The sequence below is a fragment of the Cinclus cinclus genome, chromosome 5 (genome assembly GCF_963662255.1).
Source record: "Cinclus cinclus chromosome 5, bCinCin1.1, whole genome shotgun sequence".
Classification (NCBI taxonomy): Eukaryota; Metazoa; Chordata; class Aves; order Passeriformes; family Cinclidae; genus Cinclus; species Cinclus cinclus.
This window is the reverse complement of record NC_085050.1, coordinates 2066230-2200355: the sequence shown is the minus strand read 5'-3', so window position 1 is coordinate 2200355 and position 134126 is coordinate 2066230. Positions and strand designations below refer to the sequence as shown.

Below are 134126 nucleotides of genomic sequence, written 5' to 3'. Positions count from 1 at the left end.
CCTGTTCTTGCCAGCGCGGTAATATTCCCCGTTTACCAGCTAAAAGGAAGCGAAAATTAGGATATAAAAGTGTCTTCCAGCGAGGGAACAGAAATAAATTGCCTTATTGTCAAGAGAAGGGCGTGGGGAATCTGACCTTGACCTTGACCCCGTCTGCTTTTCTCCCTTGTGCTTCTCATCTCGTCCTTTACCTTGCTCCATCTTTACACGGGGAACAATAGGAGCGGAGCTGTCGAGTTAAATGGCAATTTACAGCTGGAACAAAGGGGCCGGGGTTTTACACCATTGAATGAAAACAAACCACTGATCTCATTAGCGAGCGCTCCCAAGGCACGGCCCCGCCGCCTCCCGGCGCTGGGCGGCTCTCAAGGCGAAGGATGCAAAACCTCGGGGAGGAAATACGAGAAATGTCCTATTTTTCTTTTGCCAGAAGGGGTTTTTTGGGGTGTTTATTTTATTTTATTTTATTTTTTTTTAATAATCAGAATCATGGAAAGGAGAGAAGAGAAAGAGAAAGAGAAAGAGAAAGAGAAAGAGAAAGAGAAAGAGACCTTAAAAAAAAAAAAATCCAACCTCTTGCCATGGGCAGGGACACCTTCCACTAGCCCAGATTGCTCCAAGCCCTGTCCAGCCTGGCCTTGGGCACTTGCAGGGATGTGACAGCCACAGCTTCTCTGGAATTACCCATCCCAGGGCTTCACCACTCTTATAATAAAATATTTCTTCCATACTTCTCTTCTCTCTAGTTCCCTTTTTTGAAGATCTCACTGGTAGGAAGCTCAGGCAGAGGAGTGGGGTGGAAGGGTTTGGGTTTCACTCCTGACATCTCATTTCACTTATCCCACCATAAAATGGGAGGACACATCAGCCCTTTTTAAGATGTTGATGCAGATGAGTTAAAACTATCCAGCTGCAATTGCAATGTAAACCTTGCTGCAGTCAGGCATAAACAGCATCACCCTGTTCCTCCTGGAATTCAAAAGCAGTTAGAAAAATCTCATTGGACTTTAAAACAACCAAAAAAAAAAACAAACAGGAAAAATTATGTCCAAGAATGGACAAAAATATCGAGCAAAACCCCCCACGCCACGGGGGGATGCACCTTTTAAATACCAGGAGGTTTAGAGGTGGTGATCAGTCATTTCTTGACCATGTTTATGATCTGAAGAGGATTCAGCCAAAGCACAGGAAAGGGCAGATGAGAAGTCAGCAGGGTGAGAGTCGAGTGCTTGTTGCAAGTGCAAAACCTTCACTTGAGCTGGGTCTATTTTCTCCTTAAACGATCCTGGTGGGTCCTTTCCAGTTCAGGATATTCCATGATTAAATATATCACAACGTTATTAACTTAAATGACACTCAGAAATATTTACACACCTGAGAAATCTCTGCTCATACAGGAAATTCTCTGCCCTGGGAAGGTTTTTTTACCTCCCACTCTCTGATTTTTTTAAAAAAGTCCTTTCTCTGTAGGAGCAGAGGTTTCTCTGTTTGTCTGTTCAGAGGCTGGCAAGCTCCTGGTTTCTAAAAGCATCTATGTCATAAATTTATTATCAAATAACACGAAATATTTGAGTCTGGATGTGTGTTGTGTCATGAGCTGAGGTTTCCATCTCTCATGCCTTTGTTGTCAGAGTTTTGCTGCTCCAGCTCCTTGTTCCACTGGCACCAGGAGTCAGCAAAACCACAAAAAAGGTGCAAAGGCAAAGAAAAAAAATATGTCCTGGCTGTTGCTTTGCCTCCTGTGGCTATTGCTGAGCTGGGGAAGTAGCAAAGAGCACCCTGGTCCTGCCTTAAATTGCAGCAGGTTCTTCCTCTGGGTCTGCAGAGCTTTGCTGGCTCCCACTGTCCCTTTCTTCTGCATCCAGGCAAAACCTGGAATTTGCTTTCACCTGCAGCAGGAGATGCAGCCAGAGGCAGAAAGGAACGCTGAGACCAGAGGAAAAGAGGATTTCTGTCCTGGAAGGGCCATCCAGGGATGGCTCATGCCAACAGGAATTCCCAGATTCTAGGTATTACTCCAGGATCTCTGAGGGTGACCATGACATTTGTGACAGGAATCCCCAGCTGCTTGAAAACCACAGAAGAAATGACATTTCTGACTGAGAGGAATGATGGATTTGTCTTTACAAACAAGCTGTGGGTCTGCTGGTAGATAAAACCAGCACTGAGAGATAAAAGAAACAATGGGAAGGATTACACTGATTGATGAATGAAAAAAAAAAAATTGCCTTTACAAACAAACTGTAGGTTTGGTGATAAATGAAATTGGATATTGAAAGATGAAAGAAGCAATGGGGGGAAACCATGAATTCCATAATAATTAAAAATTAAAAGGGAGGGTTAGACATGAGAGGGGAATCTTAGGTATCAGGCGTTCTGGGAAGTCTGTGCCTCCCAAGTACCTCAGCCAGTGGGGAAACAGAGAGGGAAATGGGGCTGGGAAATTGGGATAAAAAGGAAGGCTGAGTCCTCCAAAAACTTGAGACACCTGAGGGGAATGCCTCATGGCCTCTCCCCATCTTTGAACAAAGCAAAACTACTCCTCTGTCTCCCTTTTGCACATAAACCTCTGATATTTGTGGCTTAACTTTCCTGACAAAGGGATAAAAACCAACACTGATGATCCAAAAGAATCAACCTGAGGGGTTGTTTTACCTGCAGGAGGCCCTTGCTCAGGTCCCTTCTCTGGAACATGCACAGAAAATTAGAAGGATGCCCCATCCAAGGCTGGGTTGGATGGGGCTTGGAGCAATCTAGGAAGGGAGGTTTGGACTCACAGAGAAAGGATTCACAGAGCTGCTTCCTCCTGAATTTCTGTCCGTGTTTCTGTTTGGTTTTTGTCATCTGTCCATGCATTTCCCCCCTCCTCTGCTGCCAGGATCTGCACACCAATTACACCCAGACTGCTGCAGGCTGTGATCACCATGGCCAACACCACTGCAGGCCTCCTGCAGGAAAACAGAAGCCATGAAAATTAATAACAACCTGCCAGGCACTCAAGACTCAGTGAATCAGCGCTGAATGTCAGACCTAAAGGCTGGCCTTGTGGGGCTTGGAAGCTGAAGAAACGAGTTTCACATAATTGTGTGTTCATGCTTGGATTTTAATTGCAACCACATGGAGCCACAGTTCGTTATTTTATGAGTGTTGCTCTTAAAGGCATGAATTTGGGATAACCATAAAAGCCCATGGAGGCAGAGAGTAAATCCATCCATCATCCATCCATCCATCCATCCATCCATCCATCCATCCATCATCCATCCATCCATCCATCATCCATCCATCATCATCCATCCATCATCATCCATCCATCATCCATCCATCCATCCATCATCCATCCATCCATCATCCATCCATCATCCAACCACCATCCATCCATCATCCATGCATCCATCCATCCATCCATCCATCCATCATCATCCATCCATCCATCATCCATCATCCATCCATCATCCATCCATCCATCCATCCATCCATCCATCCATCCATCCATCATCCATTCATCATCCATCCATCATCCATCCATCATCCATCCATCTCTCTATCCATCCATCCATCCATCCATCCATCATCCATCCATCCATCCATCCATCCATCATCATCCATCCATCCATCATCCATCATCCATCCATCATCCATCATCCATCCATCCATCATCCATCATCCATCCATCCATCATCCATCCATCATCCATCCATCCATCCATCATCCATCCATCCATCATCCATCCATCATCCATCCATCCATCATCCATCATCCATCCATCCATCCATCCATCATCCATCATCCATCCATCCATCCATCCATCCATCCATCCATCCATCCATCATCCATCCATCATCCATCATCCATCATCCATCCATCATCCATCCATCATCCATCCATCCATCCATCCATCCATCCATCCATCCATCATCCATCCATCCATCATCCATCCATCATCCATCATCCATCATCCATCCATCCATCCATCCATCATCCATCCATCCATCATCCATCCATCCATCCATCCATCCATCCATCCATCCATCCATCTCTCTATCCATCCATCATCCATCCATCATCCATCCATCCATCCATCCATCATCCATCCATCATCCATCATCCATCCATCCATCCATCCATCCATCCATCCATCCATCCATCCATCTCTCTATCCATCCATCATCCATCCATCATCCATCCATCCATCCATCATCCATCCATCATCCATCCATCCATCCATCCATCCATCCATCCATCCATCCATCATCCATTCATCCATCCATCCATCATCCATCCATCATCCATCCATCTCTCTATCCATCCATCCATCATCCATCCATCCATCCATCCATCATCCATCCATCCATCCATCCATCCATCATCCATCCATCATCCATCATCCATCATCCATCCATCCATCCATCCATCATCCATCCATCATCCATCCATCCATCATCCATCATCCATCCATCCATCATCCATCCATCCATCATCCATCCATCATCCATCCATCCATCCATCCATCCATCCATCCATCCATCCATCCATCTCTCTATCCATCCATCATCCATCCATCATCCATCATACATCCATCCATCATCCATCCATCCATCCATCATCCATCCATCCATCCATCCATCCATCCATCCATCCATCCATCATCCATCCATCCATCCATCATCCATCCATCATCCATCATCCATCCATCATCCATCCATCCATCCATCCATCATCCATCCATCATCTGTCCATCCATCATCCATCCATCCATCCATCCATCCATCCATCCATCCATCCATCCATCCATCCATCATCCATGATCTGGCTCAGGGGAGTTTCTGATTGTATCAATCCACAGGGTTACCATTAAGCCAGGCTCCATGGGATCAGGAAGGTGCTGCCTGCTTAATATCTTTATTTTCCTGTTTGTTTTCTTGTTCACTTCCTGCTTCCTCTAACAGGACGAGCTGAAGTTCCCAGTGATTAACGCTGGGCAGGTAAAATCCGTGGTGTAATTTCATTATCTTCTCCAGGTACGTGGAGCATGAACTTACTGGGATCAGAGCTGTTCTGGGTTAGCCAGGCACAAAAGTGAGGGAAAATCAACCCATAAAGATGAATTGGCTGTGGCTGAACGCATAAGTGACACAAACAGCTTCTTAATTAGCTACAGGGATAATGAAATCACTTGGGCAGGGAAGCATGAACACATCAGAAAATCAGGGAATTATTTGGGATGGAAGAGATCTCACATCCCACCCAGTTCCACCCCTGCCATGGTCAGGGACATCTTCCACTGTCCCAGGTAGATCCAAGCCCCAATGTCCAACCTGGCCTTGGACACTGCCAGGGATCCAGGGACAGCCACAGCAAATCTGGGCACCCTGTGCCAGGGCCTGCCCACCCTCCCAGGAAGGAATTTCTTCTTCTTTAAACCCGGCTTTAAATTGAAAGTTTAAACTCAGCCCTCAGCTTCAGGCAGAAGCAGTGCAGCCCCATTTCCGAATTTCATTTCATTCCTTAAAATTTCATTTTGCTTCATTTAGTTCCAAAAAAATTAATTTTATTCCATAAAATTTCATTTCACTTAATTTAGCTCCAAGAAATTTCATTTTATTCCACAAAATTCTGTTTCACTTCCCTTCATTCCATGCAGTTTCATTCCATTTCATGAATGGAATTTCATAGAATGACACTTAAAATTTTATTTTATTTAATTTTATTCCACTCCACAAAATTTCATTTTGTTTCATGGAATTGCTTTTCATTTCATTTAATTCCATGAAACGAAATGAAATTTCCTGCCATGAAATGAAATTTTGAAATTCCATCTCATTTCGTCCCACAAAATTTCCTTGCATTTCATTCCATTCCATGAAATGAAATGAAATGCCCTTTCCATGGAGTGAAATTTCATTTTATTTCATTGCATGGCACAAAATTTCATGTCATATCATTCCATGAAATTTCATTTTCATTCGTTTAATTCCATTCCATGAAATTTCCTGTGACCTCCAACACTGTTCTTTCAACAACACCCGCATGATTTTCAAGGACGAGGAAAGGTGGAGGAATTCTCCAAAAGCTCACATCACCTAAAGCTAAACCAGAGGTGACCAAATCCAGGAGTGACCAACCCCTCCAGCACGACCACTTTCCAGCAGAAATGCAGATTTCTCTTTAAAAATAAGGATTATTTGTGTGGGGTTTTTTTTCAATATTCAATGTTTAAACCAAATTGTTGGTGAACAAGCAATAATTTGTGGTTCCTTGTCCCCAGCTCTTCATGGAGTCAGGCTTCAAGGATGTCCCATCTATAGCATAGAGTTTAAAATCTTTATTTTAAAATTGTCTTCCGAATATCTCCAAGCACCCAGGAACTATAAATAGTTCTTAATAAGACAGGGGAATAGCTGGAAAATGAGGAATTTTGGAAAATTGCAAAATAACATTCCAATCCCTGGCCAGAGTCAACACTGGTGAACTCCAGGTGTATTTTTAGTGATTTTCTTTTTAACACAGCATTTTAAAGAATCAGCTGTCAATGCAAATCATTTCCTTTTTCCATAATTCATAAAGTGGCTAATTTAAAAATAAAAAAAAAATATTATGAATTGGAGTAATTGCAGCCCTTGTGCTCTCAGGAATCCTGTGATACAGAGACCCCCATTAAGTCTTTTTTTTGGTGGGAATTTGTAAAATAAACACTTTTCTTCAGTGGGTCTTGTAGGATCTGAAAATCAGATTTGGTTCTGCACAATTTCAGCTGTTCTGACTGGATGGATGGGATTAGAAGCAAAAGTTTGGCTTTCCAGAGGTGACCGAGTTCAGAGTTCAGCTGGAGATCCAAGACAGAAAACACCTTCCAAACCATTTTTTTCACAGAACGCTTTCAGATAATTACAGATAAATAATATTTAAATCTACTTTTGCGAGTTTGCCGTGGGAACTTAATAAGGATGGAGCCCAATTTTTTTTTTTTTCCCCCTGAACTATAAAAATAAGTTTTGCCATTTTTTTGAGCGTTTCAAGAACTCGCATGTGGGATGTGACACGTGGCAAGGAACTCAAAATATCACAGACGCACCTCAGAGCAGCAGGGAAAGGAAACAAAGGGGAAAAATTACCCCCAAAATCTTTTGGATTTATAAAGGTTATAAAAACTGAGAACTGCTGGCTGGGAGGGCTCTGCCTGACCCAGGAGTGACGCCGGCTGGAAAACCTGGAAATTGCAGAAATTTCCTTGCTCAGAAAACCACGGAGGGAGAGGGAACTTCAGGCTCCGATTCCCAATTATTATTTCTGGTTGTTTTTTTTTCTAATATTATATTAAATATTTGGAATAAAACAAAGATTATTTCCATTTTCAAGGCTAAACTATCACAGGGCTGTTGTATCCTGTCTCATTTCTGCCATCCACTTAACCTTTCCTTGTATTTCTCCCCAAATCAAATAAATAAATAAATAAAAATCCCAGGATTTTTGTCAGGCAGCAGAAACCACGAGCTGCTTGAAGCTCAGGAAAAAAAAAAAAATTATAAAAATTTCTGTAAGCACGCTCCAGGCAGCACTCCCTTTGCAAATTCCAGCTGTAAAAGAACAAATACTCACCCTGAAATTCTGGAAAGGAGGGAAGGGAATGATGCTTTTCCTTCAATCGAGACAGTCGAAGGATATAAAAAATTAATCTGTGTGCACCTGAGCAATTTCCTAATTACAGAACCAGGAAATAAAGTCACAATTTATTCTGACTTCCAGAGCACCCAGGTTTCGTAGCCTCCTATGGAGTGTTTTTAGATGTTTTGCTTATGAATATATTAAACATTAATATCAGCATATTTCTATACTTTAATCTCTGTCTGCAATATCACCCCTGACCAATTCACTGATGCCTTTCCCTCCAAGATATTCTCTCCCCTTTATACATTTTAAAAACAAAATGTTCACTCTGTCCCCTATAGTTTACCCCACATCCCCCTTGGCCAAAAAATGTTCATTCTATCCGTTACAGGTTTTATCCCTCCAATTTTCCCTACCTGTCCCCTAATAATAACCTCAATTTTACCACCCAAAATATAACTTATTAATCTCCCCAACTTTACATCAAAGTTTCAATTTTCTCCAGCGCAGGTAGCTCATATTTTATCCCCCAAATGTTCATATTTTTTTTTTGTCCCCAAAATGTTCATTTTTTTATCCCCAAAATGTTCATTTTTATCCCCTAAAATTCGCGAGAACTGGGGAAAACGCCGAACTTGCAGTACCGAGCATCGCCACAGGGCGGCAGCACTGAGCCAGGGAAAAGCCACTGCGCATGCGCCGCTGGCTTTGTTCCATCCTGCTTTTAATTAAAGGTGAAACGATAAATTGATTTTATTTTTTTTTTAGGGGATTTGGGTGGCTCTATGGATTATTTTGGTTCGTGTTTTGCTCGTTTCGGAGGGGTTTTGCGTGGGTTTGGTTTTTTGTTTTTTTTTTTTTTTTGTTGCGGTACCACTGAGTCATGGGGAGGCTGCAGTTCTTTATTTTCGCCACGTGGTGGCAGCACCGACTCACGTCCCGGATTTGATCTTTTCAAGCTTTTTTATTATTTTAATTTATAAATACAGAAGTTATATTTGCCCTTTCAAACCCTACGGGTCTATAGACGGAGCTTTCTTATATGCTCAAATTCTATATATAATGCAGCAGACACGGCGTTTTGTTTTGAAATTAATTTTTTTTATCTAGATTAATTTTGTCAATATGTATAAAGGGGAGGAACGCGAACAGTTTTAGTATTTACACGCACACGCACACGCACTCCCTGTGAGTTTTCAGGCATTTTTTTGGGCTGTTAACTCCCTTTTTGTTTGTGAATTTGGGAATGCCCCGCCTTGATTCCCGACTTGTCCTTTCCCTCTTGTCACAATGGAGCTGGAAATCAAGAGTGAAAATGTAAAGAGTGAACAGGAAAAACAACCCCAAATCAAAATAAGTCACTAAAAAGATGTGGCTTTATGCACATACAAGCAGTAAAAATACTCCCTATGTTTATGTACCTCCAGTAAAAATATTCCCTTTAGAGAAATCCTGGATTTCCTTTTGCATCACTGAACTGGCACAGCTGCAAACTGATGCCATTAAATATTTTATCTCCAAAAATACAGAGTTACCCTTCAAGGAGGGATTATTTGGGCTGTCACACAGTTAGGAGGGACCTCTGGCCAGCCGGTGATGTCCACTGGTTCTATGTCAGGTAATTATCTTCATTAATTAGCATTCTCTCCCTATTAGTTAATGATTTCTCGCTCTCATCTGGCCCATTTTCTTTAACCCTTTAATCATCTTTTTTTTTCTCAGACGGGGACTTTCCAAATTTCCAGCCCTTAAACCCTTCTGAATCTTCTGGCTCCTCCGGAGTCCTTGAAATGCCATAAATTTACAGTCCCAGATGTCCGAAATTCCAACTCCTTTTGGCTTTAATTGAGACTTCCCGGGGTTAATTTGGATGAAATTAATGTTTGGGTGATCGGGGTGGGGGGGATGAAAGCAAAAACGACTTTGGGCAGTGCTGGAGGAGATGGAGGGGTCACAAAGCGCAGTTTTGGGGAAGGAGAGCGATCCCCGTTTTCCCGAGCATCCCAAACTCGGGATTGCGGGAAGAGCTCGCTGCGCATGCGCGGCGGCCCCGGGATCCTCCCGGGATTCACCGGGATCTACCGGGATCGGCCCGGGATCCTCCCGGGATTCACCGGGATCTACCGGGATCGGCCCGGGATCCTCCCGGGATTCACCGGGATCTACCGGGATCGGCCCGGGATCTACCGGGATTCCCCGGGATCCGCTCGGGATTCACCGGGATTCAGCGGGATCCACCCGGAATTAACCGGGGATTCACTGGAGTCCACCCGGGATTCACCGGGATCTACCGGGATCGGCCCGGGATCCTCCCGGGATTCACCGGGATCTACCGGGATCGGCCCGGGATCCTCCCGGGATTCACCGGGATCTACCGGGATCGGCCCGGGATCCTCCCGGGATTCCCCGGGATCCGCTCGGGATTCACCGGGATTCAGCGGGATCCACCGGGATTCGGGACAGGACCGGGAAAAGGCCCTGCCCAGGTGGGTCCGAGTCCGGATCGCGGCATTCCCAAGGGAACAGCCCCGGAGTGAGCCGGGACCGGGACCGGGACCGGGACCGGGACCGGGATCGGGATCGGGATCGGGATCGGAATCCGGATCGGGATCGGGATCGGGATCGGGATCGGGATCGGGATCGGGATCGGGATCAGGACCGGGATCGGGCCACCCCTCAGGCATACACGGCTGTCCCAATCCCAGTACAGCCCAGTACAGGTGTCCCAATCCCAGTACAGCCCAGTACAGGTGTCCCAATCCCGGTACAGACCAGTGCAGGTGTCCTAATCCCAGTACAGCCCAGTACAGGTGTCCCAATCCCAGTACAGCCCAGTACAGGTGTCCCAATCCCGGTATAGACCAGTGCAGGTGTCCCAATCCCGGTACAGACCAGTGCAGGTGTCCTAATCCCAGTACAGCCCAGTACAGGTGTCCCAATCCCGGTACAGACCAGTGCAGGTGTCCCAATCCCGGTACAGACCAGTGCAGGTGTCCTAATCCCAGTACAGCCCAGTACAGGTGTCCCAATCCCGGTACAGACCAGTGCAGGTGTCCTAATCCCAGTACAGGTGTCCCAATCCCAGTACAGACCAGTGAAGGTGTCCTAATCCCAGTACAGGTGTCCCAATCCCAGTACAGACCAGTGAAGGTGTCCTAACCCCAGTACAGGTGTCCCAATCCCAGTACAGACCAGTGAAGGTGTCCTAATCCCAGTACAGGTGTCCCTATCCCAGTACAGCCCAGTACAGGTGTCCTGATCCAGCTTTCCCAATCCCAGTACAACCCAGTACATCTGTCCCTGTCCAGCTTTCCCAATCCCAGTACAACCCAGTACAGCTGTCCCTGTCGAGCTCTCTCAATCCCAGTAGAGCTTTCCCAGTCCCAGTACACCCCAGCAGAGCTCTCCCAGTCCCTGCAGGGACCCCAAAAGCCAGAGCCACCTTGGCACATCCTGGTGTTCCAGGTGGAATTCCCTGTGGGACAATGCTGCTTTCCCTTGCTCCCAGGATCCAGCCACCAGTGGGGGAGTGTTGCTGCCTTAATCTTAAAAAAAAAAACCACAAAAAAACAAAAAACCCACCGAAACAGTACAGGAAATATGAATATGGAAATATCACAGGAAGATTGAGACTTTAGACTCTGGGGTGACACCCAGAGTAGGAGAGTTCAGGTTGTAGGAGCCATGGAAACGCAGAACAATTCCAGGCTGCTCCAGCACGTGGAGAAAATCCAGGATTTTCTGTGCAGCCTCAGTGGTGATTCCCCGCCTGCAGCACGTTCTGCCCATGAATTATGCAGGTTTTTATCAGGTTAGTGTGTGTGTGTTGACACGGTGTCATCCCAGATTCTTAATCAAGATGCCAGGGAAGATGGAGCACCTGCCCCCCGTGAGGCTTCATTAGCCGTGCCCATAATCTGATCACAGAGTTATTACAGTTCTTATCAAGTTTAATTCTGGGAGTTCCAGCCTGTCACTCAAGCACGAGGTCCCCCCTGATAACACAGATCTCGTGGTTGGGGTTTGAGTTTGCTGTTCCTCCACAGGAGCACCTGGGAATTCTGCAGGATTTTGTCCTTGCTCTGCTGCTCTGTCCACACACTGGTATAGGTTTTATTGTTTTTATTCATTTTTAGTGATTCAGGATTTTAAAATATTTTTTTTTTCCAAAACTCCCATAATGCTATATTTCCTATTCTTTTGAGGAAAAAAAAAAACAACAAAAATCTATAAAGGTTATAATGAAGGATTTTAACACTAATATAAAGTGACAATTCTTACTAAGGTTTGATAATTTTATGTCAATAAAAGCATAAGCCTAAAGCCATTTATTTTTGATTGTTGATAGCACTGATGAAAAGAGTAACACACAATATCTTCTATTATATAGGGTCTGGAATAATTTTGGTTTTAGTAGCTTGATTTTTTTGTGAACTCTTCTGCTTTTTTGACTTTATTCTTCCATTCACCCTGACCTTTTTAAATACATACCTTCCTTTCTAGGCTAGGTGGAAAAAAGTATTCACACCAGAGGCCATCCACACTGCACAGCCAGTTTATTCTCAAATAAACCCACTCATTTATGTGGCTTGATTTGTTTTCCACATGAGAATATTCCTTTTTCTCAGGGTTTTGAAGCTTACTCTGAAAATGGCACCTTTTTAAACCAGTTCTCCTTAAGCCTCTTTAACCACTGGCTTTGGTGCTCTGCCTTTTTAGACCCGGATATTATTTAATAATGTTTTTGTTGTTTGTTTGTTTGTTTGTTTGTTTGTTTGTTTGTTTGTTTGTTTTACAACAAACTAAGCACATAGGGATGATGTGCAACTGCAGAGTGTCCTCAGCAGTCACAAATCACTCACCATAAAGAAGTTTCCTTCCTGCCCCTTTCTAGTTCTGCAGAATTTGTGTCTCCTTGCCTTGAGCAAAACGCACATCACCAGCCCTGACACCTGGAGAGTTCTGTTTTATTGAGCAATAACTTAATGTCAAATCAGCTGCCAGAACTCACAGTTTGCACAATTCTCTGAGAATTGTGGAGGGATCCCTCGGGATGGACTCTGTCAGTCCACCCAATGCCTAAATGAAGATGTCATTTCACTACAGCAACCATTTCCACAATTCCTCTGTTCTCCATCTTCACGAGAGGTATAAAACAGGTCAAATATTGTCAAATATTGTCCAGACAGATGCATCTAAATGGCATTAATATTAATTAAGGTGCCACAATTAGGAAGAAATGAAATTCAGTTGGTAAGGAGTTGATGAGGGATCTATTTTAACAAAACCAATTTAAAATAAGCACAGTCCTGTAGAGTGCCAAGAACGACAGAACTCATTCAAAATTGGGAAAACTGGGTTGGCTTCAGCATTAAAGCTCATTTTCCTCTCTGAAACCAATGCTGAGGCCCAGCTCTTGTGGATTTCTGACAGGATGAGTTTTGTTCCCTTGTTTGAGAAAGCTCTGGGGGCTTGCAGAGTTCACTAGCATTGAAGCCTCATCACAAAAAATTCAGACAGACAAGTCCATTCCCAGATTCAGTGATGTAATTGAGTAAACTCTGCTGTAAATTGAAAAGCTCCAGGAGAAACACTGATTAAAGTGCTGTCTGACAGTTTTTCATACGGCAATCAAATTGTACCAGAGGACTAATGAAAGCAAGATACCTACAGGATCTATATTTGTGTTTATAACATTTTCATCAGCTCTGAAAAGTTAACCCCAGTTTTGAAATTCAGGCTGTGATCACTCTCGTTTTGCTTGTACTGACAGGCATCCTAAGGAATCCTAGAAATTCAGATTTTTTTTTTTTTCTGATGATTCTTCAGCCAGACAGAAACTCATTTCTTCCCAAGCCTTACAGAAATTCTTACTCCAAAGTGCTGGAGGCTGTAGAAAATGCAGTATCTTGTCTCCTTGGAGACCATAAAAGAGCTGTTTGTGTGAGCTGAACACACCACTCAAATGACAGGCCTGGGTTCTGACCAGATCCCAAGGGTGTAAATCCAAGGTTTCTTCAAACTTTTACTAATTCTGCTGGGAAGAAAACTTTAGGAAGAAGAAGAAGAAGAAAAAAAAAAAAGAAATATCCTAGCTCATATCAAGAAGGTATCTCTAGTTATACCAGCTTTTTTTTTTTTTTAAGCATTTCCTGTATTTGTAGAAACAGCACTGAACGATTTGCATGGATTTAGTGGAGTGAGGATTTCAGAAAGGCTCTTTGCTCACAAAGTAAAAAAGAAATTTTTTAGCAGGAAAATGCTCTTGTGTTTAAGGTTGCAGGGAGATGGGGGAGGGGAACAAATATCATACTCAAGGTCTGTGGAGGAGCTCATCTCAGGTGTTTGTTACTCCGAAGGACAAAAGTTGGTTCTTCACACCCACAAAGAAAAAAATTCATGGATATTCAGGATTTTCATGCTGGCCTCTCCTGGCTTTTCCAGCTCCTTGTTTCATTTTGCTGGGGATGAAGGAACAGGGACTGTTCTCCCCAGGGTTTGGGTGTAATCTCCTGGCCAGTGCAGAATTAGGAGGTGGAGTTCCCAGTTTTGTTTCCAGCAGCTGATGGATGCACCAGAGCCAGACTGGGGGATCACCTCAAACAGCTCCATGCTGCCAACATTTGAAACTGCTCCAGCTGCACCTGTGAGTTTTTAATTGGTGAAAACATTCTGTTTCCTGACCACATGCATTTTGTGTGGGTTTATTAGAGAACGGACAGCAATTGGTTGGGAGAAAAAGGATGTAGGAGTCTAAATTATTACTGAGCTGTGCTTTCAAGTGAATGGCAAAGGGAGAGCCTCACTCATTGCTGTTTTTATTTATTTCTCCTATTCAGATGCCTCACCGTGCATGTAACAGCCACGTGCAGAAGCCATGAGTTCCAAAAAATTACCCTCGGAACCACGGAGGATTTTTCCTGCTGCTAAAGCCCCCAGCCAGCAGCCATCTCGCATCCTGGTGGTGGATGTCACCTCCCCTGCCTGGGCCAACACCTGCTCTGTGCTCTCTGAGGCTCTGGAAAATGTCCTGTGCCTGGCATGTGGCCTGGCAGGACCCTGCAGAGTGCCCCTGCTCAGCCTCTACGTGGTGCAGTCCCAGCAGGAGTGTCTGCTGCCCTTCACGGTATGCCCCAGGCTGTGCAGCTTTATTTATTTATTTTTTTAATTATTATTTTTTACGGTTATTATTTATATCTGAATTTATAACTAAAAATCTGTGTACAAATTGATATCTGAAAACCGGCCGTTCTCAGAACGATCGTTTCATGGAGAGGTGAATTTTATGAAAGGGTGAAGTTTAAAAGGAGGATTTTCATTTTTGATCTGTGAACCTGATAAATCAGGTTTTTGTGCTCTTCCTTCCTAAAATATCTGTTTTGGAGCATCTGTTCCACCTTTCATGTGCTGCTTTGTGCTCTGCTGCTTCTCGATCAGAATTACCACACCCAACTGGAGCTGCAATAATTTGGACACTGGACAAATATTACTGATGTGGGAGGGGTTCTAGATATTGAAGGGGTAAGGTGCAGAGTTAAAATACCTGTGCTGAAATTGAGAAACATCCTGAAATCACTGAATTATCTGGAAAAGTCCTCTAAGACTAAATCCAATTCTAATTCTAATTCAGCACTGCCAAATGCACCACTTAACCATGTACCGAAGTGCCACATCCACACAGATTTTAAATGTAGAGATCTAAGTCAGTAAAAACAAATATTGCTCTCATTTAAGGCTCTGCAGAGGAATAAATGTAGATGGAGAATGAGTAGCAGCTCTGCAGTAATAGTTTGGGAATATAAATATGCATCTTAAAGTTCCACGAGAATTTTTTAAGCCATCCTGTTAGAAACAATCACACTGAGCACTCCCATTTACACAGCAACAGTGTAAATAAACACTGGCAGGATTAACCCTGCCTCCTTATACAGCAATGGTGGAAGCATTCTGAAAAGTTTTGTCAAGTCTTCACATCTTGAGAAAAATAAAAAAACAGAGGTCAAGAGTAAATTAGCAGATGTGATCTGCAGGAAGACTCTGGGCAATGCTGGTGTTTATTTGGTAGGAAAGGTTATAGATAATGTGACAAGGATAATCTTATGACTGCTGCTCCTGATCAGCTGTCTTTTTTTATTTAAACAACAATTCCTCATTTTGATAGTCACAATTTTAAAGACAGAGGAGCCCTTAGATCACTGTTTTGTTTTCTTCATATCACAGGATATTATATTTCACCAAAGTACCCCTATCTCATTAAAACTTCCTTCCAGAAAGCCATCCAGCTTTGATCTGAAGACAAGATGGGTAATCAAGTGTTTCTCTTGATAATTTCATCCAGTGGTTAATAACTGTCATTGTGAAACCTGTACCTCATTCCTAATTTGCATTTATTTGCTTTATCTTCCAGGGATTTCTTAATATGTTGATTTTTGTGGCTAGGTTGAAGAACATGCTTGTATTTTATCCTTTCTTCCTCTAAATAGAAATAGGTGCCTTCTCTGTTCTGGCTGGTAAATCAAGAACAAATCATAAGTTTAACTGCAAAACATTTTTACAATAATTGTAATAATTTCCAAGCCATTCTTTGTATTCACTCTGCTGGTTTTTTTTTTTTTTGGGTGCTACATTCCAGTGGTAGACATCAGCTGCTGTACTGAAGCTGTTTTTCAGAGCTGTGTTAAAGGGTGCTTGCCAGACAAATCATGAAGTCAGGAAAGCCCCAGAGCTGCAAATAGAGATGGGGAAAGTACATGGGGAAGTGTCACACACTCTTGCTCTGGTTTTAATCTTTCCTCAGTGTTTGTTTATGCTCTCTGTTCCCACTGGTGTCCCCAGTAGGAGAGTCCATAAAGCTTCCCTGGAAAGGGCAGGGAGGGCAAAGAAAGAGAAGCCAGAACGAAAGTAGAAAACTGTGGGGGAGAGCAGATGGTGACAAGATAAGAAATCAGCATTTAAGCATCAAAAATTTTAATGTGGGACCGAATAAGGAGTGAGCAAAGCCTTTGCAGCTTCCCACTCAGTCCCACTGAAACCCCACCCTGCAAACTGTGGCTCAGGGGTGCTTCAGTGACTCAGAGCTCCACACACCCGAAGCAAACGAGTGAAATGTTCACCTGCTGCCTCTTCAGTGGGGAAGGTGACCTCTGGCAGCAGTGCCTTGTATGGGTTTAAATTAATTTGGTGGAGTTCACTCAGTATCCATCCCGTGGCCACAATGTTTAGCTGCTGGGTCCGGCTCAGCTCTGAATTCTTGGTGAGGCTCAGGTGAGCTGACATCTCTGTGACCACCAGTCTTCCTGCATATTATGGAGAGTTATTTCATGCTGTTTACCAGCCTTTCCTGCTCCTTGAACCCTGTTTTGCAGCGAGTGAAAGAAAACTTTGGCCGAATTCAAGCCTGCATTTCGGAGCTCCGCTCGCTGCCGGCCGAAGGTTGCTTCCCACAGGGAGGGAATGGAGTGGTGCAAGCTGTGCAGGATGGATTGCAGCAGTTCAAGCAGTACAGCAGGCACACTGCAGCAGGAGGCTCCACAAACAGCTCTGTTGAGGTAAGAAAATGCTGGGAAGGGAGTGGGAGCCATCCCACATCATCGTGCTTTATAAACGTGTATTTCGTGTGCAGTGAACTTTCAGAAAAGTTTAGGTTTCCAGCACTCTGGCTGTTTCAGAGATCCACTGTCCAGAAGTCCTGAAGGAAGAGATCAAGTCCTCAAATCCCTCTGGACAGATTCCTGTGGAATCTAGGAATCTTTTCTAGGGAAGGCTGTCCTGATCCAGGAGCTGATGGATTTTGGTGGAAGCTGGTGGTTGTGTTTTCAGCTCTGAATGTGTGATTTCAGATCTGAATGTGTGTTTTTGCATAAAGGGGAGGGAAGCTGCTAATAACACATGAGAACAGATGTTTGAATGCAGAAAGCAGAGCAAGGTTCACAGGAGGAAGTCTTTTTTTAAGCAGTATCAACTAAGATGAAAGGACAGGGAGTTATCGAGGGGAAAGGACTCACACAAAAATGGTGTTTTCCTCTGGACAGCAGAAAATACCAGCTCCAAACAATCTTGAATTTCAGACTTCCCAGGCTCAGGATTCAGCTGCCAGTCATAAAAAACAAATTGAGATTCCCACAAGTGTAATTTTGCCAAGTCTTTCTGCTTTGTTTAGGTCCTCAAACCCTTCCAGAGTCTCATAGAGTCACACTTTGATGAGGCTGCAATTGGGACTCACTCCCAATGTCTGTCCAGGAAACTTTTCTACTGATTTTCTGCTTTTCTTAGGGCTTTAAGGTATTTTTGCTGAGCATTTGAAAGGTGATTTGTGCTTTAACTCTAAAGCTGGGGGTTGGAACAAAGAGAGTATGCTTTGGAGACAAGACATTTTTCGGCACACAACAAAATCCAGGATGTTTTGAAGGAATAAGCGACATTAAAAATTAAGTTAATCCATGGATATAGAGAGTTTTTACTCCCCTAAGCAATCCTTGTTCCTCTAGATTATACAATTTTATTGTACTTCTCTTTGCAAGGGGATCTAAGACATGCTGCAGGGACAGGCTCTGATCACTGACAAGCCAGAGGGAGTTTTAACCCTTACAAAAAGCCAAAAAAAAAAAAGTTTTAAAAAAAAGGCCTCTTTCTGCTTCAGATACTTAAGTGATTGCAATTTCCCCCTCCATTCACAAGCATTTTTTTATGCAGAGTAAGGTGAATTTTTGTTTCTTTTTCTCAGTATCAGACCAAAACTGGGGGGTGAGAATCACACCTACTGCTGCTCTCTTTGAAAATATCTTCAGGATAGACTGTATATGTTAAAAAATATATAAAATTCCCATTCAGCTTTCAAGGGAGAAGGCCAAGGTTAGTCTGTTTGAACTATAATTAGTGTTCCAGTCCCTTCTTACACACACACTCAGTGATCACAAGTGCAAAGCACAGAGCACAAAACCTGTGGATGTTCCTCCAGTGAACCTCTCAATCCATTTCATATTGACTTAAACGTGAGCCAAAGCTAAATAAATTTTGCTTATAAATCTGCTTTTGAATAGATATTTCAGCAAGATTTCTACTCAACATCATCAGTGCTACTCAACATCTTTACCTCTCAAGACAGAATTGGGGTAGAAGCAGCTTTTTCATGCTCTGATTTGTGTTTCAGATCACAGTCTTGACCAGCCAGCCCAGCAGAGAAATGGTAAAACAGCTGGAAGAGAAGTTACAAGACATAGATCTGGTGAGCCTGAGAAGAATACAGGTCATTGAGGTTCTGAAGAGAGATTTCCTGCAGCCTGAGGACGTGGAGCAGTGTGTGCCTGCAGAGGAGCCCAGCAGTGGTGAGTGGAAGGTGTTTTTAGGGAAGTTATGGCTTTGGGCAGCACAACAGCCACTGGTTCTTGCTCTGATCCAACATCTGCCACTTCCCTTTGGGCCATTTAATGTCCCTTAGGTCAGTGGGAACTGCTGTGCCTGGAGGAAGTTTGTATTATGTAAAATTCAGGTGTGATACAGCTTCATGTGGGGGGTTAAAGAGAAAAAAAAAGGCATCCGGTTATGGGGGTAACACACTCTGAATGATAATTTATTAAAAGTTTATAAAGGTACTAAAATTTGTTACAAATATATGTAGTTTATAGTTTCTTGGTCCTGCCCTACGTCCCAGTTCCAATAACATATTTTAAAAATTTATTAGTAATTACACCCAGTTTATTAAAGGAGAAGCAGGGGATAAAGCTTTTCAGCCTTTCCAGCATTTTCCTTTCCTTCTTCTCCTTTAAATCTGTTTCCTGAAAAAACCCCATTCAAAAGTTTTCTCCTAAATTTAGCTTAAATCAAAACAAATGCATAATTAATAAATACATAATAAACACATGTTAAAATTACTGTAATCCCCTAAGTTTAAGAAAAAACCCTACTACTCCCCCCCAAAAAAACAAACCTCTGTTTTCTAAACTAAACTTTTATTTAAACTATTATAATCCTTAAAGTGTGCCTCATAAATTAATATAATCCTCAATAATAATTATTAAAAAAAACTGTTAGTCAAAAAAATTACATAACAATCAAATTTCCATTCTTCCAAATAACTAATCACTATAACATCAAAACCACAGGAAAACTGTTTCTTGTGAAAATATCTCCATAAGCTAAAAAAAAAAAAAATCTCCTCTTCCAAGTAAAGTAATAAAAAACTATTTAAAAAATAGTAAACTAACTAAATTGTTTTTCTGGTTTTTGTTTTTTCTGCTTTAGGGAAGGCAAAACTCCACCATATTAGTTTTAGAAGTGGATTTCTTGTGTAGCCCTTTCACCCAGTAAATTGAATGAAAACATAATTGTGGACATAAAGGCCAGTGAAATGTCAAGTGATGAAATTCTAATTTTCTGAGTAGATGAACTGCTTGCTCTCTAAGCAAAGCAACAGAGGCATATGTGAATAGGTCAGATAATTGGAAAAATTAGCCAAAGTGGTTTATGACACCCATTGGAGCTCCCTTCTGTTTTAGAAAAAAAAAAATCCATTTTATTATAAAAAGATTACAGTGAAGAGCATTGAATTTTCAAGAGCCTTCATACAGGAAGTGCAAAATTAGTGCTGCATTGAACTAGGAAATAAATATTGTGATGCAGCACTTAATCAAGAGTTTCATTTCACTGAGAATATTTCTTCCATTAGTTTATTTAGGGGTTATTTGAACCTACTTACATTTTCAATATCCAGAGCAGGATCAGGATATCCCCTCCATAGGCTCATTCCCAGGTTAGTGCAGCTGGAAAAGACTTCAGGAGTCTGAAAACCCCACGCTGGCAGATCTTAGAACAGCTTTGAACATGCTCAGATCTCAAAATCAGAGCAAACTGATTTAACTAAACCCCATGGAGAGCAGGACATTTGAGGTGGGAGTAATCTAGGGCAGAAACCAACAGGATGCTTGGCCTTTGGATGGACAGATCTCTAATTGATAACAACACTTATTATTATTATTATTATTATTATTATTATTATTATTATTATTATTATTATTATTTCTTCTCTTCCCCTGCCCCTGAAAGCAGCTGAGCCTTGCCAGACTTTTTGCTAACACAGGTTAATATTTGCATGTGTTGAAGATAACTGCTCCCAGCTATTTCTGTTTGACAAAAACAAAAAACAAGCCCTGCAGATAAAGCACTAATGCCTTTTTTTTATGACCACAGCCCATCTTCTGCAAGTCCCAGGGTTTCTTTCTCTATGTGGGCTCTGCTCTCTAGGAAGTTTGAGACCCATTGCACAGGAGATGTTGGCACCCCAACCTGTTTTTCCTAATGAATGCAGTGAATTTCTTTTAAAATTGTCATGTCTTGTGCCAGCTGCAGACGTGTAAGGGATTAAATATCTATTACAGAGGAAAAAAATTAAAAAAAAAAACAAACAAACAAAAAAAAACCAACAGGGAAATATTTACTGAAGGAAGAACTAAAGCATTTACCTGCCCCAAAACACAAATAATTCCCCTTGTCAGCTTGTGTTTTGCTGTTTGCAAAAGTCAATTACATGGATTTCCTGGTGCTTTGTCTTCTGAGCTGTTAATGCCCTTTTCAGTGCACATCCCTGAGAGAAACCCAAATCTAAAATCTGTAGGGAATGCATCCAAAACAGAAACATCCTGAATTCTGCAGGGAAATGGGAGCAAGATTCAGTGTCAGGGTAAGGGGCTCGCAGTGGGAACAGCTCAGTTCATGCAGAGCAGCTTCCCACTAAATAAAAAGAAATATATATTTTAAAAAAAAAAGTAAAGAACTTTAAAAAAAAAAGAAAAATTCAATGTCCTGGCAGCCAGGGAGGATGATAAGGAAAGGTTTTTAGTAGCAAGGGCAGCATTAAAGATCTCCTGAGTGGGAGTCGAGTCTGCTTTGGTGCAGAGGTACAACCAACTAATCTCTTCCTCAGGGCTGGGAGGTGGGGACAGCCAAAAAGTGTGTCCTGCAGAGCATTTGAAGAATTACAAACATTACAGTAGTCCTGGATTCTTTGCCAGGTAGAAATGAATTAATTTCTGGGGTTCTTTTTTTTTAATGCCTAAGTGTGATTTTTTGCCAAATGGCATTAGAAATGCTAACGCAAAAAGATTTCTCAGTGTAGATGGATGTAGCACAGTTTTTTAACCCCTCTGCTGGCCTGGTAAACACAAGGGGGGAAAAGGCTATTTCTGCTATTTATTCATCTTCTCAGAAAGCCTTTCCACATCCTGGCTGTCTGGTAAAGCTATTAGTGCTACTAGACCTTACCTTCTGTGTTTACAAGTGGTTATATTGCATGTCTTATGCAATTTGCAAATTTATTTTTTTCCCCTTTCATTTTATTTATCCCATTTTATTTTCATTTATCTGATGGACTTCAAGCTAGCTTCTCATCTGCACGCACCTCTGAGGTATTATTTGTGGGTGGTTTGGAGGGTTTTTTTTGGGTTTATCTTGTTTATACACTGCCTAACTCTGCTACCCAGCCTACATTTCTCCATGCTTAAAAATCGTTGCTACATCACACCACATTTGTCTGCACCTCCAACAAAGGTGTTTAATAATTGCTGGGTATGAGAAACCAGAGGAATCTTTTCGCTGGCTGAAAAGATTGGTGGTTTTTCACCTATTTTTTTTTTCCTTTCTCCTGCAGATATGGCAATCCTGGGAATGGACATCGAGGTGCAAACTGTAGAGGACAATGTCATCAGCCTGGAGATGCTGTTTAAAACGTGGCTCCATGACCATGGCACGGAGAGGGAACAGCTCCACCTCCTCCTTCCCTCGGGAGGTTTTGGCCATGCTGCTGCACCAAAGAACACCTTAAGTATTTCATTTTCTCTCCCCTCTGCCTCCCTTCAAGGAGCTCCTGAATCCCTCAGCCTTACATATTACCCAGGATTGTCCTATGGGCACCTTCCCTCTTATTTAGAGACCCAGGTGAGGTCTGGGGTTAACTTGGAAAATCTTTAGCTACTGCTTTGCTGGCATGGCTGCTGAGGCTGCAATTGTTTCCATTCTGCAGCAAAAATGTGCCTGGAGGGGGCATGTGAATTTACAGCCATGTGGTGAAGGTAAAAAAGGAGCCTTTTAGATCTGGAGAGTTGAATAGCCCTAAAAATTGTGTTCAAAACCAAGAGTCTGTGCCAGAGCTGCACTTAAATAAAGGCTGTCTTGCAGAGGGATTTGGGGACAGGTTGATGCCTTGTGTGAGGCTTTAGTATTTTCCTTCCCCCAACAGTTGCTAGAAAACATTGATTTTTAAGTGCTTTGAGCATGTCATGTGCTAAACATTGCCAGTCCCAGCGACCTAAACTGTTCTCCTCCTCCCAGTGTGCCTGAAGTGTGATTTGCAGGAGAGGCTGCTGGACCCAGCCTGGCTTTCAGGACCAGCTGATGGCACTGGGAGAGCAGCAGATCCCAGTTCTCCCTGGCACGTGGCAGCCTGGCCATCCACAGCTCTGCACAAACTCCGGGTGCTGAAGTGAGTGCTGCTCCTTCTCTTCCACTGGGTGACTGGGAGAGGGTGGAAGAAAAGCTTCACTTTTCATCCTGGGGCCTGCTGACATCACCAGGAGGCTCTGGGGTGCTGGTAAGCCAAATTGTGGTGTGAAAAAAAACCCCATTCCATCATTCTTCCTCTCATGGAACAGCACAGCCCACGTGCAGACCACAGTCACACCTGGTGTCACCACACCACTCAATGAGCGTGACACCACAGGTGTCACTCATGCAAAAGTTCTTTCACCTCAGTGAAATGTTTTGTTGCAATAATTCTGCCCTCTCATTACCTAATGAGGCCACAGCAATTAATTGGATGTCAGAGCCTAAGCAAAGCCTCACAGCACTGTGATTTCACCTAAGAATTTGCTTTCCTGGCAGCAGATCATGGCACAGGGCAGAGCACAGAGATGCTCTCAGTGTCTTTTCTGAGATTTTTTTTCTAGGAAAAAACAATGTAATTTCTAAGCTGTACAGTTGTTCTTACAATGCTGAGCACTAACATGAGTTGTATCCTGGCAGGGCTCTGAAGTCTGAAGGGGTCTGTGAGTCTGTACTCTATGGGCTGCCCTTCATCCTCAAGCCCACAAGCTGCTGGCAGCTGGACTGGGATGAACTGGAGACAAACCAGCACAGCTTCCATGCTTTGTGTCACAGTCTGCTGGTGAGTGTGTGAAAATTGCAGTGTGATGGGGAGGGATGGCCAGGGAAAGGAACAGTGAGGGCACACCTTGTAACATCTGGCTGGCTGCACCAGGAAACATTTTAAAAGCTGCAGCTTCATCTAATAGGCCAGAGTTGGGCTTGTAAATCCTTCCATCTGCTGGAAAGATGCTACAGCTCATCAGACCTTGGGGAAGACCCTCAAGCCTACCAGAAATGTTTGGAGGTGCGAAGTGCAAATTCCAGGGTTGGAGTTAGACTTGTGACTTTAATAATTAGCAAAAATAATTAACCAAGCCTTGGAGTGTGGAGAACTGGCTGTTACTGACCAGCCCTAAAGCAAAATCAGATGTTTTTCTTAACTGACTTGCTGAAAAACAAAACAAATGCCATACTGTCCCCAGCCCTGCTGCAGAAGTTTCCCTTCCCTGACGTGCGAGTGTGCCTGCCCTGAGCCCACGGTGGCAGTGCTGAAGGAAGTGGCTGTTGCCTGTTGTTCACACCTAGATTTTGCCCTTTAGAAAAGGAAGTGGATGCTCTTGGCCAGGCATGAGCCCCAGAACACTGGACCAAACTGGAACGTGGTGGTGCATCCCTATTACATCATCATCCCCTCTGATTCTGCCACTCTCCTGGTGAAAGCTGTGGCTATCAGAGAGCTCCTGCTGCCATCAGCCTTCCCAGCCCTCCTAGCTGAGCACCCTGAGAGAGTCAGGGGCCCCATCGAGGTGAGTCACTCATTATCAGCTCTCCTTATCACCTCAGCAGATAATGAGAGAAGGAAATGGCTGTGACAATGTCTAGTGACAGCTGGAGTGTGATAGAGCACTCCGGAACTCCTTCCCAGCAGACAGCTTTCTCCATGGACAGCAAACACCTGTCATTTGGGGCAATGTTGCATGTCTCTTGAGGGGGGAAGAGGCCTTGTGAAGCAGAGTTGAGGGTGACAGTGTCCAGAAAGGGTGCTCCAGCTTGTTGGCTGATTCTGGGCATGGGAAAGGGTAGGACTACATCCTGCAAGGGGATGTTGAAATCCATTAGGATCTATTTGGAGATGCCTCTTGTTCTGTACACAGCTAAAGGTGCTCCTTATGGGTTGCAGCACAGCCAAAAATTCCCATTACCTGTCACTGCAGGGTGGCTTGGAGTATCTACAGCACTGTCAAAGAAAAAAGAAACCCAAAAAACCACAAACACGCAAACCCCACAGCCTCTACCTGTCACATCCTGTAGCAAACTCAAGTTCTTTCTTCCAAGCAGAGCGCCCTGAACAGCTTGGAAGTGGAAGTTGCTTACAACCCCTTGCACCTGAAGAGCAACCTCTACAAATACCTGAAGAGTTCCTTGTACAAACCTCCACACCGGCAGCAGCCCCAGCCCCGAGAGCAGCGCCCGGAGCGGCACCAGCCCAGGCAGGTGAGTCCCTGTGTGTGAGCAGCCTGGATGGGGTCTGATGTCCCCTCTTGGTTAGATTCCAGCAGATTGTGCCCTCCTGGTCAGATTCCTGCAGGGGAACTGCTCCTTGTGCCCTGCAGGGGCTGGGTGTAGCACCAGCACAGCCAGCACCTCCTCCCATGAGGATTTGCATTTTGTCCCTGTCTTGCAGCCTCATAGCAGAGCCAAAGCTGCAGTGGCTCCCCTGCTGATGGCTTCTTCTCCCCTCCAAACGTTCAGACCAGCAGCAGCAGCCAGGAGAGGCTCCTGTGAAGGCTCCCTGCTCCCCAAGGAGTACGAGGAGTTCCTGCAGTGAGCACCAGGACCTGCCCCTGGGCAGCCACAGGTCCTGGCTCAGCAGCTGGCCGGATGTGGTCAGGCAAGACACCGAGCTTGGCCTTGGTCAGACAAGCACTTCCCATCGTTTGTTCCTCCTTGTTGTTGTTTCACCGTTGTGTTCGTCACCGAGCCAGTTCTGCAGGAAGTTTGCTGCTTGGGGACCCTCTGTCCAGAGATCCAGCTGTCCCCTGCAGCAGCAGCAGAAGTACCACGTATTTCCTGTTCTTGCCAGCACACGTCACCAACCTGCCTCAAATTTGGGTTTCTGATTTGGGCAAGCACAGGCCACAGATCGCTGTCGGTGGAGGCAGAAGAGCTGCAGGCAGGGCAGGGAAGAAATCAGACAGATAAGGCAGGGCAGTCGTGCTGAGCTGCCCTCATCCCCCAGCAGCAGGTTCAGTGGGGTGGTTGAATAGGAATGAAACTTGGATTTAATCTTAAAGCCTGGAGTTCTGCTCTCCCAGATGATTTGGTTGCTTCCAAGATTGGCCTTGCTGTCCAACGCCCTAGTTCATGAAGGGTGTTGTAGCAAATGCCAAGCCAAAGCGATTCCAGAGAATTCCTGCCCAGATGCCAGCCTGGTTTTCAGTGCAGGTTTAGGGCAGGTGCCCCTGGCATGGCAGGAGCCAAGGGCAGCTTGACCAAGCTGAGGTGGGGTGGTCTCACTGAGCCCCTGATTCCAAGCACCAGCACAGTTTGTGTTCTACTGACTTGGTTTTGAAAAGCTGTTTCAAAATAAAGTTTTCCTCCATGGCATTCACTCTCTGACTGTGGTTTCTGACATGTCCAGCACTGCTATCCCACCACTGACCTGTGCTTCCTGGGAAACAGCTTCAGAGGCAAGCACCCCAATCCCATCAGAGCCATCTCTTCTCCCTGGGATTCCAGCTCTGACAGGCACAAAGGCATGGGCTGGCTCTCCCCATGCCCTGGCATCTCATCAGGAAGCTGCTGGGACAAGACATCAAGGGCAGGTACCATGGAAGACAAAGCAGACACCCCCACAGGCACAGGGATCGTTGGCTGCAGGAAGGAGCCAAGGGCAGGAATGAACAAACAAATGGCCCAGCCTGGGGCCTGCAAACCAGTAAACAACATAAAAATGACAAAATCAGGTTTAGGAAGGGAGCAGCAGGGAGGCAACAAAGTTTTTGGAACCACCTTAGCCTCCCTCAGATTTCCCGAAACCCATTAAACTTTTCCCCTTCTCCTGCAGCAAAACCCCAGTGGAGTAGAGGACACAGCAGAAGGGAGCAGCTGCAAATTGGTCCTGGCCACAGCTGAGCTGGATTTTTACAGGACTGAGGCTGTAAACCTGCAACCTGGGCATCAGATAAATGGCCAGAGCTCATCACCTTGTCACCATCTCCCCAGCCTGGGGACCTGAACCTCCAGACTTCCCCAATAGTTTGGCCGAGCTGGGGCTGCAGTAAGACGTGTTTAGCCCTCTGCACAGGTACAGCACAGTGCTGCCTGTCACCTGCCTGTTCTCTTGGTATCAACAGGCTGCTAAACCTGCAGAAGTCACCAGCAGCCCCATCCAGACATGGGGGCAGCCAATGCTGGCATGCCTGGTGTGGCCTCACACAGAAATGACAACCTGTTTTTTTTCCTGCGAAAGCTTCTGCCCAAGGCTGGCCACACAGCAATCACCCAACACCCAAACCATACAGATTTTGCCATTAAAATCAACGGGATCTAGACTGGGCCCTTCCAGGCCTTCCAAAGCAGCTGGGAGCGTGGTGGTGGGGGGAACAGCAGTGGGATCAAGCTGGAGAAGGAGAGATCCTGTGACTCATCAACAGCCACTGAGCTGCACCAGAGCAGCAGTCCCTGCCCAGCCTTATGCCTGGAGGCCATCACATATCTGAGCCTGGCTCTCATTTCCCTTAATCCCCTGGCACCAGGGCATCCAGCCACAGCTCAACCTGGCAGGCAGGCAGGCACTTTTCTTTGAGGCTCCCTCTTAGCTCAGTAGCTCTGGCACAGACACAAACATGCACCTGCACCTCCCCATCCAGGCCACAGGCAAACGTGTCATTCTGAGACATACAAACTTTAATATTAAAATAACTTTGTATAAAAATACTTCTGGAGACTGATGGCAAGCAGCCTTCCACACACCACAGCCAGAGCCTTGCAGGCAGGAAGCCAGAGCAGCAGGTACAGGAAAATACCAGCCCTCCTGCAGATCAGAAGGCACAGTGGAGCCAGCTCCAGAGCTGGAGAAACACTCAGAGGCTTGCACCAGCCACAGCTCTCTTGCTCTTGCTGTTTCCCTTCAGGAAAACACAGCCCCTCAGCACTAGTGAGCAAAAGGGGCTGTGCCTGAGCTCAAACAGCCCCAAATCACCCTGGGGAGGAGGAGCCCAGCTGGCACTGGGATGCCCAGTCCCCTTATAGCTCCCCTAAGTCCTCATAGAGAGGTGACAAGCTGTACTCATCCACACACTGCTCCTTCTTCTGCAGCTGCTGGGGCTTCACCACCCGGCTGTACAGCACCTCCACGTTGTTGTTGTTGCTGCTGTTGAGGCCGGGTTTGGTGAGCACCTTCTCAGGGACAGCGCCGCCCCATCGCCGCCCAGGGTCCTCCACCCTCTCTGTCCCTTTGGGGATAAAGGCCGCCTGGGGCTTGGGGGCTGGCACTGGCTTGGGGCTCTTGGCCTTGGCCGGGAAGGCGGGTACCGAGTAATCGTCAGTGCTGGGGTTGTAGGGGTACTCGTAGCCACCCTTGCCATCGTGGCCCTGGGTGCGCCAGGCCTCGCTCGTGGGCCGCGCCTCGTCGTAGATGTAGGCGAAGGGGCGCAGCGAGCGGGGAGCGCGGCCCTCGGGCTCGTCGTAGATGTGCTCCTTGTGCCCAGGGGGAGCCTGGCCACGACCCTCAGCACGGCCCTGGCCCTCGGCCCGGCCCTGCCCCTCAGGCCGGACCTGCTCGTACGGGCCCGAGTACGGCGGCACCGGCAGCCGCGGCTGCTTCGGCTCCTCCACAGCCCCGCCGGGCGCCTTGGCCGCGCTCACGGCCTTGCTGTCCACAGGGTCCGAGTACAGCGGGTCCGGCCACGGCTGCAGAGCCTTCACTGAGTCCAGGGGCTCCGAGTACACGCTGGACAGGTCCTCGGCCGGCGGCACAGCACGGAGCACCTTGGGCAGAGGGGAGCGCGGCGGGGTGCTGGACACCGTGGGCTTGGCTGGTGGCACGGGCAGCTCTGGCAGAGTCCGGCCCTTCAGCAGAGACGCGGCGTCTCTCTCCTCCGCCGCTGCTGCTGCACCGGCCCTGGGTGCCAGCCCTGCTTTGGGTGCCGGAGTGTCATCCCCCTCAGCGGGCAGCTCCAGGTTCAGGTTGTCAGCCAGAGCCTGGCGGATCTGAACCATGCCGGGGCTGTCGGCTTCCAGCGAGTCACGGCTCTGCCGGTTCTCCTCCACCTGTGCCTTCTGCTCCTGGATGGAGGCTTCCACCAGGCGGAAGATCTCGTTGCCCTGCTTGGTCTCAAAGGTGAAGTTTCCAGGTCCTGAGTCACAGCGCCTGCCAGCCTCGAAGGAGAACATCACCTGAAGGGGAATCAGAAAGGTCGCATCCTGCTTAGCACCCGCTGACCCAGCATGTTGTGCAGGCTGTTCTTCTCACCAAAGGGTGTGTGACTGCTGCACTGATCCTGCACATCCTGCTCCGAAATCCTGCTCCTTCCACTCCCACAGCAAGAGCCACCCTGTGCCTAACAGCTGGGCAGGGAAAGGCCCACTGCTCAGCAGCCCAGAACAAGCTGTAGCACTGGAGCACACCTGAGGGGACATCACTGTGAGTGCCCCAGAGAGCTGCAGCTCCTGCTGGATTCCTGCTGCCTTACGTGAGCAGTTCCAGCAGTTTCAACCACTGGCACCAGATAGTCTAGGAAATAACACTGGGGATGGAGTAGGGTGAGGAGGTGACTGACAGCTCAGCAGGGTAAACTAATATGGAACTCTAGGTGAGAAGGGAGCAATCTGGAAGCAAGAGCTACAAGTGAAGAACACAGCTTTCCACAGGAGAAAACCCAGTAGCAGCAGCTCAGTTACCAAGAGTATGCAAAGCATTGACCTACCAGCATTAATCTGTTCATGGCAAAAGATCCTCTGAAGAGAAGTCTTGCACCAGGGCTGTGCTTCCTCTAGCCTGAACACCTGCTCTGGTGAGCAGGTTCCCACCAGCTGACACCCACACCCCTCCTGAGCCTCATTCCCTTAACCAGGGGATTTTCTGCCTCTCTTGCAGACAGAACAACATCTCTGTGGTTGCTACCAAGGTCTCTGGGGACAAACTTCTTTTTGTGGGTCAGTGCTGCCAAACAGAAGCACAGTCAGCCCCTCACTGCTCAGCTCCCCACACCCTGCAACTCTCCTCCTGCCCCCAGCACAGACGCTGTCGATGAGCTGGACATCCCAAGGGCAGCTCAGTTTCCACATGTGTTTTGGGAACACGCTGCAGAAAGCAACATGAGCAGAGTGCAACCAACATGGTCACCGCTATGAACAGCCCCAGGGCCACCACTAAACAGCCCCAGGGCCACCACTTCCTCCCTGTCCAGTGTGGCCCAGACCTCTTGCACTCAGGGTAGCAGCAAGGCAGACTGGGGACTTGCTGCAGGACTCTGGAGAGGGGCAGACCTTCAATGACAGCAAGAATAGGAGCAGTTTACCCCACAGAGTGAACAAATCCAGAGCAACTGGTGTCTCAAAGCCCCTCTGCTCTGGCCAGCATCAGGGAGGGACTGAACCCAGGGCAGAGACAGGACTGCCAGGAGCAAAGGTTCCTGGAGTTTGGGGAGAGCTTGTGTGCAGCACTGAAGGATGTCCCTGCTCATGGCACAAGCTGGGAAGTGCTGCAATGGAGGAAGAGAGCAGCAGAGACAATGGCCTTAGCAAAAGCGGGACAACCACAGAGGGGACGACTGTCCTGCCAGCCCACAGGTGGTAGCAGGTGACAGAACGGTGACACAGGCAGGAACTGAGGACAAGCAAGGTGCAGCAATCCTGCCATTTGGCAGGGCTGGCTGCAGGACATCAGCTCAGCCTTCCACAAGGGAACAGCTACAGGGGAGCACCTGCAGCAGCCCCATTCCCCACCTTGTCCCGGCCGTATCTCCGGAGCAGCCGGTAGGGCCAGACATAGAGGATCCTGTCTGTCCGTGGGTCCTTCAGGACGAGGCTGTCACGCTCAGCCTTGAGCACGTAGGTGCCACGCAGCTCACACCGCTCCGCAGCCTCAGTCCGCTGCACTGTCACCCAGAAGGCGTTCACTGTGGGGACAGGGCTGCTCAGGACAGGCCAGGGACACACCCAGCCCCACTGCAGGGACAGGGCTGCTCAGGGCAGGGGCACTGACAGACAATGCCCAGCACGGCTTCAGTGATGGGGCAGCAGCAGGACGAGGCTCCATGAAAGGTGGCCGCAAGTCAGGGCAGCAGCAGGTCCTACCTTCATCTCTAGAGTAGTAGATGGAGTTCACAGCCATCTCCAGGGCTGGTGACTCTCCGCTGCCCTCTCGGCCATACTGTGACACCACACCATCGCTGGGGCCATTTCCCTGGCAAAGGAGAGCAGATCAAATCCAGAGTCCTCTTCCCACATCAGCACCTGGGCACCCTTGCATGGCTTGGGCCCTGCTGCCCTCCCCAGCCCCACACAGCCTGGCTGTCCTGCACCCTGCCCACCCCAGAGCCACTGATAGACCCCCCTGAGCCCACATGAACACGGACGAACAGGGCCAGGCAGCACAGGGGGGACTTCCCTGAGCTCCTGGCAGCACCCTGTCCCCAACTGGGCTCTGCACTGACAGGCAGCACAACCCCCCTGGCCATACCAGCACAAGCATGAGGGGCTGATGGCCTGGTAACACCAGGGTCTATGTCCTGCCCTGCCCAGGACGAGGGGGAGCCTGCAGAGGGGAAGCGAGCACTTCTATTTTAGCACATGCAGAACTGAAAATGCAACACACGTACTGTCAGCGACCATGTCCCCGAAGCAGGGCCCCCAAAGGGCCTGGGGAGGGACACAAACCCTTGGTGTTTTCAGAGATCCTCCTGCAGAAAAGTCCCTGACAAATTACAGCACAAGTGAGGCTCAGTGTGTGGCCAGGAGCTGCAGTTGTTCCTTGGGGTTGCAGAAGAGGGTATATCTTGCAAGGCAAGAACCACAATTTCAGTTTAAAACCCACACACGAGTGTCTTAACAAGAAGCCCATAAAAGGGCCATTCAGCCCTTGTGTTTAGGTCCTAAAACCTCATGTCCTAAGAGCTGATAGCAGCAGCTCCTCCTCAGCTAAAGTATCCACTGCAGCAGGGCTCCAGCCTGGGATTGGAAAGTCAAGGGCCACCAAATCTGCCAGAGCCTCTAAGGCTCCATTTGACTGCACTTTTCCTCATCTTCTAAAGGAAAAAAAAAATCTGCTCTGAACTCCAAATGATCTCTGGTCTGAGCTCCCAAGCTGCTGGACCCTGCATACCCTCTGGGTAGAAACATGACATAAAATCACATTCTCCATGCAGATGATCAGCAATCCCAGCTGAGGATCTCCAGCTCTGTGCAAGAGAGGCCACGTGCAGCTCTCATGCCTCCTGCTCCAGGTCAGGCCTTTTTAAAACACATGCCAGCCCTGCAGTCTTTTGCTCATAACCTCCTGAACTGTCAGCTTGCTTCTGGACCTCAGGCACACAAATGATGGCTCCCATGTGAGGGATGGCAGGAGCCCTGGCCACCACTGTGCCCCACTCCAAAGGTGTGTTGTGTCCCCAGCTCAGCCCCGAAAGGCACTTTCAGGGCAAGGTCTGCAACCCTGACTGCACCAGGAGACACAGAGTCATTTCCACCAGTGCCTCCCAGCCCCATCAGCCTTGACTTGCTGCACAGACACACTTGGCCTGGCAGGCGACTGCAGGGAGACACATGAGGGACAAAGGTAAATCACACTCAGCAAACACCCATCAGGAGGAGATCCTGGGATCACCAGCTGTGCACCCATCCTCCTGCCAGGCAGCTCTGGAATCTGGAGTCAGCTGGAGACCAACCCAGGGCTCTGCGAACACCTTCCAGGAGGGAGAGGCAGCACTGTGGAGCTGGGCAGGCGTGGGCTGCTGCCCCACAGGGCGTGGAAAACCACACTGCCCGAACAGCCTTGAGCGGTCACACAGGCTGACCACCAGCTCCAGGGGCTGGACAGCTGTTCCAGAGGCCCAGCACAGATGGGGTGTCCCCAGCAGCAGCCAGGAGTGAGCCCCAAGGCCGGGAAAGGGGGCTCCAAGAACTGGAACCAGGCACCACAACGCTCTCGAGGCTGCGCTTCCGCCGCCGCTGCTGTGGCAGGAAAGGCAGCAGTGGCTGGGCCAAGAGGAAACGCTCCTCGGCCATCACCTGGCCTCCCGCCAGCTGTCTGCAGGGGCAAGAACGGGCTCTACACCGGGCAAGAAGAGCTCGACTTGAAATTTGGAGCCACAGCCACGAATTAGTGACAGCACGCTGAGGAGTCCCGCAAACCACAGCAGGAGCCGTCGAGAGGGCACCAGAGTGCCAGGGCCGGGAGCTGTAAAGCTGGGACCACTGGCGCTGCCTCAGGGCGTCCTTTCCTGAGCTGACAGCTGAGAAGGAGCCACCCACACACAGTGATGTCCGTGTCCCTCCCTGTCCCCTCCGCCCACCTCGGAGCTCACCGGGAAGGCGATCTGACACAGCTTCGCCACCCATTCCTCACTTTGCTGCTTCTCGGCCGCGAAGAGGAAGCTGCGGTCGCGGGTCTCCAGGCGGAAAGTGGCGGTGCCGGCGCGGGGTCCGCCCTCGCCCACGGGGGCCACGCTGGTGCAGTCGCTGAGCCGCACCACGGTGCGGGCGAGCCGCCGGGTGCCCGCCCGCCCGGCCGCCGACGGCTCCTTGCAGTCGAACACCTCGAGCCGAGCCACGCCGTGCTGGCTGGCGGGGTAGAGCGCGGACCAGCCGCGCTTCCAGCGCTGCGGGGAGCGGGGTCACATCGCGCCGGGGCCGCTCCCCACCCGGCACGGCCGCTCAACCGGGGGAGACTCCGACCCGGCACGCAGCCGGCCCGAGGGCAGGGAAAGAGGGAAGGAGGGAAGAAGGAAGAGGGAGAGGAAGAGATGCCCGGACCTACCTTGGCACCGAACTTGTGGCTGTGCTGCACCAGCAGCGGTCCCTCCATGGCCGGCGGCTCCATCCCCGAGCGCTTCCGCCCGCGCCGCTGGGGCGGGGACCGGGGCGGGGCGGGGATGGGGCGGGGATGGAGCGGGGGCGGGAACCAGGACCGGGACGGGGCGGGGATGGGGACCGGGACCGGGACCGGGACCGGCCGTGCTCGCGCGTGTGCGCGTGCCCGAGTGTGAACACGCCCGCGTGCCCGAGTGTGAACGTGCGCGCGCACACCTGCGACCTTGTGCACACGCGTGTGACACAGCCGTGTGCTTCTGCTAGGGACGGGAAAACGCGCTCGGGTGGGTGGAGGATAAGCGAGGGCATTTATGGACAGGGGATAGGTGAGGTTTTCACATGGACGGGAAAAAGGAGTGATGTCGTTGATGGGAGATAAAAAGGAAGTGGAGCGTTAGAGGCTGCTTACCTGAAGCTCATAATCCAAGAAAATAGTGGAATAGCCAGGTGCTCACAGAGAGAGCAGAGAAGGTAAAGAATCACAGCTGTGTATGCACGGCCCTGCACAACTTCATTCTCTGTCTTGTGGACGGGGTAATGCCATCCATATCTCTCTACCTCAAACCATGCCCTATCCTTGGGCACCAGGGGCACTGGGATGCTCCCAGTACTGTCCCTGCCATGGCAGGCCACTCCAGTCTGCCCCAGAAGCGTCCTGCAGGGCCAGGCTTGAGTCCAGCGTTCCCAGCTGCAGGTGGGACATGTGCTGGCTGTGAGCCAGCCTGTGCTCAGCACACCCCAGTGTGAGTGACCCAGCCTGGTGGCACTCTGATGGCTCTGTGACCCTGCCAGGTCACTGCTGGTCAGACACTCTTGGGCTTCTTGCTGCTTTGATGGCCCAAGCACCATGACTCGTTTTCCTGACACAACATAAACCTGCAAAAGGAAGAGGGAGAAGCTACAGATCCTGGTTTTCCAGGCCCTGATGCCCATTTCTCCACCTGTGGTTTTGATGAAAGGGCTGCAGGTGGGGAGAGCTGCTGAGGGGAGCTTTGCAGTGCCTGGATGGATGCAGGGGTGACTCTCTGCACTGTCCCGGCTTCACCCCTCACATTTGCATAGTAATAAAATTGTGCTGGTGTCCTGGTTTAGGAATGACATTCCCCAATTAAGTGTTCACATTGAAATATCCCAGACCAATTGCTCACAGCCCTACCTTCCCCCGAGGCAGAACGGAGAGGAGAATTAGAGGCAAAAAAAAGCAAAGATCACACAGGCTGAGATAAGAACAACGTGCTCAAAGCAGCAATGGCGATGTAACCACAGCAATACAAATAACAAAGTGTACAACACAGACGATCCATCAGACCGCAAACCCGGGTAAAACGATGACATCAACAAACAGGCATAGTGGTCTGAAAAAGAACAAAATTATTAGGTGGTGTCAAACACCCAGACCAGCACGTAGGCAGGGCTCTGTGATGTGCAGCTGCAGGACAGGGAGCTCATGACGTGGCAGCACATCTGCAAACCACAACCCGTGGGATGGAGACAGCCATGAGCTAGACGAGCGTCAGCAGCTCAGAGCAGGGTGGCACAAGGCAAACAGCCTGACACAGGCAGGCAGGTGAGTCACCTGCAAGGCACGTGGCACGCACCTGGAGAGGCATCGCACCCTAGGCTTGGCATGAAGGTGTGGCCAGGGCAGGTGCCAGCTCAGTGGTGAACACAACGAGATGACGACACTCGACCTCTCAGGAACAATTCTGGGGCTGTGGGGTCCCGGGAAGCTTCAAAGGCAGGAGAAGGAAGTGTCCTCGGGCTGCACCGGGCGAACCCCCGCAGTCGGGGACGTGGGGCACCGGGGCTGGCGTGGGCACCAGACGGAACCCCGGTGCCCAGAGGCAGCGGCGGCTGCAGCGCCGGGGGTTCCGGTCCGTGAGCTCCGAGAATCGCCTCCCAGAGGCTCCGCACGGATTTCGGGGACCCCCCACCCCCTCCGTGCTCCTCCCCGCGCCCCGGCCCCACCCGCGGGGCCGCCCCCTGCTCTGCGGCGAGCTCGTCCCCGCGGGGACCGGTGGAGCCGCCCCTGCGCGAAGCCCTCCCCGCACCCTCCATCCCCTCCCGCGAGCACTCCATCCTCCAGCAAACAACCATCCCACCCCTCTGCGCACCTGCCATCCCCTCCCGCGCACACTTCATCCCCCCCTGCGCACCCTCCATCCTCCTGCGCACCCTCCATCCTCTGCGCGCCCTGCATCCTTCCGCGCCCTCCTTCATCCCTCCGCCCATCTCTCCCCGCACTCCTCCGTCCCTCCGCGCATCACTCCGTCCCCCCCGTGCACCCCGCGCCGGCAGGGCCGCTCCTGCGCTGGGATGGCGGAGCGGCCGCGCTTCCTCTGTGGTGTGGTGGAAGGTAGGTTCCCTCCGGAGCCGCGGCTGGGGCCGGTGACCGACCTGCCCGAGCATCGCAGGGGCTGTTCCGATCCACCCGAAGTGAATCGGGGTCGGGAAGGGCCCCAGGTTGTGGGGAGGCGGGAGTGGGGCCCTTGCACAGTCCCCCATCTCTGTCAAGGGTCTGGACCAGCACTTCTGGGATGCTGCCAGCTCTCCCCAGAGCTCCGCTGAGCCCTGCGGCCACCCCTGCAGAGCTGAAGCCCCCACAGGGACCCTCTGCTCGGTCTCCTGAGCTCTACACAGGGTTCCTGGCTGCCCTGGGCTCGGGGGCATCTTCCCGGTGTGTCCCCCCTGCCCACACTGCTCATGGGGCAGCAGTGCAGGACCCCTGCCCAGAGCTGGGCAGGGAGAGCTCTGTGCTTCTCCCTCTCCACATCCCCAACCCCCTCTAGAGCTGAGCCAGGCCTGGCACCCACCAGGAAAAATCACCTGCCCTTCTCCTGGCAGCACAGTACCCCTGTGAGGGGCACTGCCCTCTGCATCACCTGAGAGGAAGCAGGAGCACCATGCAAATAAATGTAAAATAAACAGGAAATGCAGGGGTGGAGAAGCTGACATGAGTCACACATGAATCATTGATATAGTAGAGCTGACCTGGGAAAGAGGACAGCGATGATGCTGGCAAATCCATTCCAGGAGAACACTGCTGGCAGGGTGTGTGCAGGACTGAGTGGCCTCCTTGCCAGCCCCTGTCAGTTCACAGCAACACGTGCTGTGGAAGTGTCACTTGCAGCTGCCATACAGGGACTCTGGGGACCTCGCTGGGATCTTGAAATAGCAAATTATTTACCACAGAAATAACTTTTTTTGAGCAAAATATTTGCTGAGATTCTCAAATGGCCACAAATTTGGCCCTGTGCACAGTAGGGGATGGAGAGCAAGGTGACTATATATGAATTTAAAGCATATGGAATAACCGTGTAGGTGTTCAGGCAGGTAGAAAATCTGTCTGCAGAGAGAAGACAGATGGAGAGTTGGTGTTGCTGAGAGTGGTGCAGCCACCCTCGCCATTGCCCAGGACTGGTGCTGGGGCATGCAGGGTGGACTCCTGCCAAAGAGAGCTAAGAGAATGAGAGCAGATGAGCTCTGGGACACTCAGGTGCTTTGGGAAATGCAGGTCCCTCGGTGTCACTGGCCTCATGCCAGACATGGAGAGCTGGTCCTTTCTCCCAGCTACATGGAGTCAGTGCAGCCTGCCTGGTGCACCACCCAGTTTTGGGAATGCCGTCACTTCCCAAGTATTTGCTCCCCTTGGCCCTGAGTGCTAGAAGGTGCAGTGATTGATTCAAAAGTTGCCCATGATGCAGAGAGAAAGCAGGAAGATGCCTTGATGGCCAATTGCCATCACTGTCCAAGACATAATGTATTCTCATATTATATTCTGTTGTATGCCTGTTTTTAAGCACTTCCCAACAATTGCATTTTGCCTTTTATTTCCTTCCCTTTACAGGTTTCTATGGGAGACCATGGTCAATGGATCAGAGGAAACTTCTCTTTCAATGGCAAGTACCCTGAATTTTCCTCTCTGAAGGGGCGCTGGCAGCCAAGGGGTGTCATGCTTTTGCAGTGTCCCCCTGTCCCAGCGGGGGACAGGATCGTTCTGCACCGGGCCGTGGGTGCTGCGGGACAGACGGACGGACGGACGGACGGACGGACGCGGAGTCGCCCCGTGCCGGCAGGTGGTGCTGGGGCTCTGCACAAGGACCTGCCACCAATGAACTGTGGCTGTGCAGTTGTCTCATGGGCAGTGCGGTGGTGACAGGGTGGGCAGTGGCAAGTGTAATTAAGGACCAGAGTGGAGGGACCAGAGGTACAGAGAATAGAAAAGGATACAGAAAATGGAAGGAAAACAAGCGGCGATGTTTTAAAGTACCTCAGGAATGAGAAGGTCTAATGGGGGCTTTGTCTGGAATGTGTTCACATGGTGGCACTAGGGTGACATGTCCATTGATAGTTTTCTTATCTGGAAAGAAACAAAATAATAGACTTTCATCATGAGGTACCTGAAGTCCTTTCTACTCTGTTTGCCGTGGGAAAAATGTAAAACAGTGTCTGCTGAGGAGGAGAAATAAAACCAAATGAATATATCAGATGGCTTCCATACAGAAGTGCCAAAAAAGGGAGGTGTCTGCCTTCCCAGGGGGCACATCCTGCTGGTCTCTGACACAAACCTTAGAGCTCAGCACTGGGAGCACTGGCTGAGATTTCTGTCTCCATGTGGCTGTGCAAAGGGCCCGTGTAGAGCCTGGGTGACTCCCTGCTCTCCCTGCACAGGCTGCAACGCCGGGGGCTGAACTGCTACATGTACGCGCCCAAGGATGAGCTGAAACACCGACTGCTCTGGAGAGAGCCCTACACAGAGCATGAGGCAGGTAGCGGCTCTGCTGGGCCCCTCGGGGGGCTGCAGGTATCCCAGGTCCCTGAAGGGAAAGCATGGGCTGTGTCCCAGCTATTTCCATCCTGCCAGGACCCTGCCCATTGCACGGAGGCCCCCAGACCTTGCCAAAGGCAAAGAAGGCTCCCAGATCGCACCCATCAGATGGAATTGTCTAAAGGACCACCCAGCTTCCCATGTGGGGCTCAAGCAATGTGCTTGATTATACCCCGGCCCACAGACCTTATCAAAAGTTCTCTGTGTCTTAAGGGAGTGGAAGTGGTCTTCCTGGAGCCTCTCCCCTCCCAACGACCTCAGCTCCTTCCTTTCAAAATCCTGGGGTTCACTCTCCCTTCATCCGTTGTCCTGCTCAATCCTTTTTCTCCCTCTATCCCTTACTCCCTCCCATCCCTTGGTCCCCTCCATCCCTTATTTCCCTCCATCCCTGATCCCTCTCCATCCCTTACTTCCCCCCATCCCTTGCCCCATCCATCCCTTATTTCCCTCCATTCCTTGTCCCCCTCCATCCCTTGTCTCCCTCCATTCATTATCCCATTCCATCCCTCGTCCCCCTCCAGCCCCTGTCCCACTCCTCCCAGTGCCTCCCAGCTCTCACAGATCCCCTGTGCTCTGTCCCCAGCCCGCATGCGGTCTCTCATCGAAGCTGCCCAAGAGCAGGGTGTGGAGTTTATTTTTGCCATTTCTGCTGGCCAGGACATGGTGTTTTCCAGTGCTGGGGATCGCCTCCTGCTGCAGCAAAAACTCAGGCAGGTACCGTGGGCCATTCCTTCATCCCACTGCTCCAGGAAAGAAAGGGCACATGTGTTTATGTGGTCCTCGTGGGGTGGTGTGGGTGCTGCTGCTGCACAGAGGGACCAGCTCTGGGGTCCTCAGTGGCCAATGTGCTGTCCCTGTCATGGTGACAGAGAGCTGAGGGCTCCATGGATGCCTGACCGGGGGCAGGAGAAGGACCAGCTAAGCCCCAGAACTTGCTGGGCAGGACTGAGGGCTGGCACAGGCTGGAGCAGAGCCCTAGGTCCCCAGGGAGTGCAAAGAGCCGCTGGCATGGTGGGGTTGCTCCACAGGCAGCTGCTACTCCCTTGGCACAGCCCAGGCAGAAACTGCCCCATGATGTGCTGTCCCCAGATGCCCTCTCCAGCCCTCTGGGGCTCTCTGCTGCCCAGGGATCCCAACAGCCCCTGTCTGTGCCCACAGGTGGCTGCCATGGGGTGCCGCTCCTTTGCGCTGCTCTTTGATGACATCGACCCCTGCATGTGCCAAGCTGACAGAGATGTCTTCCCCTCCCTGGCACAGGCTCAGGCCTCTGTGGCCAACGAGGTGTACCAGGAGCTGGGCCAACCCTCCATCTTCCTCTTCTGCCCTACAGGTACTGCCCACAGCCCCAGCTGCCCAAACCTGGGAGCCCCCTCAGACTGGGGTGAGCCCCCTTTGGCTGCACCCAGCCCCTGTTCCTGCTGAGAGCTGAGTGCTCTGGCAGCCCCCACAGCTCTCCCTGGACTCTGGACATCTCAGGATTAGACTGCAGCAGGATCCCTGTCCATGATTCCAGCAGCCCCTCCTCTCCTGGTCCCCAGCTCTCAGGGAATGCTCTGTGCTCTCTCCTCAGAATATTGCAGCTCACTCTGCTCTCCCAGCCCCAGCCAATCCTGCTACCTCCAGACCATTGGCCAGGAGCTGCTCCCAGGGATCGGTGTCATCTGGACAGGTGAGTGCCAGGACCAGCTCTGGGTGTGTGGCCACGTGCAGTGTCTGCAAACCCTGTGGCCACGAGTTGTCCTGGGTGCCACCCTGAGATTGGGGTGTGCAGCACCATCAAGGCTGGAGTTTGAGCTGGGTGTCTGCTCTCCTGACTTGGGAATGTGGGTGTGGTGACTGGAACCTCACCTCCGTGCCCTGATGTGTGTCTGTGATGGACCCTGTGCCCCACATGTGTCCCTGCCCTGATGTCCCAGGCCCCAAGGTGGTGTCACAGGAGCTCTCAGCAGTGCTGCTGGAGGAGGTGGAGGCTGTCCTGAGGCGCCACCCTGTCATCTGGGACAACCTCTACGCCAATGACTATGACTGCAGACGTGTCTTCCTGGGCCCCTACATGGGGCGTGCTCCTGGCCTCATGTCCAGGCTCCACGGGCTGCTCCTCAACCCCAACTGTGAGCTCCAGGCCAACTTCATCCCCATACACACACTGGGCACTTGGTTTCGTAGCGAGCTGGGGAGCTGTGCCCACCCTGACCATGCAGGTACCTGGCCCCCATGCCTAGGCATCTCTGTGCCTGCCCATCCTTGCCCATCCCTGCAGCTCTCCTGCATGGAACCAGGGCTGCCCAGGCTGATGAGCTGCAGTTCCTCAGGAATGGAGGTGGTGGCAGCCCTGGGGGACAGCCAAGGTGCTCAGGATGGAAGCTACAGCCCCCAGGAAGCCTTGGAACTGGCGCTGTGTGACTGGGTGGCCGAGATAAACCAGCAGGCCTTGGAGCCAGGTAGGCAATGGATTTGCATGTGCAGCATCCCTCAGTGCCTGGAGTGCTGGATCAGCTCTGCCAGGAGCTCAGCAGGTGGGGGTGAGGGAGCCCCAGCCTTGCCCATCTGTGGGGTCTCTAGGGCTGGTGTGGCAGCAGGGCAGGTGTGGGTGTCCATGCTGTTGTTCTGTCCCGTGGGTGGTCCTGCCATGCCCACATGCTGGAGAGGGTTTCCTTGGCTGGCAGAACCACAGCCTGGGCCAGCTCTGGAAGAAGAGGTCAACCAGGGAAGAGATGGGTGTTTTGCAGTTTGCCTCTGCAAAGCCACAGCCTCATCAGCCCCAGGGGCCTGAACTTGAGCCTAGGGTCCTGGCAACTCATCCCCTGCCAGCTCACGGATGGAGGTCCCTAGCACTGTCCTGCCCCATGGGCAGTAGTTTCTATGCAGATGCCGAAGGATCTTCCCTCTTGCTCCTTCCTGCCAGGAGGAAGAGCCCCAGGACACCCCAGTATCAGCATCAAGGGAGGACCAAGGCTGCAGGCTGGCACAGAGGGAGGACAGGAGGTCACTCTGGACCCTCAGTCCCACTACTCTGCTCCTGGTGGGGCAGATCAGCACAGCCCTGAGCCCTGCAGAGTGGCACCAGAGGAGGAGTGCAGGGAGGTGACCTCGGAGCCTGACAAGAACAGTGGGAACAGGACACCTGCTGGCCATCAGCAGAGCCCTACAAGGGCTGAGGACCAGCTCACCACAGGGAGCAGGGAGAGCTGTGAGCCCTCCTCTGCTCCGCCCAGTGAGGCTGGGAGTGCCCAGTCTGTAGGAATCCCAGTGGCCACCAAGACCCTCCCCAGCCCAAGCCCCACCATGAGCTCCAGCAACGGGGCCAACACCAGTCCGAACATTTCCCTGCCCACCAGTGATGCCAGGACAGGGGATGGCAGCCCCAGCCAGTCTCCCAGCAGCACCCAGTCTGAGGTCATCAGGACTGATGTGCCCCGGACACCCCCAGGATCTGGGGCTGGTGCCAGCCCTGGTGCCCCAGCCCCACTGACTGATGAGGTTGGTGCTAGCCCTGGTCCCATGGCACCAGTGACCCCAGAGGAGCCCAAGACCAGTCCCATAGCACCAGTGACCCCAGACGAGGCTGGTTCTGGCGCCATGACCCCCAAGGAGGCCAGGACCAGCCCCACATTACAGGTGACCCCAGAGGAGCCCAGGACCAGCCCCATGGCACCAGTGACCCCAGAGGAGGCTGATTCTGGATCCATCACTCCCAAGGAGACCAGGACCAGCCCCACACTACAGGTGACCCCAGAGAAGGCCAGGAGCAGCCTCATGCTTCCAGTGACCTCAGAAGGGGCTGAGTCTGGCCCTATGGCACTGATAACCCCAAAGGAAGCCAGATCCAACCCCACAGCACCACTGACCCCAGAGGAAGCCGTGTCCAGCCCTACAGCACCACTCACCCTGGAGGAGGTGCGGATGCTGGTGGAGCTCTTCTACCTGCCCTACCACCACGGAGCTTTGGCACAGGAGCTCCTGGAGCATTTTCGGTGGCTGCGGGCAAACAGCCTCAGCGTGGGGGTCCCTCCCACCACGCCTGATGCCTGCGGGGTAAGACCGGTCGTGGTGCTGCTGCAGGAAGGTGGCTCGTGTGTCCCGCAGGCGGCTGACACCCGGTGTGTCCCCAGGGCACGCGGTGGCGAGGCCGGGCTCAGTCCTTCCAGCTGCTCTGTGCGAGGACGTGCCGCCTGCACAGCCGCTTCGTCAGCACCGCCGGCCGGGCATTGCTCTACGACCTGCATCCCTACCTCTGGGACATCCGCAACATGCTGCTGGCCGCCTGTGCCTTCGTCCTCTGGCTGGGTACGTGGCTGATGCCGGCCCTGCCAGCCCCTGCCAGCCCCCCCAGCACACCTTTCCAAACCCAGCCGTGTCGGAGTGCCAGGACCCTGCAGCATTAGGGCACACCTCATGCTTTTTCTCTGGGGATCCACTGCTTCCCCAGCAAGGAGGTGAACGTGGACGTGAAGATCTCTGGGACCCACCCCATAGATCTGGGGTTCCAGTGTCCAGTTGGTAGTGCCAGGGTCCCTCCTGGGAGCTCACGTCCTCTTGACACTTTCTCCACTGCTGACCCGTGTCCTGTGCTCACCACCTCGCCTCCTTTGCAGATGGTCACCTCCTCTGCGACCCTGACCCCAAGGGCACCTGGGGAAACTGCTTTGGCTGTAAGTACTGGCACTGCCCTGGCTCACCCACCTGGGTGGGGGGTGTGGCTGTTGCCCCCCATCACCTCCAGCCCCACAGCAGCAGCCAGCACTCATCAGGCTGCCCTTCTCCACATTCTACCTGCCAAGTGGAGCAGGAATGGCACTGCGAATGACACACTCGGGCAGGATGAGGCACTGCTTCCAGGGAGGGAGCAGTCATTGGAGCAGACCTTTACCATATCTCACAGCCTGCAAGGAATGGCTATTTCCAGGATACGGTTCCTCATCCCTTTAGCCCAAAGACCTCTTAGCCTGTGTGGAAAAAGGGCTCTGGAAGCAGTAATGCCCTGGGTGATAGGTGGGGCTGTTTTTTGAATGCTTGTTCATGACTGCACAGTTTTCCTCTGGTTTAGTGTTCCCTGGTTGCTCTGTGGGCCTTGTGACCTCTTACAAACCAAGAACTGCTTCCAGGTGATGACCTGAACAGGTCTCCAAATTCAGTGTGAGAGGGAGCTGTGTGCCTTGAGCCCCTTCCTTAGGGAAGCAGTGTGCAGGGCACATTCTCACCATCCTGGGCTGCACAGCTGGGGAACAGGTCCTTGGAGCTGTGACAGCAGGGATCTGTGTGGCAGAGGCTGATCTCCCCCTGCCCATCAGGTTTTTGTTCACCTCACGTGTGTCTGTGTCCTGCTGCTTCCAGGGTGCCAGAGCATCACTGCCCCGATCCTGCTGGGGAGGGATGCCGAGCCCTGGGCACGTCGTGGGGGCCTCTTTGGAGAGCTGCAGGTGAGAGTGTGTCCCTCACTGTGGGGGCTGAAGGAGCCATTAGGAGCCCAGTATCCCAGTCCTGCAAACTGTTGTTCCTGGGGTTTCAGGAGACTTGGAGCCATTCTTCTGCTGCCTCCAGGACAAGGTTTGGAATCAGGATGAACTGATGGACTGTATCTCTTTCAGGCATTGCTGCCCATTGGGAACAGCTGTGACCTCTTCTACCATCCACCCCCACTCTTCCCATCCAGCCAGCTGTACCTGCTGCGCCCACTGCTGCCCCTGGACAAGGTGGGAGTCGTGGCATGGAGGAGTGTCCTGCCAGAGCCTTTGCATGGTTTGTGCTGCACATAAAATTATGAGTTACGGGTTCATCTGCTGCTGACCCCAGGCTGAGCTCCCAGTGTGGGGTGACACAGGTGGGGAAGGTCCTTGGGTCCAGCTCTGCTCAGAGCCAGCTGGCCTGGGGCAGCTCTTGGAGCTGTCAGACCCTGGCCTGGAGAATGTGCTGTGGCCTCAGCAAACCCCCTTGTGTGTGACAGGGGCATGGGCAGAGCAGGAGAGGGAGTCCCCACAGCCACAGATAAACCAGCACCAGGGCAGTGTTGCCAGGTTGTGGATGATCTTCAGAGCAGCCCCAGTGCTGACCTCCAGCACTGTCTGTGAGCAGATGTCAGGAAAAATCCAGAACAGGACAAGTCTGAAGGGCTATCTCCTGCAGCCTTCACCAGTCTGCAGCTCTGGGCACTGCCAGAGCCTGTGGGGATCCATCTCCAAACACTCATCCAGTTTACAAGGTGATTCCATGCTAGAGAGTAGTAGCTTCTGTCAGCTGCTTGTTGCTAGCCCCCTGATATCCCAGCAGCCCGATGGGATGGGGAGGGAAAGGAAGAATCTGGATATGGAGGGGCAAAATTTCAAAGTACTACCAAAACCCAGCAGAGCCCCAGGTTTCCCGTGTACCTGCAGCAAGCACCCCCCTCCCTCAACCCTGCTCCTCTCCAGCTCAAGGAAAGGCTAACACCAGAAATCCAGCCATCACAGACACGAGTGCACCTCACTGCTCAGGCTGAACCTTGACAACAACAACGTTTGTGTCCAGTGAAACTCTGAGAGGAAAAGCCAGCTGAGCCCATCAGCCCATTGCAGGAACAGGCACAGCAGGGCATGGTCCTGCCCCTGTTGTTGGGTGATCAGGGCAGCCTCCCCTTTCAGGGGCAAGGCTTTTATCAGAATGTTTGCAGCAGCAAACTCAACTGTGACCAAGACAGGACATTTGGGGATGTCCTGCTGTGCTCAGGCTCTCTGGTGACCTGAGTTTCAGATTTGTTTTTTGGTGTCGTTCTGGCTGTTCTGAGCACGCTCCAGCCTGGGGCTGTCTCTGCAGTGGCTGCTGTCGGGATGCCTGACCGGAATGGCAATTTCTGGTTTGAAGGCTGGCTGTGCTGTGGCGATGAGCCCGAGGCCAGCAGAAGGTGGTGGCTGGCATTGTGGCACGGCAGGCACAGCCAAGACTGACATGGATCCGGGTCTTCCAGGGAGAGCTTTACCGCATGTGCCGGGAGAGTTTGGACTGTGATCCCAAAGTGGCAGAGATCCTCGTGGCCCACCCAGATCTCCTCGGTGACAGGTGAGATGTGGCCCCTCTGAGGCTCCCTCTGGCCAGGCTGTGCCGAGCCTGGACATGTGAAGCAGGCCTGGGGGGTGAGACGATGGCCTCTCTTGGCATCCCTGTGGGGACCAGCGCTGCCCCATCTCACTGGGAGGGACAGGGAGAGACATCCCCATGCTGATGTCTGGCAGGGTCACGGCAGCCACCGTTGTGGATGTCCAGCCTGGATGCTGGAGGCTGCAGTGGCTCCCCTTGGCTGAGAGGATTTCTACCAGGAGTCTCAAAGGGTCACTGGGTGCCGGATGCTGTCCAGCTGGGGGATGAAGGAGGAGGCTGCTCTGAGGTTTCCCAGGGGCTCCAGGCTCAGCTCAGCCATGCTCCCACTCTGCCTGGCAGGCTCCTGGGCAGCTTCCTCAGCCTGAGCCCCGAGTACACCTTTGTGCTGGAGGATGAGGGTGGCCCGTGCGGCTACGCAGCCGGAGCGCTCCACGCCGAAGGTTTCCTGCAGCAGCGAGACAGCAGCTGGCTGCCAGCCATACGGCACAAATACCCCCCAGACCTGGGCACAGGGGGCTCAGCTCTGGGACAGGTGAGGGGACACCTGGAGCAGAGAGGAGGGGGGGATGAGAGAGATGGAGGGGGTTCCCTCACTTGTGCTTGTCTCTCGCAGGATGCCCTGGAGGAAGCAGTGCTCTTCTTCCACGCAGAGCCACTGGCAGTGCCCCAGCCTGTGCTGAGGCGCTTCCCCTCCCTGGTACAGCTGGGCACGGCCCCCCGTGTGCTGGATGTGGGGGCCAGTCGCAGCCTGGCCCTCTGCCTGCTGAGTGCACTCAGGGCCAACGGTGAGCATGACCTTTGAGTGCTGGCCCTTCATCCAGCACAACCCCATTCCAGCTGCTTCCTCACCCACCAGGGCTGGGAGCTGTCCCCTCTCTTACTGCCAGGCACCGTCCCGTCCCCTTGCACTGGGGGACATGTGGATCTGTGTCTCAGGACATCACAGGCGTACTCTGTGACAAAAGGGGCAGGGGAGAGACCAATCCCCATATGGAGGGGGTCCATGTCACTGTGCTCCTAGTCCCAGCACTGGGGTCCCAGTGCCCTGACTTCTCCCCTCCTTTCCAGGCTCACGGGGAGTGTTCTGCCAGGTCAGTGACGCCGACCGACAGCAGCTAAGCTTCTACAGCAAGCTGGGCTTTGTCGCCCTGCCGGTGGCCTGGGGCAGCTCTCCTGGTGCTCAGCTCCTGGGACGTCTCCTCTGACGGGGCACAGGGAGTCAGTGCCCCAGGACAGGCTGGTTCCCCAGGCCAGGCTGAACCCCCCCATCCCACACAGCATCCTGAATGAGCGGGAGCAGAGGGGCACCTCATGCAGGCCAGGTACACGTGAGAGGGGACATGGGAGCGAGCAGGATGCCACTGGGATGTTTGCAGGGCTGTGAGGCACCTGGGTAGCTGAGAACTATTTCTGCTACTCACGGGATTTGGCCACCTCTGTGCCACCCCAACTGTTTCCAACTGTTCAGGCATGCAGGAGCCCATGAGCAGTGTTTGGGTTTGTGGTCCTGGAGCACGGCACGGTGCATTAGTGCTACGGGAGTGTCCCTATCACACAGGCTGGGCTGTCCAGCTCTCTCCATCCCCTGTGTGGCCTGAGATTGGGCAGCCAGCACTGGGGCTGGCTCTCGGCACTGAGGAACTGCTTGTCTCTATGGATTGATCCGGTATGGGATGCAGTGAGACAGCCTCTATTTTTGTGCCTGGGGCCTGAGGGAAGCGCTGTTCTCGGCAATAAAGCGTTTGCTGGGCTCTCACCATGGCTCGTTTCTTGGGGGAAAGTGTTGTGGTGCCAGCACATCCCTCTCACACCCTCATGCACTCTCGGGCATCTCGCACTGGCTGTTGCTACAGTCGCTCTTGTGTCCCCTCAAACAAAGCAGCTCTCCTCACATCCCAGCTGCTCCCCAACTTCACCCTGCTCTGCACTCCGGGAAGGTGCTCCAGCTTCTGTCAGTGTGAGCTCACGGCCCCAGCCCTGTAGGGCCTTCCCGTGGGAGGGGACCCCCGGGCTCGGAGGGGTCTGGGGACCCAGACAGGATGACCAAGGGGGGCGGGGGGGGGGGGGGGGTGTGAATCCATCCAGCCACCCCACCGCAGCCTCTGGAAAAGGGCAGCCAGGGGCAAACCATTCCTGGCTGTCTCCCTCTCTTGCCCTTTAGAGGCAAGGCAGCCCCAGCCCCGGGGTGAGGAGATGGCTGGGTGGGGTCGGCATGGCCAAAACCCCGGCAGCGGGGAACTCGGCTGGCAGCTCCCCGCGGCCCCAGGAGCGGCCGGGCAGCTCCGTCCCGGGGGGCCGGCCCTGGAGCCGAGCCCGGGCAGGGCGGGGGCTGGAGCCGGCCCCATGCCGGGGCGGCGGACCCGTCCGGGCCGTCCCGGTGGCGGGGCCGGGACCGCTCGGCGCGGACCGGGGCGGCCCCGGAGACGGGCACGGCGCGGGGCGGGCCGGGGCGGAGCGCGGCGGCACGGACCGAAATTGCTCGGCTCGCCACGGCAGGATACGATAGGGCACAGCACGGCTCGGCTCGGCTCGGCTCGGCTCGGCTCGGCTCGGCTCGGCTCGGCTCGGCTCGGCTCGGCACGGCTCGGCACGGTACGGCTCGGTTCGGCACGGCACTGCAGAACTTGGTACGGCTCGGTTCGGCTGGGTTGTGTTCGGTTCGGCACAGCCGGGCACGGCTCGGTTCGGTTCGGTACGGCACGGCCCGCCAGCACCGCGGAGATACCGCGCGGGGCCCGGGAGCGGCGGGGGCCGCGCCTTGCGGGGCCGGGGCGCCTCGGGGGCGTCCCGGGTGTGGCGATGCCGCCCCAAAGCCCCGGTGGTCGGAGCGTGTCCGTGGCGTGTCCGTGAGCGCTGCCGTGGTGCGGGAGCTGCCGTGGGCCGTGCCCCGCGGGCAGCGTGACCGGGGCGGGCAGCGCGGGTGTTCCGTCCCACGGGAAGCGGAGCCCGGCGGACCCGGCGGGGTTGTGGCCGCCGGTTCGGGGCTGTACTGTACCGCACCCCAAAGCGTGACCGGGGCTGCGCGCCGAGCTGCGGATGGGGGCTCAGGGTTTCCATGAAGACCGGACTTGATGCAGCTCATGGAAGAGAGAGGATGGATGGAGGGATGCGGGGCGGGAGGGCTGGCGGCGCTGGAAGGGAAGGGATGGTTCTTTGCGGTTGGCTTTTCGCCTTCCCAGCTGCTCTCCGAGGAGCCCGCAGCTGAGCCGGTTCCGTCTCCAGCAGATCCAGGACGGCTGGCTCCCTGCTCCAGGGTGTCTGGGACACCAGCCCCACCAGTAGCCCCATAGCCCCCAGCCCCGCTGCCCGCCCCTCAGCCCGTGGGGATGGCTGATGTTTGCGCATTCCTCCGAGGTCTTTCCGTCCTGCCGGCATCTGGTTCCTCCCAGGGCTGCCTCTCCCGGCTCCGGGGCAGCTCAGAGCAGAGCTGAGGGTCCTGCTGTGTCTTGAGGAGGCTGGGTGGGGGTAGGAGCTGCACGGAGCTGTGCTGTGACCTGCCCTGGCTTAGGGGGTGACAACAGGACATGGGGATATCAGATGTCCCAAAGCGGTTGGACCCGGAGTTGTCAGGGGAAGGGGAAGCCCTTCCCCAGCCCCAGCCCCAGCCAATGTTTTGTCCCTGCTGACACCCCGAGAGCTGGAGTGCCTGTTCTGCAGCAGAGTCCCTGTCCCTGCCTGGGATGGGGACACACAGTGGGTGGCAGGGGGAGACACCCTCCCTTCAGACAGCGAGGGGCAGTGAGTTCCCAGCCACAGGAGGTTGTAGTTTTGGGAGTGACACCAATCCTTCCAGGGAATTCCTATGGTCACCCTGGGCCACTTCCTGGTGCTTCTGGGACCAGTTTGTGGAACCCTGTTGCCTTCCAGACCCTGGTGATGCTTACCCCGGAGCTCTGCCCCGTGTCTGAGCAGGGTGGGGGTGTCAGGGCTCCCCTGCCTCATGAGTTCCCGGCACTCCAGGGCTGCCGGGAAGCGGGAAAAGCAGAGCAGACCCATGCAGGCAGCCAGATTGCGAAAGGGCCAGCGCTGGGCCGTGTGTGAGGGGGCCCTGGGGAGAAGGGGAGGGATGGAGCCCTGAAGCCATGGGACTCACCAGACCTTCTCCTGCCCTGACTGCTGGGGGACATGACCCCATTCTCTCAGGGATGTCCTGGCATGGGACATCAACAGAGAGTGACTGTGTCACCCCTTAACCTTCTCAAGGAAGGATAAACACAGCGAGCTTCCTCTCCCTTGTGCTGGCGGGTTTCCCAGGTCCTCGGTCTCTTGTGCTGCCCTTCTCTGAGGCCTCCCAGTTGTCAGTGCCTGGGATGCTCCATGTGGGTTTGTCCAAGGCTGCTGCTGTGCGAGAATGTCCCTGAGGGGCCTCTGTGGCCTGGCCCTTCCCTGCTGCTGTGGCTTGGGATGTTATCCCTGTGCTGCAGGGATGCCCCGTGCTGATCAAATACGTGGAGTTACCAGAGGACCTGCCTCACCAGGAGCTGTCCCTTTGCGAGGTCTGTTGGCCGTTCACTGGGGTTTTGGTGGGGCAGACTGATGTCCTGCTGTGTGCCCAGTGTGTGCTGAAGGACACACATGATTTGAACAGTCCTGGGCCTGGGACACCCCCACCAGCATGGCTGACCCCTCTGGAAGGGGCAGCCCCTGTGCAAAACGCAGAGCTATGTTGGGGACAGTGCCTGGCCATAAGAGCTGTAGGCCCTGTCAGGGTGATTCTGTCACCCACTGGGACAAGCAGAGCCGGTGGGCCAGCATGGGAGCAGTTTGAGCAGTGCCATGGCTCCTGCTGCCACGTGGGGCTGTCCCCTGCCCTGAAGGCTCCTCTCACCCATGCCAGCCACAGCAGTGCAGGGCTGAGACTGAGGACTGGAGGGATCCCCAGGATTTTGACTCTGCAGTACTCTCAGACATCCCACCCGCAGCCCCAGCTGTGCTGCAGGCTGGGATGTGGCTCGGGGCCTCGTGCACACCCGGCTGGGACATTCCTGAGGTTTCCCAGGCAGTGGCAAGAACCTGGGCTGCGTCCTGGCTCCCACGCCCTGCACTCACTCCAGCCAGCCCGTCCTCCAGAGCCCTTTACCCTTGCAGTGGAGCTCTGCTCAGCATCTGTGTCCAGGGCAGCACATCCAGAGTGGCACAAGCCCTGGTCCAAGAGGAGACTGTCCCTGACTGGAGCTGACAGCAGGATGGTCGGGATGCTGGGGTGGGCTCCCCATCCAGAGCAGCAGGCAGGGCTGGAGCAAAGCCTGTGAGCAGAATGAGTAGCCAGGCAGCAGGAGAGGAGCAAACGCACGGCTTGTGCCTCAGAGAGCGGAAAAAGTGATGTGGACAATGAGAGCCCTGTTAGCCTGACTGCCCAGGACATGGATATGGAGCGTGTTCGGAGAGGGAGGTGGTACAGGAATGGGGAAGGAGCCGTGCTGTGCTGCAGGGAGCTCGCATGGCAGCTGTCCTGGGCTGGGCATGGAAAAGGTTTTGGCCCCCCAGAGCTCAGCTGGGAATGTCACTGGGAAACTCTGAGGTGAGTGGTGGAGCTGAGGTGCCAGGGCAGAGGAGGCACAGTGGGGATGAGAGATGCTGGAGCAGAGCTGAAGCAGAACCCAGGAGCAGGGATTACAGACCCTGGAAGCCACGCTGCTGAGGCTCAGAGGGAAATCAAGGATTTGCTGCACAAAGCCCAAGGACTTTTCAGGTGCCATGCTCTGTTCTCTGGTCCTCTACATTTTGTTTCTCAATGCACAGATTTAAATTTTCCTCTTAGCCAAGGATTTAGGCTGCACGATGCTGATTCACCATGTCCCTATTCCCATCTGTTTTCCCCCATTTCTGTCTCTGCAGTCTGTACCAGGAAGGTACTTTTTTCCTCCTCCTGGCAGAGTTTTGCTTTGAAAAGCATGTGATCTTCACCAGAAGGCCCACGGAGTGGTGACTTCCCCATGTAACCACATTTTAGTTCCAGCAGGTGACCAGTTTTAATCCACTTAGGAGAAGGTGCACTGATTTTGTTGAGTGCTAATTATTCATTAAAAGGTGGTGCAAGATGAATTGAATGCCTTCCAGTCTCAGCCTGTTAGATCAACACAGTTACTCCAATTAACAGGACCTGTGATCTCATAAAAGGCCATTCCTACTTCCTGACACGGGCCGTTTCTGCTGGACTGTGGAGATTGGCATTAATTGTGCTGCTGTCCTTCAGGGTTGTACTGACCCTGTTGTGAAACTGCCCAGTTCCACAGCAGAGCATCCATCCTCCTCGCTCAGGAGTGCTGGGGAAGCTCCAATCCCTGTGCGCTCCAGCTTTCCCTGAGGAAACACACCCCCGGGTGTGTTACAGTTAGCACTGAGAGGACCCACATTCGTGTGTCAGGACAGCTCTGAGGGTTTACAGCCCTTCCTCTGGGCAGGGCGATGTCCCCTCGGTGATGCAAGGGTGGAATAGAAAGTTTTGTTACTGCTGCGAGATGGCAAACTTATCCCTTCACTGCTTGGTGTGGAGGTGAGGATGGAGAATCCCCATTCCAAGCCCAGAGATCCCCTTTCCTAAGCCACTGGCAGGGCTGGAGTGGCCCTTTGCACTCACCCTCCCTTCCTGCTGGCTGGGTAAAAGGTTCAGCAGAGTATTTCCTCGCTGTCTGCCCACAAACACACGTCCTGCTGAGCTCTGCTGTTCTCACAGTGCCAGAGCAGGCAGCTGAGGCACCAGGAGCCCAGAGCTGGCTCTCACCAGCCCCAGGGCTCCCAGATGCCTGGGCCATGGCCCCACGAGATCTCTGGTGTCCCCTGTGCCCCAGCTATGATAGAGGAGAGACCCAGACTCACGCTGATGTGGTTACTCTGAAGGGAGGTAATGTGCTTCATGGAACTATAGGGTTGGAAGAGACCTTCAGGCTCCTCGACTCCAACCTGTGACCAGTCCCCACTTTTCAGCCAGACCAGAATACTGAGTGCCATGTCCAGTCATTCTCACGACTGTGTCTGGTGTAGAACTGGATCAGCAGTGCTGGTCCTTGTTACTCTTCTCTCTCTTCCTGAACATCTCTGCAGGCACCAGGCTCATCCTGAGACTCTCACTGCTCCTGGTGGCACCTCCAACGTGACATGTGCCCAAGGGGGCAGGCAGGCAGCAGGGCTGGCCCCTGAGGAGGCTTGTGTTGGTGTTATGGGTGTGGAAAAGGGGCTGGCTCTGGCCACCATGCTGGTTCATTCTTGCCTCAGCCCAGGAGGCATTCTTAAGAGGCTGGAGTGTGGGCCAGGTCTTCATCATCTGGAAAAGTGACCCAAACAGGAATGGGGCTGATTCCTCTGTGAAAACGCTGCCCTGGAGGCTGGTGGGGAGGTGGAGCAGCTATGCCAGCCCCTAGCTCTGAGTGGAGTTTGAATTTGTTTTCCTTTCTCTGTGACACTGCAGCTAAATATGGGGATTTTAAATCACCCTGGGAAAGCCAAAACTTGTTGTTTTTAATGTTTTCTTATGGCAGGCATGGTCTGTGTGAGTGCAGCGGTCATGATCTGTGCTCAGGGGGTACTTGGAGACAGAGACATCCTGCTGGGGGAATGCCCTGGGGGTGTTTTGGGGGAATGCTTTCCCACCATGGAAGGGACTGGCAGGGATGGTGGCACCAGGCTGCAGTGGACAGGGAGGTGGGCAAGTGACCATGCTGGTGGTCATGGGCCAGCATCTGTCAGAGCTTTTCAACACCACCCATGCAGAAATGCTGCTCCTGAGCTACAGGATCCATGGGAATAGCACACTGGGAAGGGAGGGCAGCTCACAGAGAAGGGTTTTCACTATTGTTTGCCGTGGGACTGGTGCAGGAATACCACATCTCCCTCAGGTATTCAGGGAGCCACAAATATTGTCGGAGGAATGGAGGAACGCAGCACAGAGGAATGTGAATACTCCGGCTGCCTCGCTCGTCACAGAGGGCAGGAGTGTGGGCTGGAATTCCCTCAGCCAGCAGCCATTCCCTGCTCCTGCTGGATCGAGCTCCTGGCCGGTCCAGCCAGGCTTTCCCTGTGCCCTGAGCCTGTTCCAGCTCCCTTAGCTCTGGCAGTTCATCCCCTTCTTTCCATTCACCTCTAGAGGGGTGTGCACACCCCTGTGCCCATCTGCCCTCACTGCCCTTTAGATGTGACTGGACAGCGTGGTGGGAGCTCAGCAGGGGTTGTTGGCAGAGGGGGACAGGGGACAGGGACACTGGGCAGGTCCCTGACAGCCCCAGGGGTGCAGGGGCTGTGTGTTGGAGGCACTCTGGCCAGGACAGGGCACGTGGTTGTGCTGGTTCTGGGCAGTGGGTTTAACCAGCACAGGGCTGGGCAGGGGGGCTGGATGGGGGTGCTGATGTTCCACCAGCGGACCTCAAGTCTCACCAAGCACCTGACCCTGTCTGCCCCTACAGCTCCACACTGCCATGGGAGGCTGCGGCTCGCGGGCATGGCTGGTGCTGCTGGGCAGCGCGTGGCTGTGGGTGGGCAGTGCCCAGCCCAGCCCCACGGGCCCCACACATGGCCCTGGACCCCAGCTGAGGTTCCGCCTGGCCGGTTACCCCCGCAAACACAACGAGGGCCGCGTCGAGGTCTTCTACAACGACGAGTGGGGAACCATCTGCGACGACGACTTCACGCTGGGCAACGCTCACGTGCTGTGCCGGCACCTCGGCTTCGTGGCTGCCACTGGCTGGGCCCACAGCGCCAAGTATGGCAAAGGAGTCGGTAAGAGACGGGTGGTGGGCACAGCATCCCCCTGGCACAGCCCCCACCCTGCCTGGAGTGGGGTGGGTGCCCTGGCAGGGCAAGTTTTGTGTTTGCAGAGTGCCTGGCAGTGATTGTGTGCTCGTGTGTGCGCACGTGAGAGCTTTCTGTCTGTCAGAGCAGCCCCTCGGGGAGGTCGAGACTCCCCATCTGCAGATCCCCCGCCCAGAACTTTACTCTTGGTATTTCACTGGTCTCAGCTTCGTGGTCCCTGGCCATGGTCTGTGGGCACGTTCCCTGCTCCCAGGACATGCTTGGCTCACCCCTAGGCTGTGTCTGTCAGGGCGGATCTGGCTGGACAATGTGAACTGTGCTGGAAGTGAGAAGAGCATCGGGGACTGCAAACACCGGGGCTGGGGGAACAGCGACTGCAGCCATGAGGAAGACGCAGGTGTTGTTTGCAAGGATGAGCGCATTCCAGGCTTCAAGGACTCCAACGTCATCGAGGTGAGGAAGCTGCTGGCCAGAGTGGGCAGCTGGTGATGTCCAGGATGCCACGGGGCGTGGGGCAGTCTGAGAACTCTCCCTGGGGTGCAGGAGAGAGCACTGGCTTTCCAGGTTGTTCTCCCTGGATATATACCTAGGGACCCCAGGGGACAAGAAGCACTGAGTTCTCTGGATGAGGTTCAGTCCTTGACTGCCCGGAGCCATCAGATGTGGCCAGTAGGAATGCAGGACTGGCTATCCCTGTGCCCCACCTGTGACTGGGGACCCCTCTCCTGCATCCTTGGAGATTCCCTGGGAGTGGGCTGGCAGGAGGAGGGGTGATGGGATGTGATGTGAGCTGGGGCTGACCTGATGCACACAGACCGAGCAGAGCCATGTGGAGGAGGTCCGGCTGAGGCCAGTGGTGTCCGGGGGACGGCGGCAGCTGCCGGTGACAGAGGGCATCGTGGAGGTGCGCTACAAGGACAGCTGGGCACAGATCTGTGACCAGGGCTGGGACGGCCACAACAGCCGCGTCGTCTGTGGCATGATGGGCTTCCCAGCAGAGAAGAAAGTCAACAGGAACTTCTACAAGTGAGTGAGGCCAGCAGGGAGCCCACAGGGGTGGGGTGTCCAAGCAGAGCCAGGGGCACGGGGCTGGGAATGGTGCCAGGGATTGGGGTAGTGATGGGGGGACAGCAGAGGTTGTGCTGTGGGGTGTTGTGGCTCCTAAAATCCCTCCCACCCTGCTGCTCGCCAGTCCAAGCCCCAGCTGGCCATCTGAACACTTGCTAACCAAGCTGGGGAGCCGTGGGGTGATTGGGGGTCCATGGCTATCCCTTTACCACACATACTACAGCAAATACCACTCCAAGGGGAGCACTTTTGCTCCCTGGCAGTGCTGTCCCCAACCCAAGGGGAGGTTTGCAGCTATCAGGGGATGCTCCAGCCACACCAAGGCTTGAGCAAGGGGTACGGACGCGCCGTGCCTGGCACTGTGTGTGCCCTGAGCAGGCAGCTTCAATATTGCTCTGCAGGCGGCTGAAGCGAGCAGCCAGGATGAAGGGCCACAGCCCGAGGCTGGGCCAGGGTGCCAGCAGGTAAGGGGCCAGGGTGCCCCATCTGCTGAGCCATGGCAGAGCTGGGCTGCCCGGCCCCACCAGTCTCTGCCGTCAGAATGGATCCAGGCACAAACAGATCCAGACGGAGCAGACTGAAGGCTTGGGCTGTGCTGGCCCAGTAGGACAAACCCCATCCCAGGGGACCTGCCTGTGCATGCTGGGGTCCTCCATTCCCCGCGAGAGACGATCTCCCTCCCAGGCTGGTCATGTTCCAGGCAGAGCAGCCCTGTCCTGCACACCAGGCAGGAGTCCCTCCTGGGAGGGGAGCAGGAGGCCTCGGAGCAGAGCCGTCTCTCCTGGCAGATATGGAGGAAGGGCTGTGGGAATGGGCTGCTTTCTGCAGAAAGCAGCAGTGGGGACCCTGGAAAGGCTGTGCACCCCTCCATTCCCTGTAGGATGGGCTGGTGTGGGCACCAGAGCCCATGCTCAGCAGTGTTGATGGGCACAGTGTGGCAGGTCCTGCCCCAAGTGCCACATCTGCTTGGGGTCTCTTGCATCCTCTGCCCACTCACTCTTGCTGCCTTTCTGCCAGGCCAAGGGGATGGTGTGGCTGCCTTTTCCCTCCGTCCCTGAATCCTGCTGCTGGATTTGTTGGTGGATACAGTGAGTCAGAGCCCATCCTCTTTGAGCTCTTTCCTGAGCCCGCTGCCACAATGCTCTGCCTCAGTCCCTCCACCTTCCCTGGTGCTGAATGTGCCCTACATCCACTGTAAGCTCTTCATTGTGACATTCCCAGGTCTGTGTCCCCAGCAGTCATCCTTGCCAGCTCCTGCATCTGGCAATGGGAATTCAGGCAGGGTCATCCCATTCCTCAACCCCCACATGAAGGTCCTGTTTACTCCAGTGTGCTGTTTTCTATCTGGTTTGGTGATGACTGTCCCTTTCCCAGCAAGCAGGTCTTTCCCCTGCAGCACTGGGGAAGATGTTTTCTGTCTCCATGAGGTTGCAGTCCTGTCCCTCTGCCCTGAGCAGGAACTGGCTCCTGCAAGCCACACTGTTTTGTAGGGGCTGATCAGTCTGGGGCTGCACAGCCATGATCATATGAAGGCACAGGCTAATTCCAGGCTGGAAGAAACCTCTGGGAGTCCTGGTCCAGCTCCCTGTGTGAAGCACAGCCAGCTGTGGGTTAAACCCAGGGCTTCATCCAGCTGGCTTTTGAAACCTTCCAAGGATGGAAATTCTGCAGCCCTGTGGTCTCTGCTCCGCTATGGAACAGCCCTCATGGGCAAAAGCTTTTCCTTACCCTGAGCCTGAACCTTTTGTTGTCAGTCACGCCTCTTTTCTCTTGTGTTCTTCCCTCCCTGTTGGAAGAGCCAAGATGCTCACAGCTCCCACCTCAGCCATGGCTGGAACTGTCCCACACCCCCCATCTCCTCCCACACCGCTGTCTTGCTGCTCTCCCTGGGGCTTGCACCACATACATGACATCTTCTTGTCCTGGGGACCCAGGATACAGGATCCAGAAGTGGTTTCCTGAGTGTGAATGGGCACTGATGCCCTCTGGCTGTCTGAATGCTAGCCCCGTGCTGTGTCCTCGCTGGGCTGTGCAGGCTGACACCAACCTGTGCTGGCCTGTGGGGACAATGGCCAGGCTTAGTTCCATCTGGTCCCTGGCACTGTCAGTCCCTTGCCCTCCTTTGGGCCACTCTGGTCTTCACTCCTTGTATCTTCTGAATTTTTGGCTCTGCTCAGCATCTTCCTCCCTGAGGGAAGCAAGCATTTGAGGATGTTGGGATTGCACCAGCACCCTGTGTGTGCTGATCCCCAAGCAGCTTCCCCTCATGGCTCAGCCTGTGCCAGGACTGCTTCCCTCACTGGCAGCAGGTCCTTGCCAGCCTGCAGCAAGTCCCACCGTGCCCCATGGCTCCAGGGCAAGCACCCTGGGGCTGCTGTTCTGCTTGCTTGGTGCTGCTTCCCAGGTGTCCTGCACCTTGGGGACACAGTGGTGGCATGATATCTGGATGAAGACACAGACACACCTGACCCACACCTGACCGATCAAATGGTGGCTGCTGGTGTTTGATCTTTTGCCATGTGACAAGGCAGAGCAGGATGTGAATGCATCCAGCAGTTTCCTGGTGGGATGCATGCAGGAAACTGCATCATTGCTGCAGGGTGTGGGTGTGTCACACTGCTGGCAGCAGATGATGCTGTTGCACCCCTGTGTGACACAAAGGGGATGCACATGAGTCTTCCTGAGGGCCAAGGTGTCCAGTTCAGCCTCCAGTGAAGCCAGGGCAGTCTGTGCTCCCTGTGTCATTGCTGCTGGCAGAGGTGACAGCCTAAGGCCCTGTGTTTCATGATGGTTGTTTTCTATTTTCCAGGCTGGCCTCCAAATCTCAGCCTAAACAAAAGCGCAGGGAGGACGTAGGGCTCAAGAAGAGGTAAATGGCTCCAGTGGAGAGCCAGAGACAGGAGCCTCGTGCAGTCCTACCAGATCTGTGTGTGTTCCCACATGTGTCCCTGTGTTGCTGGGGGTGTGGGACAGGCAGTTGGCAAGGGGTAGGTGCCTGGCAGGCACTGTGTGTCACCCTGGGGACAGGACAAGGGGCACAGCCAGTGCATGCAGCTGCAGGCAGGGTGGCTGGTGACACCTCCGCTGCCACTGGCCCCACTGGCCATGGCTCAGGGCTCCTCTCCCCTCACAGGCTCTTCACGGAGCGACAGCAGCTCAACTACCGCCTGCACTCGGTGTCCTGCACGGGGACAGAGGTGCACCTGTCCATGTGCTCCTTTGAGTTCTACCGAGGCAACTCCTCAGCAGCTTGCGGGGCTGGCATGCCCGCTGTGGTCAGCTGCGTGCCCGGGCCCCTCTTCGCCGCTGGCAATGCCCACAAGAAGAAACAGCGCCAGCAGCAGCAGCAGGGCCAGGTGAGCCCTGCAGGGAGGGGAATGAGTCCTGTGGTGGCCCAGAGCTGGACAGCGCCCCACAGCCAGGCTCTGTTCCCTGGGCTCTGCCCCCTGGGCTCTGCAGGGTTGCTGGGTGACCAGCTACAGAGCAGGAGGTAGGGATGGTGTCCTGTCCCTGCACATCCCAGGAGCCGTGGCCAGCACTGTGTTGTGCCATTCCACACTACCCCACACCTGTCCCTGCTCCCACAGCCCCGGATCCGGCTGAAGGGCGGTGCGAGGATTGGTGAGGGCCGCGTTGAGGTGCTCAGGAGCAGCGAGTGGGGCACGATCTGTGATGACCGCTGGAACCTGCAGTCGGCCAGCGTCGTGTGCCGCGAGCTGGGCTTCGGCAGCGCCAAGGAGGCCCTCACCGGGGCACGCATGGGGCAAGGTGAGGCTGCCAGGGCAGAGGGGCCAGGCATCCCCTCTTAGAGCTGTGGATGAGGCACTTATCCAGGCTTTGCTTGGCTGGGGTGTCCTGTGGGCACTGGGCTGCTGGATGCACACAGAGCGTCCCAGTGGGATCACAGCCACCCAACAACACTGCCCCGGGGAACAGCTGCTGTGGAGGCTGGAGTGTCCAACTCCCTTAGACCTGCCAAGAAGAGAGGGCAGCCTTGGGCACAGGGTGGCCCTGGGCATCTCTGTGTCACAGGGCCCTGATTTCTGTCCTGATGCCCTGTCCTCCGGCAGGGACGGGCCCCATTCACCTGAACGAGGTGCAGTGCCGGGGCACCGAGAAGTCCCTCTGGAACTGTCCCTTCAGGAACATCACACAGGAGGACTGCAAGCACTCGGAGGATGCGGCTGTTCGCTGCAACATCCCCTACATGGGCTACGAGAACCTGGTGCGCACCACGGGGGGCTGCTGGCTCCATGGGGCTCCCAGCAGCAGGGTCTCAGAGTGGGGTGTTGGGAAAGGCCCACAGGATCCATGGGACCTCATCTCTGCTCTGCACCCTACACATTTCTCCCTGCTCTGGGGCAAGGGCTGCCCTGGGAGCTCAGGGATTTTGTGGGTGGGAGCCCCTGCGAGGAAGGGGTGGAGGGGAGGCTGTGGGGTCTCTGGGTGCTCTGTGGATGCTGCTCTGTGAGTGGAGGTGTGGAACAGCTGCTCCCTGCTGCTTTTCTTGCTGCCAGCCTGTGCCCACTCCCCAGCAGAAACACCAGAAAAAAAAAATCACGGTGAGCCAACCAAGAGAGATTTTTTTTCTTTTTTTAAGGTGTGATGAAACAAGCAAATGGAGCCACTTGTTCCTGTTTGCCCTGGCCCATTGTTTCATCCATTTTGAGCTTTTTAAATTATCTTTAACTCTTTCCCACCTGTCATTTCTGAAATGATCCCATTTCAAAATGAACTGTTTCCCCTGCGCTGGTGAGACAATTCCCAAACTCAAAAGCAGTGTCTTGTCCCCAAATCCACCAGTTCTGGCAAGTTCGCTGCCCACTAAAGCTGTGCTTGGCTCTGCTCAATTCCTGGCTTCCCAATCCCCTGCAGCACAGGATAGGGGCTGGGACAGTCCTGCAGTCCAGGGGGAGCATCACCTGTGATGGTGATGACGCTGCCACTGCCTTTTTCTGCAGATTCGGCTGAGTGGGGGCCGGAGCCGCTTCGAGGGGCGGGTCGAGGTGGCGGTGGGGGCTGGCGACGGGGACCAGCCCCGCTGGGGTCTGGTCTGCGGCGAAGGCTGGGGTACGCTCGAGGCCATGGTGGCCTGTCGCCAGCTGGGTCTGGGATTCGCTAACCACGGCTTACAAGTAGGTGCCAACACCAGCTTGGCCAGGGCAGCAGCAGCCACCACCACTGCTCACGGGGCTGGGGAACAGGGGTGGACGGGGATGGCGGTGGGGCAGGAGATGGCACAGCTTGGGGTGCCCGCTCACGGCCCCAGGGCTTCCCCGCAGATCCGCCTGGCTGGCGGGAGGACGGAATTTGAGGGCCGCGTGGAGGTGAAGCGAGGCAGTAAGTGGGGCACGGTCTGCAGCGATGGCTGGACCACCAAGGAGGCCATGGTGGCCTGTCGTCAGCTCGGCCTGGGCTACTCCCTGCACGCGGTGACGGTAGGTGCCAGCGGGGAGGGTTCCGGTGACTCCCTGGTGAGCACAGGCACCAGCTGGTATTCCCCAAATGACCATGGGGCTGCATGGGAATAGATGGGGACAGAGGAACGTGGCTGCTCCGTGTCACAGGATGGGACCCACGTGGGCAGCTAGGGGCCTGGCCAGCTGTGGTGGGGGGCTTGGCTGCAGCCTGGGTATAAGTGATCCTGGGCAATCCAGCCACCAGCACTTCCACCCACCCTGCCTCACCCCCTCCCCAGGAGACGTGGTACTGGGACGCCAGCAACGTGACAGAGATGGTCATGAGCGGGGTGAAGTGTGCTGGCCACGAGATGTCCCTGAGCCACTGCCAGCACCACGGCGCCAGCCTGAGCTGCAGGAACACGGGCACGCGCTTCGCAGCGGGCGTCATCTGCTCCGAGAGTGAGCGGCCACGGGGGCTGCGGGCAGTGGGGTCTGCAGGCAGTGGGGTCTGCGGGCAGTGGAGTTTGCGCGCGGTGGGGTTTGTGGACAGCAGGGTCTGCAGGCAATGGGGTCTGTGGGCATTGGGGTCTGCGAGCAGTGGGGTCTGTGGGCAGTGGGGTCTGGGCAGTGGGGTCTGCAGGCAGCAGCGTTGTGAGACCAGGGGCTGTGGTCAGTGGGGTTTGCAGACGGAGGTCAGGGGTCAGTCAATGCCCAGCCAATAGGGAGGACACAATTCCCCCCTGTCTGGCTCAGCCCTGCCAGCACTGGGCACTACCCCATCCTTTCCACTCGCCCTATCTCTGCCGAGAGCAGGGCCTGTCCCTGAGCAGCCGCCTGTCCCCAGCTGCCTCTGACCTGCTGCTGCATGCACCGCTGGTGCAGGAGACGGCGTACATCGAGGACCGGCCGCTGCACATGCTGTACTGCGCCGCCGAGGAGAACTGCCTGGCCAGCTCGGCCCGCCTGGCCAACTGGCCCTACGGACACCGCCGCCTGCTCCGCTTCTCCTCCCAGATCCACAACCGCGGCCGTGCCGACTTTCGCCCCAAGGCTGGCCGCCACTCCTGGGTCTGGCACGAGTGCCACCGGTGTGTGTGTGTGTGTGGGGCACGGGCAGGGAGGGGCGTTGGGCAGGGGACAGATGGGGCTGGGGTCAGGGTGGGGAGAGGGGGGTGGTGCTGCAGTGGGCTGGGTGAGGGCCGCACTGGGTACTGAAAGAGAGTGACACTATCCAAGTTTGACACTGAGTGAGGGTGACACTGGATGAGAGTGACGCTGGGGGAGGGTGACACTGGATAGCCCCAGTCTGCTTCCTAGGGTCCAATTGGTTTGGCTTAGGGCTGTTCATGAATGAGCAGTGTTGAGGCTGGGGTCTCCAAAAGGGCAGGGATGGGGCTGCAGGCTGTGCTCTGCAGCTGAGCCCTCTGCTTGCCTGGGCCAGCTGGCTGGGAACAGCTGTGTCCCCTTCCAGGGCAGGACACAGCTCTGCCCAACCTCACAGTGCTGCCACCTCAGAGCAGGGGCTGTGGGGACATTCCTGGTGGCAAGGAACCAGGCAGGTGGCAGGGGGCTGATGCAGGACAGGGCTGTCTGGAGCAGGTGCTTGCTCCCTCCCACAGGCACTACCACAGCATGGACATCTTTACCCACTACGACATCCTGACCCCCAACGGCACCAAGGTGGCCGAGGGACACAAGGCCAGCTTCTGCCTGGAGGACACTGAGTGCGAGGAAGGTGGGCAACATGGGGCCCTGCAGCACCATCCCTGTCTGTGTACCCACCATGGGGCCTGGCTGGGGGTCTCAGCAGGGACAAGCTGTGTCTCCTCCTGCCCACAGATGTGGCCAAGAGGTACGAGTGTGCCAACTTTGGGGAGCAGGGCATCACCGTGGGCTGCTGGGACCTGTACCGACATGACATCGACTGCCAGTGGATCGACATCACTGATGTCAAGCCAGGCAACTACATCCTGCAGGTGCTGCATCTGACCCTCCCCAGCCCCTCTTGCCATGTTCCCAGCCTCTGTCCCTGCACCTCAGCCCTCCACACACTTCAGCCCCTCATCCCTCTCTCCCACTGGAGTTCATTGGGACTGGTGTGTGTGCTGGCATGGGATAGTGCCTGTCCTAGTGCCCACAGACGTGCAGGGCTGCTCAGACATGCTGCTACATGGGTTTTCCAACTTTGAGCAGCACTGCTCATGGGCACAAGGTGCACAGGGACAGGACCACCCCACCACATCAGCAGCCTTGGAGCTCTCCAGCACACCCACCACAGCTGGGGAGACACATCCTGTAGGTCTGGGACAGGGGGTCTCACTGTCAATGCTCCACAGGTTGTGATCAACCCCAACTTCGAGGTGGCAGAAAGTGACTTCACCAACAATGCCATGAAATGCAACTGCAAGTACGACGGGCACCGCATCTGGGTGCACAGCTGCCACATTGGTAATGGCCTGGGGCACGGCGCAGGGGTGAGGGAGGAGGGCAGTGACAGGGCTGCAGGAAGCCACGAGGATGAGGATGGGCTGGGAGTGCCGGGAGCAGCTACAGTGGAAGGTGCTGGCAGGGCAGGGGATGCACTGCACCAGAGCCAACAGCCCCTGCCCTCTGTCCTTAGGAGATGCGCTCAGCGAGGAGGCCAACAAGCGGTTTGAGCAGTACCCAGGTCAGCTCAACAACCAGATTTCATAGGGCCCCGGGCCTGGGGAGACAGGCATCTCCCTCCCTCACCCCATATGGGTGGGAGGAAGCCGCTGGGAGACCGGCAGGGAGGCCTGATGCCCAGTGCTGCTGCCACGGTGTCCTGCCGGGGACTGCCCAAGACTTGCCACCGGCTGCCCTTCCCCACCTCGGGGGGGCTGGTGCTGGAGGCACCGACACCTGCACCTCCCAGCCTGGGGCTGCCACCCCAACCACTGGCCAGAAGACGGTGGCCCCATCCCCTGGGCTGTGGCACACGGGTACGGTCTGGGAGGTCCTGCACCCCCCACCGCTCCATCCTTCCCATCCCAGTTGCACCCCAACTCCCACTCCCCCCTTCAGCCCTGGTTCCCTCACCCCACAGCTCTCCCCCTCAGCTGGCCCCAGGAGCCCCTGGTCCCCCAGGGATGGTGCAGGTGTCTCTGCCCACAGTGCTGCCCAGGGGGTGGCTCCTATCCCATCTCTCAGTTGTAATTTTATTTCCTCTATAAAGTTGTAAGTTCTATTTCCCAATGGCTGCTGGCACGTCTCTGGGTTGGGATGAGGAACCTGGCAGGAGCAGGTGGCACTGTTCATGCTGCAGGACTGGTCACCACACTGGCACAGTGTGGGAGCATCCCCTGGCCCCTGCAATGCCTCATTCACACAGCCCTGGCCCCACACCAGCCCCCCAGCACCCTCCTCAGCCAGGGCCTGTCCTCTGGGAGAAGCCCAGGTAGGTGAGAGGAATGGACCAGCATGAACCCCACAGCAAGCATCGTGTCAGGGGGAACTGAGGAGCAGGAATGTGGTGAAGAGCTGGTCCCCCCTCACCAGATCCAGGGCGAACAGAAATCCCATCCTGAGGCTGTGACTCTTGAGGACTGGGGTCCATGGGCCTGTGACCCACAAGAACTGAGGTCTCGTAGCAGAGAAGAGCTGCCTCAACTCGTGAGGGAGCACAGCTCGGCAGGGTCTGGGGCCGAGACACTGGGCAGGAACCCTCGAATGTGACTGGAGGGCCAAGGGAGGCACAGCCCAGCTCTCACCCCTCAGCTGAGTGCTCTGGCCTCACCAGCCCCTTCCCCATTCCGGGGACCCTGGGCTGCTACCCCCAGCCTGGGAGGAGGAGGAGGAGAGGGAAGGCCTTGGCTCGGTCCTGGAACGCTCTGCGGTCAGCGCAGCCAGAGCAGCTATGCCAGACACCGCGATTTCCCCCGAGCCGGCGGCTCTGGCCGAGGCTGCGAATTCCTCCAGCAAGGCTGGGGCTGCTGAAAGGAGGCCTGTTCTCAGGACGGAGCTGCCCCTCGCCACAGCACCCCTGAGGAACTGTGATTCTTTCACGTCCCAAAAGCAACAGGCCGGGGCTCGGGAGCGCCGTCACGGGCAGGGCCTGTCCCGACAGCCGCATTCCTCCGCCGTGCTGGGCCCGATGAGGCTGCTCCGAGCTGCCCTCACCGCTCCAGCGGCTCTTCCAGGAAGGCGAGGAACAGCCGGAGCTGCTCCTTCCCCGAAGGCCCTCGGCTTCCAGCGGTCCCCAGGGGCCGGGTGTGTGTGGGAGCAGAGCTCTGGCACTGACAGCGAGCTGAGGGCGGGACAGGCAGAGCCCGGCTGCGGCTTCCATCCTCAGCCCTCCTGGATATCGGGGCCAGGAGATGCTGCCCCAGCCATCGCAAGTCCAGCATTGACACCAATTTCACCAAGGCCCGGAAAGGCGCCAGCAGAAGGGAAGTGACTAGACAGCCATGGCACACCAGCATTGCTGCACTGCAGAGGTAATGCTGGTCCCAGACCTGCTCCAGGGCTGCTCTCACCCACAAAGGGGCCACACAATCCCTGGCTCAACAGCTGCCTGTCAGGTACAGAGAGCAGTCAGATCCCAGCCCACGTGGCTACCAAGCAGGTGGCAGGACACCATGAACACTGATAAAGTCTCTGGAGGCACAGCAAGCTCCTCCCCAGCTGCAGGGTCTCATGTGAGAACTCACAGAAAAAGCATGGTCCCACATACCATGCCATGGGAAGGAGGCAACATGGCCTTGGGGGCCGCTAGAAAAGTGCTTTATTGGAGTACAGAGGGGAGAGCTGCACCACAAGTCACAGGCCCCTCTCCTGGCCCCTTCCAGCCCTGCACGAACTCTCTGTCTCTGCCTGGCCAGCACGGACACATCTCAGTCCTGTCCTCAGCTCCGGGCCAGCACCGGGTGATCTCTGCTACTCGGTGACCTCGGGGACGACGCTCACGAGCAGGGTGTCATAGCCACGCCGCACCAGCAGGGCCAGGCTCTGCTGCGTCCGCACCGCCTCGTACACGTCCTCAGAACGCCTTGACACTGTCCCGTTGATCTCCAGCACCACATCCCCAGCCTTCAGCCCTGCCCTGCGTGGAGAACACAGATGAAGTACACAGAGGGTGAGGCAGGCGCTCAGCGTCATCATCCTCCAAGTCCACAGGAGCTGTGGTGCCAAGGGTTCTATAGCTGCAGCAGTACTTGACCAGCAAGACACCCAGCCTGGGAAAAGGTCACCAGGTGGTTTCTGCTGCAGACCCCAAGCCCTGCTGCTCCCTCACACACCCCTGAGGCACAGGGCAGCACTTACTGGTGTGCTGGGGAGCCGATGATCACCTTGTGGATCAGCACGCCGTAGGAGATGTCAGGAAAGGTGGGGTCACGCAGCTTCAGCTCTGCCAAGATGCTGCAGGGTGAACATCAGTATCAGGGATGGAGCTGGAGGCAGAGCAGGGATCCCACCCCACTCCCTGCAGCTGCACAGGCTTAGAGACCAGGCACAGAACCTCCCCTCCTGTGTCCCTGCATGAGCCACAGCTGCCAGCCCCAAACACGGCCATCCTCCTGTCAAAACGACAGAATGAAAATCCCATAGGCACCAGGGAGAGCTGGAAATCCCTGGAGCAACTGGGTCAGAGCTGTGGTGATGCATAGCCCCATGTCACATCAGCCTTCCCGGGGTCTGACCCACCCCTCCCCTGCTGTGGTTTCATTTCTCTGCCCTAAGTGGACAGGATACATAACACAGGCTGTGCCCCTCTTCCTGCCAGACATGTCAGCAGAGCTCTCCTCCTGACTCTAAACAATCAGTTTCTCCAACTTTCCCGCAGATTTTAGGATTTCTAAACCAAATTTAAACTCTGCATCTCTCACAGCTCCTCTTTGGACTCTCCCCAACTGCTCCTCACCCATCTTGAATGAAATCCAGAAGTGGATATAGCACTCCAGCTGGTCATCTCCAGAGTGACTGCATTCTTCCCTCAAAAACACTGCATCAGCTCCAATCCCTGCAGACCCACACACTCAGTCTCTGCCCAGTTCTGCTCCTGTCAGGTCCCTGCTCAGCCAGCCAGTGCTCCCCACGTGGCTGTGGTCTGTGCTGAACTCTACTGTGCTGTCTCACAGCCCAGTACAAGCTGCCATCCCTTCCCAGTTTCACACAGCAAAGGTGGGAAGTGGCCTCTCAAGTTCATCTCACCCAACCCCCATCAGGCTCAGTCAGGGCAGGCTGCTCTGGGCTGTCTCCAGCTGGGTTTTGAGGCTCTTCAGGCAATGTGTGTCAGGCTCTGTGCACCCTCCTCACAGTAAAAAAAAAAAAAAAGATTTCTTGTGGACTCCTATATGTCTCTGTGCCCACTGCCTCTTATCTAGCCTGGGCACCACCGACAGAGCAACGGGGTCTGTGCCTGAGCCTGTGACCAACACAGAGCTTCTCCTTCCTGTGCCAGGGAAAGGTTTTCAGATAGAAAGGTTCAGGGCAGTCACCCAATTCCAAGGGAGCCCTTCCTGCTGTGCACTAACAAGCCTGGCAGTCAGGTGGTTTCCCTGGACCAGCTCGGGGGCTGTGTGGAAGGAAGTTGGACATGTGTCCCAGGAGCCGTGTCCGAGGAATTTCACGCTGCTTCCTGACAGACCTGGTCTCTATAAGCGTGGCCAGGGAAGCAGGAGGAGGCTGGGCTGGCCTCCCACATCTCTCGGGTTCTGCCGGATACCAGCACCATCTGCTGGGCATTGGGGAACTCACCAGACCTTTAGGAGGGCAGAGTACAGCCCCAAAAGGTGTTTGCCCAGCATGCCACAACACCAGCCCCACGAGGCAGCTGAAGGTCTCTTAAATGTGGCTGCAAGAGCCAAAGAACCAGAGCAGGTGTTGTCCTTGAGAACTGCTCCCAGAGGTGAGAGCACAGGTCCTGCTTGCTGACGTGGGCGCTTCACAGAATTGTCTGGGTTGGAAAAGACTTTGAGGATCAAGTCCAACCACTCCCCCAGCTCTACCAAGGCCACCACTGACCATGTCCCCAAGTGCCACATCCACACAGCTGTTAAAGTCCCCCAGGGATGGGGACTCCACCATTGCCCAAGCCCTCGGGTGGACAGCGCTTTCCAAGAAGAAATATTCCCAATATCCAACCTCAACCTTCCCTGGCACAACCTGAAGCAGTTGCCTGACCCCCAGCTGGCTCCACCCTCCTATCAGGGAGAGCACTTTTTATCTGCTCAGAAAGTCTGCTACCACTGTAGAAACTTGCAAGTTTCCCATTTACCCCTGAGCCAGTCAGGAATCTAACCACAACACAAGCACAAAGAGATCTGAGAGTGAAAGCTTAAGATGTTGAGACAATCCTACTAAAACCAGGCACCCTGTTAGTTGTGAAGATCCCATCATATCCCTGCCCCAACAGGACTGGTCTGTTGACCCCTGACCTCAGGACAGGTACCTGGGAGTGAGGGTCAGCATCATCACCCCAATGTACCGGCGCTTTGTCTCTGCATTGCCAAACCAAGAGCCTGTGGAAGGAAAGGACATGGAATGTCATGGCTAGAAAACAGAGACATGCTCAGAACAGTGCTGGGCTGAGTCCTCAGGGCAGGCAGCATCCAGAGCCATTCCAAATCCCTACAACAGCTCAGTCCAGTTCCCAGCACCAGCAGGAGCATTCCAGGTGTTGCATTCTGCACCGTGACTTGGCTTTCCTTGTCTGTCAGATTTTTGACAGAGAATGTCCCTCCCCAGTGTCACAGGAGAACACAGGGCAAGGCAGCAGCAGCAGCACAGCTTTCCTGTGACACCAGATGAGGCCCCAAAGACTTCTCCCACTCTCCTTGCCTTTCTTGGGAAGAAGGGCCCAGAGCCTAGCTGTGCCAAAGTTTCCCTCTCTCATCCTCCCCTCCCGACACCCAAGCAGGGAGGTCCCCACTCACTCTTGCGCTGCTCCTCCTTCTGCAGGAACTTCCGCAGCCGGTCAGAGGGGATGGCAAAGGAGATGCCCGATGTCACCTTCATGGTGTTCACACCAATCACCTCACCATCCTGCAGGGAAAGGGCACTGGGATCACTGTCGAGAGCCGGGGAACTACTGCACCAGCCTGGGGCCCCACCTGGCTGCCCATCCCTTCCCAGGCTGCTGTCCCGGCATTGCTGAAGCTGGGCAGGTGCCAGGGGATGAGTCCATGCACTCCCTGGGTCTGCCCTGCCAGCACCAGCCAGACCTCGTCTCCACTGGAGCTCCATCAGCTCCAACTGCCTCAGATACTGCACAGGGATTCTCACGCCACGCTTAGCCCTCCTCTCCCTCCTCCCTTCAGGAAGCCTCCCAGCACCCACAAGCACTCCCACACAGGGACACAGAGCACACAGCACATCCCTGCCCTGGCCAGCAAGGGGACAAGCGGCAGGACTCACCAGGTTGACGAGGGGGCCCCCAGAGTTCCCAAACTGCAGCAGAGGAGAGAGAGCGTGAGCACACCACAAGACTCCAATCCTGAGGCCGATCCCAGGGTGACCGGCCAGAACTCCCATGCTCCACGTGAGCCCCTCCTCCCTCCCATATCCCCATGTCCCTTACATCAATGGCAGCATCGGTCTGGATGTACTCCATGTCGGTGGCAGCCAGGCCCAGCTCACGGCTGCCGCGCTGCGCTGAGCTGACGATGCCCGAGGTGATGGTATTCTGCAGGGCAAAGGGGCTGCCCATGGCCACCACAAACTCACCCTGCCTCACCTCGGCCGAGCGGCCCAGCGGCAGCGTGGGCAGCGGATGCTGTGGAGAGCAAGACGGTCAGCAAGACAAAACACGACACGGAACGTCCCCGCCTCCCGGTGTCCCCACGGCTGTGACACGCACGCACCTTGGGCTTGATCTTGATGGTAGCAATGTCTGCCACCTGGTCCACGTCCTGCACCACGGCGTCGTACATCTCGCCGCTTGCCAGCTTCACCCGCACGCGCCGCCGGTTCGCCACCACGTGCGCGTTGGTGACAATCAGCCCATCCGGGGACACCAGGAAGCCTGAACCATTGGAGATGGGCACCTCCCGGCCCAGGAAGGGATGCCTGCAAGGAGGGTACGGGTCAGGAGGAGTGGCAGGGACAGGGCTGGGAGACAGCAGGGAGCAGTGACGGTGCATGGGTAGTGGCACGATGGGGGAATCCTTCCCTGTCCCAAGTCTGCACAAACAGAGGAATCCTCACGAATGCAGCAGGAATCCAGAGGTCGTGCACAGCTGTACGTACACATTACAAAGGTGTAATCCTACCAGGAACAGAAGCATGCAGGAGCCGGAAGGGCTATGACCTGTGCAGGGACAAGGCCAGAACACACAGAGCCCAGCCTTGTAGCAAGTAACAAACATCTTAGAGGCCACAGCAATGTTTCCTGATAGCAGGAGCAGACTCACAACTCTAGGCCCTAGTTCTCCTGGTAGGCAGGTGAAGCGAATGGAAAACTGCACCGACCAGCAAGGCCAAAGCCCAGCTGGTGGTGAATTATTGCCAGTGCAGGTCAGAAACCCAGAGAAGGAACAGCACCAGCTGACGCCTCCTTACATTGTGAAGCAGAGAAGGTGAAACTGCACACAGATGACACCAAGCTTGAAGCAGCAGTCACCCAGCTGGAGGGCAGAGCTGCTGCATAGAGGCACTCCGAGAGGCCGGAGGCATTGGATGGTGAGAACATTAATCAGACAGCACAAAGGGAACTGCCAAATGCTGCTCCCAGGCAGAGTAAGGAGGCAGCCTGGAAGGCACCTTCACCAGACGGCCCCGGAGGATGTGGAAGCGGCAGGGACGTGCGGCAGCCGCGTGTCGGTCCCTCCCACGCTACTCGCAGGAGCCCTCCGGAGGGGCCGGGACCACACTGCGCAGAAAGGACGGAAATCCTTCCCGGAGACCTCCCGGTGCCGGTACCTGCCCACGATCTCCACGTAGACCAGCGCGGGCGCCGTTTTCTCCACAACGTCGGCGATGAAGTTGAAGGCGGCGCGGGGGGATGTAGGCGGCGGGGCGGGCGGTGGGACGGGCACGGCGGCGCTCAGCGGGGGTCGGCGGCGCTCCCGGGCCCACAGCAGCACCAGTGCCGCCGCCCCGGCGCCCACCGCCGCCGCCAGAGACCGGCCCCTGGCGGAGGGCGGCGGAGTATGAGAAGGAGGAGGAGGGGGAGGGGGCGGCGGTGGCTCAGCGGTCCCGGTCAGTGCTCGGCACCAGCCCTGTACAGCCGGTGGCACCGGGATCCACCGGATCCGCGCTCTCCGTGCCGCTGCCGCCATGCCGCCGAGCGGAAACCGCGCCCCGCCGGGGCGGGGCCGTGCCGCGAGTCACTACGGGGGTTGTAGGCCTGAGGCGGAGTCTGTCCACAGCTCTCCTACACTGCGAAGCACGCCGGGAGCTGTAGTTCCCAGGGCGGGGCCTGCCAGAAGCAGGGTTCTGCCGCGGGTACGCTGGGAGTTGTAGTTCCGTCGGGAGCTACCGTCCCGCTATCAGCGAGATGTGCCGATAACAGGCGCCGCAGCGGAGCAGAACAGTCCCATTGCCAGAGCCGCTCACCGAGTCCGCCGGAGCCGCCGAGGGCCGCGGCCGAGGCGAGAGTGCTGCGGCGGCGCGGTGCGGGCCCGGAAGGCGGCGCGCTCCCAGCGTGCCCCGCGCGGGCCGGGCGCGCGGCCGCGGGCAAGATGGCGGCGGGTGCGGGGTGGCTGTGAGGCGCCGGCACGGCTGGGATGGAGCCGCCCGCGGCCCCGGGCCCCGAGCGGCTCTTCGACTCGCACCGGTGAGCGCCCGCCCGGGGCCCGCGCCGTGGGGACTCCCGGGGGAGCCGCGCGAGAACTGCGGGAACGCTGGGCGGGGGTGTCTCACGGAACCCCCGTAGGGAAGGTCGGGGTGATCTGTGGGGGGACCGGGGAGGTTCCGAGGTATGCCCGAAATGGATTTGGAGACTTGCTGGGGGGACCACGCGGAGCGGCGGCCTCAGGGCGGGTCCTGGGGATCGTCCCAGCTGTGCTCAGGCGGCCCCGGCCGCTCTCTGCCCCTGCAGGTTCCCGACTGATGGGTTCCTGCTCCTGGCCCTGCTGCTCTACGCCCCTGTGGGGCTCTGCCTGCTCGTCTTGCGCGTCTTCATCGGTGTCCACGTGTTCCTGGTCAGCTGCGCTCTGCCCGACAGCGTCGTGCGCCGGTGCGTGACCTCGGGGGGCTCCGGCTGCTGCCCGGGATGGGTGTGGGGTGGCAGGGCCGCCCCGGCCCCTGGGTGTCCAGAGCCATGAGAGATTGGCTCAGGGAAGGATCTGTGGGGAGCTGAGCCTTTGGAACTCCTTGTCTTCAGGAGCCTTGGAGGTGCTTCCTCTGCCAAGCCCGGAGCTGGCAGCCACCTCTGAAGTGCTCAGGGACTGGTCTGGAGCACGTGGATAAGCCTGGCGTGCTGCTCAGGTGTCCTGTGGGCACTTGCTGCCCCCCAGTCCCAGCCCCACACCAATTCCTGCACCCGACGTGTCATTTCCATTTGGTCCCAGTGTCATTTGTCCAGCTACCAGAATTCCTGGGTCCTGTCACCTAGCAGTGCTTCGGGCGGCAGGACTTGAGGAAGATCGTTGTTCCCCTGGCAGGTTCATTGTCCGTGTGATGTGCTCCGTGCTGGGGTTGCTGGTGCGTCAGAGCGACCCTCGGCTGCGCGGGGCCGGTGCCAGGGTCTTCATTGCCAACCACATCACCCCCTTCGACCACAATGTCGTCAGCCTGCTCACCTCCTGCAACACGGTGAGGGCACGGCTGGGGCTCCTCCTCGAGGGCGGGGCACGGGCAGGCGGCTCTGCCCGATTTGGTGTTGCAGTGGTCACAGTGGAAAGCAGTTTAAAGCCCACTCAGTGCCATCCCGTGCCATGGGCAAGGACATCTCCTACCAGCCCAAGTGGCTCCAAGCCCTGTCCAGCCTGGCCTTGGACACTTCCAGGGATCCAGGAGCAGCCACAGCTTCTCTGGGCAGCATCGTCATTGTCACAGCCAAAAATTTCTTCCTAATATCCAGCCTAAATTTCTCCTCTTTCAGTCATACCCATTAATCCTTGTCCTGTCGCTCCAGTTTCTGACGCAGATGCCCTCTCCAGCTTCCCTCTAGGCTCTCTCTAGATCTGATTTACTAACTCAGGGTGTTAACCTTGAGGTGTTTTCTGTGGCTCAGTGTCACTCCTGGGCTCTGCATAAAAGAGTGAAACAGGGTGAGGAGCAGCAGGAGTTGTTACAGTGGGGGTTGGTTTTGGTGGACAGATCCCAGTAGCTGCTTCCTTTTTTGACCTTCTGGATAAGGGGGCAGGGCTGGTTGTGGGGTTTCCCACAGCACTGGGGGGGTGCTGAGGGAGCTGCACGTTAGTGGTGCTTGGTTAGATCTGTGCTGTCCCTGCTCCTGTAAAATTCTTTGTGTGTGGAGTTCCTGAGTCAGCAGGCTCCAGGTGGCTCCTTTGTTCTGCACAGCCATTGATTTACCCCTGACCCGGAGAGGGGGGACTCCTGGAAGCAGTGTGTGTCCTGCCAAGTGTGTCAGAGACTGCTGGAGAGAACACTGGGACATGGGCAGCTGGGAGTGCATGTGACTGACAGACAGGGCACAATCTGAACTGATGATTTGGAATCTATTTCCTGTGGAATTTGGGCTGGAGCAGGGGCTAAGGCCTGGCAGTAAGATGTTCTGTCAACACAGGTCACTCTCAGTCCCAGAGGAATTTTTGTTAATGAATAGGAACTTTGTCACCTCTGTCACCTGGGAAGATGGGCCTGGAGGGGCAGGAGAGCCTGGAAGGGTGGGCAGGGTAGTGTTTCTTCCTCACTCCTGTTCTCCCTGCAGCCTGCCCTGAGTGGTGCCCCAGGGTTCATCTGCTGGTCCCGGGGATTCATGGAGCTGGGAGTGACCAGCAGCCGTGCGGAGCTGGTGGATTCCCTGAAGGAATACTCAGCCCAGCAAGGGAACCCCCCACTGCTACTGTTCCCAGAGGAGGCAGCCACCAATGGCAGGGCTGGGCTGCTCCGTTTCAGGTGAGGGAATGAGAATTCCTACAGCAGAGGAATGGGAATTCCTGTGGCAGGTGGCTGGGCATAGCTCTGGTGTATTGTGACAGAATGGTTTGAGGTGATTCCGGGATCGTTCACTGCAGAACTCCTCCCTTCCAGCTCCTGGCCCTTCTCCATCCTGAATGAGGTCCAGCCTGTTGCCCTGCAGGTCCGGAGGCCATTGGTGGCTGTGGTGAGTGGTGGGCACAGGGACAAGGTGTGGGGTGGGTACAGCTTTTCCTTCTGCTCTTGCTTTGGAACCTGTGGTGTGTCCTGGCCTCGTGTCCTGGCACACTGGGAAAAGCTGCTCAGGGCTAGAGCACTGTTCCCAGTGCCTTTCTCAGGAACTTGGTCAGTCAGGACTCCCCTGCTTACTTTGGCCAGTCTGACAGATGTGTGGTGGCCCAGCTGGCTGTCACTGTGTTTCTGGCTTCCATGGCCAGTGCAGTGAGTTCCCTGCTATGGAAGAGCAGCTGCAGTCAGTCCTCGTGCCAAAGATCACACAGGGCTCTGGAGTTTTCTGACCTGGTGCCCCAGGCACAGACACAGGACATGGTGCAGGAGCAGTGAGGGCAATGGCTCCAATGCCAAAGGCATTGCAGGGAAACTGCTCTCAGCAAGGCTTTGTTGAACTTCTTATTTTTTATATTTGTTATTTATGATCTGGTGACCACAGAGAGCTGCCAGTCATGGCTGTCACTCGTGGATCTGATGCTTCTGTGGGACACAGCAAAGGAACCCCTGGCAGGGTGAGGAGTCGTCTGGGTGTGTGGAGGGATGGGAACTGCAGGAATATTTGGCAGAGCTTTGTTAACCCCTGCTAGGCCAGGGATGCAGAGATAGAGTTGAGGCAGGCCACAAGCATGGGTGAAGATACAGTTTTCTAGCAGTGAGGATAAGTTATGTCTTGAATGACTCCTCCAGAGAAGTGGGAGAGATTTTTCTGTTCTGGAAAGTGTATAAGGAATATCCTATGCTTTTATGGGTTTAGTTCCTTTGAGAAATTCTGAGATGTGACAAGTTGTGTGTCTGTCTGTGCATCCCCACCCTTGTGCATGTCAGGGAGAACAGAAGATCTGTGTGGAGGTGCTGGTTACAGTCACTTCTTGCCTCAAATTTTACCTCCAGAGTCTGATCAGCAATTTTGTGCTTCCTGCACATTGGCTGAGTAATCCTGGTGGATTTCTGGAGTGATTTTAAACCATCAGAAACTGAAAGGACTGGAGATGTGATGTTTTGAATGGTTCAATCGGTGTTTTATAGCAAATTTTCTTTTGTAATTGTGTAATGTATATTAGGCACGGGGTTGGGCCAAACACCAAATTTGGGGTTAAGAAAGAATTTTCTCCAGCTCCAGTTGTTTGGAATATTGCAGGAGGGTGTTGTCCTGTGGCACAGGCAGTGTAACTGAAATCTGGCTGTGGGCATCACTCCAGGTGTTTGGATTTAGGGTTCTGAGCTTCTGTTTATCCAGATGAGCCTTCTCTATTCCCCTCGTGGCTGGGCTTTTGGGGCTTTTCTCATGTACAGCTCCTCTTCCCAGGCTGTGGGATAAACCAGGCACGAGCCTGTCTGAGAATCACAGAGTCATTTGGGTTGGGAGATCCCTCTGAGCCTGTGGGGCCCAACCATTCCCCAAGCACTGACAAGGCCACCACTGACCATGTCCCCAAGTGCCACATCCACACAGCTGTTAAATCCCCTCAGAAATGGGGACTTCCCCCTGCCCTGGGCAGCTGTGCCAGAGCTGGGCAGCCCTTTCAAGGAGGAATTTTCCCAATATCCATCCCCTTGCACAACTTGAGGCTGTTTCCTCTTGTCCTGTTCCCTGGGAGGGCTTACAGGAGTTGGGACATCACAGAGAGGCTGTTGCCACCAGAATGAGGGAGGATTATTCATGGTTTGTAGGTTTTTGTAGGTTTTCAGGCATTTTTGTAGCTTTCTGAAGGCACATACTAGTAGGGAATGTGGGGATACTGAGGGAAAGTCTTGCTGCTGTCTTGGTGGGAGGAAAGTTTCCACTGGGAAAGGTGAAAACTGGTGATGACTAATGAGGGTGAAGCTGCCCTGAGGCTTGCTCTGCTTGCACTGGGTTTGCTATTCCCACTTTCCCAATCCTCCAGCTACAGCCCAGGTGTGCTCTGCCTACCTCCCTCCCCAGTGGAACCTGGACCAGCTCCTGTTCCGTGGGTGGGATCTCACTGTGCCCTCTTCCCCAGAGCGTGGCTGACTCCTCCTGGATCACGGAGCTGCTCTGGACCTTCTTTGTTCCCTTCACAGTTTATCAAGTAAGGTACTACGTCTCTCTCTTCTGTTTGGGGCAGGGTTGAGGGTGGGCAGGGCCGTGGTGTCACTGTGGCAGTGAGAGCTCCCTCCCTGGGTGCCTCAGCAGGGCTGGGCTCAGCACCGTCTGGGCCTGGCCATGTCCAACTCCTGGACCAGCTTCTGATGTGGAAAGGGCTCATGGTTCTTGCTGGGGAAGGAGAGGAGTCTGTCTCTCCAGGTGTTTAGTTCAGGTTTCCAGGTGTATTTTTGAAGCTGATCTGTAGTGATTCTCTGCAGGGCTGCACTTGGTCCAGGGGGATGGTGCAGGGGTGGTCCAGACCCCTGCCCAGGGCTTGGGTGAGCCCAGGCTGGCTGAGTAGCTCTGCTGTAATGAGGGCAATGAAAGGGACTGGGAATCAAATGTAGGGCTTGGTGTATTTCAGCAAAGGAAAGCCTTTCCCTGGTTCTGTGAATTTCGGGTGACCTGTTTTCTACTTCCAAGTAAATGGCCACACATCCTCATTAAGGCTTTTCTGGGAACTGCAGATCCCTCGTGTTACATTTGAGGGCTAACAGAGCTCCAGTGAGCCAGTTCTGTCTTCTGCCATGTCCTGGATTTGGGAGGGGTTGTTGGGGTTTGATGCTCCTGTTGGGAGAGGCGTGGGTTGAGCAGGGAGCGTGGAGGCGTGGATGGCATGGCTGCCCCTGGCAGGGTGTCCCCAAGGGCTGCTCCCTGCAGGGCTGGCTCCATGTGCTGTTGTCCCCACTCAGGTGGATGCCGTCTGTCCCCAGACGAGCGGACGAGCGGGTTGAGGACTTTGCGCTCCGAGTTCAGGAGGTAGGAAGGTGGTGTGGGAGAGGGATGTGTACGACTGCTGCGCATTGGGGTGGGCACAGAGGAGAGCAGGGTGCAGGCAGAGTTGCAGAAGGCATTTCTGGATGTCTTTTGTGTGATGGGAGCTCTGGTACATACTCACTGCCGCTTGCAAGAGCTCAGTTATGTCATGGCCTATTTGCCACCCCATATTGAGCCTTTCTGCAGTTGTCAGGGCTCTTCCCATTGAGTTCAAACCTTTCACCCCCTTTTTATAATGCCACAAATAGAACAAAGCAGTTGTTTCTCCACCCTGCCTGTATGTGCTGGGTACTTCACAGCTCCAAAGATTTCATATCTCCTTGTCAGCCTGTTTTGGCAGGATGATATTCCCGGTCCTTGTGCTCTCTGCAACACTGAAATGCATCCCAGAGGCCCTGGAAAAATAGTTCCCAGTCCTCTTGCCCTCACCATGGCCCCGTGTACCCCGACATGCTACCCAGCGCAGAGGGGCTGCCTGGGATGTGTGTGTTGTGTGTTTTATGTGTGACTCCTCTGCGTTCCACAGCTCTTGGCCATGGAGCTGGGTGTGGTATCCACACGGATCACCGCTGCCGACAGGACCGAGCACATGAAGAGGCTGAGGCACACGGCACGGCTGCCCTTTGCCCCAGGTGGGAGTCCTGAAGGAGGAGTCCTGGCTACAGAACCTCAGCCTAGGATCTGCTTTTGGGGGGGACCTCTGTCTGTTCTCAGTGACAGACCGCCCACTTTCAGTCCCTCACCCTGTGCCTTACCACTGTCCTTTCTCCTGCAGCCTTGAGCCAGCACCCGGCAGCCCAGCCCAGGGTGCCCCCCAGCCTGCCTGGGGGTGCTCCCGAGGACATGTGGGTCGTGGCCATGGCACAGCAGGTCAAGGAGGTGCTGCCTCACGTGCCCTTGGAAGTCATCAGGACAGACCTGGGTGAGCAGGGACTGGGGTGGCAGCAGGGACGTGGGAGCACCTTCTGTGGTCTTAAAGAAGAAACCTTGTCCCCACTGCCACTGCACTGGAACACAGTGGCAGCCAGGATGGAGTGTCCTGATCTCTAACAGGTCCTTTCATCCCTGCAGTCCAAACCAACTGTGTGGACACCACCATTGCCAACTTGCTGGAGGGGAGAGTTCCCTTCTTCCCTGAGAGTAAAGAGGCTGGAGACCTGCCTGCCCCGTCTACCTCCCAGGCTGCAGCTGCTTCTGGCATCCAGGGCTCTGTGGCTGCGCCTTCTTCCAAGGTACTTTGGGGTCATGTCTGCCTGTTCTGGTGGCTCGTGTTCAGGACTAACCAGGAGCATGGAGCACCAGCCTGGCATGCCAGGTCCTTCCAGAGCCACCCTACTTCATTTGTCTCCTGATGGCTCCTGTGCTTTCTCTTCTAGCCGGCTACAAAGCAGTTTGCAAAGTCCCCTGTGGAGCGTCACCTGTCCTTGCAGGAGAGGAAACGAGCCTTGTACGACTATGCCAGGAGGTGAGAGTCCCCCACCATGGCACCCTTGGTGTGGGCAGGACATTCCTGTTTGCACCAGGGACAGCGCTGTTAATCCTCCTTGGTGTGAGGGTACAGGGGGAGTTTGATCTCTATACCGGGTTTTCCTGAGGCAAGTCCTGGGACAAGAGACCAGTTTTGGTGTGTGTGTCTTGGTTTAGGAAGATAGAGAAAATTGAGGATGTGTCTGAGGGGAAGTTGAGTGTGCCTGGGCTTGTTGGGCATTGGGGTGGTGCTGAGGGATCCATCCTGACTGGGAAACCTGGCTGGGATCTGCTTGGGCATGGGGACTCCTGTGGGTGGTCCTGGGGGACCATGAGCTGCTCTGGGCAGCCCCGGCATCGGGAATGTCCCCAGCAGGGACCGTATCTCCCCCGTGCCTCTCCCAGAGCAGCTCCTGCTGCCATCACCTGAGCTTGGAATTAAACGGGTCTCGCCAGAGCCAGCGTCCAGCCAGAGGGTGCCCGGCCCTGGGGTCTTGCAGTGTCTGCGGGTCCCGGTCCCTCGGGGCTCCTTCCTGCCCGGACAGGCGATCGATCCCGGGGTGGGTTCGCGGGAGGCCCCTCGGGTGGTCCCGGCCCCGCGGTGTCTGAGGGCGCTCTCTCCCGCAGGCGGTTCGCTGAGAAACACGGCGCGGCAAGGGCCGGCGGCAGCCCCTGACCGGGTCGGACCGAGCCGGCGGCAGCCCCTGACCGGAGCCCCGGACCGGGCCGGTGGCACCGGGAGCGCGCGGGCCCCGCGCGGACGGGATGGGCGGGGCGGGGGCGCCCCCTGGTGGCGTAAATAAACGGCGGCAGCGTCCGGCGCGGCTCGGGCTGTGCGAGGGGCGAGGGGCGGGGGCCAAGCGGGACACAGGGGCGGGGCCAAGCGGGGGGGCGGGGCCTGCCCGGCTCCGTGCGGGTCTGCACGCGCCGCAGCCGACGCTTGCTCGCGCGCCGCACGTAGGCGCCGCTTAAAGAGGCAACGCGGCGGGGCCGCCTCCCCCGCGGCCGGGCGAGCTGCGGCTCGCGGGCCCCAGCGGGCGGAGCCAGCGCCCCTTTAAGAGACCGGCGCCCGGTGCCGGTGGTTTTATTTACATGGGGGCTCGCGGGCGTCACGTGACTGTCAGCGGCGGGGGCTGCGCGCGGAGCACCCGCGGGGCCATGGCGGGAACCGGCGACGACGGTCCGGGGGAAACTGGGGCACCGGGGCGGGATCGGGGCAATGGAGCATCCGGGCGGGCCGGGGAACCGAGGGGGTTCGGGACAATGGGAGACCCGGGCGGGCCAAGGCACCGCGGGGTTTGGGAACAGTGGGGGAGCCCGGGAATCAAGGGGTTGACGTGCACACGTGGGGGGGGTCTGGGTCACCGGGAGTCCCGGGTGGTTGATGGGCACTGTGGGTATGGGGAGTGGGTCAGTGGGGAGCGCAGGTGGGGTTTCTGGGGGGCTGACGTGCCCCGGGGGCCAGGCAGCGCAGGAATTCTGGGCAGGCTGGTCTGCACCGGGGGCTGGATCAGTGGGGGGAGCAGGGGGTTGATGAGCACCACGAGGGTGGGGGCAGAGGTGGATGCAGGTCCTGAGAGACTGCACTTGGTGCTCCTGAGGTCTGCAGGCAGGGGTGCGGGGTATGCTGGGGAGGGCTCCCAGCTGGGATGGGATGGGGTGCACGGGTGGGCCTGGGGCAGCACAGGGGCTGACAGCCCCCCCAGGCTCCTGGGTGGAGCTGTGGTGTGGCCCAGGCTGCCCCGAACCCGAGCTGGCACCTTCGTCGTTCTCCTGCCACGCCGACGTGGAGCAGATGCTGCTGGAGGCCCAGTTGGAGACAGAGAGCAGTGATGGGTGAGTCCTGAGGGGGAGCCAGGCTCCAGAGCCCTGCTGAGCTGTGGCTGGTGCTGAGGGACATAGGCTGGGCTCAGTAACTGAGGGTTTCTGTTTGCAGGGCCCTGCTCGTGCTGGGCTCCCCAGCCTGGGATGATGACAGAGTCAGCCATGGGAGTGATCAGCCAGGGGAGAGTGAGGTGCTGCCTGCCCCCAGCCAGCCCCCACCAGGCTGCCCCCACCCCCGGCAGGTGAGGGAGCTGCCCCCACCACACCCTGCTGTGCCCCCAGGCCCTGCTCTGACCTGCCCTGTCTCCTTCCAGAGAGATGTGCCAGAGGAAGCCAAGTGGAGGCAGCGACGCCTGACAGCGTCCCTGGGCTGGGCCTGTACCCGCTGCCCTCGGTACCTGTCTCCAAAGTAAGTCCTGCATCCCCCACCAGCACATCCTACTGGCCCCCATCCTGGTGGCCCTGTGTGCCTGTTAACTGTGAACTTTTCCCAGGGAATTTGCCTTTGTGTGCTCCCCCCAGCCAGTGCTGTGGAGCCTGCAGGAAGGTGCAGTGGGGAGGAAGAAGAGACTTTTCAGTTCAGAGCTGCTGCTGCTCTTCATCCCCTCACTCCTGCTCAGCCACCTGCTGACCCTGGGGCTGGGGTGAGTATCTGGAGGGTCTCACCCTGCGGCTGGGGGAGGAGAGAACACTCCTGCATTTGGGCTGCTCATCCTTGAGTGCTGTCATGTAGCATTGCTCCCAGCAGCTGCAGTGGTCTGCTGCCATCTCCCCTTGCTCCTGGCTTACTGGTGCCCAGCACGCTGTGCCAGTGCCTCACAGTCACTCTCTCCAATCCAGGATCTACATTGGGAAGCGCCTGGCAGCCTCCTCGGCCAACCCTCTGTGAGGAACTGGGCAGGCAGCACCCGCTGCTCCATTGGGAATGCGGGGAGAGCCCGGTCCCAGCGCAGCCTGACCAACCCCAGGCCCCGTGTTTGTGGCACGAGGCGCCTTCTCCCCGTGTCTCTTCCTCAGCCCTTGCCTCAGGAGCTGATCCAACTCTCCCCCGTAGATCAGAACCTGCTGATGGCAGCTCCCAGCTGCAGGCAGCCCGTGCTCTCCCCAGCCCCTGGTTACGGGTCCAGATCCCCCTGTAACAGATTGTAAATACGACTGAGCCCACCTGAATAAAGAGCCCTTTGCCAGCTCAGGTGCTGAGCAGCGAGTCCCCTCCCTGTGTCTGGCCAGCATAGCCTGGCTTGGGAAGTGACCATTTGGCTCCCTGGGGCCCTTCCTTGTGGCAGGAGGGCGAGTCCCTGTGCTTTGGAGTGGTACCAGCTGGTGATGAGCCCCTGGGTGGGCTGTGGGCAAGCAGGCAGAGGTGCTGGGGCTCACACAGGTGCTCAGCCCCACACAGGTGCCCAGCTGATGCATTTGCCCTTTATTAGCCATGGCTGCAGTGCAGAGGTGGGAGCTGAGGGTGGCATGGCCAGTCAGGGCAGTGACACCTGCCTGGTGCAGGTGGCAGGTGGGGGCAGGAGAGATGGCACTGCAGAGCATGAGGCTGCCAGGGCACAGGTGTGTACACCTGGCTGGCTCCTGTGCAGTCCAGGCCAGAAACGTGTCCTGGTGCTGCAGGATGGGGTAGGCAGCCAAGGGATGGGAGCTTTCCCAGCAGTGGGGAGCAGGAATTAGGCAGAAATGCCACTGGAGAAGTCGCTGGCTCCCTGCCACTATCACAGTCCATGGGCAGCTCGGGTGCAGGGAGTGGTGTCCTCTTGGCTGGGAGGGGCTGTATGTGTGGGAGCTCAGCATGGCTCCAGTGGTGTAGGACGCATCCAGAGCCAGGTAGGTCCCAGCCCTAGGGGACACCTGGAGGGTGGCAATAGCCAGAGCTGGCAGGACACGGGGTGGCAGTGCCTGGTACACACAGGGAATCTCTGTGTCAGTGCTGCAAGAGGTGCTCCAGCAGGTGAGAAGCAAGCAGGGCTGTGGGTCCAGCAGCTGGCTGGGCACAAGCACTCTGGGCAGGGGTAGCCCCTGCAGACAGTGCAGATGCAGGTGGCATCAGAGCTGTGACAGTCGCTTGGACTTGGGTGGTGGCAGTGGCGGTGACTTGAGGCTTCTGTTCCCATCCAGTGTCGGGGATGTGGATGCCTGTGAGCAGAGGGGGATGTGAGGGGTGGTGGGACTGGGGGTCATGGTCAGGGCCAGCCAGTACCTCCTTTGCAGTACCTTCCCTCCTGCTGCAGCATTGCTCTGTTCCAGGAATGTCTCGTACACCGCGGCGCTGAACTTGCGGGGCAGTGGTGGGAGCTTGCTGGCGCTTTTCACACGGCCACCAAAGCCGGTGGGAGACAGAGATGAGCCTGTGCAGGCAGGAGGGGTGGGATGGAGGCTCAGCCAGCCTGGGGGTGCATAAAGCCCATCAGTGTGCTCAGGGCTGTAAGTCCCCAGAGCTGTCGGGGCCAGGGCTCCTGCCTATGGAAGTGTGGCAGTGCTGGGCAGAGGGGACAGAGGTGCCATGACATGAGAGCCCAGCCAGGAGCAGGGGGCTGACTCCCACCAGAAACAAGACCCAGTGGCACAAGGTCCAGGATCAACGGCTGCAGCCCCCATGGGAGTGTTCAGCAGGGGACTTGCCTGTGCTCCCACTCTGTGCCACCACAAGGGGGTGAGGGGACGTGTGCTGGGGGTGGTGTGGGAGGGCACAGCCCTGCTCGTGGGGCTATAGGGACTGCCAGGAAGGTGGCCTGGCAGGTTGTACCTGCAGTGCTGGGCTGAGCACCGGCAGCAGTTCGGCTTGCCTGGGGCTGTTTCCCATCAGTGCTCGGGCTGCTCTCGCTCATGTTGCAGGAGAGTCTCCACTTCTCATCCTGGGGCACAAGAAGGAAGGCTCAGCACCTTGGAAGGCCAGGCTGGATGGCAGCCCCTGCAACCCTAGGTCTCCAGCCTTGTGCCCCTCCAGTCCCTGGTCCTGCCCTCCCTACAGCAGGAGCTGCCACCAGCCCCTTGAGGGATCCCATCCACGCTGGGGTGTGGTGCTGCAGGGAGGGCCAGGGTGTCTGGGTGCAGCAGGACACCCAGGGGAGTGCGAGCAGGGCCCCAGGGAAGCACCAGGACTGTACTGAGCATCACCTTGGGCTCTGGCAGCTCCGAGATGGACTGACGTGGGTCCTGCCGCCGGGGCCCGAAGATGAAGCTGGCACGGTTCTCCTTGCACTCGTTCCTGTGGTCCTCACTCTCAGAGGGGTGGGGGGCAGGTTTTGGGGTTGGGGGTGCCTCCATGCTGTGGAGTGACTGGGACAGGTGAGGGGCAGCAGGGGAAGGAGGAGCAGGGCTATGCCATGGAGCAGCTGGAGCATCACTGGGAGCAGCTACACTCAACCAGGCACCATCTATGGCAGAGCTCAGCAGGGGTGGTTTAGGGGACAAGAGGGGATGGCTCAGGTGACAGCAGTGTCCAGGTGAGCTGGGGGGCTGTACATGGTGTGTCTCTCCTCCATGTCCCCCATAGGGACAGGGCCACTGTGGTGGCCTGGCAGGACACCCCCTGAGATGCAGTTGGCATAAAGAGAAGGTAGAAGGGCAGAGGACTGGGGAGGTGGAAGAACACCTGGGCCAGAGTGAGGAAGGTTCAGCAGGGAGGGCTGACGTGGGGTGAGAGGGGATGACCAGCACTCCCCGGTGCAGCACTTGCCTGGCTCCAGCGTGGCTCAGCCGGTCCCAGTCAGGTACCCAGGCTATGGACCGAGGTCGGCCACTCCGCCGGTCCTCAAAGAACATCTTTGAGAGACAGCCAGAAGGGATGAGAGGGCAGAGTCCCCCAATCCTTCCCTGGATTCAGCCAGGGCCATCAGTGCCTTCTCTGACCAGTCCTGCTTCTGTGCCAGTGCCAGCCACCCCCAGCAGTGCTGTGCCCACTCTGGGGCAGGCAAGGACCCTGCATTCCCCCTGTGCCCAGTGCTCCTCACCCTGTTCCTTCCCCAGCTGTGGCCTCAGCCAGCTGCTCCCTGCTGCCCCACACCTGTGTTGGCTTGCCCAGCGTCACCCCCATGGTGCCAGGCACTGCCTGCGACCCCCAGCCATGCCTGCCCCACGCCCACCACCGTGGCACTCACCATCTCACGCACCCCGTACTGACTCTCCACCTTGGTCCGCAGCTGCTCAAAGCACTGCTCCATGCGCTCGTGGAAGGGCCGCAGGTCCTCTGTCACCTTCTGCCCATGGATCCGGATGCCCTCTGCCAGCAGCGGGATCTGTGGGAGAACAGGGACTCATGGGGCACCCTGAGATGGGGAGGGACAGCAGACACTGGGGGCAGCTGTCCCTGCCAGACGGATGCTGCACCTGGTACCTGCCAGGCGATCAGGTCCTTCAGCTTCTCGATGTTCCCTGCATCCTCAGGGTGCTCCTGCATGTAGGGCTCCTGGAAAAAAGCCTGCAACAACCCTCCTCAGTTCCACTGCTGGGCTGGCCCAGTTCCACACGGGCTAGGGATGGTGGAGTGGTGCAGGTGCTAGTCCTGGGTGTGCCCAGCTGCCCCCAACACAGCCCCTGTGTTTCCTCACCTTCTCATACTTGGCAAAGCCGCCCATGACTGCAGGGTCCACGATGCCATTGAGCAGCATGGAGAGGGGGTTGATGGGCAGGCTGGGGTCGTTCTGGTGCCGGTTGATCTCACTCATTATTTTCTCATTGGTTTTCATCATGGTCTCAATGGCATTTTCCAGGGGGGAGATGATGATCTGTGCGCGGGGAGGAGTCAACACTTGCTGACACAGCCACCTGCCCCTCGTCCTGAAGGCTGGCAGGGTGGGCTTTCCCCAGCCTGGCAGGAGGGACCCCTGGGGCTGCACATCTCACCCCATGAAGCCCCTCAGACCCCTGGCACCAGGTGCCTGGGGCTGAGCGAGAGCTCATGGGGATGCGTTGGCCGTGCTGGTCCCTGCTCCCAGCACAGGGTCAGTCCTATGGGCACAAGGCAGCAGTGGGGCTACAGGAAACCTGGGTAGCCACAGGTGTCACTTTGGGGGTACCGCTCTCCACAGAGGGGTGCACAGCCTGAGCACCAGGGCAGACACACCTACAGCACTCATGCAGCCATAGGTCCTTGTGCCTGCAGCGTCCTGTGACAGCCCACCAGGACACATCACATCCCCACTGCCGTGGCTCCTGAGACTCCCTGGATGCTGTACCTCTGACAGAGGAACAGAGCCGTGGCAGCAGTTTCTTACACCCCTCCAGCACCTCTGCTGCTCCTCACACACTGCCCCTGCTGCCCACAGAGCATGGCACAGGCAGGATGCGCTCCCCATGCCCCATCTTGAGCTTCTGGCAGGATCCTGGGAGGGCCCTGCTGCCCCTCAGCCCCCTCCTCACCGTTTCAGTGGAGGTCACAACAAACCAGCGCAGGATGCCAGGCAGGGGATAGGCTGTCCTGAAGGCTGTCCGCTCAATCCACATGTTCTGTGGGAAGAGCAGCAGTCACTCCCCACCCTTCTCCCATCACCCCCCAGCTGCCTCATGGCATGGGGGGATCCCACCTCCCTGGGCACAGGACCAGCATCTTCCCCATCCCAGGACCAGGGATCCCCTGTTTCTCCTCTGGACCCTTAGCTCTTTGCAGGGTCCCCCCAGCTCTCCTGTCCCTCCCAGCTGAGGGTCCTGGCAGCTCCTCCCAGCACTCACTGCAAATTCATTGTCAGGATCGTTCGGGCCCCTCTTGAAAGGCCGTGAGTAGCTGAACCGCTGGACATGGTTGGCTTTGTAGAAGCTGTGGGGAGTGAAGGGGTGGAGATGGGAGACGCCCCCCACTATGTCCCACCCACCCACACAGAGTAGGGGCTCCCTGTGCTGGACACTCACTTGGTGATCTGCTCCGGGATGCTCCGGCCCTTGAGCCGGACCTTGGCTTCCTCTGCTGGCTGCACGGTGAAGCACTGGATGTCTGTGGGAGTGAAGGAGCCACAAGCACACACTGGAGGACAGGGCTGCTGGGGAGAGGGGGTTCAGAGCCCTGAGGGGTGAACCCCAGGGGTACAGACAGGCATTTAAGGAATTCCCACAGGGAGAGCGATGGGCAGAGACCAAGCCACCCTCCCAGCCCTGTCCCTGTGCACAGAGGATACACTGCCCTGGGGAGTCAGTGATGTCCTGGCCAGGGGGAGATGTGCTCTTCAGCTTCTCAGCATGGGGGAAGGGGCTCAGCAGCCGCATCTCAAAGTCCTCACGCCGCTCATACTCCTTGCCCCGGTAGATGAAGACTTTGTTCTGCAGGGTAGGAAGGAGCCAGCTCATCTCTGTGCCACAGAGCAGGGCCAGCAAGTCCCAGAGCACTGGGCTGCTGGTGCTGAAAAGGCTGAGCCCCCTGCCAAGCAGAAGACACCCCCTCCTAAAAAAAAAAAATAATACTTTCCCAAACCAAATAACTAGAGGAAAAAGGAAGAAGGCACACAGAGAATCAGGACTGGTGCCAGCCAAGCAATGTCACCAAGGACAAATCCTGCCTGGCAAATGTGGTAGCTCCTATGAGGGTGTGGCAACATGGGTGGATGTGGGGAGAGTGACTGGATTTGTGCAAACCTTCTGACCGTGTCCCTAGGACACACACCCATCTCCAGGACAGACATAGATGCTGGGTAAGGAATAGACTGGATGATGACACTCAGAGTTGTGGTCCACAGCTTCACATCCAGGTGAAGACCAGTGAAGAGTGGCTTTCCTTGGGTATTGAGGTGGCAGCTGTGGAGCTGCTCCTGGTTCTGCTTACCCGGAGGAAGGTGGGGAAGCCCTGCCCGTAGTACCCCACGGCAAAGTAGTCCGGGCTGGGCCGCAGCACCTTCAGGATCTTCTCATAGAACTTGGCTTCTCGTTGCTGCAGAGGACAGAGGCAGGATGAGGAGAGGGTGGGGCCCTGCAGACCCCCCCACTCCCCCCAGCTCATCCCCACCATCCTGCCCTGCCAGCAGCACCCTCAGCCCAGCTGGGCACCCACCAGGATGTCACTCAGCATTTCATAGTCAAACACGTGGCTCTCGTACTGCTCCGCCAGCTCCTTGCAGATGTGGATGGCCTCTTCCCACATCTGGAGAAGAGAGGAGCCAGGACAGGGCCCCCCAGTGCAGGGTGAACTGGGGAAGGGGGCACCAGGGACTTCCAGCAGAGACCACCCTGCCTGTGGGGGCACCTGCACCCCTGCCCCCTGTGAGGAGGGGGAGAGGGCTCTCCTGTGGGGACTGCTGGTCCAGTGGGCAGCAGAAAGACTTGGCTTCCCACCACCTCCAGCCCTGGAGCCCCCCAACCCACCCTATCAAGCTTTTGTCCTAGATGTCCGTGCTGCCAGCCCCTGGCAGTACAAGGGCTGCACTAGGATGTCACAGGACACGATGGGATGAAGGACAGTGGGTGTGGGGTGAACCATCCAGCCCAGGCTCACTGCAGGACAGTCTCAGCCCTTCTGCAGCAGTGGGGAGTGAAGAGATGTGCTGAGAATGGGGTCTAACAGCTTGGAACAGGGGGCAGTAGTGGCAAGGGGGCCAGACTTGCCCTAAGCCAGCCCAGCTCCCTCCAGTTGCGGGGTTTCAGAGGCTGCAAGGTCTGTAAGGGCAGGTGGCCACACTCACCTTACCCTGGTCGAAGTATTCAATGATCTGGTTGTACAGAGCCTCCTTCAGCTGGCGCTGAGTGTGCAGGTGGAGGCTGTGCGGGCCTGGCACAGGGGCTGCATTTGACTCCTCTGACCACTGCACAAGGGAGTGGGGACCTGTCACACCAAGCCCACAGGGCTGCCCACTCCTCACAGCCCCCCTGAGTCCCCCGTGCCCACCGTGAGCAGCCGGGCGTGCAGCAGCAGCGTGTAGGCTCCCTCCGTGTAGTTTTCGTAGCTGATGTGCAGGTCCTTCAGCTTGTACAGGTACCTGGGAGTGACAGAGCCGTGTGTGGGGAGTGACAGTCCCATGTGTGGGGCACAACAGCATAGTTTGGGCACAGAACGCCATCACCCTGCCCCTCAGGCCGCTTTGCCCAACCCATCCCACTGGGAATGCTAGGGACATCCCACCCCAGGTGTTGCTGGTGTTCCCAGGGCCGTGCTCACCTGATGTACATGGCCTGGCGGTCAATCTCCTTGTAGAAGTTCTGTGAAAAGGCAGATGAGGCTGTTTGAGTGGCCCCAAGGATGGCACATGCCACAGCTCCCCACGCTGCCACCCTCTGGGTCATGGTGCTGCCAGGACCGTCCCCACACAGGGATGGGGTTGGCCATGGCCCTGGGGAGCTACACAGTGACTCCCAAGGGATGCCAGCTCTGGCACCATGTGCACTCCCTCTCTGCTGCGCCAGGGGCACCGTGGGGACTTGGGGAGATGCAGGAACAAGCCCTGCCAGCCTTGGGGATGTGGGGAAGCATGGGAACAAGCCCTGGTTGCCCCAGGGAGCTGGGGATGAGCCCTGCCAGCCTCAGGGAGCTGGAGCAGGGCACAAGTGCTCACCAGGAGGTTGACAGTGCAGCTCATGCTGTAGGTCTTGTTCTCATCATTCATGACAGCCCGGTAGTCCAGGAGTCGCTCCAGGAGTTCACTCACCAGCCTCACAAAGTCCTCTCCAGGCTTGGCCAGCTCAGGGTGGCTCTGGCAGCAACTCAGCAGGCTGGGGAAGAGAGGGGGCCACAGGTCCCACTGCACAGCCAGCTCTGCAGTGGACCCACCACTGCCCTGCTCAGCACCAAAGGGCAGGGACAAAGCCTGGGTGGAGCAGGGGCATCACCCAGGGCAGGAGTAATTCCTGGGGCAGAGAGAACACCTGGGGCAGTGGCATCACCTGAGGCAGGGTTCTCACTTAAGGCATAGGGTAATTCCTGGGACAGGACAAGGGTAATTCCTAAGGCAGGTGTGTCACCCAGGACAGGAGCATCGCCTAGGGCAGGCAGGGGCAGGGAGCACACAATGGTGCTCAGGAACCAGCCTTCCTCCTCGCTGGTCCATTTTCCTTGTGGCACACTCCGGGCCAGGGCACAGAGTGAGGAGGAGTGGGATGGCAGGGAATGGTGACAGCAAAGGGTCGTGCCCTGGGGAGAAGGTGGCAGGGATGTCACTGCACACTCACATGCTCTTGAAAAGCTGCATGTACTGCTCGTCCCCCCGGCCGCCCTCCACCTCGCTGTCCAGCCTGCGCAGGATCTCATCCTCAAACTGCAGAGACAGGATAAAGATGGGCTGAGCTCAGAGATCATCCTAAAGAGACGGTTCCCGTTCCCGCTTCCAGGCCATGCCACTCCCCTGGTGTGGGTGGCTCCCATAACATCCCACCCCATCCTGCTCCCCCGGGAGCAGCCTTGGCCCTCACCCGGCTGAAGCTCCCGGTGAGCCGGTGCTCGCAGAGCATCATGTCGAAGAAGATGGGGATGGTGGATTTGCGCAGCTCCACCTCCGGCACCAGCGTCATCTCCAGGATGGGACCCACCATGCCTGGGATAAACTCGATCTTGCGCTGGCCTGGGAGGACAGGGCGAGCTGGAGGGGCGGGGGCAGATCCACTTCCACGCAGGCTCCCATGTCCAAACCAGCAAAACCCCGCTCGCCACTCCCACTCTGGGGACGGTGCTGATGGACATCAGCCCACAGAGACCCAAAAATCCCCCATCACCGCACACCGTGGCTCACCGAGGCTGTACCACATGTCCCGGATGGACGCTCCGATCGTGGCTCTCATGTCCCCATACCTGCCAGGACAGAGGTCCGCCAGCATCGCTCTGCAGCCCGAGGTGTGCAAAGCCCAGCTGGCTCATCCCAAAATCCCGGACCTCCCTGCATGGTGGCAGCCCGGGGCGGTGACCCGAGGTGTGGCTGGCTGTGCGGGGTGGGGACTCACTTGGCCAGGATACTGTTGCGTTTAGCTGGCGAGAAGTTCTCCAGCTGCAGGGATTCCTGGGTGAGGAAAGCCACGGCCAGGTGGAAATAGTTGTTCCAGAGCTGCAGTGGAAGCACACGGATGAGTACCAGGCTGGGTCCTCTCCTGACCCACCTGGCCCGAAGCAGGACTGAGGCAGCACCCACCCACCTGCAGCTCGAAGTCACTGTTGCTCAGGAACATCTCGGTTAAGGTCGTGGCAAAGTGGTTGATGGCACGCAGAAACTCCCTGGGGCGAGTGAGCACGGGCACTGAGTGAGGGCAGCAGCAGTGTGCCCACTGCCCAGCCCGGTGTGCCCATCATCATCACACAGAGCGGGGGAGGTCCTTTGTGCCCACTTCAATGCCCCCAAACACTGTCCAGTACACCAGTCCTGCACGTCCAGAGCCATGCTCCAGTGTCCACCTGTCCCGAGACATCCCAGGTACTCACACCTGCCCCAGCATCCCCCTGCGGGTCCCTCCCCAGGCCCTCACCGGTTCTGCACCATGTTCATCACCACCCAGTCACCGGGATACACTGTCTTCCCAATCAGGTCCTTGAAAAGGATAAAAGTCTCCATGAGGAAGTCCTGCAAGGGAGAGAGCGATGTCAGGAGCTGTGCTGGACTGCAGTGCCCTCCGGGGCATCCCTCCAGGGGATGCTGTGAGGGAGGTGCTGGTGCCAGAGGGCCCGGTATTGCCGTGGGGCAGCACTCACCATCAGCTCAGGCCGGGAGGGGAACGCCTGGATGTAGGTGCTGTAGTGGTCCTTGTCCATCTGGCTCAGGATGGCAGCCATGCAGGCCACGTAGTGGCTCTGTGGGAGAGGAGCTGGTCAGGCCCGGCTGGGTCCTGCAGCTGCACCATGGAACAGGACACCATCCTTGTTCCTCCAGTCAGTTCGTAACCCGAAACCCCAACTGCCTTGGGGTCTGTTCACACCCACCTTCCCCGGCCCCTTCTTCCCCAGCTCCCCAGACCTCTTCTCCTGGCCTCTTCATGTCCAGTTCCCAGACTGTGTATCCCACTCCTGCACCCACCATGATGCCAGGGGATGCAGGTGTAATTACAGAGTGGTGGTGAAGCACTTCTGTCATTTTTGAGATAATTTAAGGCCATCTTGGCCTGGATGTAAGGGCATTTTGAAAATGGCAAGCAGGTTCCTTATGGAGTGCCTCCAGTGAAGGGTCCCAAACTGAGCCCTCAGTTCCACTCCAGGAGGGTCCCAGCTTTGTAGCAACACAAGTGGAGTGTGCACGAGTGGGATGCTGCCCAGAAAGCTGTCCCAGAGACACATCCGTGGCTGGAAACTACGGGAAAGGGCAGCTGTTTCTGGCGTAAGAGCATCATCTGGCGTGTTCAGGAGGAGTGATGGCCCTGCCATCCCTCGGTGTCACTGATCGAACTTTGTGGGTGGCTTCAGGTGCCGACGCACCCCCAGAGACTGCCGTGCCGTGAGCCCTATGAGGGCAGCGCTGGGCACCACTGCCCATCCTGGGTGCGGCAGGCACCTTCCAGGACCTGCCCTGGCAGGTTCGGCACTGCTGGAGCTTCCTCCTGGATTCCAGGGGAGACAGAGCCCCATTGCAGCCCCAGGCCAGACCTTGCCAACTACATGCAGACCAAAGCGGACTGTTCGGGGAGGGATGTGACTGCTGCTGGTGGTCAAGGGCTCCAGCTTCGCACCACCAGCCCCTGCGCAGCCCCGGGAGCTCCTCGGGATGGGGCGTAGCTCACCGAGGGGAAGCAACGCGCGCCCACGGCCAGCCTTGGCTACGAGGGGTTTGCAGGGAATTCTCTTGTGCAAAGCAAACGGATCAAATCCCAACAGCTCCCGCTCCTTCGGGAGTCCACGTGGTGCCACAGCCCGGCGGCCGCCCCGCCGAGCGCTGCCCCGCGCAGCGGCACCGGCACACCGGGGGCCCGCGGGACCGGGACGCGCAGCCACGCGCCGCTCCCGGTACCGGGACCGTGGCTCCTCGGGGCTCCGAGGCTCGGCTCCCGGGCGCGCTCCCCATCTCGGGGCTCCGCCCCCCGCCAGGCTCCGCCCCGGTACCGGCGAGCGCGCGCCGCCCCGCCCCGCCCCGCTGAGCCCCGCGCCCGCCGCTGCCGGACCCGCGCCGCTACCGCCGCCGAGCACCAGGTACCGGGCGGGATGGGGAGGAGGCTCCGCCCGAGAGCGGGCCGGCGGCCGGAGAGGGTGCTGCGGGTATCGGCCCTGCGGTGCCGAGACCCCGGGCTGCCCCGCGGCCGGGGCGTGGGAACCCCCGGGGCTGGGAGCGGCGACACTGTGCGGGGAGCCCCGAAACCGGGACTGCGCGGGGACCCCGGGGCCGCGGGAGCGGTGTGAGTACCCGCGGGATGCGCGGGGGCCGGCGGGGACCGGAGCGAGGAGCCGAGCTGGGCTGGCGAGGGGGATCCTCGGTGTTCCCGGATCCCCGGGGGTCGCGGCACCTCCCTGTATTCCCATCCTTTGCTCCCGGCGAGCAGGAGCTGCCCGGGGATCTGCTGAAAGCACGGGGACCACGGCACCGTGCACCGAGCATCCTGTGGCAGGCACCGTGCGCCGAGCACCCCGCACCGAGGGTGCACCGAGCCCCCTACGCTGGGCACCCCGCACCGAGGTGGCCGCCGGCTGCCGTGGCGGGGGTCTCTGGGGGACACAACCGTGCTGGAACGGTGACACGGTGTGCAACCCATAGAGGTGCATCTGTGGTGGGAGCTACCGTGTTAGAGGGGCTGAAGACCCCCAGGTCGTGCCGCGGTGCCGCAGCCTCGCCCTGTCCGCCCCGGCCCGTGGCCCCGCCGCTCGCTGGGTCGCTGCGTGCTGGAGCCGCTCTGGGGAGCAGCCAGGCGAGCTCATCTCCGCTCCTCCTCGTTAGGAACGCGTCCGTCAGCCGGGGCTGTGCCGGGTGACACACGCACACGCAGATCCAGGGATGTCACTTTCGGTACCGCGCGCCGCGGTGACGCCGGCCGGGGCTGGAGGGATTCAGCCCACGTTGCTCCCGGCAGCTCCCGGCGCCGCGCTCCGCGCCCAAGGCCTTGCGCCCGCCGGAGGAGATCCGGGATGCGGGAGCGAGCCCCAGGCGGTCCCGCGAAACGGGGGTGCGCCGGTCCCTCCCGGTCCCGATCCTCCCCGCGGGAACGCACACAAACCCCGCTAGAGCTGCGGCTGCCGGCAGCGGTGCGGGAGAGGGGCCGAGGTGTCCGCGGAGCCGGTTTCGCGTTGGAAGCACGAGGTGGACACGTATGAGTAACCACCGGGCCCCGGCTGTGCCAGCACGGGGACATACGGGGACATCGGTGTCAGCTGCTCGCTCCGAGGGGCACAGCGTGTTCGGTGCCAGCAGCAGCTCGCGGCGATCTCCGTACTCGGCCCCTCCCGGGGGTTACGGGAACGAGCCCCTCGGCACAGCCGCGGCGGCAGGGGACGCGGGGACCGCCGGCTGCGCTCCCTCCGGGCGGTGCTGCCCCAGGAGCGGGGCCGGGAGCAGCAGCGGCGGGTGGGGACCCTGGGGCAGAGCCGAGCTGAGGATGGCACCTCCGGCCCTTCCCTGTGTCCCCTCTCCGCAGGGAGAGTTCGTCCTTCCGGCGCGCTCGGAGGAGCTGGGTGTATTTCGTCAGAAGCTCCTTTGGACTGAGGTTGTCTTCCTTACAAATGATAATTATTGTAATTACTTAATAGCATGGTGGCATCCAGAAGCCACAGAGAATTAGTGGGTCTATTCCTGTCCCTGCTAACAGCACTGCTCCAGTCCTAACCAGTGTCCTGGGCAGAGCCTACCTCGTGTGTTGGCAGAGATGCTCTGTATGGTCGGGACTGTTTGGTGGTGGGGAAACTGAGGCACGAGGTGAAGGAAGACAACTCGCTAATTCCCAAATTCCCCTGGTAGCCAGCGTTGTCTAAAACTCATGGAGATAAAGGGGGGCAGGCTGCTCGATGGCATTGTGAATGCACTTAAAGGCAGGAATTTGTATTCTGGAAGGACGTTCTCAGTGCTGGGAGCTGCAGCTGCAGAGGCCGTGCTGCTGGCTGCCGGTGGGCACTGGTGGGACAGGGGCTGCCCCAGGGGGTCCCTGCTGCACCTGGGACCGAACCCCCCAAGCCTGGACCGGTGTGCGCAAGGGCAGCTGGGGCAGTGCAGGAACTGCTGGGCGGTGAAACCTTTCCAGTTTTTTTCCAGAAGTGTGCTCTGGGGACAGTTGGTGGCTTTCTGATGCCATTTCTGGCCTGTGAGGGAGCCCACTGAGCTCTTGTTGCCCAGGGTGCCCTGGCCCTGCCCAGGCAGCTGCTTTGCACGCTGGGGCAGGTGGGGTCCAGATGGGTGCCCAACCCCTTCTCCAGAGCTGGGGCATCCTCCCGGGAGAGCAAAGGGCTGCAGGGGTCTGCAGATGAGCTGGGTCTCCTGTGGCCAAAAGTCTCTGGGCCATGTCCCACTTCCCTTGTCCTGTCACTGCTGCAGGATCAGCCCATGCTGGAGATCCCAGCAGAGCCCTGGGTTTCGGTGCTGGGCACCAGCCGAGGTCTCTGGGCTGGATCTCCATCACAAGCATCTTCCCAGGTCCGTGTAGCCACACAGGGCATCAATAGGGTTTGGAGGAGGATAGTATTTCCCACACCCTATTCACTGGGAAGGAAGCAGCTGAGCAGGGTGTTCTTCCTCCCAGGGAGGTGTCCCCTGCAGCCCCGGGGGTGGCACTGAACCACAGCGCAGGCAGGAGCTCCAGGGATGCTCACCTGCTCCTCCAGGAATGTGGCCAAGGGAAGCCTTGGGACATGGAACAACCTCCTCCTGAGCTGCTCCTGCTCCTCACGTGCTGTCTGCCCCGCTCTGCCCGTGCTCCCCCAGGCAGGTCACTCTACCTCTTCACGTCTCATTAAAACAGCAATACCGATGCTCCTCTGCTTGGCAGAGAGGTGGGAACGCCAGAAGGTAGCACAGGGAACAGAGACACCTCTGCCATGACAGCCGTATTAGCATCCACAGGAGACAGAGGAATAATTTGGTTTCTGCAGCTTCTGAAGGCTCGTGCAGGGGCTTTGTACTCCCGTCTTCCTGACCATGTGCAGCCTCCATCTGCAGCACCGGCACATCTGCAGTCGGAGGGGAGCGATGGAAGTGGAGCTGGTGACCTCCATGTGCCAGGAGGATGTCGCTCCTCCTTCCCCGGCCGATGGGATCCCTTCCACGGGTATGAGCCACGGCACGTGTGGCCACGCCAGTCAGGAGCCTCGGTGGCCCCAGAGAGGAGCCCGCAGGGTGGCCGTGGGTGCTGGTGCCGTGGGGAGGTGGGTGGCAGGGGCTCCCTGTGCCAGAGCCTTCTCCTGGGCCCCGTGGCTGGGAGAGTGACTAATGTTCCCGCAGAGCACTTCAGCCAGTGACCTACATAGGGATGAGTGTGGATCCCTCGGCTCGTGTGAGCCGCTGCTCGCGCTGGGACCCACATGCCAGTGCCACTCCCAGAACCCCTGGGCGATGCTTGATGAGGGGCTGGGGGGATTGCAGGGCACAGGCATCCCAAGCATGGCCCTGGTGGCAGGGACAGCGCCTGTGTCCTCGACCAGGTCAGCCCAGGGGGGTCCTGGGGGAGCTGCAGTGGTGGTCGAGCAGAGCCTTGAGCGCTCCCGAGAGGGAGGGGGTCTGGCACTGCGAGGTCCATCAGGGACATGGGGAGCTGGCCTTGGGGACAGGAGCCAACCTGGACTCAGGGAGTGCTGGGAATGTGGCTGGAGAAGGGACATCATCTCCGTGCTGGGGACTGCAAGGGCTGAGCACCAAGGAGGGAGAAGAGCTGCTCGAGCGGAAGCGCTCCATTGGCACGAGTACAGTCGGATATAAAAGGGCCGTGATTAAGTGCCTGCAGGAAATGAGAAGGTCTGCGAGGCTCCCAGCAGCCGGGTTCTGGAAGAGCCTCCAAGAGAAGCATGAGGGCAGGGCATGAGCTGGCTTTGTGGTGGAGCTTCCTCAGCGAGGAACCAGATTTTGGGTGTGCAAGCTGCCTGAGGAGCTGCTCCAAGTCCTCCATCCTTGAGTCCCACACATGCTCTGATCCGAGAACAAAGGCCTCGAGTCCTCCCAGAGCCAAGGCAGGATTAGGCTCTGCTGTGGAGTGATGTGTCATGAGCCTGGTTCCTGCCCCTCCAGCACCTCATCCTCCAGTGCTGCCCTGCTCCACTGCCAGGAGCACCTCTCTCCTCTCTGGAGATCAGGAAAATCAGATGTGTTGTCCCACAAAGGCACTACCTTGCGAGCAGAGCCAGGTCATTCACTTCTCTCCTCTGCAGTTCCAGGAGAACCTGACTTCCTCTCTCATAAATCTCATCTCCTGGCTTCCTCTGTCCTGAAGAGAAGATTTATGTGTCTGCTCCATTTTTCCCTCTTCCACAGCACTACTGGCAAGGGTGAGGGAGAGGATAGGTGGAGAAAGGGCTGAAGCTGGCAGGTAACCTTCCACACAGGGCAGTGTGAAGCAGTGCTCTGACCTCTGAGGTCAGCTCTGCACCATCAGAGATGTATTCTATGACGCAAACCTGGCAGGTTTAGTGCCTCTTACTCACAAAATTCACCACCCATCAACGCCAGAGAAACCCAGTGCTGGGACCCTAAGAGGCATCCATGGGAAGAGATTCCTGACACTCCTTTAGCTCCTGGGGTCACTCAGTGGAGGAGAGATCATTCCCAACTGTGTGAGCATCCAGCAGAACCCACTGCTGCAGAACTCATGGCATCCGCTGTGTCACAGTGGCATCACCTGCGTTCACCTGTACACCACCGATGTGACCTGCTGTCTCACCTTATCCATAGCCTGGAATTCCCATAGGAAACAGAGGAGAAAAACACTCAGACCTTAAAAAATTGCTGAGATGGAGGGTCCACCACTGTGCTAAACCTTTCCAAGCTGTTCCTATGCCAGCTGGCCTCACTTTTTAAGGAAGTTGCTTCTCCAACCTGCCAACATGCATTTCCAGCTGCTGTGAGTGGAGCTTGGAGCAGTCACAGAGAGCCCCATCCTGCACGGCCTCTGTTCCATGCCCCTTGCCTGTTTCTGTACTGACTTTTTTTCCTTCCTTGCTCTTCATTTTCTCCCCTTTCCTTAGCTCCCCTCTGTGGTCAGGGCCGCGGGATGGTTACAAGCAGAGATGTGCTGGTTAGCTGGTTTTAATCCACTTAACGTGTGCCACTTTGCTTTGGGATCATCCTGCTTTCTTTGTTGAAATGTCAAATGCCCCACAGAAATCCGAGTGTGCTCCGCCGAGGCTTTTACCTCCACTGACCAAATGTGGAACCTCATCAAGCCCAGCAGCAAATGGGTTTGATGAGCCATGTTCTCCGCAGGCCCGCGTTGACTGGCGTGGCTGGTTCATGCTGCCATCCTTCAGAGGGGATTAGTCAAGCACCAAATCCATTCCCTGAACGGTTCCAGCCCACCTGCATCCCCCAGATCACCATGTCTGGGCTCTGTGGCTCCCTGTGCCACCCACTGGGCTCTCCTGAGGTCGCTGTCCAAAGACCACTCCAAGTAGGACCCCGATGTCCAGCAGGAGCACCAGGGCTCCTGCTTTGGCCCCAGGAGGTTGCACAGGTCTCTCCTGTGGGGAGGAGTGACTCCTGGAAGGGGCTGTGGTGGGCTCAGGACCTTGGAGGGGCTGCAACAGCCACAGGATTGAGGTGCTGAGCACTATTTCCCAGTAAATGTGTTTGAAGAGTGGCTGGGAAGTGCTGGTGCAGCTGAGTGCCAGGTGCCTCAGAGATGCCCTTTGGAGCCATCAGCAAGAGTTGGTTCCTCAGGGATAGTCCAGAAGAGTCCAACAGACAGAGCAGCCCCTAGGTTGCATCATCCTGATCCTGTCCCACAGTGGGACTCATTATCCATGCTCGGAGATGCTGGTGTGCTGCAAACAGTGCCCAAGCACGGCACTAAATCCAACCACAGCACAGAGAAAACGCAGGGAAGCGTGGGAGGGTCCTGGCGTGGGTGTTTGACATCCTCAGAACTGTTCCCAAACGGAGTTGCTCCATGTATAATTTATAGGCTTCCCTTTGTCCTTGTGGCTCGTCTCTGATCTCCCTGCGGTTCGGGAGGGCCGAGGGTGCTCCGGCGAGGCCCCGCTGAGTGACAGCGCCGCGTTTGCTGCGTGGGCAGGGGAACGGCCTCGTCCCACGCTGTGTCAGCCTCGGCTTGGCGAGGGTCCCATCGCAGCATCACAGGGCTGGTCCTGCCCTTGGACCGTGCCAGCGGCGCTCCTGTCCCGTGCCCAGCCCTTGGAGCCGATCCCAGCACCCTCTGCCCCACGCCCCCATTAAGGACCCCTCCGGAGCAGGCTGGCCACACTCACGCTCCTCTGGAGTGCTCGGCGGCTCCAGCACGGAGATGTGGCCAGCATCCCTCCGCCCTCGGTATGTTGCCCTTCCTGGCACGGCCGCAGCCGAGGATGCTTCTGGGGGCTCGGGCAGGAGGCACCAAACTCTGGGCACCGGCCATCGCTGTGGCACAAGGAGAGAGGTAACCCCACGTCTGTGACCTCAGCGGACCTCAGGGGTGGCTCATCCCACGGCCGCGGATATCCCGGCAGGCTCTGCCCAGGTCAGCGTGCCCCGGGCCAGGAGGGATGTGGTGATGCAGGAAGAGAGGACGGACGCCTCTGGCTCCAGCCCCAGCCAGCTCCCTCCTCCGCCTGTTGCTGTCCATACTAACGAGGAGCCCCATCCCATCCCTCGTCTCATCCTGCTTCGCAGACATCTCCGGGTGTCTGGGCACGGCTCCAAGCCCGGGAAGGGAAGCGCCGGGCGGCTGGCCGGAGCGTGGAGCAGCATCCCGACGAACACGGAGCAGGGTGTGCGGAGGCGCCGGGGCGTGCAGGGCCGGGGTGGGCGCAGGGAGGGCTGTGAGAGCTCCCTGCTCCTCTGGATCAGTGCTCACTGCCGGCGTGGGCAGGCACGGGGCACCGGCACGCAGCGCTTGGAAGTTTGGCTGTGCCGGCACTGGGGACTCCGGGCTGCTGTGCTGAGTCAGCGCTTCGTGCCAGCCGGCACAAGGCAAGACAGGGAGGGGGCCGGGGGTGTCTGAGCCGTGTGTTCGTCCGCAGTGAGGGCAGGGGGGCTGCGGAGCCAGCGAGGCTCCTGCTTCGGCTTGTGGAGAGGTTGCGGGGGCAATGCGAGAGCACCGGGCTGTGATCTGGGGCGGGGACCACGGGGATGTGGGACACGGGACGTGGTGTGGTGCGACAAAGCTGAACCGCTGCTCGCTGCGGCTGGAATCTCTGTCTTTGGCTGCGTCCCAAAACGAGCCGACAGCCTCCCCTGCACCCCGGGACGTCCCAGCAAGGCTCCCGGTGTGCCCCGTGCTCCTGGTGCCCGGGCAGTGTGATGGGCCGGGGCAGCCGCCGGCGGCTCAGTGGGCAGAGGCAGAGCCAGGTGGGCACGGGGGTGGGAGCTGGGGGTAGCTCTGGGACAGGGCTGCGGAGTGGTTCGCCTTGCATGTGTGGGGAGGAGGAGCCCTGCAGAGCTGTGCGGGATCGATGGCAGGGACGGGGACGATGGCAGGGTTGGGGATATAGTTCGGTGCAATCCCCCTGTGACCCCGGGTCCCGCCCCTGCGTCGCCTGTGAAGTGCTGCCGGCGTCAGTGACATCCCCCGGTCTTACTGAAGGTTCTCCCTCCTGCTGGCTCTCATGTGTCTGAAGTGGCTCCGCGTCCACAAAGCACGGTCTCCCCACCGCTCACAGAGGTGGTCCCCCATGCCTGCAGCCCAACCAGCACCTCTGGTTCCCAGTCCGGCCACAACCAGACGTGACATGTCCCCCGTGCCCATCTGGTCATGCCTCACTCGTGATGGGTCCCCTGTGTCACTCTGGCAGGATGGATCCCATGCCATGTCCCGTGCTGGATGGGGTGCCCCACGCCTTGTCCATCCCCCGCAGAGCTGGTGCCCGTGAGCGGCGGGTGTCCCGCGTGCGGAGAGTGCCCCGTGTCCGTCCGTCCGTCCGTCCGTCCGTCCGCCCCCACGGGAGCCCCTTGCCCTGGCCCTCGCCCTGCCCTCCCGCCGCCCGCACCCCGCGCAGGAGGCACCAGCCCCGGCGAGGCAGAGCTATTTTTAACAGCTGCTTCTGCTTGATTTGAGCTGTGAACTCGGAACGTGTTTATGCTAAAGGGCTTTCTTTTCCTTTCTCCCTTTGTGCTGAGGAGGCAGCGCCGCAGATCAAAGCCTGTCTCTTCGCGTTTGGTGATGGTGGGCTGGGAGGGAGCCGAGGCGGGAGAGGCCGGCAGTTCCACGGGGACACTTGTGTCCTCGGGGACCGCGGTGGCGTGGCCGGGTCTGACGCACCTCTCTTTATCCCCGCAGGTCCGGGAGCCATGGGCGGGCACGGCCGGCACCGGGCGGTCCGCAGCTGGCGGCTTTGAGCCCGGGAGGCCGCGGCGGGACGATGGGCTGCGGACGCCGGCGGGGAGCCGCGGTGCCGGGCAGGGCTGTCGGGGCGGCGAGCCGGGGGCTGTAGGGCCGGGCGGCGGGCAGCATGCCCGGCGGCCCCTCGCCCACCTCCCGCCCAGCATCCCCTGTCCGTGACGGCGCGGGATGAGGCTGCCCGCCGCCCCAGCAGCTCCGGGAACGGCTGCAGCTCAGGGCTCCGGTCGCCGGCGCTCGGCCCCCCCGCGCCCCGCCGCAGCACCCCGGCCCCGCGGCCCTGAGCCATGGTCAGCCGCGAGCCCGTGCCCGGCCCGGCCCCCGCCGGCGAGGGCAGCCAGGAGAAAGCCATGACGGTGCGCTCGGTGCTGCTCAACCGCGACTCGCCCGACATCGAGAGCCGCCTCAAGCGCCGGCGCAACCGCACGCAGCAGGTCCGCTTCAAGGACCTGGTGGAGGCCGGCGCGGGGAGGGCGGACAGCCCCCCGCCCGGGCCCGCGGCCGGCCCCGGCCACAACACCCCACGTGCCTCGCCGCCCCCCAGGGACCCCCCTGAGCCGGCGGCTCTCCGTGCCTCGCGGCGCAGCTGGCCCCAGGCGCAGCCGGGCTCGCTGACGCTGCCCATGCCCAGGAAGGCGTGCATGAGCACCGCCATCCAGACCTCCCCCAGCCTCCAGAAGCCCTTCCCGGCCCCCCAGCCCCGTAGCAAGAGCGTCTGCGATGTGGCGGGGGATGCGGTACCGCCCGCCGTGGCGAGCGCCCGGTGCCCGGGAGCGGCCGTGCCCACCGTGGCCGGTTGGGTCCGGTCCCCCGGCGGCCTCCCCACCCATGACCGCCCCGCGGTCCTCGCCCAGCACGCCAAGGTGCGCCGCACACCACCGCCGCCACCACCCAGGGACCCTCCTCCCCCTTACCAGGGCACGGCCGGCTGCCCCGCTGCCCGCTGCGCCCCTCCGGTGCAAAGCTGCGCCCCCGAGCCCTGCCCGCCACCCCCAACCTGTGCCCAGCTCCGCGGGAGCCCCCGGGGCACCCACGGGGTCACCCCACGCCCGGCCTCCGTGCCCTGCGGCCAGCCCAGGCCGCCCCCCGAGCAGCGGGGGCTCGGCAGGAGCGACTCGGAGCGGACCCTGCCCTGCGGCCGCCCAGCGCCCCCGTGCCAGCCCTCGCCGCACCGCCGGCAGCCCGTCCCCGCCACGGACACCCACGGCCTCCTCCGGCCACCTCAGGGCAAGCCCCCGCGGGAACCCCCGCCACCCCAGCACCAGCTCTGCGCCACGCTGTGGGGGGGACCCTGCTGCGCCTCGCCAGCCCCCATCTCGCCAGCGCCGGGCTGGCACGGCTCGGCCACCGCCACGCCGGACAAGACACCAGCTGCCATCGGCACCTGCAGCCGGCTCCGCGCCGCCGAGCCCGGGCATGGCTGGGCGGGACCCGAGGGGTCCAGGGAGCCGCTGTCCACAGCCTCACAGGGCCCCAGCGTGGGGACACAAGCGGCAGGGTGGGCAGGGGAGACCCCCCGGCACGGACAGCCCTGCCTCGCCGCTGAACAGCCGGACAAGCTGCACCACGTCCAGGACCTTCTGCAGCTGGTGGTGGTGGCCAAGGGGCCGGTGGGACCACCAGCGAGGGACGAGGACGCCCGGACATCTCAGGGAGAGAGCCCCCGGGGGCCCGGGGAGCAGGGGGACCTGCATTCCCAGCTGCAGTCCCTGGAAGGGGTGCTGGAGACCAGCCAACAAACCATCCGGGTGCTGCTGGATGTCATCCAGGATCTGGAGAAGAAGGAGGCGCAGCGGGATGGGTGAGTAGGAGGGGACAGAGTGGGGGGGCTGTGGGGACAATGTCCCCGGGAGCTGGGGATGTACGATGGGGGACCCTGACAGAGATTTGGATGCTGCTGCCTCCTGAATGTGTTTCAGTCTGAGAAACTCAGAGTTGCTGTCCATGTGCACGTGGCTCCATGTCTTGGTGAGAGGCCTCACATACACACAGTGCCTTCCCCGTGCCAGAGCTGGGTGCAGGGGTGCAGGTCTGGGGGATGACGAGGTGCTGGGCCCCTGCCTGGCTCAGGTGCAGCTGATTTGCCCACTGGGACCAGGGATCTAGAATGTCACATCCCAACGGCAGGCTTAGCCAGGCACCACATCCCTGCCCCATCCGTGGAGGTACCTTTGGCACAAATCCAGTGGCTGGTGCCCCCGTGATGGATGTGACTGCATCCCAGGGAGATGCCCAGCACCCCAATCCTGCCCTTCCCAGGACCTGCTCAGCGTTTCTTGGCCTCTCAGGCAGATTTGCCAAATGAAGCAAGGTGTTCTAGATCAGCCCACAATGGCCTGAAGGTGAAATGCTCCAAACTCATCTCACATGAGGGCAACCAACAAACCCCCAAGGGGTGCTGGTTCTGGCATCATCCTGTGAAATCTGATGCCCAAGTTTGCCGTGATGCATCCATTAAATCAGATGGTTTTGGCTGTGAGTGAAGCACAGGGAACACTGCCTCTGTGCCACCCCTGGAGCACTGTCAGTGGGGAGGGACCTCTTGGGGGTACAGGGCATCTTAATTAAGACCTCAACTCAATTTACTGATACAGTCAAACAGGCAAGCAAGATGCCCAGAGATAGGAAATCCAGGGTTAGGAAATCACATAAAACATTATCCTGGTGTCTTTAGGCTGCAGAACAGCACAGCCTCATTTGCCCCAGGTCAGATCCCAGGTGCCCACTGTGCATCACGGCAGCCCTGAGACATCCTGGCACCAACCACCAGCAACATCCCACAAAAATTTATATATATATATAAAACATAAACGACTACCCCAGGATGAGCTCTTTCAGCAGGCACACACACATATACATACCACACACACGCACACATATATATAAAGGGCCTCATGATCTAATTCAGGTGCTGGCAGAATCAATCCCCATTGCAGTGTGTAATTTGGTGCATTAACAGACCCAGTTTCTGAGTGCTGAGAACAACCCTGGTCAAGGTCAAGTAACAGGAGGACGAATGGGGAAATGTGACGTGCATGTGGGACACATTCTTTCAGCTGTGCCCCCAAAATCCACAGCCATGAAGGGGCAACGGAGACAGGGGGAAGGGGTCCCAAATGGACCAACAGCATTCACAGGGCTCCTTTTGTACAGAGCAGAATGAGAAGGGACCATCAGGGAGCACCTGCCAGCAGTGCTGGGGTGCAGGAGGACCCCAGTGCAGCCCTTGGGATCAGGGTGTCTCAGGGTTGGGGTCTAGCAGCAGAGACGTGGGGTGAAGACCCCTTCTGTGGGGAGGGAGGAGGATGCAGCAGCATGGGCTGAGCCCAGGCAGGAATCTGCTTAATCCAAATCCTGTGCACCTTCCCAGAGGAGGAGAAGGATGCTCTGATACAAAAGCATCAAAAAGATAAATTCTGAGTCTGGCGTAGGCTGGAGATTAGTCTGGAGCATCTCCTGGTGCCCATCTGCCAGGGCACTGCTGTGCCAGAGCACCACCATGTGCCTTGTGCTCCCTCCATGGCACCATGCGTGGGGAGATGTGTAGTGACCTCGGGGCTGCAGGTTTGGGGACCCTTGGGATGCGGCTTGGGATGGGAAGACACAGTGGGTAGGGTTTGGAGATGCCACTTTGCCCAGCACTGGTTTGCTTCCATCAGAGAAATCTGCAAAGCTGAGAAGTACCTGGCTCGGTATTAATTGGGATTGCATGGGGGAGAGAGGCTGGGATCTCAGAGAGGAAAGGGGTAGGATCCAGGGAGGAGAGGAGATGGATCCTAGAGAAGAAGAGGAGCTGGGATTCAGGAGGAGAAGGGCTGAGATACAGAGAGAAGAGAATCTGAGTCCCTGGGGGAAAAGGAGCTGGAATCCAGGGAGGAGAGTCCTGGCTGCTGGGGTGGGAGCACAGAGACACAGAGGGACCAGGGGCAGCAGAGGACTCTGACAGACCCAGACCAGGTCTCCAAGCTCACGGCACATCTCTGTCACAGGCGACACTCGTACCGGACCGGGCAGGACATCGCCAACTGCGGGACCTGCCGGGACTGTGCCTGCATCATCTACAGGTGAGGGCCAGCCCTGGCTCCAAGCATCCCATGGGTTCTGCTTCCCTGCGCTCCCAGACTTCTCCACTGGCTGTAAGGCAGGAGGGAGGGTGACAGTCAAGCCTGCACCTCGTGTCCCCATGTTGGGGGGCACCACACACAGACCACTCTTGGGTGTCTGGGCTGTCACTTGGGCTGGATCTGTGCCTTCCTCCCCACGGGGAGCAGCTCCTGCTCCCAGGATCAGCCCGGGTGATCTCCGTGGAGGAGCAGCATCTGGAAGGGGGCTGCTCTGGCACAATGGCAGAGCATTTGTCTCCTGTAACAGCAATCTATCGGGGAAACCTCGCTAGCGGCTGGTGCGTGGGCTCGCTCCAAATCCAGGCTGCATCCTGTTGTCCCTGTGCCAGATCCACACAGATGCCGCAGATGGGTTCCTGCCCCTCTCTATGGTTTGGGAACACAGAGCCTGGGCTTTGCTTCCCAGCATTGGCTTTGGGCCAGGGCATGGAAGCCCCTTTCTCTGCTGTCCTGTCTCCTCAGATCCCATTTGGCGTATGGGAAAAGGCATCTCGTGCCCCCCCCAAGCACCATCTTTGGGGGAATTGGGAAGGCTGTAGTTTTGCTAAAGCTTTCTGCCCTTCCAGGCACCCCTGGGTGTCCTTCTGCCCCTCTGGCCATCCCCTCTGCAGTGCAGATGGCTGGCCAGGTGTGTTCCCATTTTGCTGTTAATTAGGCTGATGCTGTTAGCACTGGGATGTGTAGGACATGGTGAGCTGGTCCCAAGCCATGCTCTGTGGTGCCTGATCACCATGGCACACATCTGCCCTGCCATGCTCTGTGAGCACTGTGCCCTCTCCTCAGGGCACCTCAGGCTGGGGGTGCCTGGCTGGGGTCCCCTCCTGTCCCTGTGTCCCCTTGGAGCTCCTGCTCCCTACACACACTTGCTCCACACTCCCCCTTTAGCTCCTGGGGGACTTCAGACTAATTAGGCCTGACGAGCCTGTCTCCACGCAGCATGGCAGTGGCACAGATGTCACATCTGGGGGAGGTGGCTCCCCAGAACGGCAAGATCCTGCTGGGGACTCGCCGTGGGTTTCACTGCCACCCGTGGGATGAGGAGAGGCTCTGGAGGAACACAGGGTGAGAGAGCAGGGACAGCACCCCCAGCACTCCTTCCCCTATTACACCCTGCACTCCACGCCCTTTTTTCTAGAAATGGTTGGGACACTCCTTGTCCTCATGAAGGGAGGTGACAGGAGGTGTCAGCGTGCCGGGGGGCTCGCAGGGAGCTCCCCGTGCGCGCGGTGGCTGCGCCACGTGCGCCTTCCCGGGCACATTCCGTGGCACCTCGCTGATCCGATGGGACATGGCTGGTGTGAGGAGATTGATGTGTTTTCCGTGTGAGGGAACATTGCAGCACGTGGCTGCCAGCAGCCAGCCCGCGCCACAGGGTGCTGCGGGGACACTGGGGGCTGCGGGGACACCCGAGGCTGCAGGGACACCGAAGGCTGCAGTGACACTGTGGGCACAGCAAGGGCCTGAGGGGACAGCAACGGCTCTAGGGACCTGGACCTGTAGGGACACTGAGGACTCCAGCATGGGCAGGAAACCTGAGAGCTGTGGTGGGGGGCACAGTCCCCCTCACCTACCCAGATCAGGGACACCCTAATTCCAGCTTCGCCAGCCGTGTGATGAGCAGCAACAGAGCCTTGCATGCTCTCATCACTTCCTGATGTCCTCAGCCACGGCCCCTGGGACACACAACCCCTCTCCAGGGGGCTCATTGCTCACAGGGGTCCCACAGACCCCTCCTGGCTTGCCCCCCTCCACCTCAGCACTGGTCCCCATCCAGGCCAGCGTCCACACACAATGCCATGGCATTGTCAGTGGGGCTGGATACAGAGGATGGAGCAAAAGGATGGGGCAGGGGAGGCAGCTGTGAAGGACCCACCCCAAAAGACCCCGGGCCACGAGGTCAGGCTGATATTGGTCTGTGCCTCTGGCAGAAGGGAGGCTGAGATGCCCCAGCGGGATGGGGCAGCTGTTTGGGAGGGATCCAGCCCCAGAACCCCTCACAGCCCACAGGATATGGGCAGGGGCTCTCTGAAGGCACACACAGCAGGATGTCCCCTCTCAGAGGTGTGCAGTGACCCCAGGAAGTCCAGCCATGTCCCTGTGCCCCCTTGGGAGTGCAGCAGGACTCAGCTTTGGGGGAACATGCACTGGTGGATGAGCTACCTGGAGGCTTGTTTGGGGACACTGAACTCCCCGAGGGCTGTGATGGGGACACTGAGCTCCCCAGGGATATGCTAGGGACACTAATCTCCCTGGGGGCTGTATCTGGGGATACTGAATTCCCCAAAGGCTGTGCTGGGGACACTGAGCTACACGGGGACTTGTTTGGGAATCTAAGCTCCCCGAGGGCTGTGTTGGGGACACTGAACTCCCTGGGAGTTGTGCTGGGGACACCGAACTCCCCGAGGGCTGTGTTGGGAACACTGAATTTCTCAAGGGCTGTGTTTGGAGGCACTGAGCTCCGCGGGGGTGCCAGGGGCTGTGGCTGTGTTTGGGGTGCCAGGGGCTGTGGCAGGTGGGGGGCTGCGACAAGGGGATGCCATGCTGCCCTCTGACACGGTCCCCTCGCCCCGCGTGCCGCAGCGTGGAGCACGATTTCCGACAGCAGGAAGGTCGCTTCCAGCGGGTGCTGAGCCACATCGAGGGCGACACGGGGCCGAACTCTCCCCCGACGGCGCTGGGGGCGGCGGGGGTGGCGGTGGGGGCGGCGGGGACCACCTCACCGCCCAGGCAGGAGCTGTCACCCGTGTCGAGGCTGCCGACAAAGCTGGACGTGAAGAAATCCCGGCGCAAATGCTTCTGGTTCCTGTGAGCGCGGTGCCCGGTGAGCCCGAAGCGCAGGGGCATCGTCCCAGCACTGACCCCCTGCCCACCTCTCCTCCCTCCCTCCCTCCCTCCCTCGGTAGGGTTTGGGTAGCACCAGCTTTTCTATTTTTAACCATTCCGTTGAACGCGGGGAGCTCGGGTGTGGAAACGGCGAGGGGAGCAGCGGCTGTATTTAAGGAGAATTCAATAAATTCCACGGAGACGCTATTTTTGTTACATCCTCTCCCGCCTGTGCACTTCTGTTCTGGAGGAGGATGAGAATGAGGAGGGGGCAGCGGCTGTTTCCCTGGATTTCCCTCTGTTCGGGGTTCCCTGAGGTGCCCCAGCCCATCCCAGGCTCAAATCAGTGCCCATCCCACAGCTGGGGCTGCTCACCGATCCCTCTCATTGATTCCTGCAGGTTAACTGGGAACACCGAGGATTTCCACTGGTCAGAGACAGTGGAAAATGGTCTCTGTGAGACTCTGGCATGGAGAGAGGATACCTGTCCCCAAAACCCCCGGCTGGAAGGGTGGGCTGGGCGGGGGTCTCGTGGGTGGGGATGCACTGGCTGATGATAGGAAGACAGGAATGAGGAGTTCAAATATCCCAGCCTCTGTGGGGTGCTGCCACGAGAGGGAAAACTCGGCAGCAGCGGGTGTCTGAGCACACCCTGAGGAGTGCCACAGCTCTCCCAGCAGGGCCACCGACCTCAGGAAAGGGGACATCATCCAGCCTCCTCCAAAAACTCTGGCCCTCCCCAGCCACGGCGAGCGGCTGCTGCAGCCACAGAGGAGAATGGAGGGTGGGCAGCTTTGGCCGCAGCTCTCCCGTTGGTGTTCACACCGCAGGAGCTGCACACAGTGTCAAACCCCATCCCGTGTGCCAGGGACACTCGGGAGTGTGCAGCCGGGACAGTGGCCCAGGGACACAACTGCCTTCTTGCTCAGCAGCAACGGGATGGATGGAGGGATGCTGTCCTGGTGAGGGCACAGCAGTTTTTGGTCCTTTTGCCCCTTCCCAGCTGCTGGAACTGCTGGGGCAGCCTGGACTGAGGGTCTGGGACCCTCGACTGAGTGCAAAGGCTGCGGCAGAGCACGGGAACCATGGGCGGTGCTGGGAGAGCTGCCAGACGGCACCTGTGGAGCCACGAGGGAGCAGCAAGAGCGTGGAACAGCCAAGGATCACTCCCTGCTGCCGTGGACTGAGCTGCACCACCCTCATCCCCCTCCTCGCCTCCATCGCTGCTCGGCGCTTTCGGCTCCGGCCGCCCCAGGCCCTGAGTCACAGAGCCTGAGAACGAGGAGGAAATGCAGGATGGAGCCCAATGCGACCCCGCATGCATCTCCTGCCTGAGTCACGGCTGAATCACAGCCCGGCGCTGAGATCGCGGCACGGTCCCGGCGGCAGAGCTGCCGCTCCGGCTGCCCCGCAGCTCCCCGGGCACGGCGCACAGCGTGGCACGGTGCAGCACGGCAATCCCCTGCTCCGAGCTTCCAGAACACACACCAACAACAACAGCTCAGAGCCTACCCCAAGACGCACTGCAGCTCCTGGGTTTGCCACCACGTCCCCAGAGAAGACCCCGAGCCCCCGCTGGCCCTGGCTCTGTCACCTCCCATCGCTGCTCCGTGCGGAGCTCTGATCCACCTCCCTTCATCTGTGTCCACCGTGCTCCTCGCACATGTTCTTGGCGTGTAAAAGTGCGACGGTTCACTAGGTTCCGTTTTTTTTTTGTTTTCCAGATAATGCAGTCCAAACCCTTCACTCACTGCTCCCAAAACAGCTTTTCCTGCACCTCTGCCCCCTTCCCGCTCGTCTCTATGCTCCCCCTGCTCCCAGCAAAGCTCCTGCTTTCCCCTGCATCCCACTGGGCACATCCCTTGCATCCATCCCCATCCTGCTGGGTTCTGGCAGCAGGGCCAGAGAGGGGCAGAGCCAGTCACACACACCCAGGCCCCCAAACCAGGGACACCTCGTGCCTCTCCCATGTGCCCAAAGGGAAGTGGCGCAGTGGGACTCACCCTCAGCGGGTTCTCCCGGTCCAGGACGATCACCCTGCGATTGACCGTGTGGAGTAGATGCTCCAGGATCACCTGGATGTGTTTCTTCACCTGTGCCTGCAAGGTAAGAGGTGTCAGGGCCATGGCAGGGCACGTCCCAGCATGGTGTGGTTCATTCAAGGGCTGGTGGCATTGGGGTGGCCAGACAGGAATGGAGCCTGATCCGCAGCTGGAGTCAGAGCAAGGCAATGTGCTCCAGCATAAATATGGGATTTGGGGTCTCTGTACAGCTCTGTATGGCTCTGTACAGCACTGTACACCTCCCCTGGCAAAGTGGCCACCTGGCTGGGGACAATGGGGACAGCCCAAGATGGTTGGGGGTGATGGGGACGGCTGCACTGGCAGTGGGCAGGTAAAGGTGGGTTCAACTCTCAGGGGGTTGAAGCAAGAGCAAAATCCTCCCCCAAAAGCTTCTCACCATGCTCTCCATAGAGGCTATTTCAGGTTTAAAAGTTAAGCCCAAAATGAGACATTTCACCACAATTTCTGAACTTTCCATCCCATTTCTGGGCTTCGTGGTGCTGTGAGGATTAAAGAACTACCTCACCCTCCCAGGACACAGTGTCCAACTCAGCTCCCACAGCGCCAGTCACTGCACTGGAGGTGTGACACCTGAACCTCCAAAGGGCCTCAAAAAGGGACCCCAGAGCAGCCAGAAAGGGTAGGAACAGAGGAAGGCTCCTGAAAAACCAGAACACAGAGCCCTGTGCATTCCCAAAACATTGTGTTGCTGCAGGGACACTCACCAGCTCCACATCCCCACGGTCCTTGTGCCGCGCTCGCAGATTTTCTGCGCTCTGCAATCACCACAAGCAGGGTTGAGACACCCAGGAATGGCCCCAGACCACCCCAGACAGGCCACATTTGGGTGGGTGGGTGCCCACCATGTCTCTGTCTCACATTTGGGGCCATCACTCTTCATTTTGGAGTGTGATACTTCCCAGGGGCTGACTGGCAATCACCGACCAGCTACCTTTCTCCATTCCTTCACTTTCTTCCTTCCTGCCTTCACCTTCCTCCCATGATGTCCCCACCACCCTCAGGTCAGTGTCATCAGGGGCCTGGAAGACCCTTGCCCACTCATGTAGATGTTGGGCAACCCACCAGAAACTCATTGAGGTGGAAATCATGAAGTTTTTGCTCCACCCTGGGATGTTTCTGCTGGATAGTGACACCCACAGTCCCCTGTCTGACTGCAGTGAACTCCAAACATATCCTGGCCAGGAATCAGTGCTTAACCCCACTCAGAGGGGTTTGGTCAGCTCACTGCCCAGTTGATTCCTGATTTACCTTCTGGGCCTGGTACAGCACTTCCAGGATGCTGCTGAGCAGCTCGATGCAGGCTTCCTCCTCCTCACCTGCCTGGATCAGCTCCTGCAGGACGGGCAGGGCCACCTGCAGCACCAGCTCCCGGCACTCTGGGGGGAACAAAGGGGCACAGGCATGAGGGAATTGTCCCCATCTGTGGAGCTACCCCAGGTATGAGGCAGAGGAGGGGTCCCTGTTCAGGGATTCATCCCCATCCTGTGCCATGGCCTCTGGGTGAGCTCAGCAAGGCCACCAGGATCCCTCTCACCGTGGGACTGGAAGGCTTTGCTGCTGGCAATGTCAGTCAGGGACTGCAGCTTCTGCTTCAGCAGGCGCTGGGGCAGCAGGTTCCCCACAAAGTCCCGCAGTACGGCCCTGCCATCAGGAGAGGGGTTAAACCAGGAGCTCCAGGTTCTGGTCAGGATGGGGCTGCTGGTGGGGGGAACCCCGCGATGGGCAGAGCTGTGTGGGGCAGGATGGTCCCACTGGGCAGCTGTGCCCACCACAGGCACCCAGCAGACAAACCCTGCCTGAATTCCCAAAACAAACCCAGCTGGAGCTGAGTTCCCAGGCTCAGCCCCTGCCCAAGCACAGGAAACTGCTAAGACTGAGCAGAACTCTCCCATTTTTGCACTGGTAAGGGGATCAGGAGGTAATTCCTGACCCCCCTGCCTGCCCTCTCCCTCAGCTCTGTGCTGGATGTGGGGACAGAAGTGGCTGAGGCAGGTGCTGAGCATGACACGGGGCTGGGGTTGGTGGGGGCACAGGGATCGTACCCCAGAGCAGAGGAGTCAAAGATCCCAAACACGTCCTCGAGAATGGAGGGCAGATACTTCAGGGCTGCTCCCTGCAGAGACACCAGAGAGCTGCCTTTAAACAGGGTTCCCACCAGCATCCTCTGGAGCCTCCCCCCGTCTGGGAGGCTGTGGGTGCAGAGCATAGCCCCATCCCAGACCCATCCAGCCTGCAGCAGCTCTGCTTCCCTCAGCCCCCTTTGCCAGCCTGGTCCTGGATGCAGGGAATGGGGCCAGGCCAAATCCAGGATGGGGACAATTCCCAGGAAGCCTTCCCAGATTTTTCCTCTGCAGATTTCAGCACATGGGCAGCCAGGGCAGCATCTGCCCAGTGCCACCGAGCTGCTGACCCCACTCCACACCACAGCCCCAGTGCACTGAGGGGCTCGTGGTCTCAGGGTGCATGAGGGGGGACCCTGGGGATAGCGTACAGGGTGGCAGCTCCTTCTGGCACCATGGGAGGTCTGCACACACGATGGACAGTGTCACCCCAAAAAAACTAACAGTGTCACCTCGGCATGGGCACAGAGAGTGTGATCCCAGCATGGGGACAGCCAGTGCCTGGCCTGGGCACCCTCCCACCCACCCCACACCAGAGCTGAGCCCCCCCAGCATCACCCCTTGCCCTACCTGGGAGAGCAGTGTGGGACCCTCCAAGGGGGACTCCATCAGCTGGTTCAGGGTGAGGAAGAATCGCTGCAGGGAGCGCTGGAACTCATCCACCTCCTTCCCCTCGTAGAGCCTGCAATGGCCAGAGTCACTGTGCTGTCACCTAGCACCGCCAGCCTCTGCTCAAGGGTCACCTGCCATCCCAATTAATTATACTCAGCCATGAACTTTTGGATTCATGGCTGGATCTAGTGGCGAGCCCTGGCACTGTCACAGCTCTGGCACTACGACAGCCCTGGCATCCACCATGTCCACAGATCCTCTCACAAAAACTATTTTTTTTCCTTATTTAGATAAAGCCTCTTCTCCATGATTCTGCAGCCCAAAATTTTTCAACGCAGTTCAGCACCGTCCCACTTGAGCAGGAACCTCCTGAGCCCTCCAGCCCCCCTCACCAGCTGGACCAGAGCGAACTAAATGAGGGACTTTTAGCCATGGGATTTGCAAAGCTGCAGGAAAACGGCAAAGCTGAGGTGTGATCACAGGAATCGAGTCACTGCAATGGGCACTGTTTGAGGTAATTCCCCCGTCACTGACACCAGGCAGTGGCAGGAAAAATTACCCAGCCACCAGCTATGTAAGGAAATCCTGGAATCATGGACTGTTTTGGGCTGGGAAGGTCCTTGAAGCCCATCCAGTCCCACCCCCTGCCATGGGTTGCTCCAAGCCCTGTCCAACTTGGCCTCAAAATCCAGGGGGACAATGAGCACTGACAGGGAAAGTTTTGCCACCCCCGGTGATGGCTAAAAAGCAGAAGCAGCCAGAGGAACCAGCAAGGAGGAAGTAGCAAGGGAGAGACGTCACCACAGTGCCATGGGGGCCCCTGAGGGGACACAGGGAGGTGTCCCAAGGTGGAGGACAGGGGCCTCAATCATCCTTGCAGCTACCTGGGCTCCTCACAGGAGCTGCAGGCTCTGCTTGTCCAGCTCCAGCAGCAGCACAGACAATCCCAGACCCAGCAATCTGCAGCAACTGACTCTAATTACAACCCAATTCCTGTCGATTACAGCCTGTACAAATTGCAGCACGATCAGAGCACTTAGAGGATCTGAGGAGCCCGTGTTATTGCACGTTGAGATTGCTGAGATAAAGGGAAGCTCTATAAAATCACTAAATGTCCTCAGGGATGTCTCTGTTCCAGGCAAACTCATTCACGGGGCTGTTTGTGAACGCGCCGAGTAATTAATTTCTCCTGCCAGGAGCACTCTAAGCTGGGAATCTGCTCTGTGCCCTCATACAGGAGGGAGAGACAGGTGCTGGGTGTGATGTTCTGGAGCTCCTCGGAGCCATGGGTGGGACACTGGGAAAGGATGGAAGCGGAGAGGACAGACAGGGCTCAAATCACACAAATTAATAATACAGAGTGAGGAAAAGTGAGGTGTGTGACAGTCCCTGGGGGCACAGAGACCCCCAGCACAGCTCCTCACTGCCAGTGGGAGCACCCACAGGGACCCTGACACATCCTGGGCTTGGGGTGGAGGAGGCAAAGCCTTCATTCCCCCCAAAAAACAGCCACCTGCTGAACCAGGACACCTGGGAATGGGACAATCCCACTGCTTTCAGTGCCAGCCAGTGCCCACCCTGTGCAGGGGGCCCTTGCCACGTGTGTGTGGGGGTCCCTCACTGCCCACCTCACTGCCCATTGCTCCCTCAGGACACTTTGGCTTTCGGTGCTGCTTACGTGGAACGAAAGAGGAACGTCACCGGCTTTTTCTGGTAACACCAATGGTCGTGTTCTGATTTCCTCCTCTCCCACGCCAGCCCGGAGGAGGGGTGTTTGTGTCATCACCCAGACTGGGATGTGAACCCCATGATGTGAAACCAGGCCTGTGGGCACTCTGGAGGTGCCTGGGGGTACCTCGACCTTTGAGCCGTGGAGGTGCCCAGCCCATTCCTCTGCTCATCCCAGGATCTCAGCAGGGTTTGGCTCAGAAGGCACCTCACAGACCCTCCAGCTCTACCTTCCTGCTGTGGGCAGGGACACCTCCCACTGACCCTAACTGGGTTTCCTACTGGGAAACTGTACCAGCTGTGCAGGGGCACAGACTGGCCAGGACATTTTGCCATCTCCATTGTGGGAGGATTGTAAGAGCTCATTGGAAATCCCCATCAAGGGTGGCTGGGGCAGAGGTCACCGTGATGCAGGGTCACTGTGGGGTAGGGTCACTGCTGGCCAGAGAGCTCTCCCCACCCCAAGCACAGCCCACCCCCACAGTGGACCAGCATTGCCCAGCAGCATCCAGAGGATGGCTAGAAGCTGAAAACTGCCAGAATCCTCAAGGAGAGGATTCACAGCGATGGAGGAGCCTGCCTGGGGACCAACCAACACAGCAGCATGGCCAGCAGTGATAGGTGCCAACCTGGGTGCCACAGCAGACAGCACCAGGTGGGTTGAGCTGCCATTGCCACAACCCTGGGACTGATGATGGCACTGACACCACTCCCACAGCACAGGGACTCTCACAGAACCTCCCTCCCGCAGACCCCACAGCCAGCAGGGTGCCGGAGCACTGCAGAGCGTGGCACTGGGAGCACTGGGAGCCACTGCCAGCACTTACTGGGCGAAGAGGTGCCGGGAGCGGACGATGAACTTGAAGATGTACTCCAGGGCCTTGAAGGTGTGTGGGAGGGACTCACAGGGCTCCCCCCGCCCTGCCTGCTCCACGTACTGCGTCAGCACCGACAGCAGCTTCCTGCAGGGTGGGATATCCGTGGGCATTCCAGCCCTGTCCCTCCCTGTACCCGCTGTCTCAGCCCCATTCTGGCTGTCCCAGCCCCGTTCCCCATAGTTCCATCTGTCCCAGCCCATCCCTCCCTGTTCCATATCCCCCAGAACGAACTTGTAGGCGAGCGTGGCGCTGAAGTGCTGGCGGATGTAGGCCTCCAGGACCGTGTTGAAATGCTGGAACTTTCTGTCAGCTACCAGCCTCACGATGAAAACCTGTGGGCAGCAGGCAGGGGCATGGCTTGGTGTGGGCAGGGGGATGCATTGGCAGAGCAACAGCCACCCTACCCCACCTTGCCTTGCTGCCATCATTGGGATCACTCTTGTCTTGGTGGGGGAGAAACATCTTTGAATCCCACTGGGATTGTCCCCCCAGAGGGATAGTGTCCCTCAGAACGCAGCCATGCCCTGTGCTGGGTCAGTCAGACCAGCAAACCCCATTGCCCCAGTCCAACCAGTGCCCACTTTGCACTGGGGCTTGGGGGGGCTCAGACCCACACAGGTTCTGCTCACCAGGGCGTCAAACACAAGGGTGTCATAGACATCTGTCTCCGAGTGCTCCATCATGATGGAGAACAGGGCATCCAATGTGTCCTGCAGGAACTGGGGGGACATGAGGGATGTGAGAGCTCAAGTGCTGATCCCAGCATAGCCCAAGGCCCAGCTTCTGGCCATGGTGGGGGCTCGTGGGTGCAGGAACCAGAGAGGGAGGTGGGGGAGCACATCCTAACTGTACCTTGATGACCTCCCCTCCATCCACGTTCATCAGCTTCTGGAGGTTCCCACAGAGCAGGCTGGGCTTGGAGCGCCACTTCAGCAGCCCCAGCAGGTTCACTGGGCAGGAGGAATGGGGCAGTCAGCACTGACCACTCACTGTCAGATCCCAATGTTACCAATCCCCAGCTCCCCCATTCCATCCTCGTCACCCAGGAGCAGCCAGGACGAGCCAGAACCCCCTCACACAACCACTGCTCAGTGCTGAAATCCCCTGATGCCAGGGCCATAAAGCACAAACTTTAAATAGGTCGCGGCTGTGGGAGACAAAATTGTGCTGCAGGAAGGCAATTAATGGAGCAGCCTCATCCCTGACCCCTCCACGTTGAACCACAATGCCCTGGACCCTGCAGCCACGTGTCACCGTGTGTCACATCCCAACACCACAAGGCCATTTCCCCGGAGCCCCCTGCACTTCAGCCAGAGCAGGATGAGCCATTCTCATCTTCCAGCCTTGCAGCAGGTGGGAGGAGAGCCCAGCATGCCCGTGGGTCCTTCCCCTGGCCAAGGGGGATGTGTCAGGGACAAGGGGGCACAAATCTTCTCAGCTGTCCTGACCTGTGTAGAGCAAACCAGGGCTGGAAACTCCCCTGAGCTAAACCAGGCATGGAGGTTAAACCTCAGAGCTCCAATTCCCAGCCCAGTTTTGAAGGAAGGTCATGGAGACTCCTGCAGCCACATTCAAGCAGGAATTCCACTCACTGCTGCTCCTCTCCAAAGGATGGCAGCCCCCCAAAATACCCAGATCGAGCTGATCTCCCCAGGAACAGCCTTGACCATTCTGACCATGGCTAAACAGTAACTGAGCGCTCAGTGTTCCCACTGTTTTCACCTCGAACATCAGAAGTGTGATCCAGCGGTTGGGAACACCACCGGGGAGGGGACACAGCCCCACTTTCCCCCACCATGGGGAACCAGGACTCACCATTCTGGGTCAGCTTGGTGGAGCAGGCGAGCGTGGAGATTTGGAAGCTGTCCCGGGTGGACACGGCTAAACCCGACGCGGCCCCGCTCACACGGAAGGAGGAGCCAGAGAGGAGCTTTGATTCCGACAGGTTCCGCTCCGAGGGCAGGGACAGGTACGCGCTGGCGTCCTCCAGCTTCTTGCTGTCACCCTGCAGGGCACAACACAGGTCACAGCTGGAGCCCCAGGGGACAGGCTTGGCCCCCTGTGTCCCCAGGGGCTCAGGCACACACTGGGACACTGACATGGAGCAGGACACCAGTCCCACAGCATCACTGTCACCCTACATCTCCCACCTGTATGGCCATACCAGGGCCTTCACACCCACAAACCAGCCTGTTTCTGTGTCTAAGCTGAAAATGTTCCATCAGGAGGACTCACTGGGGTGATTCTGAATGATCTTCCCCACTCGTTGGGCAGCCTGGGACATGAGGAAATGACCAGAGCCAGCCAGCCAGGCTGCAGCTCACAGACATCCATCCTTCCCTGCCTGCAGCCTCGAAGGGTGAAACCCCTCAAACTGAAGGTCAGATGGAGGTGACAGTGCTGTCTGCTGTTGGCTTTTCCCCTCCAGGACACCTGCTAGGAGCAGCCAACACACAGGAGCCCTCTGTTCTTCCCAAGGCTGAGCCAGCACAAGGAAAACTGTCTGGAGCTCAGACCAGCTGGAGATCTAGAGATCTGAGCAGCTAAAAGCCCTTCACTCACATTCCTCTGGCAAGCAGAGATAAAAAGATGAAATAGCTTCTGACTCCCAGAATCCAGTCCCCGGTGCCTGCCGGGAAGAGCCGGAGTCAGACAGGGAAGGAACGAAGCAGCTCAAGATGTGGTGGTTCAGGAGGGCAGGGACAGCTCTCTGAGGGGAACAGGGACCCAGAAGGGAGGTGTGGAGGATTTGTTCTCCTAGCAGTGAGGTGTGGGAGGCTTGATCTCACTGCCACAGCCAGCACTGGCACATCCCAAAGGTGCCCAATGCTCCTGCTGTGGAGGGGACAATCCCCAAAGAGCCGGGGACCAGAGCCAGTGCCAAGGGCAAAGGCAGCAGTTAAAGAATTTGGGTCTTTTGCCCAAAAATAAAGCAGGGAGGAGGGACATAATACTTATTTCAAATGTGCAGGAGCCTCGGGGAGGAACAGTGTGGTCTGTCTCTGTCCTGGGTTGCCCTAGCAGGGAGGACCGGTCTGCTCATCCCCCAAAAAAAGGCAGTACTCAGGGAGGGATGTGGCTCTGCCTGGAGGAACTGTGATAATGTTGCCAAAATCAAGAACACTCCCATGCAGCAGCCCAGGGGCAGGGGAGCAGGTGACCCCTAGGGACACTGGAGTTCCATGGCCAGGCAGGGACCATGGAAGGTGTCAACCCACAGGGAAGAGCCCTGGCAGCAGGGACCAGCTCATGCCTCCTGCTCCTCTGGTCACAGCAGCCCCAGTCTGGGGAGGGGATACCAGGTAAGGGGGCAGCACCTTCAGGGCCCCTAAACATTGGAGCTGACTGTGTTTTTCCCAAATGAACAGCGATTTCCCCTCCCCTCCACTCTCTCGGAGCAAGCCCGAGCAGTGCCAGGGCTGGTGAAATCAGGTGAAGCGCAGCCACACCACGGGGACGTTCCCTCCCCGTCACAAACACTTACATCACCTTTTCCCAAACAAAACTTGTCATTCCAAAGGAGCAGAGCAGGGATTGGAGATACTGTGTGCAGGAAGCCCCACCATCAAGGATGGCGAGGACAGCAGGGAGGCACTGCAAATCCTCAGGGACTTTGGGTACGTGCCACCAGCGCTGTGGCTCATTCAGACACTGAGACCCTGGCCCCAGAAGTGCTGCTGTCCCACAGCTCCCCCCACTCTGGGGGCTCTGTGGCCCCCCCATACCTTGTACAGCACCAGGTCGTGCTCCCCATCCCGTAGTGTGGTGCCATCGGGGCGCATCAGCCTCACAAAGGCCATGGAGAAAATCCGCTCGCTCCGGTCCTTGGCTGGGCAGGGACACACAGGGGTGAGGTGAGGGGGACTCAGAGGGGACCAGGGACATACCTGCAGGCAGGGAGAGGCAATGCTGGGAGGAAGGCCTGGAGCAAGGGACACTCACAGTCACTGGAGGAGCGGTGGCGGAAGGTGAACCTCAGGTGGGTCCTGTGAACATCCTCGATGGGAACAGCAATCTGGGTGGAAACGTGTGCCAAGGTGAGGGCAGCGGGCATGGGCTGAGTCCCCACCTGGGCAATGTCCCTCTCTGCCCAGGCAAGGGCTGTGCTGGACCATCCACTGCTGCAAACCAACCCCATATCCTTCCCAGTCAACCAGTGAGACTGAACTGGGGACACTGGGATGGGGACAGGGCTGCAGCACCCATTCCCAGGACCACCCTTCCCAGTGCTGGTAATGCTGGGTGTCCATCAAGGGGTCATGCTGTGACCCTGGCAGCACCTCCATTGTCCCCAAGCTGGGACCAAGGACTGTCCCCAAAAACGCTTGCCCTGAAGGGGACCCCCTGCAGCAGCAGGGTCCTGTGGCACAGGAGGAGCAAGAGCCACAGCCTGGAGGGGCTACAGCCCTGTCCCACCCCAGCTCCTGTGCCTGGGGCTCCCCAGACCTTCAGGGTCTCCATCCAGCGCTGGTGCCGCTGCTGGTAGTAGACAACAGAGCGGTAGTGGCTGGTGGGGCTGTCCCCTGCTCCCGCGTGGATCACGTTCTGCCAGGAGGAGATACCTCGGGATCAGCCCAAATGACCTCGCAGGCAAGAATTCCATCCCACTCCCCAAGCCCCCCTGCCCACACCTTCCTAAACGCTGTCCCCTCCACCTTCGCCAGGCCTGGTGCCACCTCTGAAGGGACACATGGCCCTCTCAGGGCACATCAGGGCTTGGCCCTGTGGATGGAGGATGCATCCCCGGACCAGCCCAGCTGGGCCCTCAGCAATTCCAGCCCATTCCTCAGGAGCCAGCCAAGAATTGGTGTCAGAACACCTGCAAGAGGCAAGAGCCAGCCTGGGGAGGTGACACTCAGGTCTGACCCTTCCTTCCCTACCCCGCCTGTCCTGAGGATGAATGCCTGGGGGCACTGGGGATGGCCCCTGTCCCCAAGGGAGGACAATTTTCTCTCTATCCCTTCACAGCCCTTTCCCATATCTTTATTCTATTCCTAGATCTCTATTCCAGGCAGCTTCAGGGCTCCAGTGGCCCAAGAAGCTGCTCCAGACAATTTTGCTACTGGAGCTGATGGCTCTACCCGAGGTGAGGTGACACAGGGGACACCTGCCGTACCTGCATGACATTTCCTGCCTCGTCACAGACACAGACGGTCACCTCCACATTCTTCTGTGTCTTCTTGTTGCCCTTGTCGAACTCACCCTGCACCAGTGTCAGGTAGATGTCGTTCCTGACATCACCTGGGGGGACATCCCCGTCAGCCAGGTCCTGGCACCATGCTGGCATCCCCAGAGAACCCCAGGTTTGTCTCCCCCCTACACTTGCCTGGCATAATGACCTCCGGGTAGCCCAGTTTGCGAGCCACTGCCGTGCTGCGGTCCACCAGGTGTGGGTGGTCCTTTCTCACCTGGCTCAGGTCTCCCCACAGCATCTTCAGGGACACCCAGAGCCCTGTAGGGACCACAGTGATTTTTTAAGGGCTGACAGCACGGGCTAGGGGAGTCAGGGCCACCAGAGGCCACAGCAAGTCCTCGACCCTGCAGGGACTGCCTTGTGAGACAAGCAGATGGCCCAGGGAAGAGTCTCATGGCACAGCATGGACACAGTGGACACAGGGTCTCTACCTTGTCCCTTGTGATTGATGTCCTTCCCTTCCACCACCTTCCGGATCATATTGTGAAGGAAATCACCATCAGCAGCCACCCTGGAAAAGCCATATTTAGGGGAGAAACCTCTTCTCTGTGATCCTTGCACTTCTTGTCCTCTGGTAGCTGGTGTCCCCATGCCAGCCAGGTCCTGGAGTGCTGCTCCCTGCCCACTGTCCCCGCAGCACTACCCCTGCCCATGGGACTCACAGGTGGACGGGGATGAAGTGCTGCTTGTCCTCATCACTGTCACACATCCCCTTGGTGATGTCGGTGATGTCCATCACTGCAGTGACACAGAGGTGGCACGGTGGCAGGGGGGGCACCCCCAGCCAATGATCCATGCCCAGAACAGGATCGTGGGGGCAGGTGAAGGCAGGGGATCTCCCCAGGGCTGCTCTGGGGACACCTCAGCAGCGCTGTGCTGGGGGTCCCCTGTGTCCCTTGGGCAGGGACGGGGGGTGGCAGTGTGGGGGCAGCCATGCAGAGGGTTGGGGTCTGCAAGCAGGGAAAGGGGACAGTGGGAGCAGCCCAGGGACATCACAGAGTCTGGTGTGGTGGCTGGGGGGGGTGCCAGGGGGGTGGCACGGGAGTCCCTGGGAGTCTCCATGGAGCCCATCCCCACCTGAGATGCCGAAAGGCCGGCGCAGGCCCGTGCTGAGCTTGCGGCTGTGGCTGTCCCGCAGGTCCATGCGCCCCACCCGGATGATCTGGCACACCAGGAACAGCCGCTCCCGCTTCAGGTCCGTGCTGCCCAGATCCTGGGGGGACAGGAGCCGTGTGACTCTTGCAGCACCGCAGGGGACAAGCCAGCGCCAGCGCCAGGTGACGGTGGGGTGCTCAGGGCTGCGCAGGGGGAACCAGTGGGCACAGATGGGTCCCTGCTGCCCTACGCTGTGGGGACAGTGAGCACACAGCCCCGCTGCCCTGGAGGCTTCCGTCCACCCCAGAAGTCCCAAAACCCAGCGATGGGGACAATGCCAGGACCGATGGTCCAAACAGGTCACCCTAGCCCAGGCAGTTTGGCAAGCGGGGGGTAACCTGGCATGGTGTAAGGATGTCAAGGTGGCCCTATACTCCAGCTCCGGAGACACTGGGGAGGGAATCGGATCCCTCGGGTGCTGCCCCTGCGCTAAAACCTTCCAGCGGCGCTAAGGAGAAGGGATAGGGACAAGCCACAACGCGTGGGGACACGCGGGCACATCAGCAGCGAGCAGAGCAGAGGGCGAAGATGGGAGAGAGCCCACGGTCAGCGGAGCCGAAGTGCTGATGCTGCTCATTAACATTGATTTTCCCGGCTCATTTGAATATCGATGGCTCCGCGGAGTCCCGGGGGTCAGCGCTGCGCTGCAGCCACAGCGCTGAGTCAGCGGGTGCCGAGAGGAGTGGGACGAGCGGGGACGGGGCACCGAGAGGGCACCCCGAGACCCCAGCACCGGGAGGGAACCCCGAGGGGCAGCCAGCAACCCCGAGGGGCAGGACGGCGTGTGCCACGTCCCGGCGTCAGGGCAGGGGTCTGCGGAGGGGCTGGGGGTACAGGAGCAGGGGACTGATGGGGGTTCGGCTTCTCGCGGGGGGACACGGGGCACCCGAAATGCCGCGGGTGCCGGCAGATCGGCAGGAAGGGGCGGCAGGAGGCAGCAGCGCAGCTCTCCCCGGGGTCTGCCCTCACCGTGAACACGACCTTGAGGTTGTTGAGCAGCTCGATGTCCTGGGGGACCCCGGTGCTGGCCCAGCGGATCAGGTAGTTCTCGCTGCGGGGTGAGTGATGGTTGAGGTGGGCACCGGGATGACAGAGCCCCTGGCAGCTCCCACCGTACAGACCCCTCAGCCCACCAGCGTCCCCAGTCGCGGCACAGGCACTGGCCCAGCCTGGCTGTCCCAAATCACTGCACTGGCCACCTCACCAGTGCCTGGGGCAGGGCGAGCCGTGGGCTGTCCCACAGGATATGGCTGCATGGCTGGCACACCACAACGAACCCTCCTGCTCTGGAGAAGCCCTTTGGGATGCCCCTTCCCCCTGTGACACCCGCCGGCTCATTCAGGGCTGGGCAGGATGGGCAGCCTGAGGGGAATGCCACAGGGAGCAGCAGGACAAACACCCAGCACAGCACGGCCAGGGGTCTGTCCTGTGCCCTGAGACCCCACCTGATGATGCGCTGCTCGCTGGGGTCATACAGGGCCATGAAGAGCTGCGCCTCCTCCCCGATGTGGCAGACAAAATTGCGGACACGGAGGTAGAGGTTGTGGGAGGGTGAAGCAGCCCCCTGGATGCCATGGCCCGGTGCTGTCTGCTGAGGGCTCTGGGGGGCACGAGGTGGGGGGCACAAGGTGGCTCAGCCCCACAGCTCAGCCCCTGTCACATCCCCTGGCACAGGGGACATCAGGCTTTGGGTACAGGGCCAGCAGCGCCCTCACCGTCTCCTCCTGGATGCGCTGGGTGAGGGTCTGCGCCGCCCTCCTGTGCGCCTGGAAGAGGCTGATGACGCTGGTCCTGTCGGGGTCCAGGATGTTCTCGTCCTCATCTCGCACCACCAGGTCCAGTGCAAGGATCCTGCAGGGGCCAGGATGGAGTGAGGCAGGACACAGGGTCTGTGTGTCCCACCAGGACTCACTTGTCCTTGCACAGGGTCTGAGGGCGCAGGACAGATTAGACTGGGGAAGCGGACAGGAGTTGGCAGCACCAGGAACATTCCTGTCCCAGCCACGGCTTCTCAGACATAGCCCTTAGCCAGGTGGCTTGGTGGCACATTTACTGTCCCAGCCATCACGGGACAGCCAGCTGGGATGATGGGGACACAGGGACAGCCAGCCAGGACACCAGGGAGCACACCCTAGCACCACACAGCCTGTGCCAGAGGCAGATTTGAGGTCCCTGTGCCCTGTCCCCGCCCTCACTTGTTGCCGTAGTCCATCTTGCCGGTCACCTCCTTTCTGAGCCGCAGGAGCTGGTCCTTGGGCAGTGTCCCCGAGAGCAGCTGCGAGCGCTGCTCCATCAGCTCCTGCATCATCCTCTTCACCTGTCCATACCGCTCCATCTGCCCGGCCTGCGGCAGCACCACAAGGTCACCGGGGTCACAAGAGGTGCCCCACCCCGCTCTGAGATCCCTGCCCCCGACACACAGACCCTCGTCCCTCACCACATAGAGCTGCTTCCAGATGGTGGCCCATTCCCTCAGCGTGGTGGTGATCTCCTGCACCATGGGGGTGCTCTCCTCCATGCTCTCCTCCACCCTGGGGGAGGCACAGGGATCCCTGGAGCACCACAGCACTGCAGGGACCCCGCACGTGGCGCAAGGTGGAGCCCATCATTCTTGCCTGTGCCCTGTACCTACCCCCGCTGCTCCAACACGGCGCCCTTCAGCCGGATCAGCGAGGCCGGGAAGATGCCCTGAAGGAGCCAGAGCCGTCGGCACCCCGAAGCTGGAAGATGTCCCTCAGGGGGGCACAGCTGGGGACTCCCAATGCCACAGGGTGCCCAGCCTTGCTCCCTGCAAGCCCCGACATTCCCCCGGGGACAGGGCAAGCTGCTGTCCATGCCCCCTCTGCCCACGCAGAAACCCAGCAGGGATAGGCAAAGCCACCAGCAGTGCCCCTCCTGCCTCCAAAACCCCAGCACGTCCTCACCTACCCGGGCAGCCCTGTTCCGGAGCGAGTACCCGCAGTACCAGCCTGTGAAGGGAGGGGACATCGTCAGCCAGGCTGGGAGTCCTGACCCCTGCTGCAGGGAAAAAGGAGGGTGCAAGAACCCACGCTGGGGAGTACCTGGGGGTCCCCCTTACCCTCGGAGGCCCGCAGGATGTGCACCATCTCCCCGATCTGCAGCGGGAGGTGATGCTCCTTGGTGCGCGGGAAGTTCCACACGGCTGTGAAAAGAGGGGCTAGGAGTTGGGATCCCTGCCGGGAGCCCCTCACCAGCCCCCAGGCCCTGTGCACCAGCACCCCATAGCCAGACCCCACGGGCTGCGTGCCCCCCACAGCACCCCAGCAGGCTCCTTTCAGCCCTGAGAGATGAGGCAGAGCTCCAGCCCCACAAACAGCGTGTGACCCCCAAACACTCCGACTCCGCACCCCAGGAGAGCCACAGCACAGCCCACAAAGGGCCGGGCACAGCAGAAGCCCCCAGCCCCCTTTTGGCACTCAGGGGTCCCTTATGGGACCCTTCCCCCTGCCTGCTACCCACACCCTGGTGAGTCCTGCTCCTGGCACAGGCAGTGCAGGGGGGCAAGTGCCAGCTGAGCCCCTGCCCAGGGCTGGTGGCCCAGGGACAGGACTGTCTGGGGACAGCAGAGCTGTTAGCGGGGGAGGGGGGCGGTGGGGACAGGAGCTTTCTGGTGGCCAGCCGCTTCCTGCCCAGCTGCGCTGTGGTTGTCCCTGTTGCTATTTCTGGGCCCAGGGACAGCTTTGGGGCAGGCAGACCTGGTTTGGCCCCCAGATGGGGAGAGAGTCCCTACATCCGGGGATCCCTACTAGGACCATGCCTGTGCCTACCCCGAGTCCCAAGCCAGGGCCAGCTCATACTGCAGCACCCCCAGACCCGCCTGACTCATTGGGACCTCTCAGGCTGACCCTCACACCTTGGGGCACTGGGAGCCCCAAGACCCCATAGTACTCCTCCCATCACCCTGAACTCCCCACGAAGACCCTGAGCCAGCTGGGACCAGCAGCAGCTCAGCTCTCACTCAGGTGCTGCCCAGGACCCTGCAGCAGCTCAGCCCTTGCTCCAGCACTGCAAAAAGTGAAAGGGAAGGGTGCAGGAAACAGCCCCACAAGAAACGGGAAGAAACACAGGGCTGCCAGAGCCAGCAGAAGCTGGGGGTACTGCGGGGAGTGGGGGCGCCCAGGGCTGGTGCAGAGCATGGGGAGCCCAAGCTGAGGGTGCTGCAAGGAATTGGGTTGCCCAGGGTTTTGCCATCACCAACACCAAGGCAACTGCAAAGCCCCAGCTGGAACCTGAGGAAAATTATTGGGGTATCTCAAGGCTCCCCCAGAGCCTCAGCAGCCGGGCTGAGCCCAGACCCACAGCCTGGAGGGACTGGAACCATCCCAGTGCTTCCCACCCCCACCAGCACCAGCTCTGAAGCCTCCTGGTGCGTGAGTCCTGCTGGCACCTGTCCTGCTTGGCCCCTGTCCCTGAGCCTTCTGTCACCAGCCCTGCAGCTCTCGCTACCCCTGTTTGTTCCTGCACCCAGACAGCACCAACACCAGCACCGCAGGGATCTGGCCCTCTCCTTGCATCACCTCACAATGGCACCAGCTTGGCTGCCATCACCCAGCTGCCACCACCAGAGCCAGGGGGGGACCGTGGATGTCACCTCATCCTGAGCACCCCATTCTGCCAGCCCTGTGCCCCTCCAGCCGAGTGGAAACCCCCACAGGGCCCAGCGCCTGCAGCCCCCACTCACCCACGCCATACTTCTCCTTGGTGGGCAGCCAGGGCGCCATGGCCACCGGGGCTGTGCCGTGGGGACCGGGGTGCTGCAGGGCCACTGGTGGTTCCTCCTGTCACACTCCGTGTCACGTGTACCCCCAGCTTGTGAAACCTCCGCTTCCTCAGTGCACTCTGAGCGTGGGGTCCCACTCCACCATCCTGCCCTTGCCACATGACGGAGCAGCGTGGTGGGGATGGAGCCCCCGGGACCCCCACACCACGCACACAAGGGTCTGGGTTCGGGGTCACTGCCAAGATGGTTCTGGTCACTGGAGTTGGTCATGTGGTGGCACGGTGACCCCTTTGGGTGAGCACCATTGCTGGAGCCCCCAGCCAGCAGGACATAGGGCTGGAACTGAGAGCATGGAGTTCTCCAGCCACACCATGGCACAAAGAGCTATGTGGGGCTGTGGGCCTGTGCTAGCCATGAGATTCCCAACCACCACTGAGACAAAGTTTCTGCCATCGTGGCTGGGTCTGGCTTGTCCACATTTCCATCCCTGTTACCTCGGAGCACCAGGTCCAGCTGTGCCAGTGCTAGCTCTGTGCTCTGTCCAGCCCTGTCCAGCTCCTGCAGCACCAGGCGAGCGCATGGAGCAAAGGTTCAGCACCAGCCACTTCCTTCCTCCTGCTGGCTGCACTTGGCTGTCCAACACTGGTGGCTCCACAGGGATGAGGGTCAGCCAAGCTCTCAGCCCCTCATGGCCATGCTGCCCTGGGACCCTCAGAGCCCCCTGAATCCTGCTGCTGCTCCCACAGATTTACACAGGTCTCTCTTCAGCAGCCCCTTGGAGCCAGCACTCGGCTCCTTCCCTGCATGACCTTAAACCCCTCCCTGCAACCTGAGCCTGCTCTGGGGTCACCTCTGGTGGAGCCTCCCTACCCTGCAGGTCACCCCCAGCCCCAGGACAGACCCCCTCCTCCCCCACCCCGACCAAAAACCGGCCTTGAGAAGAGCCGGAGGGCAAGGAGAGCCCGGCGGGAGAGAGACACCGGGTGGGTGTGGGATCAGCCAAAACCGGCCATAATGCGATCCTACCGGGCCGCTCCGGTGTCACCGCCCGGGCCGAGGTGCGAGGGCGGGACACGCAGGAGCTAGAGCAGCCGCCGGAGCCTCCACCCCGCACGGCAAAGCCCGGGATCTGCCGCCAGATCCCCGCCACTTCACGGACCTGCCCGCCCCGGGGCTGGCAGCACCGGGGGTGAGCAGAAAGAAATGTGGCACGGGCACCGGCGTGCAGGGACTGCCGGGGCTCTCGGAGAGCAGGAACCGCAGGCGTGGCGCTTCCCGCAGCCTCCGACGTTCCCGGTTCCCGATTTCCGCAGTCCCGGGGCCAGCAGGCACCGCTCGGTCCCCACCCGGCGCTGCCCGGTGCGCGGTCCCTGCGCGGTGCCCGGCTCTGCCCCGCGGCCCCGGCGGGAGCTTTGGCCGGGCCGGGCCGTCCGGGCCGTTCGCCGGTCAGGGAGCTCCACCTGCCGGTACCGCCGGGAGCCGCGGCGGCCGAGGGAGCTGCTCTGGGTGCGAAACACCGGTACGGGATGTCCTGCATGGGGATGCCCGGCACGGGGATGCCCGGCCCCGATACACCCAGTGCTGGTACGAGATGCGCCACTCCGGCAGCAGGATGCCCAGCAGCAGTATAATCAGCACCATTACGGGATGCTCCGGTACGGAAGATCCGACACCGGTACGGGATGCCCGGCACCGGTACACTCGACAGTAGTATAGGATGTCCCGAATGAGGATGCCCGGCACTGCTACGGGATGCGCCGGTAGAAGACGCCGGCTGCGGCACGCCCGGTCCCGCACTGGGATGCCCAGATCCAGTACAGGATGCCCCGCACCGGCACCGAGATGTCCGGTACCGTGAAGCCAAATCCGATTAAGGGCTGCGGACGGCCTAGGGCTGCAGCCGCGCCCGGCTCGGAGCCGCACAAAGGAGCTGGCAGCGGAGGACACCGGGCCGGGCAGAGCCGCTACCGGAGGCGGGAGCGGTACCGGGGGTGCCGGAGGCCCCGTCCGGTCCCGTCCCGCCGCCACATCCGGGGACCGCCCGGCGCGGGCGGTGATTGGCTGCCGCGGGCGGGGCACGTGACGCTACGTGTTTCACGTGACCGTGCCCCCCGGCAGGGCCCGCGGTGGCGCGCGCAGGTGAGCGGCGGGACCGGAACCGGAACCGGGGCCGGAACCGGGGCCGCGGCTCAGGGGGATGCTGGCGACCCGCCCCTGACCCGCCCGCCCGCTCCGCTCCGCTGAGGTTCGGCCCGGTGCCGGTGTTCAGGTGCCCGGTCCGGACCGGCCCGTACAGGTGCTCCGCCGACCCGGTCGGCCCGTGTCGTTCGGGACCGACCCTCCCAAGGTGTCCGCCCTGTCCCACAACCCCTGTACCCTGCCTTAGTCCGGTCTCCACGCACAGTCCTGCCCGGTCTGCGCACTCTGCTCGATCCTGCGGGGCTCTTGCCCCATCCCTTTTCCCCGGTTCCCTGCCCGATCTCCCGGTCCCCCACACTCCGGTTCTGTTCCTGGTCTCCGCGGCCCTGTCGCCCTTCCACACCTGTCCGTGCCCCTGTGCCCGCATCCCTCGCCCATCCCGGGTATCCGCGGGTCCCCCCTCCCCGTGGGACGGGACGTGGCACTGGGCTGCACCGGGCTCCTTCCCGGGACGTAGGCGAGGGTGGGTCAGCGCCGGTCCCGCTCCACCCCTGCCCGCCCTCGCAGCTCCGGTGTCCCCGCCATGGCCGGCTCCGGGGCCCCGGGTCCCCTGCCCGGGCCGAGCGGCTCCGGCTCCGCGCTGGAGGAGGAGGAGGAGGATGAAGACCCGTCCCTGGGCTGCGACGGCGACCTGGAGGTGAACCCCTACGATGGGCTGCCCTTCTCGTCCCGCTACTACGAGCTGCTGCGGCAGCGCCGTGAGCTGCCGGTCTGGACTACCAAGTACAGCTTCATGGAACACCTGGAGGGCAACAGCGGCATCGTGCTGGTGTCCGGACCCCCCGGCACCGGCAAGAGCACACAGGTGAGGGCTAGGGCAGCTGGGGTGCCCGGCCGCGCCGGGGGCTGCGTGTGGATCCTCCCTGACCCCATGGCAGCGCCTGATCCCGAGAGGGTGCGGGGCCCCCAGGAATGCTGCGCTGAGCCCGGCGGGGTGGGCAGGCACCGTGATTTGCTGGGACCGGCACTGGGCCCCAGGCAAATCTGCAGCACCAGCCGGGAAATGCTACCATGGGAGCGGCTGGCACGGGAGGTGGCTGCAGGGGAGGGGAATGGCCCCTCCCGGAGCTGGGCCTGGTACAGGGGCAGCGGCAGGGCTGGGGTGCCCAAATCCCTCCCGGCTGCCCCGGGGAGCTGGTCCCAGCCGCTGGTGACACGGGGACAGCACCTGGCAGACTTTGACCTGAGAAAGGATTGCAGGGAGCGGCGGCACAGCTGTGGCTGCTGTGGGGCCGGAATGGGCTGGGTTGCCGCAGGCTATCAGGGTGTTTGCTCTGGGCTTGAGGTGCTCAGTCAAATCACCTCCCTGGGTGTGATCTGCTGAGTTGCTGGGCTGGGCTGGCACTGCCAGATTTGGGGAACAAAGCCCCTGTGCGGGCCCCAGGGCCAGTGGTTTTGGGTGCAGCACCCTGCCTGCAGTCCCTGCAGGGCCCTGGGGACACTGAGGCACTGGCACTGCTCGTGGGGGGGCTCAGAGGTGACGGAAGCAGGACTCGGGTCTCTGGTGTCAAAGGGACATCCACATGGCCTTGGCACTGTCCCACACTGTGAGGCCAGGCACTTGGCCAGCAGCTGTTCCCTGGTGATCCCTTCCCTGTCTCTCTGTGGGGCTTTCCAGGCCATTGTCCCCTGTCCCTAATGTGAGAGCAGGGTCGTGGTGTCCCACACCGGGGCAGGAAGCTGAAGCTGTGGGGCCATGGCACTCCTGGTACAGACTGTAGGGCTCACCAGCAGTGGGGAGGAAAGGTCCTGCCTGAGCTATGAGTGCCTCTGGACAGCCCCTTGCCCTGGAGATACTGCAGCCAGATCCGTGGGGAGGGTTCCTGTGCCCTTTGGAGGAGCATGGCAGGGAGGGGACAGTCCTGGAACCACGCTGCCCCATGCCCTGTCCCCCCAGATCCCTCAGTGGTGCGCCGAGTACGCCCTGTCCTTGCGGTTCGCCCACGGGCTGGTGGCCTGCACCCAGCCCCACAGCCTGGCCGCCCTCAGCCTCTCCCTGCGCGTGGCCGACGAGATGGACCTGAACCTGGGCCATGAGGTGGGCTACTGCGTGCCACACGAGGACTGCTGCACCGCCGACACCATCCTCAGGTACGGGAGGGATAGCGGGGCCCGCGCTGGGAGCACAGAGCCTTAATCCCGCTGAGCTCCACTTAATCCCTTAATCCAGCCTGGCCTCAATGGAAGGCGGTGCGGGCTGCTCTGGGGAGGGGGGGTGAGGCGTTCCCCCCCAGCCAGGGGTCCGTGCTGATGGGGTGGGGCCGTGGCAGGTTCTGTTCGGATGAGATGCTGCTGCGGGAGATGACGTCGGACCCGCTGCTGCGGCAGTACGGGGTGGTGGTGCTGGATGAGGTGCAGGAGCGCACGGTGCCCACGGATGCGCTGCTGGGGCTGCTCAAGGACGTGCTGCACCAGCGCCCGGCCCTGCGGCTCGTGGTGGTCACCTCGCCCGCCCTGGAGCCGCGGCTGCGCGCTTTCTGTGGGGACCCCCCCGTGGTACGGGTCCCGGGGCACGGCTCCCTGCCACAGCTGCTCTACCGGGAGCCGCCAGCCCATGGGAGTGTGGCTGCTGCCTGCCAGGCTGTCTTGGACATCCACCGGCGCCAGGAGCCCGGCCACATCCTCGTCTTCCTGGCCAGCGAGCAGGTGGGCTGATGGGGGAACAGGGCAGGGGAACTTTGGGGTGTCCCTCTCAATGGGGAGCCCAAAGGATGGCTGGGGTTAAGCTGGGGGAGCCAGGACTCCTTTGCAGTGGGAGGTGAATGCGGGACATGGTGCAGCAACCTGACGTGAGCATGGGGACACTGCAGGTGTCAGCAGGTGTCACCTGTGCCCCATTGTCCTTGCCCAGGAGATCTCCGAGTGCTGCAGTGCCATCCAGACAGAGGCCATGGCGCTGAGCCCGGCGCTGGGCCTGCTGCTGGTGCTGCCGCTGCACCCCGGAGTGGGCCGGGCCGCACAGCGACTCTACGAGACGCCCGAGGAGAGCCGGGAGCGGCGTGTCATTGTCACCCACTGGCTTGGGGACTCGTCCTTCTCGCTGGGTACCGTGCGCTTCATCATCGACTCGGGGCTGGAGCTGCGCAGCGTGAGTGGGACAGGGCACGGGTGAGGGTCTGGGTCTGCCCTGGGGCGCGGTGGGATGTGGGATCCTTCCTGCCGTGATCTTCCAGGCTCAAAGGAGGGATCTGCCCCGGGAAAGTGGCAGTGGTGGCCCTGCACTGGCAGGTGAGGGGCCTTGGGGAATGGCAGGGGTCCCCTGCAGTGTCTCACTCACAGCCTCCTGCAGGTGTACAACCCCCGAATCCGCGCCGAGTCGCAGGTGCTGCGGCCCATCAGCCGGAGCCAGGCCGAGTCACGCATGCAGCGAGCCTCTGGCAGCCCCCCAGGTGAGACCCCTGCTCCAATGTCCCCCCCTCAGGACTGGCAGCAGCCCCTGGCCCAGCATTGTCCCCACCTGCTTGTGCCACAGCCCTGTCCGTGTCCCTCATGGCCTCTCTCCTGCAGGCACCTGCCTGCGCCTGTACTCAGAGGCCTTTGAGCAGCGCCTGCCCCCCAGCCCTGCTCCCCACGTTAGCGAGACAAGCCTGAGCCGTCTCGTGCTGCTGCTGAAGCGCCTGGACATCGCCGACATGGGCCAGTGTGACTTCCTTGACCGCCCAGGTAGAGCCCATGAGGGCCAGGAATGGCGTGGGGGGCTGGAGCAGATGGGGCAGCCATGGCTGTGGCCATCACTACGGCCTGGGTTGCCTCTGGAGAGGGACTGGGGGCCTGACAGGTGAAGGACAGAGTGGGCAAAGCTGCCTGATGTCCCACCGCAGCCCCCGAGTCACTGATGCAAGCGTTGGAGGACCTGGACTACCTGGCAGCCCTGGATGACGATGGGAATCTGTCAGAGGTGGGGATCATCATGTCGGAGTTCCCACTGGACCCGCAGCTGGCCAAGGCCCTCATCGCCTCCTGCGAGTTCGACTGCGTGGAGGAGATGGTCAGCCTGGCTGCCATGCTCACAGGTACCGTGTGGGGGGCATGGGGTGGCCCTCAGGAGCCAGCACTGCCAGGGAGGTGCTGGGGACACACAGTGACCCCCCTGCCCACCCCCAGCATCCCCCTGCTTCGTCCCCCTGTCCACGCACCTGGAGGAGGCTGTGGCCCTGCGCCGGCGGGTGCTGCTGCACCCCAATGGAGACCACTTCACCCTCATCAACATCTTCAATGCCTTCCAGCAGCGTGAGTGTGGGCAGGAGCTGGGGGGCTTGCACCCCTGTGGGCATCCCACAGGCTCCTTTGTGTCCCCTGTATCCCCTGCTCCTCCTGGTGTCCCACACCCCCTTATGTGTCCCCTGCCCTGGAGCTACATTCCTGACCCCATCCCAGTGCCCAGCCTGGCTGGGGGAGGATCTGGGGGATTCCAGCTCTAGCCTGGGGGCTGTGCCCTTTGCTAGATCCCTGTCACCACTGTTTGAAGGGGTCAGCAGTGCTTCCGTGGTCTCCAAGCCCCCAGCCTAGCAGGCTCTCCGTTCCCCTGTCGCCATCCCCCTGGTACCACTGTCCTGTGCCTGTCACATCGTGGCCCGCACTGCGCCGTCCATGTCCCCACATCACTGACCCCGCTGTCCCTCCTGCAGACACAGGGGATGAGGGCTGGTGCCGGAAGCACGGGGTGTGTGCCGAGGCGCTGCGCCTGGCGGGCACCGTGCGCGCGGAGCTGCTCGAGGTCATGCGCCGCATCGAGCTCCCGGTCTCGCCACCCGCCTTTGGCTCCGACGCCAACGCCCTCAACATCCAGCGGGCCCTCATCTCTGGATACTTCCTCAAGGTGGGTCCAGGGGGCTGTGAGGAGTTACGGGGGTGCTAGGGGCGTGTGCCAGCCACCCCACTTTCTCCTGGTCCCTCCCAGGTCGCCCGAGACATCGACGGCTCCGGCAACTACGTGATGCTGACACACAAGCATGTGGCCCACCTGGCCCCTGCCTGCGGGTACCTTCTGCGGCCACCCCCGCGCCGCCTGCCCCCCTGGGTGCTCTACCACGAGTTCACCATCTCTCAGGACAACTGCTTGCGTGTGGTCTCAGAGATCCAGCCCCAAATGTGAGAGGAGGGAGAGTGACAGGTCCTTACAGGGGATCCCTAGAGCTGGCTGACCCCAACTTGTCCTCACAGGCTGGTGGAGTTGGCCCCGCAGTACTACCTGAGCAACCTGCCACCCAGCGAGGGTCGGGACCTGCTGATGGAGCTGCGGGAGAAGGTGGTGGCAGCAGAGGATGCGCCGACAGAGCCGGAACTGGCAGAGGCGGCCAGACACGAGCATGAGCAGGGGGACGTCTGTGTCCTGCAGTGAGCCGGAGCACCGGAGCCCCGTGGTGGGGCTGCCTGGGATTGGCCATGACCCTGGGGATAGGGGAGCCCCGGGGAGGCCCCAGGGGGGGCTGTATGGCTGCAGGGGCTGTCCCGGGTCCCAGGGAGGCGTGGGCACTGCCTCAGCGCTGCGCCGCAATCAGTCGAGGGCCAGCGGCTGTGGGACCACCCTGGCACCTCAGAGTGTGGACTGGGGAGCGCTGGCCCTGGCCAGGGGAGTTGTGTGGGCCCTCCCCACTAGGCTCCTTCACCCCATCTTTCCAGGGGGTCTGTGGAGCTGGAGGCATCACCTGTCCTGCTCCCCCCACATCCGGCACCGAGGGGCCATGCACGGGTCCCTCCTGTATAAAGTTTTGTGACTTTTACTCCTGGTTTTGTGTCCATGACTGCAGCGAGGGGTCCAGCCAGGGTGGGGTCCATCCTGGCGAGGGACATCACGACAGGGGCATCTGGCTGGGATGGTCTCTACCTGCTCTTCCCTTCTCCTGGGGATGGTTTCTGTCTGTGAGGCTTCACTGCCCTTCTTTGGGATGGTTGCTGTCTGTGAGCTCTCTCTCCCCTCCCACCCTTGTTTCGGGTGCCAGGCAGGGG

General features: G+C 58.0%; 9 protein-coding genes across 14 annotated transcripts; 6 read left to right on the top strand and 3 right to left on the bottom strand.

Moving 5' to 3' along the window:
* The first annotated feature begins 14467 nt into the window (after nucleotides 1–14467).
* M1AP (meiosis 1 associated protein) lies at nucleotides 14468–25507 on the top strand. Its single transcript, XM_062493293.1, has 9 exons — nucleotides 14468–14731; nucleotides 16971–17153; nucleotides 18755–18929; nucleotides 22247–22420; nucleotides 22927–23077; nucleotides 23617–23758; nucleotides 24279–24485; nucleotides 25018–25173; nucleotides 25364–25507. Exons 1-9 carry the CDS (start codon nucleotides 14483–14485, stop codon nucleotides 25505–25507), a joined length of 1581 nt encoding a protein of 526 aa, XP_062349277.1. The 5' UTR covers nucleotides 14468–14482.
* A 2156-nt stretch (nucleotides 25508–27663) lies between these two features.
* On the bottom strand, nucleotides 27664–33724 carry DOK1 (docking protein 1). Its single transcript, XM_062493282.1, has 5 exons — nucleotides 33662–33724; nucleotides 33210–33503; nucleotides 30982–31090; nucleotides 30631–30803; nucleotides 27664–29079 (listed from the first exon to the last, which is right to left on the bottom strand). The coding sequence occupies exons 1-5, from the start codon at nucleotides 33722–33724 to the stop codon at nucleotides 27928–27930; spliced, it is 1791 nt and encodes a 596-aa protein (XP_062349266.1). The 3' UTR covers nucleotides 27664–27927.
* Nucleotides 33725–36030: 2306 nt separating this feature from the next.
* LOC134044183 (protein O-GlcNAcase-like) lies at nucleotides 36031–46818 on the top strand. The gene is made up of 17 exons (XM_062493292.1): nucleotides 36031–36070; nucleotides 37562–37613; nucleotides 38386–38483; nucleotides 39126–39256; nucleotides 39701–39872; nucleotides 40113–40211; nucleotides 40459–40743; nucleotides 40855–40983; nucleotides 41448–42577; nucleotides 42655–42829; nucleotides 43138–43194; nucleotides 43877–43962; nucleotides 44131–44235; nucleotides 45483–45574; nucleotides 45953–46145; nucleotides 46227–46398; nucleotides 46682–46818. Exons 1-17 carry the CDS (start codon nucleotides 36031–36033, stop codon nucleotides 46816–46818), a joined length of 3153 nt encoding a protein of 1050 aa, XP_062349276.1.
* Nucleotides 46819–54024: 7206 nt separating this feature from the next.
* LOXL3 (lysyl oxidase like 3) lies at nucleotides 54025–63522 on the top strand. 2 transcript variants are annotated; one of them, XM_062493279.1, is made up of 15 exons: nucleotides 54025–54325; nucleotides 54648–54811; nucleotides 55173–55384; nucleotides 55828–55890; nucleotides 58236–58295; nucleotides 58560–58782; nucleotides 59014–59194; nucleotides 59497–59651; nucleotides 60388–60561; nucleotides 61125–61287; nucleotides 61673–61916; nucleotides 62448–62563; nucleotides 62668–62804; nucleotides 63165–63276; nucleotides 63449–63522. In XM_062493279.1, the coding sequence occupies exons 1-15, from the start codon at nucleotides 54025–54027 to the stop codon at nucleotides 63520–63522; spliced, it is 2379 nt and encodes a 792-aa protein (XP_062349263.1). The 2 variants fall into 2 exon arrangements, with proteins under 2 accessions (XP_062349263.1, XP_062349265.1); XM_062493281.1 differs by lacking the exon at nucleotides 55828–55890.
* A 2039-nt stretch (nucleotides 63523–65561) lies between these two features.
* HTRA2 (HtrA serine peptidase 2) lies at nucleotides 65562–71066 on the bottom strand. Its single transcript, XM_062493278.1, has 8 exons — nucleotides 70708–71066; nucleotides 69651–69855; nucleotides 69368–69562; nucleotides 69205–69237; nucleotides 68724–68832; nucleotides 68240–68309; nucleotides 66112–66207; nucleotides 65562–65890 (listed from the first exon to the last, which is right to left on the bottom strand). The coding sequence occupies exons 1-8, from the start codon at nucleotides 71064–71066 to the stop codon at nucleotides 65725–65727; spliced, it is 1233 nt and encodes a 410-aa protein (XP_062349262.1). The 3' UTR covers nucleotides 65562–65724.
* Nucleotides 71067–71448: 382 nt separating this feature from the next.
* Nucleotides 71449–79177, top strand: AUP1 (AUP1 lipid droplet regulating VLDL assembly factor). Of its 2 annotated transcripts, XM_062493276.1 has the most exons (12): nucleotides 71449–71563; nucleotides 71828–71965; nucleotides 72393–72543; nucleotides 73625–73812; nucleotides 73948–74020; nucleotides 76047–76120; nucleotides 76864–76930; nucleotides 77475–77580; nucleotides 77724–77870; nucleotides 78020–78180; nucleotides 78325–78413; nucleotides 79043–79177. In XM_062493276.1, the coding sequence occupies exons 1-12, from the start codon at nucleotides 71514–71516 to the stop codon at nucleotides 79089–79091; spliced, it is 1293 nt and encodes a 430-aa protein (XP_062349260.1). In that variant the 5' UTR covers nucleotides 71449–71513; the 3' UTR covers nucleotides 79092–79177. The 2 variants fall into 2 exon arrangements, with proteins under 2 accessions (XP_062349260.1, XP_062349261.1); XM_062493277.1 differs by lacking the exon at nucleotides 71828–71965 and having other exon boundaries at nucleotides 71471–71563.
* Nucleotides 79178–79429: 252 nt separating this feature from the next.
* LOC134044168 (BCL2/adenovirus E1B 19 kDa protein-interacting protein 3-like) lies at nucleotides 79430–81413 on the top strand. Of its 3 annotated transcripts, XM_062493273.1 has the most exons (6): nucleotides 79430–79595; nucleotides 80122–80251; nucleotides 80352–80481; nucleotides 80554–80648; nucleotides 80734–80883; nucleotides 81080–81413. In XM_062493273.1, the coding sequence occupies exons 1-6, from the start codon at nucleotides 79508–79510 to the stop codon at nucleotides 81126–81128; spliced, it is 642 nt and encodes a 213-aa protein (XP_062349257.1). In that variant the 5' UTR covers nucleotides 79430–79507; the 3' UTR covers nucleotides 81129–81413. The 3 variants fall into 3 exon arrangements, with proteins under 3 accessions (XP_062349257.1, XP_062349258.1, XP_062349259.1); XM_062493274.1 differs by lacking the exon at nucleotides 79430–79595 and having other exon boundaries at nucleotides 80041–80251; nucleotides 80352–80430; XM_062493275.1 differs by lacking the exon at nucleotides 79430–79595 and having other exon boundaries at nucleotides 80041–80251; nucleotides 80762–80883; nucleotides 81080–81097.
* Nucleotides 81414–81772: 359 nt separating this feature from the next.
* LOC134044167 (dedicator of cytokinesis protein 2-like) lies at nucleotides 81773–125979 on the bottom strand. Its single transcript, XM_062493272.1, has 53 exons — nucleotides 125940–125979; nucleotides 124317–124400; nucleotides 124166–124206; nucleotides 123870–123925; nucleotides 123675–123768; nucleotides 123433–123581; nucleotides 122953–123088; nucleotides 122683–122837; nucleotides 122207–122288; nucleotides 121160–121295; nucleotides 120745–120820; nucleotides 120514–120593; nucleotides 120215–120340; nucleotides 120005–120129; nucleotides 119335–119433; nucleotides 118831–118903; nucleotides 118614–118717; nucleotides 116704–116893; nucleotides 115741–115838; nucleotides 115518–115607; nucleotides 115120–115220; nucleotides 114838–114972; nucleotides 112241–112352; nucleotides 111593–111663; nucleotides 111085–111191; nucleotides 110799–110926; nucleotides 110255–110305; nucleotides 109470–109565; nucleotides 90831–90929; nucleotides 90608–90702; nucleotides 90281–90359; nucleotides 90092–90192; nucleotides 89884–89942; nucleotides 89567–89715; nucleotides 89327–89412; nucleotides 88714–88870; nucleotides 88320–88360; nucleotides 88050–88140; nucleotides 87847–87966; nucleotides 87219–87308; nucleotides 86994–87098; nucleotides 86353–86494; nucleotides 86090–86171; nucleotides 85913–85997; nucleotides 85604–85690; nucleotides 84793–84969; nucleotides 84579–84662; nucleotides 84343–84480; nucleotides 83922–84007; nucleotides 83360–83510; nucleotides 82989–83097; nucleotides 82457–82590; nucleotides 81773–82378 (listed from the first exon to the last, which is right to left on the bottom strand). The coding sequence occupies exons 1-53, from the start codon at nucleotides 125977–125979 to the stop codon at nucleotides 82289–82291; spliced, it is 5472 nt and encodes a 1823-aa protein (XP_062349256.1). The 3' UTR covers nucleotides 81773–82288.
* Nucleotides 125980–128169: 2190 nt separating this feature from the next.
* On the top strand, nucleotides 128170–133900 carry DQX1 (DEAQ-box RNA dependent ATPase 1). Of its 2 annotated transcripts, XM_062493269.1 has the most exons (11): nucleotides 128170–128982; nucleotides 130075–130268; nucleotides 130448–130823; nucleotides 131029–131265; nucleotides 131467–131566; nucleotides 131685–131840; nucleotides 131999–132190; nucleotides 132282–132407; nucleotides 132806–132996; nucleotides 133078–133268; nucleotides 133341–133900. In XM_062493269.1, exons 1-11 carry the CDS (start codon nucleotides 128701–128703, stop codon nucleotides 133516–133518), a joined length of 2223 nt encoding a protein of 740 aa, XP_062349253.1. In that variant the 5' UTR covers nucleotides 128170–128700; the 3' UTR covers nucleotides 133519–133900. The 2 variants fall into 2 exon arrangements, with proteins under 2 accessions (XP_062349253.1, XP_062349254.1); XM_062493270.1 differs by lacking the exon at nucleotides 132282–132407.
* Nucleotides 133901–134126: the final 226 nt, after the last annotated feature.

What these genes read in the sequence shown, in the direction of transcription:
- LOC134044167 (XM_062493272.1), bottom strand. Translation starts at nt 125,979, where the DNA reads ATGGCGCCCTGGCTGCCCACCAAGGAGAAGTATGGCGTGG. An exon ending in CCGGCCTTTCGGCATCTCAG is followed by an intron (nt 120,821 to 121,159) that starts GTGGGGATGGGC and finishes GTGTCACTGCAG; the next exon opens with TGATGGACATCACCGACATC. An exon ending in CGCCAGGCCATGTACATCAG is followed by an intron (nt 88,141 to 88,319) that starts GTGAGCACGGCC and finishes TGTCACTCCCAG; the next exon opens with GTACCTGTACAAGCTGAAGG.
- LOC134044183 (XM_062493292.1), top strand. Translation starts at nt 36,031, where the DNA reads ATGGCGGAGCGGCCGCGCTTCCTCTGTGGTGTGGTGGAAG. An exon ending in CCAGCAGGCCTTGGAGCCAG is followed by an intron (nt 40,984 to 41,447) that starts GTAGGCAATGGA and finishes CCTTCCTGCCAG; the next exon opens with GAGGAAGAGCCCCAGGACAC. An exon ending in GAGTGCACTCAGGGCCAACG is followed by an intron (nt 46,399 to 46,681) that starts GTGAGCATGACC and finishes CCTCCTTTCCAG; the next exon opens with GCTCACGGGGAGTGTTCTGC.
- LOC134044168 (XM_062493273.1), top strand. Translation starts at nt 79,508, where the DNA reads ATGGGGGCTCGCGGGCGTCACGTGACTGTCAGCGGCGGGGGCTGCGCG. An exon ending in GAGACAGAGAGCAGTGATGG is followed by an intron (nt 80,252 to 80,351) that starts GTGAGTCCTGAG and finishes TTCTGTTTGCAG; the next exon opens with GGCCCTGCTCGTGCTGGGCT. An exon ending in GCTGCCCCCACCCCCGGCAG is followed by an intron (nt 80,482 to 80,553) that starts GTGAGGGAGCTG and finishes GTCTCCTTCCAG; the next exon opens with AGAGATGTGCCAGAGGAAGC.
- LOXL3 (XM_062493279.1), top strand. Translation starts at nt 54,025, where the DNA reads ATGGGAGGCTGCGGCTCGCGGGCATGGCTGGTGCTGCTGGGCAGCGCG. An exon ending in ACATGGGCTACGAGAACCTG is followed by an intron (nt 59,652 to 60,387) that starts GTGCGCACCACG and finishes CTTTTTCTGCAG; the next exon opens with ATTCGGCTGAGTGGGGGCCG. An exon ending in GGACACTGAGTGCGAGGAAG is followed by an intron (nt 62,564 to 62,667) that starts GTGGGCAACATG and finishes TCCTGCCCACAG; the next exon opens with ATGTGGCCAAGAGGTACGAG.
- HTRA2 (XM_062493278.1), bottom strand. Translation starts at nt 71,066, where the DNA reads ATGGCGGCAGCGGCACGGAGAGCGCGGATCCGGTGGATCCCGGTGCCA. An exon ending in CCATCAAGATCAAGCCCAAG is followed by an intron (nt 69,563 to 69,650) that starts GTGCGTGCGTGT and finishes TGCTCTCCACAG; the next exon opens with CATCCGCTGCCCACGCTGCC. An exon ending in AGACCGATGCTGCCATTGAT is followed by an intron (nt 69,238 to 69,367) that starts GTAAGGGACATG and finishes CCTCTGCTGCAG; the next exon opens with TTTGGGAACTCTGGGGGCCC.
- M1AP (XM_062493293.1), top strand. Translation starts at nt 14,483, where the DNA reads ATGAGTTCCAAAAAATTACCCTCGGAACCACGGAGGATTTTTCCTGCT. An exon ending in CCACAAACAGCTCTGTTGAG is followed by an intron (nt 17,154 to 18,754) that starts GTAAGAAAATGC and finishes TTTGTGTTTCAG; the next exon opens with ATCACAGTCTTGACCAGCCA. An exon ending in TGCAGAGGAGCCCAGCAGTG is followed by an intron (nt 18,930 to 22,246) that starts GTGAGTGGAAGG and finishes TTTCTCCTGCAG; the next exon opens with ATATGGCAATCCTGGGAATG.
- AUP1 (XM_062493276.1), top strand. Translation starts at nt 71,514, where the DNA reads ATGGAGCCGCCCGCGGCCCCGGGCCCCGAGCGGCTCTTCGACTCGCAC. An exon ending in TTGCGCTCCGAGTTCAGGAG is followed by an intron (nt 76,931 to 77,474) that starts GTAGGAAGGTGG and finishes TGCGTTCCACAG; the next exon opens with CTCTTGGCCATGGAGCTGGG. An exon ending in TGGCTGCGCCTTCTTCCAAG is followed by an intron (nt 78,181 to 78,324) that starts GTACTTTGGGGT and finishes TTTCTCTTCTAG; the next exon opens with CCGGCTACAAAGCAGTTTGC.
- DOK1 (XM_062493282.1), bottom strand. Translation starts at nt 33,724, where the DNA reads ATGGAGCCGCCGGCCATGGAGGGACCGCTGCTGGTGCAGCACAGCCAC. An exon ending in CTACTACTCTAGAGATGAAG is followed by an intron (nt 30,804 to 30,981) that starts GTAGGACCTGCT and finishes CTGTCCCCACAG; the next exon opens with TGAACGCCTTCTGGGTGACA. An exon ending in GGAGATACGGCCGGGACAAG is followed by an intron (nt 29,080 to 30,630) that starts GTGGGGAATGGG and finishes ATTCCCCTTCAG; the next exon opens with GTGATGTTCTCCTTCGAGGC.
- DQX1 (XM_062493269.1), top strand. Translation starts at nt 128,701, where the DNA reads ATGGCCGGCTCCGGGGCCCCGGGTCCCCTGCCCGGGCCGAGCGGCTCC. An exon ending in AGCCTCTGGCAGCCCCCCAG is followed by an intron (nt 131,567 to 131,684) that starts GTGAGACCCCTG and finishes TCTCTCCTGCAG; the next exon opens with GCACCTGCCTGCGCCTGTAC. An exon ending in TCAGAGATCCAGCCCCAAAT is followed by an intron (nt 133,269 to 133,340) that starts GTGAGAGGAGGG and finishes TTGTCCTCACAG; the next exon opens with GCTGGTGGAGTTGGCCCCGC.